Source organism: Microcaecilia unicolor, chromosome 3 (genome assembly GCF_901765095.1).
Source record: "Microcaecilia unicolor chromosome 3, aMicUni1.1, whole genome shotgun sequence".
Lineage (NCBI taxonomy): Eukaryota > Metazoa > Chordata > Amphibia > Gymnophiona > Siphonopidae > Microcaecilia > Microcaecilia unicolor.
The window spans coordinates 101,726,758-101,870,936 of NC_044033.1; positions in this window are offsets into that span (position 1 = coordinate 101,726,758).

Sequence of the window (144,179 nt, forward strand, 5' to 3'; positions counted from 1 at the left end):
ACAGCACTTCAATAGGCTTCAGGCTTGCAGGTGTCTTATATCTTTAGGTACAGTAAGTATTTTTCTGTTCCTGGAAGATATCTAGAAAAAAAAATAGTTTGAACCCCCTGGTGGCGGAGCAAGGTATTACAGTGATGTTCAAATATGCCAAGGTGTTTCCCCAAATAATCTCTATGCCAAACCAGGGAATTTAGCATTAAAATAAAGTTTTAATTAATAAATATAAATGATCAGATATTGTAATGTTCCACAAATATAAATGGACATTAATTGCAGACATACATTGCCATTTACAGTGCTTCAGCTTGAAAAAGCAATGTGTGTATAACAATTTAACAATTACATTTTTCCAGCAAATTATTTTGTCAAGTTAACTTACTTAAAACTTGACAGCAGCCCCACATTAGTACAGGAGACTCAAGAAGACCAGGAATGCCCCAAAATTCCTCGATGCCACCTTCCTACTGGAACGTGCCTCCACATGCCTCCTCTGATAGCGGTTCACCAGCTCCACCAGTAGCTGTGACAGCCTCTCCTGTACCAGCCTGCCTGTAGACCTGGAGCCCAAAACCCCAAACCAAGTATTAAAAAAAATATACATATATTAACCCATAGGGTTACAAGAGTTACATTGAGATTTGAACCTGTGTCAGTAGGGTTATAACCCACTGCACTTTCCACTAGGATACTCCTCTTACTTGCCTGCTAGTTTGTTCAGTTGGTCATAATGCCTGCAGCTGACATAAAGCCTGGTTTTCCTTTCTGGTTTCACTTTCAGGGGAGAGGGAGGGGGACAGGAACCACTGGGGGATTAAGGAAGGGATATACCTTAATTCCTCCAGTGGTCAGCTGCTTAATCAGAGCACCTTTTTGTACTTTGAACGTGACTGAAATAGGTCTAGATAAAAATGTCAATCGTTTAAGACATGGACTTTTCTTCCCATTTGCTTATTTTGATCTGAAGAAGAAAGGTTACCTTTGAAAGCTAATCAAAAAATGTATTTAGTCCAATAAAAAAGGTATCATCTTCTTATTTTCTTTTCTCTGTTTTATTTTATTTCTATTGATCACCTTTAAAAGTTGACTAACACATGACTGACTAACATGACTACCACATCATTCTTCCCATTTGAAAACCCCGGTTGGATGTCCTACTTTTGGGTCCTCCCTAGTCCTGCCTACAACACGCCCCTTGCTATTTGGACAAACTGCAGTGTGAAAGTCCTAATTCTGCCTTTCCACAACTGGGATCTGGACTTTTTTAGCAGACAGATGTTTTTTTAGGCATTTTGAGGCATTCATTAGCTGTGAAAATGAGCACCATGGAATACAATAAGTTATGCTTGTTTTACCAGAATTTAAGTTCTGTGGTTGGTGTAAGCACTTGTGCTAAACTCATAGGTATGTATTTTCACTAGGTGTGGGCATTTAGTGCACTATTAATTTGATTAATATTTTTTAAATTTTAACTAGGATTAAATTTTTTAATCCTGATCAAAATTGCTAAACTCCCCTCTGTTTTCCAGCATTGCTTTCTCTCCCCTGCCTATCCTATTTCACCTTGGCATAATGTAGCAGAGGGAAGAAATCAGTATCAGTTGCAAGTAGCATATGGGAATCCCTGCCGGAGACTCTATGATTAAGAGCAAATGCTCAGTGTGCTACCTCCACTCCACTGGTTTGGTTTTCTACGTCTTTCACTTGAAATTTTTTTCCCGAAAATGGAAGAAAAAAAATGTACAAAGCACAAAACCATATTAAAACCAGTATTTTTCAAAAAAATATAGACGTTTTTCTTTTTCAAAAATAATCTTTCCTATTCAGATTTTGGATGTTTGTGCAACATGTACAAAGTCAGATTTATACGTCATATCTAAAATGCCTCTGCACATAACATCAAGCATAAAATTACTCAGCAAATTACAGCAGCCTTCATTTGGACAAAACATTCATATCAACCTATACTCATAGAAATAAGTATGTTTTTTAATTGTTTCCTGAACCTCAAAAGTGAATCAGTCTTTCACAATTCTAAAGGTAAAGTATTCCATAATTTCGGACCAGCTACTTGAAAAATAGAAGAACGAAGGCCAAGAAGGCTAACTGTCTGAAAAGATGGCACTTCAAGCAGATCTTAAGTGTGGAAGATATCATAGAAGGGGTTGCATTATTCAATGCCTTGTAAATCAATATAAAAATCTTAAAATGGACCCTTGAAAGAATCAGAAACCTATGCAAGGATACCAAAATAGGTGCAATGTGATCATAATTGGTAGTATGCGTTAGTAAACGAGCTGCAGAATTCTGTGCATATAAAATGGTCATCCAAGCAAGAGAGCATTACAATAATCAAAACGAGGTAAAATAAGTGGAAATTCTCAAAAGATAGCAACCCCCCAAACTCCAAGATAACAAATTTCACTGAGAATTGGAATCAGGCAAATTTTTTGCATGCAAGTTCTGCATGCATAAAATTTCCATACATTTAGGGGCCCTTTTACTAAACTGTGTAATCATCTACGCACACCCAATGCACGCCCAGCTACCACGTGGCTCTTGTGGTAATTTCATTTTTGGTGTGCATCCGATACGCATGACTGAAAAATAACGTTTATTTTAGGACACACGCGGTGGCATTTGACGCATGTAGACCATTACTGCCCAGTTACCACATGAGAATTTACCGCTAGGTCAATGGCTGGTGGTAATCTTGCTGACCTAATATGAACATGCGGCAATTTTGATGTTGCCGCACATCCATTTTTGGCAAAAAATTTTTAAAGGCCTTTTTTACAGGTGCGCTGAAAAATGGATCAGCGCGTGCCCAAAACCGTGCCTACACTACTGCAAGCCATTTTTTAGCACACCTTAGTAAAAGGACCCCTTAGCTTTCTGCATGGTATAGTATTATGCACTTGGTGGAAGCCGTGGAGGGGCATAATCGAGTGCGGACGCCCATCTCCATGGGCGACTATCTCCGAGGACGGGTCCGTGAAGGGGCGGGACAGACCGTATTTTCGAAAAAGATGGGCGTCCATCTTTTGTTTCGATAATACGGTTGATGCCGGGCAAATGCATCGGATTTGGGCAGATCTGAGCTGGGTGGTATCAGTTTTCAGCGATAATGGAAACCGAAGGCGCCCAACTCAAAAACGAACAACTCCAAGGCATTTGGTCGTGGGAGGGACCAGGATTTGTAGTGCGCTGGTCCCCCTCACATGCCAGGACACCAACTGGGCACCCTAGGGGGCACTTGTAAAAAGTAAAAAAAAAAATAAATGAAAATACCTCCCAAGTCCATAGCTCCCTTACCTTGGGTGCTGAGCCCCCCAAATCCCCCCAAAACCCACTGCCCACAAGTCTACACCATTACCATAGCACTTATGGGTGAAGGGGGGCACCTAGATGTGGGTACAGTGGATTTTGGGGGCGGTTTGGAGGGTGCCCATTTACCAGCACAAGTGTAACAGTTGGGGGGGGGGGGTGGGCCTGGGTCCACCTGCCTGAAGTCCACTGCACCCACTAACAAGTGCTCCAGGGACCTGCATACTGCTGTGATGGAGCTGGGTATGACATTTGAGGCTGGCATACAGGCTGGAAAAAAACGTTTTGAAAGTTCTTTTTTTTTTTTTTGGTGGGAGGGGGTTAGTGACCACTGGGGGAGTCAGAGGAGGTTATCCCCGATTCCCTCCGGTGCTCATCTGGGCAGTTGGGGCACTTTTTGGAGACTTGTTCGGGAAAAAAAGGGTCCAAAAAAGTGGCCCAAATTCTCGCTACTGCCGCCCTTCTTTTTTCTATTATCAGCCGAGCGTGCCCATCTCTCCTTGGCTCAATTCATGTCCTCTAGTTCTACCACCTTCCCATCTCCGGCAAAGGGTCGTTTGTGGATTAATACCTTTCATTCAAATATTTGAACGTTTGTATCATGTCACCCCTGTTTCTCCTTTCCTCCAAGGTATACATGTTCAGGTCGGCAAGTCTCTCCTCGTACATTTTGCAACGCAAATCCCATACCATTTTTGTAGCTTTTCTTTGCACTGCTTCCAGTCTTTTTACATCTTTAGGAAGATACGGCCTCCAAAACTGAACACATGCACTCAGACATCCACATACGGCTCTAGTGCATGGCTTTCTGCATCTGTATCAGATTTTAAGGACATGATTAGAGCAGCTCTACATATTCGAACAGGGCAGTGAGCCTCTGGCAGCGTATAATAAAAGCTGATATGTTACTTAGTTTTTAGTAGAGTCTAATCTAAAAGCCCACGTAAAGGAATATTTTTTTTAATAAGACACTGCAAACAAGCTATGCCAGTCAGTTGTTTTTAAATACAGAATGTGACATGATTATTTTTATTCAATAAGGCTGAATAACATTCTGATTGAATTATCTCCACTGCTCCTTCTAAGCTGAGCAGGAGTCCTCCAACTGCATAGCTGCCAGTGGGGGGCGGTGCGTTAATATTACATAAGTACATAAGTAATGCCATACTGGGAAAAGACCAAGGGTCCATCGAGCCCAGCATCTTGTCCACGACAGCGGCCAATCCAGGCCAAGGGCACCTGGCAAGCTTCCCAAACGTACAAACATTCTATACATGTTATTCCTGGAATTGTGGATTTTTCCAAGTCCGTTTAGTAGCGGTTTATGGACTTGACCTTTAGGAAACCGTCCAACCCCTTTTTAAACTCTGCTAAGCTAACCGCCTTCACCACATTTTCCGGCAATGAATTCCAGAGTTTAATTACACGTTGGGTGAAGAAAAATTTTCTCCGATTTGTTTTAAATTTACTACACTGTAGTTTAATCGCATGCCCCCTAGTCCTAGTATTTTTGGAAAGCGTGAACAGATGCTTCACATCCACCTGTTCCACTCCACTCATTATTTTATATACCTCTATCATGTCTCCCCTCAGCCGTCTCTTCTCCAAGCTGAATAGCCCTAGCCTCCTTAGTCTTTCTTCATAGGGAAGTCGTCCCATCCCCGCTATCATTTTAGTCGCCCTTCGCTGCACCTTTTCCAATTCTACTATATCTTTCTTGAGATGCGGCGACCAGAATTGAACACAATACTCAAGGTGCGGTCGCACCATGGAGCGATACAACGGCATTATAACATCCTCACACCTGTTTTCCATACCTTTCCTAATAATACCCAACATTCTATTCACTTTCCTAGCCGCAGCAGCACACTGAGCAGAAGGTTTCAGTGTGTTATCGACGACGATACCCAGATCCCTTTCTTGGTCCGTAACTCCTAACGTGGAACCTTGCATGACGTAGCTATAATTCGGGTTCTTTTTTCCCACATGCATCACCTTGCACTTGCTCACATTAAACGTCATCTGCCATTTAGCCGCCCAGTCTCCCAGTCTCGTAAGGTCCTCTTGTAATTTTTCACAATCCTGTCGCGAGTTAACGACTTTGAATAACTTTGTGTCATCAGCAAATTTAATTACCTCGCTAGTTACTCCCATCTCTAAATCATTTATAAATATATTAAAAAGCAGCGGTCCTAGCACAGACCCCTGAGGAACCCCACTAACTACCCTTCTCCATTGTGAATACTGCCCATTTAACCCCACTCTCTGTTTCCTATCCTTCAACCAGTTTTTAATCCACAATAGGACATTTCCTCCTATCCCATGACCCTCCAATTTCCTCTGTAGCCTTTCATGAGGTACATAAGTACATAAGTACATAAGTAGTGCCATACTGGGAAAGACCAAAGGTCCATCTAGCCCAGCATCCTGTCACCGACAGTGGCCAATCCAGGTCAAGGGCACCTGGCACGCTCCCCAAACGTAAAAACATTCCAGACAAGTTATACCTAAAAATGAGGAATTTTTCCAGTCCATTTAATAGCGGTCTATGGACTTGTCCTTTAGGAATCTATCTAACCCCTTTTTAAACTCCGTCAAGCTAACCGCCCGTACCACGTTCTCCGGCAATGAATTCCAGAGTCTAATTACACGTTGGGTGAAGAAAAATTTTCTCCGATTCGTTTTAAATTTACCACACTGTAGCTTCAACTCATGCCCTCTAGTCCTAGTATTTTTGGATAGCGTGAACAGTCGCTTCACATCCACCCGATCCATTCCACTCATTATTTTATACACTTCTATCATATCTCCCCTCAGCCGTCTCTTCTCCAAGCTGAAAAGCCCTAGCCTTCTCAGCCTCTCTTCATAGGAAAGTCGTCCCATCCCCACTATCATTTGTCAAACGCCTTTTGAAAATCCAGATACACAATATCAACCGGCTCCCCTTTGTCCACATGTTTGTTTACTCCTTCAAAGAATTGAAGTAAATTGGTCAGGCAAGATTTCCCCACACAAAAGCCGTGCTGACTCGGTCTCAGTAATCCATGTCCTCGGATGTGCTCTGTAATTTTGTTTTTAATAATAGCCTCTACCATTTTCCCCGGCACCGACGTCAGACTCACCGGTCTATAATTTCCCGGATCTCCCCTGGAGCCTTTTTTGAAAATGGGCGTTACATTGGCCACCCTCCAATCTTCCGGTACCACGCTCGATTTTAAGGATAAGTTGCATATCACTAGCAGTAGCTCCGCAAGCTCATTTTTCAGTTCTATCAGTACTCTAGGATGAATACCATCCGGTCCAGGAGATTTGCTACTCTTCAGTTTGCCGAACTGCCCCATTACATCCTCCAGGTTTACCGTGAAGTCAGTAAGTTTCTCCGACTCGTCCGCTTGAAATACCATTTCCGACACCGGTATCCCACCCAAATCTTCCTCGGTGAAGACCGAAGCAAAGAATTCATTCAGTCTCTCCACTACGTCTTTGTCTTCCTTGATCGTCCCTTTTACCCCTCGGTCATCCAGCGGCCCAACCGATTCTTTTGCCGGCTTCCTGCTTTTAATATAGCAAAAAAAATTTTACTATGTTTTTTTGCCTCTAATGCTATCTTTTTTTCGTAATCCCTCTTGGCCTTCTTTATCTGCGCCTTGCATTTGCTTTGACACTCCTTATGCTGCTTCTTGTTATTTTCAGACGGTTCCTTCTTCCATTTTCTGAAGGCGTTTCTTTTAGCCCTAATAGCTTCCTTCACCTCACTTTTCAACCAGGCCGGCTGTCTTTTGGAGTTCCGTCTTTTCTAATTCGCGGAATATGTATGGCCTGGGCCTCCAGGATGGTATTTTTGAACAGCGTCCACACCTGTTGTACAGTTTTTACTCTCTCAGTTGCCCCCCTAAGTTTTTTTTTTACCGTTCTTCTCATTTTATCATAGTCTCCTTTTTTTAAAGTTAAACGCTAACGTATTTGACTTTCTGTGTACAGTTACTTCAAGGTCAATATCAAAACTGATCATATTATGGTCACTGTTATCAAGCGGCCCCAGTACCATAACGTCCCTCACCAGATCATGCGCTCCACTAAGGACCAAGTCTAGAATTTTTCCTTCTCTCGTCGGCTCCTGCACCAGTTGCTCCATAAAGCTGTCCTTGATTTCATCAAGGAATTGTATCTCTGTAGCGTGTCCCGATGTTACATTTACCCAGTCTATATTTGGATAATTGAAGTCACCCATTATTATCACATTGCCCATTTTGTTCGCGTCTCTGATTTCTTTTATCATTTCTGTGTCTACCTGTTCATCCTGGCGAGGCGGACGGTAGTACACTCCTATCACCATTTTTTCCCCTTTTATACATGGAATTTCAACCCACAATGATTCAAAGGTGTGATTTGTGTCCTGCTGAATTTTAATCTATCTGAGTCAAGGCTCTCGTTAATATACAATGCTACCCCTCCACCAGTCCGGTCCACCCTATCACTACGATATACTTTGTACCCCGGTATGACAGTGTCCCACTGGTTATCCTCCTTCCACCAGGTCTCAGTAATGCCTATTATATCCAATTTTTCATTTAGTGCAATATATTCCAACTCTCCCATCTTATTTCTTAGACTCCTAGCATTTGCATATAGACATTTCAGAGTATGTTTGTTGTTCTTATTTGCATGATGCTTAGTACCTGACACTATTGATTTGACATCTTTTGTCTGATCTTTAGTTGTATTTAAGGGCACTTGGTCTACCACGGTCTGTTGTGCAACCTCACTATCCAGAAACCCTATCTTCCCTGTTTGTGAGGTATCTTTGCAAGATACCTTTTCCCGAACCATGCGCTTTTGAGCGACTGTCGGCCTTCCCCCATTTCTAGTTTAAAAGCTGCTCTATCTCCTTTTTAAATGCCGACGCCAGCAACCTGGTCCCACCCTGGTTAAGGTGGAGCCCATCCTTTCGGAATAGGCTCCCCCTTCCCCAGAATGTTGCCCAGTTTTCAATGGCTAAAGACAGGCAGGTTCCCTGGAGTTCTGCAAAGCTTGCCTGTCCCTCACTATTGAACATGTGATAGTGAAACAGCACTCCCCACTGGCAGGGTATAGGTGGAGGACTCCTGTATAGCTTAGAAGGAACTATGATTACCTCTATGAGTCCCTTTCTCTAAAGTGCGGTAAGTTTTTGCAATTATTGTACATTAACAATGTGCAGTAAGTACAAAGGCTGTGTGAGCACTATCATGGGCATGTCTAGCATGTCCTCTGTGTTGACATGTTCTTTACCACACATTCAATGTTTGCAATTAACACAGATGCGCTTAACGCTTCCTACTGAGGAGGTGGTAGGTGCACTTGCACTATCTGTACAAGACACAGTACATGGTAAGTACCATGTGTTAATGCAGTGTGCAGTCCATATTCATTATCCTACCTAGTTCCTTTCTCCAACACAGACTGAAATTAATGTGTGAATTAACACATGCTGTCATGCCACCACGACATCAGTTGCTAACATAACACACTACGGGCCCTTTTTACCGAGCTGTGGCAAAAGGGGGCCTGTGCTGGCGTCGGCACGTGTTTTTGATGCGTGCCGAGGTCCCCTTTTACCACACCCTTACAGATGAATTTTCGAAAGAGAAGAGCGCCCATCTGCCAACACAAATCGGGAGATGGGCGTCCTTCTCGCAAGGTCGTCCAAATCGGCATAATCGAAAGCCGATGCTTTCTGTCGCAGGGACAACCAAAGTTCACGGGGGCGTTTCGGCAGTGTAGTGAAGGCGGGACTGGGGTGTGCTTAGGAGATGGGCGTCCTTGGCCGATAATGGAAAAAAGAAGGGAGTCCCTGACGAACACTTGGGCGACTTTATTTGGTCCATTTGTTTTCACGACCAAGCATCAAAAACGTGCCCAAACTGACCAGATGACCACCAGAGGGAATTGGGGATGGCCTCCCCTTACTCCCCCAGTGGTCACTAACCCCCTCCCACCCTCAAAAAAAATCTTTAAAAATACTTTTTTGCCAGCCTCTATGCCAGCCTCAAATGCCATACTCAGGTCCATCGCAGCAATATGCAGGTACCTGGAGCAATTGTAGTGGGTGCAGTGTACTTCAGGCAGGAGGACCCAGGCCCATCCCCCCCTACCTGTTACACTTGTGGTGGTAAATGTGAGCCCTTCAAAACCCACCAGAAACCCACTATGCCCACATGTAGGTGCCCCCCTTCATTCCTAAGTGCTAGGGTAGTGGTGTACAGTTGTGGGTTTTGGGTTTTGGGGGGTGGTTTTGGGGGCTCAGCACCCAAGGTAAGGGAGCTGTGCACCTCGGACCTTTTACTGAAGTCCACTGCAAAGCCCCCTAGGGTGCCTGGTTGGTGTCCTGGCATGTGAGGGGGACCAGTGAACTACGAATGCTGGCTCTTCCCACGACCAAATGGCTTGGATTTGGTCGTTTTTGAGATGGACATCCTCGGTTTCCATTATCACCGAAAACTGGGGACGACCATCTCAAAACAACCTAAGGACGACCATCTCTAAGGTCGACCTAAATTTCATGATTTGAGCGTCCCCGACCGTATTATAAAAAATGAAAGATGGACTTCCATCTTGTTTCGATAATACGGGTTGCCCCGCCCCTTTACAGGGGTCGTCCTGTGAGGAAGCCCTCATGAAAACTTGAGCACCCCGTTCGATTATGTCTCTCTTAGTGTGTTATGTTAGTAACTGATGCTGTGGTGGCATGACAGCATGTATTAGATAAATAGATAGATATCCCTTTTACGAAGCTGCATTAGATACTAATGTATGCATAATGCAACAAAATGGCCTAACAGAATGCGCTAAATCATTCTGCATTAGATTTGCCATCTGAACATGCTAAGCATATAGTATTTATTTATTTTTTTGTAGGGGGAAATGGGGGGTCAGAGTATGGGCATGGAGACATTAGTGTTCTGATATTATCACCGCGCTAAATGGTTAACACATCCATAATGCTGGAGCCCTTAGTAGGAGGTGGTAAGGTCTCCTGCAGTAATTTTTTCAATGGGTGCCTGCTTATTCTACCATTAGCACAAAGCCATATATTCAACAAATAGGAAAAAAAAGTCCTTTTTGATATTAATGCTAAAAATGGACTTAGTACATGGAAAAGTCCCTTATAAGGAAGCGCCAAGCTAATTTCTTAGCGAAATTTATTAAAAGGGCCCCTATATATATCTATAAATATATCGATTCTAGAAATTTTTTATAAGCCTGTTTTTCTTGAGTTTAGGGAATATTGGTCCCAATGACTGATTTATAACTTTGAGGAGTGTGGATTCTCTTGTGATTCCATCATCTTATAATAATTTATTCTATTTTTTTTTTTTACTTGGAGTGCTTTTATTTGCAGTGTTTCTTATGTATATAAGATTGATTGGGATATGTTTATCATGTGTTTTTATAAATTTCATGGTTTTATTAAAATTATTTATGATTTAGGGGCATAGTTATCAATGTGGGAGGGGAGGGGGACAGGGGATTGGACTTGGTATACCACCTTTCTGTGGTTTCACATATTATATACAGGTACTTATTTTGTACCTGGGGCAATGGAGGGTTAAGGACCTCTTTTATCAAGCTGGACTAGCAGCTCCCGGTGCAGTAATGCCGACAAAGCCCATTCACTTTGAATGGGCTACGTACGTCGGCATTGCTGCGCGGGAACCGCTAGCCAGTCTTGAAAAAAGAGGCCCCAAGTGACTCATCCAGAGTCGCAAGGAGCTGCAGTGGGAATGAACCCACTGAATTATTAACGTGGGCTACCGTTAAGGAGGGGGGAGGAGGCATTGTCAACATGCGTTGCAATTAAAGCACATTATTTTACTGTTCAACCCAAGTTATTAGTAACTAGGTCTCTTTGCATAAATGGGACCTGTACTAAAATGGCACAAGTTAGTGGTAAAAAAATATCATGTCTTAATGGTAGCTCACGTTAAAACTCCCCCCTTTATTGTTATATGTAAAATTATTTATCATATGTTGCTTTGATTGGGTCTTCTTGGAAAAGCAAGTTATATCTATCTATCTATCTATCTATCTATCTATCTTAAAAATATTTACACATTATCTCTACATATATGTGATTGTACCATTGTGTTTTCATGATTTAAAAGTTACTGTGTTGTAACAAACTGGTAACATCTGCAGCTGCTTCTAGCCAGACAGGACAGTTTGATGTGAATTATTTAACAGAAAGTGCCATGACCTCTCTTCACAAAGGGAGATGCTTCAAGATCTGCAGGCAACACCATGGAAAGCAGCTGGATCAGAATCATACTACTCGAGAAAGTATAAGAATTTATTATATGGAGCTACCGAATCTGATCATTATTAATAAGCAAAAAAGAATAAATGCCAGTATGGTCCACTCTTAGCTTTGGGAGCGGAATTCATTGATGTAAACTTAGTGGTTAGATTAATTATGTGTAAAAATACAGTTATATGAAAAACTGTGTGATTGCATGGGTGTTATTATACTTCAGGGAAATAAAATCATATTAAAATGTCTTTCTGCAATAAAACAAGGATGACTTGAAAGAAATGTGTACTTCAGGACTTTAAATCTGAAACTTCCTAATCCTCCCCCCCCCCCCCCCCCCCCCCCACCCTGAAGTCCACACTAGACTTCTCGCCTCCATGGAAACACCAAAGCATTCATCCAAGTGATTGGCTTCCAATGAATTTTAGATAAGACAGACTGGAAGGGAATTGATGTGATTTTAATGCAGAAGAAAGCGGTGGAAGGGAGGTCCACTTGGTTCATATTTGAATAAAGCAAACAGAAGAGACAAAAGGCTGACAGCTGTAAATGACATTGTCAGTACAAAAATTATCAGCCAGTTTACAATCTGTTTGCTTATGTTGAACAAACAGAATGTGTGTGGCATCCTTTGGCTTTGTGAATGGCAGAAATACTTGGAGGGACCAGAGAAAGGCAGATATCTGTTCTTCTACAGCTCTGCTACTATTAGATAGCCATTTGACAGCCACACTGAATAAGAAATTTGGTCCAATGTTTTTTTCTTCCTCCTTTTTCTTTTTTAAAAATAAGGCAACCACTAAAGTTAGGAATAGCCACTTTTTGGCTTTTTGTATCAACGGTGTGAATTATATTAGTAGTGTTGCTGAATCAAACTGTTTACTAATGCGTCTGACATTCCAAGTAACAAGCCTTCGGTAGCCTAGTGAGAGCTGTGGCTAACACTCTTCATTTTTTATTCCTTACAGGAAGCAGAATCCGGCAGCTTTGCAAGAACAGCAATTTTCATTTATTGTTCAGGTTGTCACATCGCTTGATTTGCTTTGAACTTCCCCCCCCCCCCCCCCTTTTATTTTACATGAAGTTTTGCGATTCAGGCCAAATAAAAATCCCTCCCAGAAAAGAAAAGATAGTTACATGGCAGACAACCGTGGGGTACGAACTTTACAACACACTTCAAATGGCACTCCCCATCACCCCTAAAAATTGATATTAAGAGGGAATATTACACAATTATAAACTAGCTATTCCCCGAGGACTAATGTGAAAACAGGTTTATTGCGACAGGTGGTATGCTAAATATTGGGCTACATTTAGTAAAGATGCTAGCACATTACTATGTATTATTAGTAAAGAGATCCCGTTGCATCAACTGAGCCCTGTGCTAAATAACACACATTGACACGTTTGCATGCATTGAAATGATTGCAAAAGTGCGTTAAGCAGATATGCCTGGATTTTATATAGGGCGCCCAGAGTTGGGTGCCAGAATTTATATGTGGATCTGCGATCTGTATGCAAATTTTAATTGGTACTAACAATCAATTAGAGCCATTAACAGGATTTAATTGACACTAGTTAGGGGTTACGTGCAGATCTCAGATCCATGTGCTCCTCTAATAACCACACCCAACTGTTCTCATGCGCATCTAAACAGGGAGGCGTGCTAATGGGAGAGGCATGGGCGGGTCAGGGGAAGTCTGCGAGGCAGTGGCGATCCTTGGTCGGCTGCCACCTGGGGTGGATCGCCGCTGCGCACCCCCCCACCGGGTGCAGCGGCATCTGTCCCCCCCAGGTGCAACACGACACCACCCCGGCACATTGACACCACCCGGGTGCATTCTTACCTGCTGGGAGCAGCCGCACGGCTGTCGGTTCCGCTGGTTCCCTGCTCCCTCTGCCCCGGAACAGGAAGCAACCTATTCCGGGGCAGAGGGAGCAGAGAACCAGCAGAGCCGACAGCCGTGCAGCTGCTTTCTGTTCTCCTCCAGCGGCGTGCACTCAGGGCGGACCACCCCCACCGCCCCAACCTCGGTACACCACTGCAGAGAAGTTATGCGCTATACTAGAAAATAATGGCCATTGGTGCCTTACTTTGGACGTGGCAATTACACCAGTTTCTTGCTTGCTGCACCCCTTTTCTCTAAAGGTTGAGCAGCCTTTATAGAATAGGGGGTCTGAATGGATCCTTTTGACACTATTTATAGAATTTCCCCCTTAGCTTGTGAATTAGTATATGCTGTTAGTGCACTGGCATGAAAACTGTTACTACATGGACATTACAGAACACACTAATTCACGTTCTGATGGGGTGGGTTATGTGTGGAGAATGTGCTGTCACTTGTGTATTAAAATCTAATCAAAAAAATCCCCAAATCCACAAGCATCAATACCAAATACAAAATACACTGTGTGTAAATTTTTGGAATGCCCTTGACTCACCCATGGCGGACCCTCAGAAAATAAAGTTACCCATGCAGCGAAATTTTTGGCAAGCTGCACGCGCGAGTTTATTTTTGGAGGGTCTTTTTTTATTCTATTTATATATATATATTTTATTTTTATTATTTTTATTTTATTTATAAATTTAAATCATTATTATACCAAGGATTTACACTTGTTCAGGAAAGTGTTTTAACATTTGAAAAGTTTAAAGAAATATAAATAATACTTATAACATTAACACTCAAGTCCACATTATTGAATTCCACGATTAATGTAAAGGAAGAATACAACAGAATTTTTTTTTAAGCATCCTTGCACTTAAGAAGGAGCTGGTATCTTTTTATAATTACTCCCTAGATCTTTTAGAGGCAACAAAAGATGTTAAGTGAGAAGGATCCATGAATACATAATTAACTGCATTATATTTTACTATACATTTACACGGAAATCTCAAATAAAATGTTTCCCCTAATTGCAAAACAGCAGGTTTCAAAATCAAAAATCATTTCCACTTCCGCTGGGTTTCCCTCGAAACGTCAGGAAACAGAAACATTTTTAACCCCAAAAAGGATTTCTCCTCATTCTTAAAGAACATTCGAAAGAGCCATTGATTATCAGGTAACAAAGCTACGGTAGCTACTAGTGTTGCTGCCGTGCTAATTCAGTCTCCAGGGATTCCAACAAAGCAGAAACATCAATAATATTTGGTTGTTGTTGTTAGGCTACTTCTTTCTTCGGGCTATAATATACTTGAGTGAATGGGGGTATGTTTTCATCAGGTATTCCCAATATTTCATTTAGGTAACGCTTTAACATTTCCTTTGGTTTGACCATTGTCACCCTTGGGAAGTTAATAAATCTGAGATTGTGATTTCTCATATAATTTTCAAACATTTCTGATTTATATCTTACATTTGAAATATCTTTCATCATTGATGTTTGAAAATCCTGCATACTTTCAACAGTTTCCTGGCATTCAAATAAAGATTTAATATCCAAATCATTTTTTTCCATTCTCTGTTCAAGCAGTCCAATTTTACTTGACACTTTATTAGTTTGAGCAATAAAAGTTTGTCCTAATTGGGAAACTAAATCCCATAATGAGTCTAATGTTACCTCTCCTGGTTTTGCAAACAGTTCACGGGGGACAGACGGCATCGTTTCTGGAGCCCTCTCTCATTCTGTGCCTTGTTGACCCGCAATCTTCATTTCAGGGACGCTCTCTCTGGGTGATTCCAACAACCCCTCTACCTCCCTCATACTTTCCTGTTGGAGAGCTTCACTCGCTCCTGGGCCCAAACCGCACCCTGGCGACGGCCCCGTCAATCCGACGAGGGGGGAGCTAGTTCTCTGTGGTTGCGGAGGCGGAGCTCTGTGATCAGGGCTCAGTATGGTCTCTAGCCCCGGAGACGCCGTAAACTCCTCTAGCATGCCAGCATCTCCTATGGGACTGCTCACGATCGGCTGGCCAGTTGCCGGAGTCCTCAAAAATCTGTCCATAGGATCAGCAGGTAATGGAAAGCAGCGGGGAAGCTTGTGCCGCTGCTTTACCCCGTCTTTTTTGCATTATTAGAGCGCGGTAAAGAGGACTGCACTACTCCTAAGTGCGTGCGGCCATCTTGGAATCCAATGCTTTTTTTTTTTAACCTCTATTTATATTTTTTCTATGCACTGTGCACTTAGCTAGAGGATTTTGGTTTGACTTTAGTTCCCCGGTCACTTGTATATTAGTACAGGTGCACTTATCGCCTCCTCAAGAGGAGGCATTACTTCCCGGATTCTAAATTTGGTGCCCAAATTTGGACATGCTCTGAAGACGAGTGTGCAGCTTAATTGGCTAGTGAGCTGTTAACCCTCAATAATTGGATGCTATAACTAATTATTGACTTTAAATGGCACCAGCTAGAATTTGAGCATACATCTGGCTGTGTATTATTCTATAATGCTGGGCACCTAAATTCTACAGTTTGCAACCCAAAAGGAGGTGTGGCCATGGGTGGGTTAGGGGCATTACAAACATTTGCACACAGTGTTATAGAATATTGGGTCAATGCACCCAACTCGGGTGACAGAATTTCACCAGGTTTCAACAGGTGTAAGCCTGGCACCCAGAGAATCGTGCTAAGCACGATTCTGTAAAGGGTGAGTGCCCTGTATAGAATAGTGCTTAGTGTCGATCTTTTCCAGTGCCTATTATAGAATTCACCCCTAAGTGCATCCACACTAAGGGGTCCTTTTACAAAGGTGCACTGAAAAATGGCTTGTGGTAGTGTAGGCGCGGGTTTTGGGCGCACGCCGATCCATTTTTTTAGCATGCCTGTAAAAAAGGCCTTTTTTTTACTCAAAATGGAATTGCGGCAAAATCAAAATTACTGCCAGCCATTGACCTTATGGTAAAGAATCCGGGCGGTAATGTCCTAAGCGCGTCAAATGCCACTTGGCACACGTCCATTACGTGCACCCCAAAATAAAAAATATCTGTCAGATGCGTGTATCAGACATGCGCCAAAAATGAAATTACCACAAGAGCCACATGGTAGTTGAACGGTAACTCCATTTTAGTGTGCATTGGGCGCGCGTAGATGCTTACACGGCTTAGTAAAAGGGCCCCTCAATGTTGATACTCTAAGGGGCCCTTTTACTAAGCTGCAGTAAAAAGTGGCCTACGCTAGTATGGGCACATGAAATCAGCACGCGCTGGGTCAATTTTTACCGCGGCTGGGAAAAAGGCCTTTTTTAATGGCGCTAACAATGGGGTGGTAAATAGCCGTGTGCTAATATGAAAAGTAGCATGTGGCTATTTACTGCCTGAGCCCTTACAGTCAACTATTTACTTGGCACTAAGGGCTCACGCGCTACTTGTGCAGTAATCAGGCAGTGCACGCCAATATGGCTGCACTGCTGATTAACACCAGGAGCACCCCCCCATGATAGAAAATAGAAAAATTATTTTCTATCATGGGAAACAGTGTGTACCAACTGCAGAATTACTGCCAGGCGCCTATGCTATCCTAGCAGTAGTGTTGATTTGGCATACGCTACTCGAGCGTTAGCGCTACCACGGCTTAGTAAAAGGGCCCCTCAATGTGTTTATAAAATAGACTTCAACTAAGCACTTTCTTGCCCTCTTAATCCAAGCAACCTCTTATGAAATTATCCTTCTAAACCGCAATTTTATGATAGTGTGTTACCATACTAAGTGTTAACTGCAAATGAGGCAGATAACCCGGTAGCATCTATCCCTCTGGTAGTCAAACTACTGAAAAGCATGGTAACCAAGCAACTTACTGACTACCTGAACAAATTCTCAATATTACACGAATCACAATCAGGATTCCGCTCCAACCACAGCACTGAAACAGTACTAATCACTATCCTAACCAAATTCAAACAAGAAATTGCAACTTGCAAGAGTGTACTTCTCCTACAATTTGACATGTTGAGTGCGTTCGACATGGTTAACCATAAAATACTACTAAACATACTAGAATACTTCAGGATCGGTGGAAGCATACTCAGTTGGATCAATGGCTTCCTAACCGCAAGAACATACCAAGTGATAGCAAACTCAAACACATCACTACCATGGAAACCAGAATGTGGAGTACCCAAAGGATCACCGCTATCACCGACCCTTTTCAACCTAATGGTGACCCCACTAGCCAAATCCCTATCCAACCAAGGCCTTAACCCCTACATCTACGGAGACGATGTCACGATATACATCCTGTTCAAACATGATCTAACAGAAATCACAAACGAAATCAAACTTAACCTCCAAATCTTGAACTCATGGGAGGATATATTTCAATTAAAACTAAACGCAGAAAAAACACACTGTCTCATCCTCTCATCACCACACCATACGAACAAACCCACACATATAAACACCCCAGACTACACCCTTCCAGTTTCAGATAGCCTGAAAATTCTCAGAGTTACACTCGACTGAAATCTCACGCTAGAGAGCCAAGCGAAAAATACAACAAAGAAAATGTTTTGCTCAATGTGAAAACTTAAACAAGTAAAACCTTTCTTCCCGAGGGAAATATTCCGCAGCCTGGTACAATCAATGGTTCTAAGTCACTTAGACTACTGCAGTGCAATCTATGCCGGATGCAAAGAGCAAATCATGAAGAAACTCCAAACTGCCCAAAACACCGCAGCCAGACTCATATTTGGCAAAACGAAATACGAAAGTGCCAAAACCTTACGAGAAAAACTACATTGGCTCCAAATCAAAGAGCGAATTGCGTTCAAAATCTGCACCCTGGTTCATAAAATTATTCACGGCGAGGCCCCAGTCTACATGGCAGACCTTATAGACCTACCAACCAGGAACAAAAAAAGGTCAGCACGCACATACCTAAATCTCCATTACCCTGCTGCAAAGGACTAAAATATAAAACAACATATGCATCCAGCTTCTCTTATATAAGCACGCAAATATGGAATGCACTTCCAAATGTCATGAAAACAATGCACGAACTAACAAACTTCTGGAAATCGTTAAAAACCAACCTGTTCACAAAGGCATACCAGAATGATCCAACCTAAACACCTGAACCCTGCTACATAATCGAAACTCCTACCAGAACTGGACAAAACTTAACTCTCTCTCCTTGAATACCTAATATACTCTGTCATCTATGAACATTAACACTTGACCACTCTTTATTTCTCTTACAGGAATTAGCGATCACCATCACGGTACTATATAAGCCACATTGAGCCTGCAAATAGGTGGGAAAATGAGGGATACAGATGCAACAAATAAAAATAAATAAACTACACCTTCAAAGGAGTAGCATCTGCTTGTGCTATATCTGCTGCTGTGTTAACATGCACTGACGTGAATTAAAATAAGAACTGGTTCTCCACACATGTCAGGAGCAGTATATTTTCAGACTTACAATTACTGTGGAAGGATTTGAAGCTGAACTGCAGTTAATGTGTTAACTACAACATCTCAGTTCACTTTAGTAAATAGTCCTCTAATTGCTTATTTGCTAAGGTTATTTTTCCAATTCTGTTTCAATCGGAAAAATGCTCAGATTCTAAACCTGCATGTCTTGCAAACAAATCCAGTTAAATTCAGCTGTATGGTGTAATGCAGTATTTATAGTCAAATAACAAAAACAACCTCCTGTCCCCCTCCCCCACAAAATCTAACAATTGTCGACCTGGCTTTAGCAACCACATTATTCTTTTCAACTTTTTTTTTTTTTAAGTCAGTGTATTGAGTGTTTTTAATGTTTGCTTTTGCTGCTGAGGAAATTATTTTTAAAAAGTCTATTGTTTTCGGTCCTATATAAAGCTTCTTGTTTGTGTGTATTTTTCTTATTTTAAGAATAGTTTTGCAGCATTGCTTTGTTTGATCAGGATGAAATAATGACAGGTGAATGCGGCCTGCTCCTAACAGATAAAGAGCGTATAATAAAAACAGAAGAATAAGGCGATTGCTTTTCAGTCACTCAAGCATCAAAATACATTCATGAGTACGGAGCATTTATCCAATTATTGCTAACCAGCTGATGAAAGCTTGGGTTGCGTTACTTTTTCCATTTTAATCTAAATCGATGCTTCTTTCCCTCTGATGTGGCAATCGGTCATAAAGGGTGGGCCATCATTACAACTGTTTAATTTGGAGTCTTGTAGTGTTTGACTAAGAGGGTAAATGCTAATTTGATGAAAGAATAAGGATAAATTTACATATCAGCTTCAGCTCACATGGAGAGAGTAAACATGCTGTTTATCTCAAGTGTCACTTTATAATTTCAGCAGAATATAAAAGTGACCTTGGCCTAGTCATTGCAAAAAGACCTGAATGAAATATACTGCTGTCTAAATACAATTTACTGAAGTAGAGCTTGTCAGCAAACCTTGTGCAACTCAGCAAACAGGGTCAGAGAGTAGTAGCTAAAACTGTTCAGGAAAACATACAAACATAGCATTTTAGAATGGCTTTCATAGAAGCCGAGTAACCAAACAATGCTTATGTTTCATTATTGGAACATGCACTGAATTACGTCACGCTGTAGTAGACTAACAATTATTATTAACCTCACTAGCTAAAGCTGTGCATTCGGGTTGACTTATCTGACTAGTGGGTTTTTTTTAAATTATGGTTTTATTTATTGTTATTGTGAGGTGCCATGCATACCTTACAGGATGGAACAGAAATATTGTATCAAATTAAGGGGCCCTTTTACTAAGCTGCGTAAGCATCTATGTGCGCCCAATGTGCGCCAAAATAGAGTTACCGCACAGCTACCGCATGGCCCTTGCGGTAATTTCATTTTGGACGCACGCCCCAAAAATATTTTTTATTTTCTGGTGCAAGTCAGCTATGTGCACCAAGTAGCATTTGGCACACATAGGTCATTTCCACCCGGTTATCGAGTGAGACTTTACTGCTAGGTTAATGGCTGGCGGTGAGTTCTCAGACCCAAAATTTCAATTTTGCTGCACGTCTATTTTTGGCAAAAATAAAAAAGGGGCTTTTTTACAGGTGCACTGAAACATGGATTGGTGTGTACCCAAAACCCTTGCCTACACTACCGCAAGCCATTTTTCAGCGCATCTTAGTAAAAGGACCCCTAAATGAAGCATACTTTATATTATATGAACTGACTATGCAAACCTGAATGCTTTTTTTAAAGTAAGAATTATTTCAGTAAGAATTTGCACTATAGTGCCATGGACATTTATTTGCTATTACCCATGTGCTTTTCTCCATTTTGGACCCCCACACCCATCCCACCAACCACAGCCAACCCAACAAAAAACTAGTTTTATAAAGGTTTTTCTGCATATAGAGGGGTCCTTTTACTAAGGCACACTAACGGATCTCTTTTACAAAGGCGGACTACCAATTCTCAGTGCGGCCAATGAGAGTAAGCCCATTCAATTCCTATGCGCTTGCTCTCATTTGCCGCACGGCAATTGCTAGCGCAGCTTTGTAAAAGAAGCCCTAATAGATTTAGTGCATGCTAACCATTAGTGCACACTAAATGATAAGATGTCCATATCATTTAGCAAGCACTAAATCTATTAGGCTTACATAAACATGTGCAGCTGTTTACATGCTTACATGTACATGTGCCCTCTAAGATCACACGTAGGTGTTCTTGTAGTTCGGGCAGAGCAGAGGTGGAGTTGTGACATACATGCATAGGATCTATGCTTAACTTTGGGCAACAGGATTTATACCAACTGAAACCTGGTGTAATCCTTGTGCGTAACTTAGGCATGGATCCCCTGAATTCTATAATAGTATGCACATCTTTAGTGAATGACTGACCATGCTCCTCCCATGGCCACACCCCCTTTTCAGTTGCACAGTAAAAGATTTACACCCATATCTTTATAGAATAGTCCTTAGCACGCAAATCCAGATTGTTGTCAATTAGCATAAATTGTTAGCTCTCAATTATTGGCGTTAATTGGCTCATTATTTTATTGACTTATACACATGCCCAAATCTGCATGTACACGATGGGCAATTCTGTAATTTAGGTGCTTACACTTATGTGCCCCTTGCATGCATAAATGTCTAGAATTTTAGTGTACATATTCTATATGTAGTGCCACAAAAATCGGCGCTGAAAAAACCACGCTTAGCAGTATTCTATAAACTTTACCTTAAGTTAGGCGTGGTTTATAGAATATGTGTAGTGGCTGTCCCACAGCTAAATACATTTCTACATCACACTATTTGCTTTGGGACATTTTTTTGTCACCTTTGCTGTTTGTGTTTTCAACAAGCAATTATCAGCACTAATTGACATTAATTGAGATTTACGCATACAAGTCGCTAAGGGCCTTATTCTATAAAGGTTATGCTCCTAAATTACGAGCATGATCTATTTTGGAGCATAGATTAGGCTCATAATGTAGGAGCATTAATTTAGGAGCATAAATTATAAATTTAGCAACATACATTTTAGGAGCATAAATTTAGAAGCATAAATCTTTTAGAATAAGGGCCTTAGCGACTTGTATGCGTAAATCTCAATTAATGCCAATTAAGGCCCTATTTATTAAGCCACGCTGTAGGTGCGCACATTTTTTAGTGCACACTAAAAATGAGTGCACGCTAATGATAGAGTCACCCATTATATTCCTATAGGTGTCTCTAGCATTAGCACACACTAATTTTTTACGTGCTAAAAATGTGCATGCCTACAGCGCGGCTTAGTAAACAGAGCCCTAAATATATTCTGTACCGTAGTGCATCTAAATTCTAAGTTGCATAGTTGAAAAGAGGGTGTGGCCATAGGTAGGGTGTGGGCATTTCTACAATCTATGTGCTTTATTAGAGAATACACCTAATATAGATGTCGGGATTTACACCAAGTAAAACATGCCCTAAATGGACATGACTAAATTTGGTCTTGTGGAGAGCCGCTCAGCATATTTTATAAACCGTACGGAACTTTAAGCCGATTCTATAAAAATTAGATGTACTTTTGAGAATACGCCTAGGTGTGTTTCTTTTTCGCAAGGATTTTTCAGGTGCCATATATAGAATTTAGCCCCACATGAGTAAATAATTTACATGTGTAAGTTGGAGGTCTGAAAGATTTCCTCCCTCAATTTGGCTAAAAGTACATGTAATTCTATCCCATAATACAGGCAAAGAGGGGCATAATTGAACAAAAACGTCTATCTCCATGGGCGTTTATCTCCGAGAACGGGTCCGTGAAGGGGCGGACCGAACCGTATTTTCGAAAAAAATAGACGTCCATGTTTTATTTGACAATTTGTGAGCTGGGCGTTTTTGTTTTTCAGTGATAATGGAAAATGAAAGCGCCCAGCTCAAAAACGAATAAATCCAAGGCATTTGTTCGTGGGAGGGGCCAGGATTCGTAGTGCACTGGTCCCCTTCACATGCCAGGACACCAACCGGGCACCCTAGGGGGCACTTTTACAAAAAAAAAAAAAAAAAGGTAAGAGCTCCCAGGTGCATAGCACCCTTCCCTTGTGTGTTGAGCCCCCAAATCCCCCTCAAAACCCACTGCCCACAAGTCTACACCATTACTATAGCCCTAAGGGGTGAAGGGGGGCACCTACATGTGGGTACAGTGGGTTTGGGGGGGTTGGATGACTAAGCATTAAGCAGCACAATTGTAACAGGTGGGGGGGATGGGCCTGGGTCCACCTGCCTGAAGTCCACTGCACCCCCTAACAACTGCTCCAGGGACCTGCATACTGCTGCCAGGGAGGTGGGTATGACATTTGAGGGTGAAAATAAAAAGTTGTGAAACATCATTTGTTTGTGGTGGGAGGGGGTTAGTGACCACTGGGGGAGTCAGGGGAGGTCATCCCCGATTCCCTCTGGTGGTACTCTGGTCATTTAGGGCACTTTTTGGGGCCTTATTCGTGAAAAAACAGGGTCCAGGAAAAGTGCCCTAAATTCTAGCTACAAACGCATACTTTTTTTCCATTATCGGCGAAAGGCTCCCATCTCTCCTCGGCCGATAACCACGCCCCAGTTCCACCTTCGCCACGCATCCGACACGCCCCCGTCAACTTTGTACGCTTCCGCGATGGAGTGCAGTTGAAAACGTCCAAAATCGGCTTTCCATTATACCGATTTATTCGTTTTTGTGAGATAAACGTCTATCTCCCGATTTGGGTCGAAATCTAGGCGTTTTTCTCTTTCAATTATAAGGTGGAAAGTGTTCTCCGGGGGCAACAAGGGTAGGAGTGGGAAATAACACCCACAGATTATGTTTTCAAATTTATATGCATCATTTTCCATGAAATATCTACCTGGGCAGAAAGAACCTACAAAAGTAACACATCCACAACATGTTTCAAAGGGAAATTATGTGCATTCCTTCGTTGGAAATTTGGTGCACAGGCTGTAGGTATAAGATATATGTATTCTTTGCATCAAAGCAAAGTCTGAACAGCACTAAGGCCCTAATACCTCTGTCTTCACTGAAGGCATTTTTGACACGTATGATCCTCATGTCACAAAAAGGGCCAGCATAAAATATGTTATGGCTCAGGGTAAAAATATTGTTATACTTATTATGGTTGACGTTATGTCACGTGACCCAGTCAGGGTTTAAAACCTGATTTTCCAAGCAAGGTCATAGCACATTTGTAAATGAACAGAGATCTTCTGTGTGTTGAATGCTCTGTTATTTTGGACACTTATCAATAAAAGATAATATTTAAAAAAAGAAAAGGAAATGGGGGCCCAAAGTTTGTAAGCCTGCTGAATCTCTTTCAGATGTCAGCAGGCTTGGGGCCCCTTGTGGTATGGTGGCCCAGGGCAACTGCCCTGTTAGTACCCCCCTAACGCTGGTCCTGGTCACAGATAAGCCAGAATAATGGGCTTTATTTGCAAGCAATATTGTTAAATGCAGTTTTAGAAAGCAATAAATATTCCAATCTTGCCTGAAAACAGTTTACTCAACTGTAATTGGGTTGTAAAAATAATCAGACTTTTGAAAAATCTACACATCCTAATATATTTTTTCACAAAAGTAATTATTTTGTGGATGCTGTCAAGGTAAATTATTCATCTGAAATTCCAGGAAGAAATGACCTGAGCATCACATATATAAACAAAAGTCTTTCAAAAAATTAGCATGTAATTGTGCCAAGCAAAAAGGTAAGCTTTCACTCTGACAGCAACTCTTCATCAGGTTTTAAACCCAAAAGTTTACCTCCACTTGGCACAATTATGCATTGATAAAACAAAGCTTCTATTTATATATGAAGTGCTCAGGTTAAACAAATAATACCATTGTTCCTCTCTCTTCCTTTTGGATGCTTTTCTGCAGTTCTGGCATCAGAAATGTACAGGTGAACATCCAGATGAAACAACATGTATGTTTCTGGAGTGTAACATTTTGGGGCCCTTTTACTGATGTATGTTAGTCAGTTAATGACGCCTCAATTTCTGTGTGGAAATCAAAGCGTACCGTATTCTATAACAATGTGCATAACTTAATTGGTTAACTAGCTAATCAGCGCTGTTAATTGGACATTAACAAGAAATTAGCACTAATTGCCATTAAGATTTACGTGTACAACTTGCTAAGTGTATTCTGTAATGTGGTGCACCTAAATTCTAAGTCGTACAGTTGATAAGGGGGCATGGCCCTGGGCAGGGTGTGGGCATTTCTAAAACCTCTGCGCATTGTTATAGAATGCACCAGCTCTGCGCCTAATTTAGGCGTCAGGATTTACACCAAGTAAACCATGGAGTAAATGGCCGCGACCAAATTTGGTCACATGGAGAGGCACTAGGTGTATTCTATATTAAATGGAAATATAAGCCTATTCTATAAAATGTAGATGTACTTTATTTATTTATTTATTTATTTATTTATTTATTTATTTGTTACATTTGTATCCCACATTTTCCCACCTATTTGCAGGCTCAGTGTGGCTTACATAGTACCGTAAAGGCATTCGCCAAGTCCAGTAGAGAAACAAATACAAGATTTTGTTATGTTATGTTTAGAGAATACGCCTATGCGCATTTGTTTTCCAAGCAGATTTTTCAGGCATCATTTATAGAATCTAGCCCCAACTCCCTAACTCTAGAAAGTTGCATGCCCAAATTTCCAACTACCCTGTAAATTGCATGTGCAACTTAAAAGGTCAGTTGTGTGCTTAACTTAATAGATTAATTGGATGCTAATTGGCCTTAAATTGATTATAATTGATGTTAATTGGTGCTAATTAGCACTAATTGGCAGTTACGCACTTAACTGCCCTTAGTTGGTACTCTATAAGATGTGCACTCAAATTCCAGAGCATGCAACTCAAAGGGGTGTGTGGACCTGGAAGGGGCATGGGTGTATCAGCGGCATGCCAGTGGCATGTAAAGCAGTTGCGTGCAGGGATTATAGAATATTTGCAGTTATGTGCCTACAGTTATGCTCAAGCATTTATATCAACCATTTGGACTTATACTAGTATTGTTACGGCTCCTAAATATCATCACAGTGCCTAAATACCCCCTAAGAGCATTTTGAGTTAGGGGCAGTAACTAGGCGGGACATGGGTAGAGAGTGGGCATGAAGAGCAAACTGCAGTTACCCCTTAATTCTGTAAAAGTTGCTGAAAATTGTGTGCTCAATTTAATTGAATAGCAAGCAATTATTGGCACTAATTAGATTTAATTGTCATTTACGTGCCTAAAATTTACACGTGATCTGAAAAAGGGGCACTAAAATGGGAGGGTCATTGGCAGAATGGGGGCATTCGTAAAATTAATACATGTTGTTACAGAATAATGAGGATATATACCTAATGTAGGCACGTACATTTGCGCCACATTTCAGTTGCTTCAAGAAGCACAAAATTACAACAAAAATATGTAAAATTCAAATAATTGATATCACCAGTAAAATTACACAGAAAATAAGTTATGGTCACCTGAGACATTTCAAATCCAACAATAAAAAATGTGATGCAAGAACACTGGACATCGTGGGAGAGGAGAAAACCACTAGACTGGCATCAGTTCCAAGCAATAATTCTGTGAATAGATGGAGAGAGAAAAGATGCTTAAATACTAAGACATAGAGCCAGCGGTGTACTGAGGGCGGGGCGGTGGGGGCAGTCCGCCCTGGATGCAAGCTGCAGGGGGGGTGCATGGAGAAGCTGCATGGCTGTCAGCTCCGCCGGTTCCCTGCTCTCTCTCATGTTATTTCCTGTTCCAGGGCAGAGGGAACAGGGAACCGGCGGACCCGACAGCTGCGTGGCTGCTTCCAGCACCCCATGAGGTAAGAGCAATGCACCGGGTGTGTGTGTGTGTTTCAAGGTGATATGCCAAGGGGGATGACACTACACCGGGGGGGGGGGGGGGGTGCATGTGATCCGCCCCTGGTTTGCAGCTGACTAAGGAACATCACTGCATACAGCAGAAACCAAGAGGTCATTTTACTAAGGTGCACTGAAAAATGGCCTGCGGTAGTGTAGGCATGGGGTTTGGGCGCATGCAGAACCATTTTTCAGCGCACCTGTAGAAAAGGCCTTTTTAAAATTTTTGCAGAAAATGGATGTGTGGCAAAATGAAAATTGCCGAGTATCCATTTTGGGTCTGAGACCGTACCGCCAGCCATTGACCTAGCGGCAAAGTCTCAAGCAGTAACCAAGCGGTAATGACCTATGCATGTCAAATGCCACTTGGCGCGCTTACGATATGCATGGCAGAAAATAAACATTATTTTTCGGCTGTGCGTATCGGACGCACAGCAAAAATGAAATTACCGCAAGAGCCACACGTTAACCGTGTGTAACTCCATTTTGGCATGGGTTGGGTGCCTGTAGACGCTTATGCGGCTCAGTGGCGTAGCCAGAAGTCAATTTTTGGGTGGGCCAACAGGTTGGATGGGTGGGCACTAGACAGTGGTTTGCTGGTAAATGTTTAACAACAGGCTCTCTCCCCGGTCCACCTCTGCGCCCCCCCCCCCCCCGTCCACCTCCCCTCAAAATTGCAGAGCTGGCTATAGCCAGGGAGAGAGCCTGGGGGGGGGGGGGGGGGGGAGGCAATGCATTACTCTTTCCAGGAAAAAAAAATTAAATGATCCCAGGTTCCAATCTAATTCATGTTTAATGTGGGATAATATGCCATAAATAAGTAAATAAATAAATATAAACTTTTAATGTTGAGCACCTGATTCTCAAAGTGGACATATTCCAAACACTATAATGAAAATAAAATGATTTTTTCTACCTTTGTTGTCTGGTGACTTTGTTTTTCTGATCATTCTGGTCCAGTATCTGATTCTGCTGCTATCTGTTCTCTTAACTCCATTTCCAGGGCTTCCTTTCCATTTATTTCTTTACTTTCCTCCTTTCTTCTTCATTTCTTGCTCTACATCCGTAAGTAAAAGCTGGGTCCTCCGCAGACTTGACTGTCCAGTGGATCCAGCTTCTGTCTACTTTCTCCATCCATGTGCAGTTTTTCTCCTTTCTTCCTTTCCCTTCATATCACCTCCTTCCTCTCTCTTCCCTCCCCTCCATTCATGTCAGCATTTCTTCTCTCTCCCTTCCCCTACATCCATGTGCATCTCCTTCCTCTGTCTTCCCTCCCCTCCATCCATGTCCAGAATTTCTTCTTTCTCCCCTCCATCCATGTGCATCTCCTTCCTGTCTTCCCTTCCTTCCCCTCCATCCATGTCCAACAATTCTCTCCCTGCCCTCCCCTCCATCCACCTATGTCCAGCAACTCTCCTCTCCCCTGCCCTCCCCTCTATCCATCCATGTCCAGCAACTCCCCTGCCCTCTATCCATCTATCCATCCATATCCAGCAATTCTCCTCTCTCCCCTGCCCCCCATCCATCTATCCATATCCAGAAATTCTCCTCTCTCCCCTGCCCTCCCCTCCATGTCCAGCAATTTCTTCTCTCTCCCTGGGCCTTGTCCTCCCATCCATGTCCATCGATGCTCCTCTCTCCCCTTTGACCATCTCCCTCTCATTCCCTTTCCAGCACTCCCATTCCCCCCTCTGTCTCTCCCTTACCCAGTCTCCTAAATTCCTCCCCCATCTTTCACCCACTTCATTAGTCCCCCATTCCCCATACTCTGTACTGACCACCCCTCCCAGTCTTATCCATCTCCTGCTCCTTCCCTCTGCTCACCACCCCTCCCAGACCCATCCTTCCCTCTGCTCACCAACCCTCCCAGTCCCATCCATCTTCTGCTCCTTCCCTCAGCTCACAACCCCTCCCAGTCCCATCCTTCCCTCTGCTCACCAACCCTCCCAGTCCCATTCTTCCCTCTGCTCACCAACCCTCCCAGTCTCATCCATCTTCTGCTCCTTCCCTCAGCTCACCACCCCTCCCAGTCCCATCCTTCCCTCTGCTCACCAACCCTCCCAGTCCCATTCTTCCCTCTGTTCACCACCCTCTGCTGAATAAAGAACGACAACGTGGATGCAGGCAGCACAGCAGCTCACTGGTTTGCTTGCTGTGTTTTAAGTGAATGGCGACGGCTGCGCAGGGGAGTAGAAACAGAGATTTTAAATGGCTTCCTTCTCTAGTCACAGCGGCAAACTGGCGAGCAGCGGCACTAAAAGCATAAAGCAGCCAAGCTCTTCGATTCCGTCCTTCGCTTTCCTGCCCTCTCAGCGTCCCGCTCGCCCAAAAGGAAATGACATCAGAGGAAGGCGGGAAGCTGAGAGGGCAGGAAAGCGAAGGACGGAATTGAAGAGCTTGGCTGCTTTATGCTTTTAGAGCCGCCGCCCGTCAGTTCGCCGCTGCGAGTCTGGAGAGATCAGCTGGGTGGGCGGGCCTGAGCTGAAATTGGGATGGGCCTGGGCCCACCCAGGCCCATCCGTAGCTATGCCCCTGATGTGGCTTAGTAAAAAGGACCCCAAGAGAATTTAGCAGAATGATGGAAAAATATTTCCCATTGTACTGAAGGCTATAAGCTTGATTAAAAAGAACTTGCAAGCACACTAGAACAAGTTGAACAGTAGGTGGCATTAAGGGCTTATGTTGTAATGGCCATGTGCTAATTGGGAAATATAGAAAAATAGAAACTGTGGCCATTTTACTGCCAGGCTAAAAGTGGCCTCAGTGAATAGGAAACACATACGCTAAAAATAGTGCAGGCCACTGCTTAGTAAAAGGGACCCTTATTTTGGAAAGTCACCAATAAAATCTTTTTCAGTACTCAAGCTGACCACGTCCTTAATCCCTGAATCCATTTCCTTGAACAATAATATCTTCAACCTAGATCAACTTTCAATTTTTGCAGCATCATGAATAATTTCTATCATGGGTTTCCTTGAAGTGGCTTGACAAAGACTTTATTCTAAATAGTATTTTCCTTATCCTTAGACAACAGGCTGTTTCAGCATCTGATTATATTGTTGACAACAGTTAAGTAGAGAAAGAAGAACCAAAGAACTTCTTTGGAAAATGAGTCAACAAAGGAATTAGCAAATAGAGTTATGGTTTATTGGCATTTCATATAAAGGCCTTTCATGCTGAACAAAGCAAAGTGGTTTACAAACATTTCCACAATCATTGAAATAGGAAAAAGAATGCCACTGACTGACAGGACAGGGATGCTTAGAAAATATGGAGTAAAAGGAGGAGAAAATGCTATAATTGCAGTTGCAGTCATCCACCTCTCAATTGACTGACTATGATCCGGGGAAGGCTTTTGCAAATATTGGGGCTGGTTCTGGGTACCTATTTTTTAAAGGCACATAGGTGCCTATCCTGCTTATTTTCGAATGAGAAGGGCCGCCATCTTCTGACACAAATCGGGAGATGGCCGGCCAAATCGGTATAATTGAAAGCCAATTTTGGCTGGTTTCAACTGCTTTCCGTCGCAGGGATGGCCAAAGTTCAAGGGGGCGTGTCGGCAGTGTACCAAAGGCGGGACAGGGGAATGATTAAGAGATGGCCGGCCTCAGCCGATAATGGAAAAAAAAAAGACCGGCCCTGACGAGCATTTGGCCAGCTTTACTTGGTCCTTTTTTGTTCATGACCAAGCCTCAAAAAGGTGCCCCAACTGATCAGATGACCACCGGAGGGAATGGGGGATGACCTCCCCTTACTCCCCCAGTGGTCACCAACCCCCTCCCACCCAAAAAAAAAAAAACATTTTTTTTGCCAGCCTCTATGCCAGCCTCAAATGTCATACCCAGCTCCATCACAGCAGTATGCAGGTCCCTGGAGCAGTTTTTAGTGGGTACTGCAGTGCACTTCAGGTAGGCAGACCCAGGTCCATCCCCCCCCTACCTGTTACACTTGTGGTGGTAAATGGGAGCCCACCCGAAACCCACAGTACCCACATGTAGGTGCCCCCCATTACCCTTTAAGGGCTATGGTAGTGGTGCACAGTTGTGGGGAGTGGGTTTTGGGGATGTTTTGGGGGGGCTCAGCACACAAGGTAAGGGAGCTATGCACCTGGGAACAATTTGTAAAGTCCACTGCAGTGCCCCCAAGGGTGCCCAGTTGGTGTCCTGGCATGTGAGGGGGACCAGTGTACTACAAATGCTGGCTCCTCCCACGACCAAATGACTTGGATTTGATTGGGTTTGAGATGGCCGCCATTAGTTTCCATTATTGGCGAAAACCAATGGCGGCCATCTCTAACGCCGGCAATTTCTAAGGGCGGCCCAAATGTTAAGATTTGGCCAGCCCCGACCATATTATCGAAAGAAAAGATGGCCGGCCATCTTGTTTCGATAATACAGTTGGGTACGCCACTTTACGGGGCCGTCATTAGAGATGGCCGCCCTTATAGATGGCCGCCCCCATTCGATTATGCCCCTCCATGTTGCCTTTATCAATAGGCTTAAAAGAGGTACCTTTTTTGGACACCCTTGTATAAAAACTGAGGTAGAGACAGCAGTAACTGTATTTCGAAAAATCACAGATCGCAATTCTTTTCTTCAGTACAACAGTCATCATCCCTGGTGCGTGAAGGACTCCTTACCTGTGGGACAGTTTTTACACTTACGGCATATCTGCTCTTCTGATGAAACATTCAAGCATCAGGCTATAAATTTACCTGAGAGCTTAAAAGAAAGGGGGTGTCCTGACAGAAGCATACGTCGTGCTTTCAAGCGATCGTGGTTTGCCCACCATCCTTTATTATTATTATTATTGGATAAGCCTGAAGAATCATTGATTACATTTGCTTGTGTTCTGACCTATGCTGACCTTGCTCCCCAAATAGCACAGACTATCAATCAACATTGGGATGTGCTTTCGCTTCACTTCGTTTTCCAACAGCGTCCTTGTATAGCGTATCGTAAAGGACAACATTTGCGAGATAGGTTGATTCATTCTATATATTAATCTCCTACTCGCCAGGAAGTCCTGTTAATGGGGCATACAGCATGTGGACACTGTCAGTTCTTTGCTCAAACAGTTGAGGGCACTCAATGGTGACATCCATTGATAAATGAGAAAATCTATAGACAGAAGATTAATACCACATATGAGTCCACATATGTTATATATGCAATCATATGCCCTTGCAAGAAATGGTCGGACGTACTAAAAGACAGATCAAAATTCGCCCAACAGAACATAAAAGCAGACTTAACAAACAAATATTGACTGCACCTCTAGTCATTCATTGTATGGAGAGAAACCATCAATTCCCTCAACTTAAATGGCCAATTATTAATCAAGTGATTTGTTCAGTTAGGGCTGGAGACATGGATAGAGTATTAAATAAAAAAGAACAGTTCTGGATTTTTGAGCTGGATACCATGGCTTTGAATGGACTAAATGACTTTATAGAGTGAAACACTGTAATTTAGTTTATTCCTCAAGTAGTATTTCTTAAGCAGTTTTTCATTATATTCCCAACAACACTTTATCATCTTATTTAATTTATCAGTTTTTATATTACATTTTCATATTACATTCCATTACAATACATTTGGTTATATTTTGTTCAATCACAGTTTGTTTACATTAGATGGTTAATATCAAGGAGACCGGCTTCATCCTGTGTTCCTTTGAAGTTTAGACTTAGTCTGTACGTCAGGTCCTCATTTCCTGTCTAGGGAGCATAAAAAACCTTTGGCTTTAGGAAGCCGTTTCACTATCAGAATCGTGGCGTTTCTTTGCATTTTGGCTTTCAGAAAACCACATTTCGAGTGCCTGATGAAGATTCTTCGAAACTCTGCAGTGTTGAACTCGTAATGATATCAGCTATAGAAGAGAGTTCGGGATAGCTGAGGATTACGGATTACTATTGAAAAGTTGAGAGAACTTTTATGCCTGCTGGGTGCGGTGCACGCACCTGATGGCACTGAGATAAGTGCGCCTTTATTATCTTGAGAATTGTTTATTAAGAATGCTTACAGTTGTTATATCACAGTTGTAATATCACAGTTTTGAAATGTATACTACCCTATTGTGCTAGAGTATAGATATACGTGAAAACACTTAGGGAAGTTGTATGCATGAAGATATGATAAGGTATGATATCAAATGAATAACGAGCATGCGTATATAAATAGAGAGGTGTACATATGATATAAATTAGTACACTAAAATATCTATTATATCATCACATAATATATATGCATAAAAAAACAGCTTAAGAACATTACAGTGTTTGTTTTTGAAATAAACTTTCAGAACTAGTGATAGGATGTAAGTGACAAATATTAGGGGAGTATATCCCCGCAAGTGTTGAGAGTATTGGTATGAATGAGGTTTATTGAGAGTATGAGTAGACAGACTTTGAAGTTAATATTTATGAATAATTTTGGTGATTTTTATCACTATAAATTTGGGAGCACTGGTTTTGTTTGCTCACATTATACTGAAAAATTTGGAGACATTCGATGATCGAGAAACTTGTCCACCCTTAGGAGCAGATATTTACCTTCAGGTACTGCTCCATTTGGGTGAGTTAACACTCTGAGAATTTCTCCTTCACATTATAAAATTTTCCTTTAAAGATTTATATTATATTATCTGAGGCATTTGCCTTATATTCTTCAAAGTCAGTCTTCTCATAGCTCTCTTTAAGTTACTACTCTGGTTTGTATTTTGTTGTTTTTAATTTTCTGAGCATTTTATCAAAAGGTATACTGTCAAATGCCTTTTGAAAATCCAACAGGTCAAAAATCAGTCATGGAGGTCAGCAAGTTTCTAAATGACACCTGCAACAGTTGAATTAAATCTGGATATTTGGTGATGGTATCTGGATAGTGGCCAGCACTGACAATCCAGATTCAGTAGTGACTGCAGGCACTTTATCAATAGTGGCATTGTGTAACCAGCTATCCATACAGCTAACAGAATACAGTTAGGGTAGCCATTTTGTTGTCCTAATTTTGTCTGGATAGTTATCTGGTTTGCAGACATAAAGGGGATAATATTCAGCTGGCGATGACTAAATCAGGATATTCAATGCTGGGCCATGTCAGGGCTCTGGCATTGAATGTCCAGTTTTGTGGAGCCGGCTAATGCATAGCCAGTTAAGTGTGATATTCAGCAACCCTATTTATGCAGCTAACCTGGCTGATAAAGCGCCGATATTCAGCACTTAACTGACCCCATGCCAACTCCACTCCCAAAAAACCAGGTTTGCAGTTCGGTACTAACCGGTTAAGTGCCGCTGAAAATCAACGGTTAGCCCCAAACACACGATTTAACCAGCTAAGTACCATTTCTGGCCGATTAAATCACATTATTGCCACTAAGTAGATAACTTTAGGGAAAGTCCTCACCCTGCCCACTGACCACCCTGGTGCTATCCAGCTTGAAAACTACTTATGAACTAACTGACTTTCGCAAATCCTTGAAGACCCACCTATTCAACAAGGCATACCAACAAGACCAGCAACTACAAATGTAATACATCACAACCTCAACTATTACCAACAATGTTCTTGCGTATATCTATTTGTTTGAATTTCGATCACGCTATTTTCTATGAAATCTCCACCTTACCTACTATCAGTAATATCTATTAATTATAATTACCTGTTTAGATTATGCCACTTTCTATGTAACACTAACTGTTATCTCTTAACCTACTATCTACTAACAACGACACATTGTAAGCCACATTGAGCCTGCAAAGAGGTGGGAAAATGGGGGATACAAATGCAATAAATAAATAAATAAGCACTGTATTATCTGTAATAATTTTCAGCAGCAGTATATGGATAATGCTACTGAAAGTCACTGACTGGCCCCAGTCAGTGGCACTTGTCTAGGTAGCAGCTGCCATCCATCCTTCTACCCATTACCCTCTCCCAATCCTTCTGTCTGTTGTCTCCCTCTATCTCCCCTTCCTTCTAAACAGTTCTCTCTCTCGACCCTTTTCCATTCAGCATGTCCTCTCTATCCCCATCCTTCCAGTGTCTTTTCTCTTTCTTTCTTTCCCTCCCTCCCTACCCTTACGTCCAGTGTCTTCCCTCTTTCTGCCCCCTCCTTCCAGCATTTTCTCTCTTTCCCCCTCCTTTCATTCAGCATTTCTCCGTCTGACAGCTAGAGTCTCCCCCAGTTTCTCCCCAGCAGCTTCTCTCTCTCTCTCTCCTGCCCATGTACCCTCTTTCTCTCCCCATCTTTCCACTCATCTCTCTCTCTCTCTGTTCCTCTCTTCCATCCAGCATCTTCTCTCTGGCTTTCCCCTGCTCTCTTCCGTGTCCCCTTTTTCTCTCTCCATCTCTCTCTGGCTCTCCCCTGCTCTTTTGCATGTCCCTGGCTCTCCCCTGCACTTGTCCACTTTCTCTCTCTCTCTTCCATCGTCCTCATGCATCTCTCCTCGCCCTCATGTACCCACCTTTCTCTTCCCTCCCCTTCTTGCTTCCCTTAGATCTACCATCACTTTCACTCCTTTCTCCACCCACCTTTTCCCATTCCCCTGCCCTGCCATTGCTTTCCTTCCTCCCTCTTCCCCTTAGATGTGGCATCACATCCTCTTCTCTCCACCCCCCTTTCCCTTTGGTCTGGCAGCTGGCTGGCATCGCTTCCCCCCACCCCCCAGACTAGTGCAGTATCGCTCTCCCCCTCCGCTCCTGTCACTAACTCACCCCAAACTCTTCTCTCTCCATCCTTATCCCTTTACACTTCCCTCCTTGCGCCCTTAACTTTCCTCGCTTTGCCCACCACCCCCTTTCTCCTTTTAACCCACACCCGCTCTGTCTTTCCATCCTGACCCAGTCCTAACTCTTCCCCTCTTGCCACCCTAAACTCTCCCATTTGTACCCCCCTTTTGCCACATGCCTTGTTTCTTACTATTGCAAGGCTCAACCCCACCCAACACTCTCCTCTTTTTGCCCCATTGCCCCCCTCTCTCCCTTACATCTGACCAGACCAAAAAAAGGTATTGGACCTAGTAGATCCCTTCTCTTACCACCATGACGACAATGACCCAACTGCACCTGTGGGAAAGTAGAGGCTGTAAGCAAAATGTTGCCTCCTGCTGCTTCTTGAGCACCTGCATTGCCTAGAGTTGGCATTTGTTTTTTGAAAGACAAAATCCCACCACCTGCTGCTCACTGTCACGTCTTTCAAATTTGAGGCTTCGTAGCAGCAGCAGCAGCAGCAGCAGCAGCAATGATGTAAGTGCTGCTTTCAGCCTGCCCCGGAAGCACTCTCTGTACAGCTTCCCGCGTAGGCGGGACGCTGTCCAGAGAAGGCTTCCGGGGCAGGCTGAAAGCAGCACTTACATCATTGCTGCTGCTGCTGCTATGAAGCCTCAAATTTGAAAGACATGACAGGAGCGGAGGGGGAGAGCGATACCGCGCTGGTCGGAGAGGGGGGGAGAAGGACAGCCCCAGCATCGATCGCATGTCGGGGGGGGGGGGGGGGAAGACAGCCCCAGCATTGATCGCACGTTCTGCACGCACCAGTCGGGGGGAGATGTTCAAGGCAGCACCCCTCACGAGCTGCACCCGGGGTGGTCCTCCCCCACCGCCCCGCCCTTGCTGCACTTGTGGCTGTGGAGACTTAGCCTCCCCAAGTCTCTTATACCGGGCACCTATGTCCACAGCCCTTTTATTGGATATTAGAGCACTGACATGGGCACACCACATGAAACTTCGTTGTGATGGCAGGGGTTATTTTGATAAACTATTGTGATCCTACACTGCCCTTCCAGGCTGGTTCCACAATTTGTTTTTTGGTGCATAAAGACTTACATTAAACTTTCTACTGCTGGGTAATGATCACAATTTCTAACTGCCCTTAAATAACTAATAAATTAATAGTCTGCAATGAGCAAGTCAGCACACTTACATTACAGGTCTGTTCATCTTAGCTCTCTGCCTCTTCTGATGTCCACGTGCTGCTGCTCTTCAATCTCCATATCACATAACAGGTTCTATAAACACACATGTATGCAAGGATCCAGGGCACAGGCCTAAAGAGCTGACAGCTCTGCTCTCTAAACCCCTGCTGTTGTTTTTGTGGGGTAGAGGAAAGGGAGAAGCAACAACAGTAGGAAACTGAGGGAAAAACAACATAGGAGTGACAGCTCCCACCCAGGTTTACAATAGCTTTGTGTGAGGCTACCAAGGAAGGTATAATGTGAAAAGTGTATTTGGGGCAATTTGCTGTGATTCCCAGTGGCAGTAAACAGTTGTGAAATATTTTGATAAGGTGACCTTTGAGACATGTATGTCCTGTGTGTTTTAGAAGCTGTAGCTCATAGAGAGATAAGAAAGAGTGGAAGGCTTGTTAGTAGCTGTGACAATTGTAGAGGTGTTAGCATACTTATTACAGGCTTCCACCCTGCACATCAAACGTAATATCTGAGTGGCTTACATAATAATTCGATGATAGAGAGAAGAAGTGAAATCAAGAAAAGAGAGACAGGTGGGGGGGGGGGGGGGGGAAGGAAGTAGAACTACAATAATGACAGGAAAGCAGGAGGGGGGATAAACTGGTAGAGGAATGTGCAATTCAGGTCAACTATCGATCACACCCGAGTGGGGCAGGAGTCAAGCGTATGCTTGGAAGAACAAGAAAGTTCAACTTTGAATTGCTGGAGGGAAGAACACAGTCTGAGGTGTGGGGATAATTTATTCCAGAGGTTCAGGCCTTGAACTGAGAAAATACAGCATTGTAAGCTGCACGTGTCAGAATGCGAGTAGGGAATAGTGAGCAGATTCTGTTGTGATGATCTGAGTGATCAAGGAGGACAGTAAGGGATCAAATAGCTGGAAAGGGATAGGGGTGTGCCAGAGCTGTGAATCTCATATAACAGGAGCAGGATTTTAAAGGTTACGTGATGTGATACTGGCAGCCAGTGCACAGACTTGAGTAAGGGCGTGACATGATTGTATTTCCTACGTCAAGTAATGAGTTTGATGGCTGTATTCTGTATGAGCTTCCCCTGTGTTTCATGTATAGAGATCATGTTTTGTTTACAGCCTGTCTCAATAGGCCTGCATGAATCTAGGCCTAGAGATAGGACTGTAACCAGGGGTCGTGCAGTGAGATAGCATATTTTATGACATAGCCATGACTGTTCAAGAGGGTAATGAATCTGGGTGCCCTCTCTTCTGTTCCTGTTTGACCTGCATCTCATCCAACCAGGCAGCTCATCTAACCAGGCAGCACAATACAGCCACAAGTACACAGAAATACAGAAACATAGCAAATGAAGGCAGATAAAGACCATATAGCCTTTCCAGTCTGCCCACCCATACCAAATACTAAGCTTTATAATTCCTTTGAGATCCTCTGTGACTGTCCCATGCTTTTATGAATTCACATACAGTTCTGACGTTCACCACTTTCACTGGGGGGGCTGTTCTATACATCTTATACAAGATCTTGTTTGACTGTTTTCTCTTTCTCTCTCCCTTTACATATAGGCCACATAAGCAATTTAAAAGGAAATTCTATAACTTAAGTGCCCACATTTACTCACGAGTTATGCATATAAATGTTTATAATACTAGTACTTATATTTATTTATTTATTTATTGATTGATAGCATTTATATCCCACATTTTCCCACCCAAGGGCAGGCCCAATGTGGCTTACAGAAATTTACAAAAGTCATACATCAATTCTACAACAGTCAACGGCAATGTAGTGAAAGAGGCTAGAGAGTAAGAGCAGAGATGTGAGAGTGGTAGTATCCGTTAATTTGTTAACTAAAGAGTAGAGTTGTTTCAAATCTTTGTAATCTGGGCCTATTTTAGTTTTATAATAGAGTTTCTTGGATTATATGGGTATGAGTGCACATGCACGAGTAATTGCTTGCAGGGCACCCAAGTGCTATTATACAAATACCTGCTTAACTTACAGAGCGGGTATTTGCAAGTGGGTATTATACATATGCCAAGCAAGGATGGGATACAGATGGGGCTCCCACTTAGGAATGTAACTGGTGCCTAAGGATTACCAGCTTTAGGGCTGGTGTAACTGCATGTACCTAAATATTAGGCATGACTATACCATGGTAGGGTCCATTATAGATTAAGCATATACCATGTAGCCTTGGAGTGCCTAAATGGAGCCACTCTGTTCTAGAATTGCCCCCTTAATGTTCCTATACCTGTCTTACTCATCATACCCAGACCCGTGTTGGTGTGTGGTGTGCCTTCCCTTGGTAGGACTGTGGCTCCTGTGTACCCGAGCTACGTTTTATATGTGTCTCTTCTCCATGTCTGGCAGGAGGACATCTCTGGGGGAACTCTATTGAGCCACCTACCATCCTTTTCCTGAATTTAGTAAGATCCTCATATAGGTGCTGAGTTCTGCGACATGATCCTCTAACCCCTTCAGGCTGCTGTGATCTTGTGTTGGTCAGTGGCATAGCTACAGGGGGCCTTGCCCCTCATTCCAGCCTTAGGCCCCCCAACCCTGATGGCTAGTCAACTGCCTGTGTTTTAGGCACTACTGGCTGCCCTCCCGCTTCCTGCATCACTGTCCTTCACCGCTCTTTGCACCGCTATCCTGTTCCCTGCAATGCTGTCCTTCAATTTTCTGGGCCATCGGCAGCATCAATAAGGTAAGCACACTGCCTCAGTGGCCCAGAAGCTTTTCCTCTGCTTCAATTTCCTGCCCTGCCTAGGTGGGACGCTGCAACAGAGGGAAAGCTTCTGGGGCCGCTGAAGGCAATGTGCTTACCTCACTGATGCTGCCGGTGGCCCAGAAAATTGAAGAAGGGCAGCAGTGCAGGGAGCGGGACAATGGTGAAAGGAGCAGTTAAGGACAGCGGTGCAAGAAGCCGGAACAGGAGATGTCAAAAAGCTGAAGCCAGTTAGGCTTATCTCCCTTTCCCTCTCTTCCACACACCTGTTGGTCATCCCCGTTCACCCAAAGCAAGCCTATGAGCTGCTCTATCCACAATGTTGTCCTTTTTATTTGATCTCGCTTATATTTTCAAACGTGATGGCTTTGTAGCAAGTATATGTACACAGGGGAAGTATTGAGTAATTAGTTCTAAATTGTAAATCATTGTGTCATTTGGAGGGGCTGGTTATAGGGACAGCTTATGTTCATGCAGAGATGTTTTCACCTAGTAAAGGGTCACCAAAACAGACAGCATGTTATGAGAATCAGGTGCTTAACAATCAGACTTACTATTTAAATGTAGATTTTAAAAAAACATTAATTAGGTTGAGACCTGAGAGCATTTAACATCTGTTTTTCCTGTGCCTACATCAAAAGAAAAAGATGGCACATGTGAACTTGCTCCTTTTGTTTTGTGGAATGCTGTGGTATATTATAAAAATGCACTTGCCTTTTTATTACTATTATTTCACAGAGAGGTATTGAAAAATGAGGGAAGGGCTTCCTTCATGCAGAAGCTCTGTCCAAAGTCAGTCTAAATGTCCAGTTCAGCACACTGTTAGCTACCAAGTTCATACAAAGTTAATTATATTCACTAGAAAATAAATCTGATGGTTCAGGCTGCTTGCTATGTGAATATTCATTCCATCACTGTTTAATTATTGCTACCAAGTATTACATATTAAGGGCATTTGCTTTAAACTGTTTTAATTCATTTATCCAGTCCTTACATCCATGTAGTTTTGCTTTTCAAACCCAAAAGTGAATCCTAAGGGTGGTTGAACAATTAGGTATAAACTGTGTTGTTTCTGACTACTGTTTGGACTGCTTTGGGTCCTATTGATCTGTACATCTGCTGTCTAGAATTTTGGAAGATGGAAATGTGAAAATAAAAATTAAGCTTTGGATGTACTCTGTAGAAGTTGTTTATTTTGCAATGTGTGTATGGATGCCTGTTCTGATGTGTACATGTTGATACATATGGCTATGACTCATGAACATGTGGCATCATTAAAGGACAGACTTTTAAATGTCTAGTTGGGTATATATGCTGATCTCAACTTTGTTAAATGTTTCAGACATATCCATCCATTTGCTCCCATGATATAACTGAATTCTATTATTCTGTCTTGCTGTATTTTCAAATGTAAGCCACATTGAACACGAGTCTGCTTGTGATAATGTGGGATATAAATGTTTTAAAAAAATCCTTTATCCCCCACCTTTTAAGACGCTGCCTATCCAGCTGGATGGTGATAGCACGAGCAAAGCAAGTTTGGTCCTGTGAAGACTAACTCAAAATAACCTGTTCCTTAGCTGGGTTCTAGTATTACCATATTGAAAATGTGACCATACCATGCCTCTGTGGTTATGTTCCACTAATAGGTTGGATGGATTCACCGGGGCTCATTTTCAAAGCACTTAAAACATTTAAAGCTCCGTGGAGGGGCATAATCGAACGTGAACGCCTATCTCCATGGGCGTCTATGTCCGAAAACGGGTACGTGAAGAGGCGGGACAGACCGTATTTTCGAAAAAAATGGATGTTTTTCAGCTGGGTGTTTGGTTTTTTTTAGCGATAATGGAAACTAAAAACGCCCAGCTCAAAAATGTCCTAATCCGAGCCATTTGGTCGTGGGAGGGGCCACGATTCATAGTACACTGTCTCCCTGACATGCCAGGACACCAACTGGGCACCCTAGAGGTCAGTGCGGTGGACTTCAGACAATGCTCCCACATGCATAGCTCCCTTACCACGGGTGCTGAGCACCCAACCCCCCTCCCCCAAAACCCACTACTCACAAATGTACAACACTACCATAGCTCTTAGGGGTGAAGGGGACACCTGCATGTGGGTACAGTGGGTTTTGGAGACCTCCCATTTACCAGCACGTGTTACAGGTAGGGGGGGATGGGCCTGGGTCCACCTGGCTGAAGTGCACTGCGGTACCCACTAAAAGTGCTCCAGGGACCTGCATACACGCAGGCCTCTAGGACTTGTTGTTGCTATATAACATTGGCACACCAGTTGTAACCCATAGAGAGTTAAAGGGTTAAACAAGTTTGTACCTTTAACCCTCTGATGAGGTCCGGAGGGGTGCAGCGATTGCTGGTGCATGGACTGAGCCGGCAGTTGCAGGGGTGCTTTGCTGGGCTGGAGCGAGGTCTTCAGCCGCGTGTGTGATAGCGGCACGTTGTTTTTTAGGGGCCAGAGCGTCGGTAGTGGAAGCAGCGGCTCTGGATCGCCGCTGATGCAGGTGGTAGTTGGCTGGGATCGTTCGTGGCGCCGTGAAGACTGGGGTTGTCTTCGGGGCCGTTGCGGGGGAAAGGAGTGCAAGGAGAGAGCGGCGATCAGCTGTTCAGCTGATTGCCGGTTTTGGGGCGGCGGCGCTTTGGAGTGGAAGGAGGAGAGCAATCGCGTTGGGGCCTGGGTTGTCTTTGGGGCTGGAGGCGGCGATTTTGTGCAGGGGAGGCAGGGCAGGAGGTCTTAGGTCGTCGGGGGAGCTGCAGCGCGGGAAAAAAGTTAAGAGGGGCGGAGCGAAAGCGAAGAGGGGGAGATCCGAGCGCTGATTGGGCTGCGTCGACGTCTGACGTCGCGTAATGACGTCAGACGTACACAGCCGACGCAGGGCCCAGGATATCAATAATTTTAAAGGGGAACCGGCTCTATTTAGCGGGAGAGCCGGTTCTGAAGATAAATAAAGCCGGGGTTGAGACCGGAGATGGTGGGGAGAGTGCTCCGGTGCACTCTCCCAATGTTTTAGTTTATTTATGTGGCGGTTTGTGGCGGAGATAGTGCGGCACGCGCTGGGGAGCGCGTGGGGAAGGAAAAACAGCTGATGACACGAGCCAGCTGTTGTCGCGTGAGTGGAGCGGCGAGGGGCTCGTGCACGGACAGAAAAGGGACGTTTTCAAGCTTCAGGGAAGAAAAAGGTACAAAATTTACATTGTTTAAACATACTGTTTATGTATACATGTTGTAAAAATGGTTATTTTGATTTTAAAATGCTGTGTTTATGTACTGTGGGGTTTGGAATGCAGAGCTCGTGCTAGCAGCGTGAGCTAGGGTAAGGGTTCTAAGCTTGACGGTTTGTCAGTTGGGAGGTGAGTGCTGAGCAGGGCAGAGCTGTGTTTAAGAGCTGTGCTCAGTTGAGAGGGAATTTTGTGTAAAAATAGAGTAAAAAGTATTTAAAAAGGGATCTGATGAGTGTGTTTGGAAAGGTGATCAATAGGTAATTTAAATTGAAAGCCTGCCGCGTATTTAATGGCTTTAGTGAGGAATGTATGGCAGTGAACTGGTACTGGAAATAAAAGGATCTAATAAATCTTGATATCATATCAATGTGTGTTATGGTAAAAAGGTCCTGCTCCAGTGATAGCTGTAGAACACTTCAGATTTTTAAACCTGGATGGTTTTAAAAAAGAGCTGAAAAGTGAAAAGCTATCCTGAAAGACCCTAAATGATTTTAAAGAAAAAGGGGATTTCTGAAATTTAGAATTTTGCCAGGAATTCTTAGAAAAAAATTATTTAGCACACTCTTTGAATTAATTAAATTCTGGGGGAAGGGAAATAGAATAGGGATTCTCAATTATATGTTTTTTTAAAAAAAAGCTAGATAGGAAGTGTGAACAGTAGACACCTGAAAATTGTGTGCTTTAGTTAGGTTTTAGGGTTATTGTTTTATTATAGTCTAGAGTAGTAGGTACACTTCAGTTCCTGGTTCCTGTACCCTGGCCAGGGTTCAACTCTGCAACAAGCATATGGTACCCAACGATTTGCAAAAGAGAGGAGCTACCAAGCCAGCTGAGGGAACATACATGAAAGTATCCTTTTGAACTTTAATAGAAAAAAGAGAAAAATAGTATACTTACCTTGAAGTATCCGGAGGAAAAACCAAAACCTGAAAAAGAAGAAAAGAAACAAAGAATCAATTCTAGATAAGGGACTCATATTAGTATATGATAATTAGCATGCATGTTTAACTTTTAGGAAATTGAACGGATACTTATCTGAGGTGCAGTCATTCTGAAGTTGAGCATTATAGAGGATACAGGAACCTATAGAAAATAAAGAAATGTAATGTTAAGATTACTGGGGGGAATTTATTGTGTTCATTTAAGTGCATAGTAGAATAAAGTGAACTTTTACTAATCAATTGTGATTTCAAAGTTTTTTTTGTGCCCTTCTTCTGCTCTGGGTGGAACACTCGGCTCAGACTATATTTTATTTGAACCCAGGAGTGGGGGAGGGGTCACAAAAATGGCGTAGTCGGCAGGATAGTGCCTTCACTGTATCAATAAAGTGAATTTGGGGGGGGGCAGATTTATAAATGTACATGTATAGTTGCTTTTAAAACTCTCTTCCTTTGTAAAGGCGATCGTTCCTCTCTTGAAGTAAGTACAAGTAATTCTGTCTGTTAGCCCAATTGCTGTGTGGGGGGATTTTGTTTGCTTGTTGGGGCCCACACATCAGGTGACAGAGGAAGACATGGAAGACCTGCAGAGGCAGATAGACGAACTGAGAAATTCTATGGGGGGACGAGATCGTGGTGAACCAAGTCAGCAATCCACTACCACAGTGGTGATACAAAAAGAGAAGAACATACCTGATTTTTACGGGTTCCCTGCCCGTACAGGTGATGCCACCGTGGAGGAGTGGATTGAGACAGTCAGATCAGCTCTGAAAATTCTAAGAGTGGCACCAGAAGATCAACTGGAGGTCCTAAAAGATCATATAAAGGGGCAAGCCAAAGACACTGTGAAGTACATGGCCCGAGAGAGAGAGCAAACAGTTGAAGATGTTTTTGAATTGTTAACACAAGTTTATGGAGACAAAGTCCCGTTGGGAATAAGGGTAAAGGAGTTTTATGATAGAAGGCAAGGTGATAGAGAAACCATCCGGGCGTATGCGTACCAGTTGCAGGAGAGATTGGAGATGATCCGAGCTCGTGATAATTCCCGAATAAGTCGCCCGGAGAGTGTGCTAAAAGAACAATTTTTGCTGGGTCTGAAGGATGTCATGCTGAGAAGAGAAATGACCCGACGATGGGAAGAAAATCCCGACATGAGGTTTGCCGACCTGATGCAGGCCGCTATTCGTTGGTCGGAGGAAGAGCGACTGCCGGAAATGGGAGCATCAAGTGTGCGGATTCTGCAACGCAGTCGGGATCCACTTGAACGCACTGTGTCTGCGGACACAGAGATGCTGGCATCTGCACTGTCAGGAATCACTAAACTGCTGGATCAGATGGGAAAGAAACAAGATGAGATATTAGACTGGCAGAGAAGGGAGAAAATAAGTCGACCTGACGATATGAGAAGGGAGAGAACAACACTATACAGAGGGAGTGATCGGAAAGCACCTTTACGGGATGACAGAGGTCTCTTAGTCTGTTACAGATGCCAGGAACCTGGACACATCGCCAGATTCTGCCAAAGTGAAAAGAGAATGATGGCTGAAACGTCAAGAATGGAGAATGTAAGAAGGGATAATGGAGTACAACCCAGTACAAGTGGTACACAAGGGGAAAAGAAGGGAAAGGCTTTGAGCAAGACAGGGACAGTAGAGGGGGAGGGGCATCAGTCTATAGTGAATGTGCAGACAATACAGAAGGGAGATGCCAAAGAGAGCGTTGAAGTCTTCAGAGAAAAGGCGATAGGAAAGAGTCCTGTATTAACAGTGTCATTTGGGAAAATTCCAATTAAATGTATCGTGGACACTGGGTCCGATGTAACAACTATTGTGGCAAGTCAATACTACAAGCATTTTAATGATATGGAGCAATTACAGGATGCCAGCTGGATTACACTAACGGCGGCTAATGGAACTGACTTGCCCGTGCTAGGCTGTATAGAAACAGATGTAAAGTGCCTAGAACAGACTGTACCCTCTTGCTGCATCTTCATTGTACGGGACAATCTGCAAGCAAATAAAGGGGGGGATCAGGAGATAATGGGAATATTAGGGATGAATGTATTACAATCATTAGAGGGGCTCTTCAGAGATCTGTCACAGCTAACTCCTGAATCCAGTCATACTGGTGTGGCACGGATTTGGCATGAAATTCAGCAGCAGAAAAAGTTTGATGAATATGACACCACAAAAAGACTGGGGTTCATAAAAATAGTGGGGAACCAAAAGCATGTAATTCCACCCCTTTTGGAGAAGATTTTAGCTGGGAAGTGCCACAATGTAAGGGGAATGACCGCATGTACCATGGTAGTTCGAGCTACGGCTATGTTAAATCTACCGGGTAATCTAATGGTGGCTAACGCTCTAGTGCGACCTAAAAAGGGAAATGTTCCTGTCCGGGTGCTGAATTATGGGGAGACTGAGGCTAAGTTGGCACCGAGAATAAGAGTGGCTGAAATTTTCAAAGCCGACCCTGTGGTGACTGCTACAGACCTGCTGATAGAGAGGAAGGGTCAAAGCTGCGAAGTGAGAAGAGTTGATTCCTGCAAAGAAGTAATAAGGGATCAAATTTTGTCAGAACATCTAACCAAGATAAAGATTGATTGGGATTCACTGAAAAAGGAACAAGCTGATAAATTAAGGAAATTGTTGAACCAATATCAGGATGTGTTCTCTAAAACGGAGCAGGATATTGGTTTCTCCTCAATCATAACCCATGAAATAAATACAGGGACTGTTCCACCCATCAAACAACCCTACCGCCGTGTATCACCACATATCTTCGAGGAATTCAAAAAACATGTGCAGGAATTGGTGAACCAAGGTATCTTACGGAGGAGCAAAAGTCCATGGGCCTCACCAGCCGTGGTGTTAAGAAAAAAAGACGGCTCTTTACGATTTTGCTGTGACTATCGCCATCTAAATGCAGTTACCATAAAAGATGCTTACCCGCTTCCCCGGATTGATGAAGCGTTGGATGCTCTGGGGGGCGCCAAATGGTTCTCATCATTGGACCTAACTTCCGGGTATTTCCAGTTGGGGATGGCCCCTGCACACATGGAGAAAACAGCTGTAACAACCCCATTCGGCCTCTTCGAATGGTCAAGAATGCCTTTCGGTCTGTGCAACGCTCCCGCCAGCTTTCAGCGTTTGATGGAGTGTGTGCTAGGAGACTATGTTTTCAACACGCTGCTATTATACTTGGACGATATATTAATTTATGCAAAGAGTTTTGATCAACATTTGGAGAGATTAGAGCAAGTGTTCCAACGGTTGAGAGATACTGGATTGAAATTAAAACCATCCAAATGCAAGTTGCTGTGTTCAAAAGTTCGTTTCCTGGGATACATAGTTTCAGCACAGGGTGTATCTGCGGATCCAGACAAAACTGAAGCTCTCCAACGCTGGGAGGTACCCACAAATGCAAAAGGGGTACGAAGTTTTATCGGATTTGCCAGTTTTTACAGACGGTTTATTCCTAATTTCGCCGCAGAGGCTGCTCCACTGCATAGATTGATGGGAAAACCCAAAAAGAATCAGAAGGAAATTCCATTTATTTGGACCCAGGAGTGTCAGAAGAGCTTTGAAACTCTTAAGCAGAAATTGATGTCAGCGCCCATTTTGACCTTTCCTCGTTTTGAGCTCCCTTTTATATTAACAACAGATGCAAGTAGTAAAGGATTGGGGGCAGTGCTAAGTCAAATTCAAGATGGAGCGGAGAAGGTTATAGCTTACGCCAGTCGTGGACTAAGAAAGGCTGAAACTAACGATAATAAGTACAGTGCGTTTAAGCTGGAGTTGCTAGCACTAAAATGGGCAGCAGCAGACAAATTTCGAGAATACTTGCTATACAGGAAATTTACTGTCAGGACGGATCATAATCCGCTCAAGTATTTAGAAACTGCCAATATACCAGCCACTGAGCAACGATGGCTTGCGCAGTTGGCCGAGTTAGATTTTGACATCGTGTATAAAGCGGGAAGATTAAATAGAGTTGCAGATGCTCTCTCTAGATTACCAGAAGGGAGAATGGAGGAAGAAGTTGAGGCGGAGGATGGGAAAGATTTTTTAACCCTGAACCAAGTGGAGGTGTCAACATGTTTGAAGAAAGTAGCAAAGAAGTGCAAAGCGAAAGTGTGGGTTCAAACTCAATCCACATGTCCTTTTCAGAATGATTTAGGCTCGGATGCTGATTTGGCTGAGTGGCAGAGAGAAGATCCCACTATTGGGCCCATATTGACGGCACTAGAGACAACTCAGCTTGGGGATTACGAGAGCTGGTTGCCAGACACGAAAAGTTTGTGGAAGTTTCATCAAAAATTGCAGATAAAGAATGGGATTTTATGTCGTCAGGTGGAGGACTACAGGGACGGGAGTGAAATAAATCAAATAATAGTACCAATATCAAAGAGAGAGTCAATTTTGGAATTATACCATGATAGAAAAGGACATTTCGCAGCCGAAATCACTAGCAAACAAATTAGAAGAAAATATTTTTGGCCTCACCTGTGGAAGGACATTCAGGAATGGATCAATCACTGCAAAGTATGTGCTTATGCTAAAGAATCAGTGCCGATCAGGAAAGCTACAATGCACCCTTTTAATGTGACTCAGCCTCAAGAAGTAGTAGCGTTAGACTACACGATGCTAGAGAAGGATACAAAAGGATACGAGAATGTATTAATAATAACAGATATGTTCACAAGATTTACCATAGCTGTTGCCACTAGAAATCAGACAGCGCGTACTACAGCACGAACGCTGATCGAAAGCTGGGTCGCTGTTTATGGTTGCCCTGTCCGAATTCATACTGATCAGGGGCGAAATTTTGAGTCTGAAATAATCAAGGAACTGTGTATGAAGTACCACATGGAGAAATCCAGAACTACCCCATACCATCCGCAGGGGAACAGCCGCTGCGAGAGATTTAACCGCACTATGCATCATTTGCTAAGGACAATGGGGGAAGGAAAGAAGAAGAGGTGGTCCGAGTATCTGCCGGAGATGTGCCAAATATATAACAGTACGGTACATGGATCAACGGGGTACACTCCAGCGCACCTGTTCCTGGGAAGGGAGTCACTGTTACCATACAAGGAATGGGATGTGAGAACAGACGTAGCTCCAGCTGAGGTCTCAGTTGATGAATGGTTGCAGACCCATGAGAGAAAGCTGAGTGAGATGAGAAACGTGGCGAGGAAGACATCTGAGAAGAGTGGTATGAAGGTCAAGAAAGCTTATGACTTACACGCCTGCGAACAAGTCCTGGAGCCTGGTGTGTGGGTCCTAATAAGGAAACAAGGGTTCTCTGGGCGCCATAAACTAGAGAATCTATGGGAGGAAAAACCCTATCAAATAATAGCAAGACTGGGTTCAGGGAATAATGTATATAGGCTTCGTACCAAAGAGGGGGTAGAGAAAATTTTACACAGGAACCAATTAAAACGAATTAATTGGGATGTGATTGATGAAAGTGTAACAGAAAAAGAAACGATCATGAAAGAGATGGAGCCTAGGAAATTCACAGGGAATGAACGATTGTCTAATACTCCTATCACATCCTGGTTTATTATTACCACGGGTAATAGTCGCCCGCAAGAGGTTGAATCAGATGTAGATGGGAGTATTATAGAGAGGAATGTTCCAGAAATAAGATGTTCTGAAAGAATAACTAAGGGGAAAATACCCAACTTTTTGAAGGAGCATTTCATTATGTAGTGCTGGTGAGAATCGAGTGAAAGGTTATGTGATTGGTTTGAAAGTTATGTTGGTATATATAGATGCAGATAATAAAATGTTTTAATATATAGGGTGGGGAAGAGGTGTAAGATATAAAAAAAAATGTTATTACATACATTTTTTTAACTTGGCTAGGGTGAATGTAACCCATAGAGAGTTAAAGGGTTAAATAAGTTTGTACCTTTAACCCTCTGATGAGGTCCGGAGGGGTGCAGCGATTGCTGGTGCATGGACTGAGCCGGCAGTTGCAGGGGTGCTTTGCTGGGCTGGAGCGAGGTCTTCAGCCGCGTGTGTGATAGCGGCACGTTGTTTTTTAGGGGCCAGAGCGTCGGTAGTGGAAGCAGCGGCTCTGGATCGCCGCTGATGCAGGTGGTAGTTGGCTGGGATCGTTCGTGGCGCCGTGAAGACTGGGGTTGTCTTCGGGGCCGTTGCGGGGGAAAGGAGTGCAAGGAGAGAGCGGCGATCAGCTGTTCAGCTGATTGCCGGTTTTGGGGCGGCGGCGCTTTGGAGTGGAAGGAGGAGAGCAATCGCGTTGGGGCCTGGGTTGTCTTTGGGGCTGGAGGCGGCGATTTTGTGCAGGGGAGGCAGGGCAGGAGGTCTTAGGTCGTCGGGGGAGCTGCAGCGCGGGAAAAAAGTTAAGAGGGGCGGAGCGAAGGCGAAGAGGGGGAGATCCGAGCGCTGATTGGGCTGCGTCGATGTCTGACGTCGCGTAATGACGTCAGACGTACACAGCCGACGCAGGGCCCAGGATATCAATAATTTTAAAGGGGAACCGGCTCTATTTAGCGGGAGAGCCGGTTCTGAAGATAAATAAAGCCGGGGTTGAGACCGGAGATGGTGGGGAGAGTGCTCCGGTGCACTCTCCCAATGTTTTAGTTTATTTATGTGGCGGTTTGTGGCGGAGATAGTGCGGCACGCGCTGGGGAGCGCGTGGGGAAGGAAAAACAGCTGATGACACGAGCCAGCTGTTGTCGCGTGAGTGGAGCGGCGAGGGGCTCGTGCACGGACAGAAAAGGGACGTTTTCAAGCTTCAGGGAAGAAAAAGGTACAAAATTTACATTGTTTAAACATACTGTTTATGTATACATGTTGTAAAATGGTTATTTTGATTTTAAAATGCTGTGTTTATGTACTGTGGGGTTTGGAATGCAGAGCTCGTGCTAGCAGCGTGAGCTAGGGTAAGGGTTCTAAGCTTGACGGTTTGTCAGTTGGGAGGTGAGTGCTGAGCAGGGCAGAGCTGTGTTTAAGAGCTGTGCTCAGTTGAGAGGGAATTTTGTGTAAAAATAGAGTAAAAAGTATTTAAAAAGGGATCTGATGAGTGTGTTTGGAAAGGTGATCAATAGGTAATTTAAATTGAAAGCCTGCCGCGTATTTAATGGCTTTAGTGAGGAATGTATGGCAGTGAACTGGTACTGGAAATAAAAGGATCTAATAAATCTTGATATCATATCAATGTGTGTTATGGTAAAAAGGTCCTGCTCCAGTGATAGCTGTAGAACACTTCAGATTTTTAAACCTGGATGGTTTTAAAAAAGAGCTGAAAAGTGAAAAGCTATCCTGAAAGACCCTAAATGATTTTAAAGAAAAAGGGGATTTCTGAAATTTAGAATTTTGCCAGGAATTCTTAGAAAAAAATTATTTAGCACACTCTTTGAATTAATTAAATTCTGGGGGAAGGGAAATAGAATAGGGATTCTCAATTATATGTTTTTTTTAAAAAAGCTAGATAGGAAGTGTGAACAGTAGACACCTGAAAATTGTGTGCTTTAGTTAGGTTTTAGGGTTATTGTTTTATTATAGTCTAGAGTAGTAGGTACACTTCAGTTCCTGGTTCCTGTACCCTGGCCAGGGTTCAACTCCGCAACAAGCATATGGTACCCAACGATTTGCAAAAGAGAGGAGCTACCAAGCCAGCTGAGGGAACATACATGAAAGTATCCTTTTGAACTTTAATAGAAAAAAGAGAAAAATAGTATACTTACCTTGAAGTATCCGGAGAAAAAACCAAAACCTGAAAAAGAAGAAAAGAAACAAAGAATCAATTCTAGATAAGGGACTCATATTAGTATATGATAATTAGCATGCATGTTTAACTTTTAGTTTAGGAAATTGAACGGATACTTATCTGAGGTGCAGTCATTCTGAAGTTGAGCATTATAGAGGATACAGGAACCTATAGAAAATAAAGAAATGTAATGTTAAGATTACTGGGGGGAATTTATTGTGTTCATTTAAGTGCATAGTAGAATAAAGTGAACTTTTACTAATCAATTGTGATTTCAAAGTTTTTTTTGTGCCCTTCTTCTGCTCTGGGTGGAACACTCGGCTCAGACTATATTTTATTTGAACCCAGGAGTGGGGGAGGGGTCACACCAGTTGACACCTGAAGACTAATGTCTCCGAAAACGTCCTATATTGGAATAAGCACGCTTACTCACAGTTAACTGCAAATCAGAGGTTGTGCCCCACTGGCAACGAGTCTCCCTGGTACTGAGATGAGCAGTAGGTCAGAGCTGGCAGAATGGTGTACAATGCCCTCTTTCAGCCACATTCAAGGTAAGAACTAAGTTCTGTAATGTGGCTAACACGTGAAAGGGATCCAAAACTGGCTTACAAAAATGGCCACTACCTCATGGACTACCGGAAACAAAACAGGGCACACTCTGACCCAGTAAGCGGGGGAAAAGCACCATGGGAGTAGAGCCTACCAACTACCAACATCGTGAGCATTTGCCACAAGCTAGTGGAATCATGGAGCCCAATACCCTACACCCACCACAATGCATTGCTGATGTGACTCTGCAGTGCGCATAACAGAAATGTTGTCACACTCACCCTGTTATAAGAAATTATTTATTTTGGGGAAAATAGCTCGAGAGCACTCGCTACTGTTTATAATTTAAGAGCAGATGCTGTATTTATAAGTTTTAGGATATTAATTTCTCCACCAATCACCAAAGGTGATAATTGCAATAAATTAAATAGATTAAGTATATATAAAAGATACCATATACTCAGAACACAAAGAGACCGTATTTTTAGCTTCAAAAAGGTTGATTTAATATACAATTGCACACGAGAGGTAGGTTTTAAGAGATCTTTACAGATAATCTGTGCTTAAGTAAGGCAAAGTAGCAGGTCTAGATCAAAAGTTATGTTACTTACAAGTCCTTGTTACACAGTATGAACAGCATTAGGTAAGCACATGTTTGCAGGACAGGAGAGCTTCTGCAGTGAGTGGGTTCCTGAGTTGCTTGCAGTTGAAGAGAATCTGACCCTTGGGAAACAGCTTTTGCTTTTATACCTTGCAAGCTGCAGGAGGATATGCCATGTGGATCTTTGTCCTGGTTTCCACACGACCCTTGGGCATTTGCAAAGCATTGTGGTATCTTGGTCTCATGTCTGCACACGACCCCTGAGTCTTGGTCTCATGTCTTATGACATCACGAGACTTGCTGTCTGGATTTTGCTGGCAAATGGTCTTTTGATGTACAGGGCTTCCTGCTTAGTCTCTGGAGCAGATGCACATGTCTGAAAGCTGATGGGAGGGGCAGGTATACCTTTGACAAGCAAATGTCTTGTTTATGGTTTTCCTCTGAGTTCTTTGTCTTCAATGGTGTATTCAGGTGCCCACCTTAGTCCATCTTTTGTTAGGTGGGAGGGCAGAGGAAGCTCTTTTGTGTTTGTTAAGTGTTTGTAATTAACTATCCCTGCTATCAGAAGTTCCCAGAAAAAGGGATGGGGAGAGAGGGGCTTGAAATGAAACTATTTTCTCTGCTGCAGTGTCAAATATATAAAAGCTACACAAATATATTGGTGTATATATAATCCAGCAAAATATAATAAACTGATACCATTACAACCCGAGAGCCACATCAGAACCAGGGAAAGGCTGTCACAGGATAGAACACATTCTGCTGTCATAGAGGTGGGTACGGCATTTGAGGCTAGCATAGAGGCTGGGAAAAAAAGTTATTAAAGTGGTTTTCTTTTGTGGGAGGGGGTTAGTGACCACTGGGGGAGTCCAGGGAGGTCATCCCCGATTCCCTCTGGTGGTCATCTGGGCAGTTGGAGCACTTTTTTGGGACTTGTTCGTGAAAAAAAAGGGTCCAAAAAAAGTGACCCAAAATTGCAGTAAAAACTCCTTTTTTTTTGATTATCAGCTAAAGACGCCCATCTCTCCTTGGCTGATAACCACGCCCCAGTTCCACCTTCACCACACCTCCGACACGCCCCCGTCAACTTTACTCGTTTCCGCGATGGATTGCAGTTGGAAACGCCCAAAATTGGCTTTCGATTATACCGATTTGGGCGCCCATGGGAGAAAGACGCCCATCTCCCGATTTGGGTCGCAATATAGGCGTGTTTCTCTTTCGATTATAAGCAGGATAGGCTACTATAGGGGCTAATTTGCAAAGCCAAGTGTCTACATGCGCCCAACACATGCCAAAATGGAGTTACCGCATGGCATCTCCAGTGCTTTTTGTTTGCTATTTTTGCCATATTGGATGGAAGTGAAGATTATTTATATTTAATCTATTATATGGGTCCTATTTATATACAGATGCCTATTAAGAAAACATTTCACTAAGTTTGTTTATTATTATTATTTCACTTTGGGTGATTGCACCATATGTAAAATTAAGCTACATTTATACAGAGTACTATATGATGTATAGAGCATTGTAGTGAGCCACGTTTGCAGCCTGACTGACTGAAATATATGCTCTGTTGTAGGTACAGCCTATACTGAACTCTCTTTTGAGCCCTTTAGATACTAGTATTATATATTTTTTCTGTAGGCATCTAACATACTTTAGTTTACGGGATTGACTTTTTGTTTGTTGTTTTCCAATAGGAAGCATATTGCGGTTCTGTATATTCACTGCTGCCTTTTTAAAAGTACAGCTACTGATATTTGTGTGTTCAGAAATGGTGATGTTAAGCTTGCTACATAGGCTCTGAGAAGCTTCTTTGCAGGATTTAGTGTTACTTCACAAAGTGATTTGGCAGACAATCCTTTATTTGTCTGCTCCTTTGTAAGGAGAAGGGGGTAGAAGGAACACTTTGAGGAACTCCAGGGACTTGAACTGGTTCATGTCAGCTTCTATCTCGCCGCACCTTATGCCTGGAATAGGCTTCCTGAGCCATTATGTCTAGCTCCATCCCTCGCAGCCTTCAAATCTGGCCTAAAGGCCTACCTGTTTGATGCTGCTTTCGACTCCTGACTTGTAACTTTTATCTTATCCTTATGTGTTCTTCTGTCTGTCCTTCCCTTACCCTTTTTGGTCCTGTCTGTTTGTCCTGATTTAGATTGTAAGCTCTTTTGAGCAGGGACTGTCTTTCTTCTTCATGTTCAATTGTAAAGTGCTGTGTACGACTGGTAGCGCTATAAAAGTGAGTTATAGTAGTAGTAGTAGTAGAACCAGAGGAAGGGACAAGAAGACTTATTTTATTAATACAGCTTAATAAGGTATTTTATATTTCTTATAAAGTTGAGGGATATGTGCCACTGCAGTAGTTATTTTCCAGGATACTGTGATGTGTGTTGAGAGGTTGACCAAATTCAAGACTACTATAATGGCAACTTCATTTAAAAATGTCAGTGCTTCCAAGGTTTCCATAAGTGTGCATGTTGTTTATGTTTATGCAGGACAGACTTTTTACTTAGAAATTGTTGTTACATTTGTACCCTGCGCTTTCCCACTCATGGCAGGCTCAATGCGGCTTACATATACAGGTGCTTATTTGTACCTGGGGCAATGGAGGGTTAAGTGACTTGCCCAGAGTCACAAGGAGCTGCCTGTGCCTGAAGTGGGAATCAAACTCAGTTCCCCAGTTCCCCAGGACCAGAGTTCACCACCCTAACCACCCTAACCGTTATCAAGTGCACTTGAAGGCATTATTTAGGAGTATACCAAGCACTACTCACAGCTATATGTTTAGTGCCCCCCCCCATGTTAACTGTGGACCCTCCCCCTAAAAAAAGCAAATGTCAGGCCTGGCTACGCCCCTGGTGTTGGCTATGGCACGGTACCAGGAAAGTGCCAAGGGCAGCTATGTGCCTCTGCAGGACAGTGGTTTCATTTGAATCCTTAGTAGCAGGGCCGGTCTTAGGCAGAGGCAACCGAGGCGGCCGCATAGGGCCCCGTGCCTAAGGGGGCCCCGCGCGGCGTGCCTCGCCTCTGCCTCGCCGACCATGCTCGTCTGCCCTCCACCCATGTCCTGCAACACGAGTCTCCTCGTTCCCCTGCTGCTCCCCCTCCCTCCAGCCACCTGAGACATCTCCCGTCTGACCCCCCCCGACCCGCCAAACGACCCTCTTCTGTCGCCCACACCTCAACTGACCCGACCCAGCATTTTAAAAAAACCTCCAAGCGGCGGTGACGGTGCCTCGCGTCTGAGGGAAGAAAACTCGCTTCGTCGTTGGCCAGCCTTCCCTCAAGTCCCGCCCTCTGATGTAACTTCCGCAAGGGTGGGACTTGAGGGAAGGCCAGCCAACGATGAAACAAGTTTTCTTCCCTCAGATGCGAGGCACCGGCACCGCCGCTTGGAGTTTTTTTTTTAATGCTGGGTCGGGTCAGTTGAGGTGCGGGCGACAGAAGAGGGTTGTTTGGTGGGTCAGGGAGAGGGGGGGGGTCAGACGGGAGATGTCTCAGGTGGCTGGAGGGAGGGGGAGCAGCAGGGGAACGAGGAGACTCGCATCGCGGGACATGGGTGGAGGGCAGGGGGGACGGGGGAGGGGGTTACTGGACATAGGTGGATGGCAGTTGGCAAGGGGGGCAGGAGGGTCGCTGGACATGGGGTGGATGGAGGGGAAGAGGGCTTCTGGACATAGGTGGAGGGCAGGGGGCACAGGAGGGTCGCTGGACATGGGTGGATGGCAGGGGAGGGCATAGGGGACAGGGGGGGTTGCTGGACATGGATGGCAGGGGGGACAGGAGGGTCGCTGGACATGGGTGGATGGCAGGGGAGGGGGTTTCTGGACATAGGTGAATGGCAGGGGAGGGCAGAGGGGACAGGGGGGTTGCTGGATATAGTTGGACGGCAGGGGGAACAGGAGGGTCGCTGGACATGGGTGGATGGCAGGGGAGGGGGTTTCTGGACATAGGTGGATGGCAGGGGAGGGCAGGGGGCACAGGAGGGTCGCTGGACATAGGTGAATGGCAGGGGAGGGCAGAGGGGACAGGGGGTTGCTGGACATAGTTGGATGGCAGGGGGGACAGGAGGGTCACTGGACATGGGTGGATGGCAGGGGAGGGGGTTTCTGGACATAGGTGGATGGCAGGGGAGGGCAGGGGGCACAGGAGGGTCGCTGGACATAGGTGAATGGCAGGGGAGGGCAGAGGGGACAGGGGGTTGCTGGACATAGTTGGACGGCAGGGGGGACAGGAGGGTCTCTGGACATGGGTGGATGGCAGGGGAGGGGGTTTCTGGACATAGGTGGAGGCAGGGGCGGGCAGGGAGGACAGGAGGGTCGCTGGACATAGGTGAATGGCAGGGGAGGGCAGAGGGGACAGGGGGTTGCTGGACATAGTTGGACGGCAGGGGGGACAGGAGGGTCTCTGGACATGGGTGGATGGCAGGGGAGGGGGTTTCTGGACATAGGTGGAGGCAGGGGCGGGCAGGGAGGACAGGAGGGGCGCTGGACACGGGTGGGTGGTAGGGGAGGGGGGTTTCTGGACATAGGTGGATGGCAGGGGAGGGCAGGGGGCACAGGAGGGTCGCTGGATATGGGTGGATGGCAGGGGAGGGCATAGGGGACAGGGGGGGTTGCTGGACATGGATGGCAGGGGGGACAGGAGGGTCGCTGGACATGGGTGGATGGCAGGGGAGGGGGTTTCTGGACATAGGTAGATGGCAGGGGAGGGCAGGGGGCACAGGAGGGTCGCTGGACATGGGTGGATGGAGGGGAGGGGGTCTCTGGACATAGGTGGATGGCAGAGGAGGACAGAGGGGACAGGGGGTTGCTGGACATAGATGGATGGCAGGGGGGACAGGAGGGTCGCTGGACATGGGTGGATGGAGGAGAGAGAAGAAATGCTGGACATGGATGGAGGCGAGGGAAGAGTGAGGAAGGAGATGAGGTGAGGGAAAAGGAAGAGAGGAGAAAAAGTGCACATGGATAAGGAAAATAGGCAGAAGCTGGATCCATTGGACAGTCAAGTCTGCGGAGGACCCAGCTTTTACTTACGGATGTAGGGCAAGAAATGAAGAAGGAAGGCGGAAAGTAAAGAAATAAATGGAAAGGAAGCCCTGGAAACGGAGTTAAGAGGACAGATAGCAGCACAATCGGATACTGAGCCAGCATGATCAGAAAAACAAAGTCACCAGACAACAAAGGTAGAAAAAACTATTTTATTCAGGATTTATTAATTGGAATATGTTAGTTTTTGGAAATGTGCATCTGTGATATTTTTCATGTAAGTTTTAATTTTTGTAGTATTGCTACATACTGAGTCTGACTTCTTGAGGTAACTTTCCAGTTCAGTATTTTGCATTCATGTGTTTTTCAGGTGTGATCAAGGAAGGTGCAGTATTCTGCTAGCGTATAGTTTGCAGCCCTTTTTGTTTGTTTTTTTTCACTAGGTTGTGCACTGGTGTTTTAGAGCCCGGTGTAATTACAGTTGCCTTTCCACGCCACGCATAAGGTTGTAGCTCGTCCTGTCCTTGGAATTAGTGCTGTTTATGGTTTGTTAAGGTTATGAGTGTATTTTTGCACACGTTTGTGTATAGTGTTTTGCAGTGGAGAGATTGTGTGTTGGCCTTACTAAGGTGGCACCAAACATCGGAAAGGGTGTAGAGCCTAAATCATGACACACTACCTCTAAAAGGGTGTTTTGTGGCTCTACATGAGAATTGTGATATTATGATCCCTTGCTAGCTTCATATTGTTGATAATCTGCATTTTCCGTATGGCTGGTATATTGGTGTATAAGGTATTAATTGTGACTTTTTTTTTTTTACTTATTTTTTTCTGTGTGTTGTCAGACAATTATGGATGACAGAGTTGGAGTCTTCTTGAGTCAGAGAGTTGTGGTATATATTTCAAAACAATTTTAATACCTTGGTGGTCTACAGTGGGGGAAATAAGTATTTGATCCCTTGCTGATTTTGTAAGTTTGCCCACTGACAAAGACATGAGCAGCCCATAATTGAAGGGTAGGTTATTGGTAACAGTGAGAGATAGCACATCACAAATTAAATCCGGAAAATCACATTGTGGAAAGTATATGAATTTATTTGCATTCTGCAGAGGGAAATAAGTATTTGATCCCCCACCAACCAGTAAGAGATCTGGCCCCTACAGACCAGGTAGATGCTCCAAATCAACTCGTTACCTGCATGACAGACAGCTGTCGGCAATGGTCACCTGTATGAAAGACACCTGTCCACAGACTCAGTGAATCAGTCAGACTCTAACCTCTACAAAATGGCCAAGAGCAAGGAGCTGTCTAAGGATGTCAGGGACAAGATCATACACCTGCACAAGGCTGGAATGGGCTACAAAACCATCAGTAAGACGCTGGGCGAGAAGGAGACAACTGTTGGTGCCATAGTAAGAAAATGGAAGAAGTACAAAATGACTGTCAATCGACAAAGATCTGGGGCTCCACGCAAAATCTCACCTCGTGGGGTATCCTTGATCATGAGGAAGGTTAGAAATCAGCCTACAACTACAAGGGGGGAACTTGTCAATGATCTCAAGGCAGCTGGGACCACTGTCACCACGAAAACCATTGGTAACACATTACGACATAACGGATTGCAATCCTGCAGTGCCCGCAAGGTCCCCCTGCTCCGGAAGGCACATGTGACGGCCCGTCTGAAGTTTGCCAGTGAACACCTGGATGATGCCGAGAGTGATTGGGAGAAGGTGCTGTGGTCAGATGAGACAAAAATTGAGCTCTTTGGCATGAACTCAACTCGCCGTGTTTGGAGGAAGAGAAATGCTGCCTATGACCCAAAGAACACCGTCCCCACTGTCAAGCATGGAGGTGGAAATGTTATGTTTTGGGGGTGTTTCTCTGCTAAGGGCACAGGACTACTTCACCGCATCAATGGGAGAATGGATGGGGCCATGTACCGTACAATTCTGAGTGACAACCTCCTTCCCTCCGCCAGGGCCTTAAAAATGGGTCGTGGCTGGGTCTTCCAGCACGACAATGACCCAAAACATACAGCCAAGGCAACAAAGGAGTGGCTCAGGAAGAAGCACATTAGGGTCATGGAGTGGCCTAGCCAGTCACCAGACCTTAATCCCATTGAAAACTTATGGAGGGAGCTGAAGCTGCGAGTTGCCAAGCGACAGCCCAGAACTCTTAATGATTTAGAGATGATCTGCAAAGAGGAGTGGACCAAAATTCCTCCTGACATGTGTGCAAACCTCATCATCAACTACAGAAGACGTCTGACCGCTGTGCTTGCCAACAAGGGTTTTGCCACCAAGTATTAGGTCTTGTTTGCCAGAGGGATTAAATACTTATTTCCCTCTGCAGAATGCAAATAAATTCATATACTTTCCACAATGTGATTTTCCGGATTTAATTTGTGATGTGCTATCTCTCACTGTTACCAATAACCTACCCTTCAATTATGGGCTGCTCATGTCTTTGTCAGTGGGCAAACTTACAAAATCAGCAAGGGATCAAATACTTATTTCCCCCACTGTATATGTTTTTATATTGTACATTATATTTTACATATCACTTAATTTTACTGTATATCTTTTCATTTCATTTTTATTTTATTGCATATATGGGTTACAGAGTAATAGGGGAATTTGAAAGTATTGAATCTTTTCTTAATATTTTTCCTTTATTCTCCTTTGTTATGAGAATTGGAACTACTAATTGTAGTGGACTTGAACTGAATAATTTCTGGGGAGGGGAGGTTTCATGATAGCATTGTGCTTATTATTTCAATCAGTTTTTTGTACAAGTTTAGCTTCATTTGTCTTTATTTGAAATTTCATAAATAAAAAAATGTTCTAAAAATGGAATAATTTTATCAATGGGGTGGAGCTAGGGTGGGGGCGGGGCTATGGTGGGCGGGGCTATGGTGGGGGTGGGGCTAGGATGGGGCCCCACCAAATTGGTCTGCATAGGGCCCCGTACTTGCTAAGACCGGCCCTGCTTAGTAGTACAATATCCTAGCCCAAACTATACTATCTTATTGACCTCCTTCTCCAAAGCTACATTGTGGCTCATGAATGCACCACAATGTATGCTTTTGCCTCTCTAGAGTATTATGTACATCATTGAAAGCACCAGAGCCAGTGCACTGAGGCCCAGTTTTAGCACTCCAGGTACCTCCCCTGGCTTGTGCTGCAGTTCCACCATGAGCTAGGCCAAAGTGCAGATGTCTGTGGCATCAAAGTTAGATTTTTATGCCTCAAAGAGACATTTTTTTTAGATGTCCCTGCTCATTCATGTCAGTATGCACCTGGTGTAGCAATGTACATGCACAGTTCAACACGTGTATTTTGGCCAGTAAATGTATACTTTGGGGTGGAGATATTCCCGTTTTATAGACAGTGGACTTACCCAACCTATATAAATTTACCCTCATTAAATATAAGTAGATTTTAGTCTGCCTCCAAAGTGTTCACATGTTTTCATGAAATGCACCGTCTTATCACTTGACATTCAGTTCATTGCAGTCAATGGATTTAAAGACACTGCCCATTGTGGGCTGAATCTAACCCAGAAGTTCAGTGCTGAAGACACGTCCAGGTACTGGCATTGAATAAAAGGGTTAGCTGCTAACCCAGACGTTATGTGGGTGTTTGGCCAATATTCAGCTAAGCAGACTGTCTTGTGTGCTGGTGCCCATACTTCCAGCTCCTCCTCAACTGTATGCTTGGACTGCCCTGGCACTAACTGCACAGTGCTGTGGCAGTCAGAGGGGATCTTCAACAGTATTGTGTGGTAGACTGCCGTGGAAAATCTGGAGATAGCTGCTGAGTGGGTTTTAAACAAGCAGGAGCCTCTTCTGCCTGTTTAAACACTACTGATTATCGACACCATTAGAGGGAGGGAGGTGTAGATGACATGGCATGCTAGGACACTCCTAACTCATACCTCCATTTTGCTTTTCCTATATGTATCCATGTACACTTAGCCTTAAAACAACCAGCTTTTCAAATTCTGTTTAGGTGAGTACTTTGTAGCAATATGCACAGGCCAAAAATTTCAGCTCTTTTGATTTGCCCTTTCTCGATTTTTGTATATTTTTTTTCTGTTGGTTTTAAATATTTTTTCTGTTGGTTTCACACATCTGTTTTAATTAAAAAAAATTAACATTGATGAAAACTATTTAGTGTGTACTAATTGGCGATGCTCATGAAATCAGTTTAGCACATGGTATATTATTTAAGGCACATTAATGAACTGAATGAATGCTGATGAATGGACATCCCTATGGGCCGATGCTCGGACCCTAATACCAGTGCTAGAGCGAATTAGCACTAGCGTTAATCTGCTTAGAATGTTCAGAGGACTCTAGTGCAGGAAACAATGTGTGTGCCAAAGATTATCTGAATAGTATTTAAATGTAGTCAAATGAATGTTAATGAGGTCATTTCCTATTCCTTCCCCAATGCTATAAAGAACTAAAATACAGACTAACACGTGCGTCTAGCTTTTCCTACTTGAACACGCAAATGTGGAATGCACTGCCATCTGACCTGAAAACAACTTACAACCTAATCAACTTTCGTAAGTCACTGAAGACTTATCTCTTCAATAAGGCATACCACAATGATCTACAGTGGGGGAAATAAGTATTTGATCCCTTGCTGATTTTGTAAGTTTGCCCACTGACAAAGACATGAGCAGCCCATAATTGAAGGGTAGGTTATTGGTAACAGTGAGAGATAGCACATCACAAATTAAATCCGGAAAATCACATTGTGGAAAGTATATGAATTTATTTGCATTCTGCAGAGGGAAATAAGTATTTGATCCCCCACCAACCAGTAAGAGATCTGGCCCCTACAGACCAGGTAGATGCTCCAAATCAACTCGTTACCTGCATGACAGACAGCTGTCGGCAATGGTCACCTGTATGAAAGACACCTGTCCACAGACTCAGTGAATCAGTCAGACTCTAACCTCTACAAAATGGCCAAGAGCAAGGAGCTGTCTAAGGATGTCAGGGACAAGATCATACACCTGCACAAGGCTGGAATGGGCTACAAAACCATCAGTAAGACGCTGGGCGAGAAGGAGACAACTGTTGGTGCCATAGTAAGAAAATGGAAGAAGTACAAAATGACTGTCAATCGACAAAGATCTGGGGCTCCACGCAAAATCTCACCTCGTGGGGTATCCTTGATCATGAGGAAGGTTAGAAATCAGCCTACAACTACAAGGGGGGAACTTGTCAATGATCTCAAGGCAGCTGGGACCACTGTCACCACGAAAACCATTGGTAACACATTACGACATAACGGATTGCAATCCTGCAGTGCCCGCAAGGTCCCCCTGCTCCGGAAGGCACATGTGACGGCCCGTCTGAAGTTTGCCAGTGAACACCTGGATGATGCCGAGAGTGATTGGGAGAAGGTGCTGTGGTCAGATGAGACAAAAATTGAGCTCTTTGGCATGAACTCAACTCGCCGTGTTTGGAGGAAGAGAAATGCTGCCTATGACCCAAAGAACACCGTCCCCACTGTCAAGCATGGAGGTGGAAATGTTATGTTTTGGGGGTGTTTCTCTGCTAAGGGCACAGGACTACTTCACCGCATCAATGGGAGAATGGATGGGGCCATGTACCGTACAATTCTGAGTGACAACCTCCTTCCCTCCGCCAGGGCCTTAAAAATGGGTCGTGGCTGGGTCTTCCAGCACGACAATGACCCAAAACATACAGCCAAGGCAACAAAGGAGTGGCTCAGGAAGAAGCACATTAGGGTCATGGAGTGGCCTAGCCAGTCATCAGACCTTAATCCCATTGAAAACTTATGGAGGGAGCTGAAGCTGCGAGTTGCCAAGCGACAGCCCAGAACTCTTAATGATTTAGAGATGATCTGCAAAGAGGAGTGGACCAAAATTCCTCCTGACATGTGTGCAAACCTCATCATCAACTACAGAAGACGTCTGACCGCTGTGCTTGCCAACAAGGGTTTTGCCACCAAGTATTAGGTCTTGTTTGCCAGAGGGATCAAATACTTATTTCCCTCTGCAGAATGCAAATAAATTCATATACTTTCCACAATGTGATTTTCCGGATTTAATTTGTGATGTGCTATCTCTCACTGTTACCAATAACCTACCCTTCAATTATGGGCTGCTCATGTCTTTGTCAGTGGGCAAACTTACAAAATCAGCAAGGGATCAAATACTTATTTCCCCCACTGTATAATAGGAATTGCTACGCATCACCACCTACCTAAGATTCTAAATGTTCATTTTTTTCCATATACCTGATTGTTTAATTCTTCTATGTTGTCCAAGTTCTTGATATAATACCAATTGTATCCTTTACTCTGTTCTGTTGATCTACTATGCAGCTTAGTTTCGAAAGAGATCGCCGGCCATCTTTCAACACAAATCGGGAGATGGCCGGCCATCTCATGAACCCGGCCAATGGAAATGGAAAGACGATTTTGGCCAGCTCCAACTGCTTTCCGTCGCAAAGCCGGCGAAAGCTCAAGGGGGCATGTCAGCAGGGTATAGAAGGCGGGACGGGCGGGATGGGGGTGTGGTTAAGACATGGCTGGCTTCGGCCGATAATGGAAAAAAGATGGCCGGCTTTGACGAGCATTTGGCTGGCTTCACTTGGCCCATTTACTTTTAGGGCCAAGCCTCAAAAAAGTGCACCAATTGACCAGATGACCACCGGAGGGAATTGGGAATCACCTCCCCTTACTCCCCCAGTGGTCACCAACCCCCTCCCACCCAAACAAAAACATTTAAAAAACATTTTTTTCCAGCCTCTATGCCATCTCAAACCCAGCCATCTCTGACATTTGGCCGGCCCCAACCATATTATCAAAACAAAAGATGGCCAGCCATCTTTTTCGATAATACGGTTGGGGACAGCTCTTTACTGCGCCGGCCATATAGATGGCCGGCCATCTATTTGGCCGGCGCCATTCGATTATGCCCCTCCACGTCACCCATGTTCTTCATGTAACACCAATTGTTTCTTTTACTCTGGAATGGCGAATGCCATGACTGAACATTGTAAGCCACATTGAGCCTGCAAATTGGTGGGAAAATGTGGGATAGAAATGCAACAAATAAAATAAAAATAAAATAAATGGTCAGAGAACAATGCACAAAACAAAGCCGCCCTTACTGCTGGAAACCTAACACCAGCTCGGAGCTGGTGCTGAGATGTTTGAAGAGAGGATTTCCCATGATTTTCCTGTTAAAATCTGTCAGTTTTGATTTGGAAGCGGAAGGAAGCCTCTAAGCGCTGGGAGTGAGAGACACACGTAGGCAAATCCGAGCAGAGCCGAAAATAAAAGCACACGCTTACTTTCTGTGCTTAAGTATAAGCCTTCCAGTGAATAAAAATTTGAAAGGCTTATATTTAAAGGTGCAGAGGAATTTTGCCAATGAATGCTTCACTTCCGGGTTTGCCTGGGCATGCGCACAAGAGCCTTGCTTACCACGAAAATCTTGTGTGCATGCACCAGGCAGAGTCTCACAGTGTACATATTATTTGCATGCAATTAGTGTTGAGCATTGAGGAGCTATTTTTCTGCACTGTTCCTGCGCTATTCCAGGGTGCTGTTTGTTCTAGCACCAGAGTCTGAGCATCAGCCCACTAGTGCCTTGTCTTTGCAAATCAGTTTCTTTTCTGCAAGCTTAAGGTACACATGAAACTGATTTGTGGACTGCTGCAATTTCTCAATAGCAGAACACATGTTTTCTGTTCTAAAACAATTTCTATTTCCACCCAGTGGCGTTCCTAGGGGTGCTGACACCCGGGGCGGATCGCCGATGCACCCCGCCCCCCGGGTGCAGCGCCCCCCCCCAGCAAAATAACCCCCCGGGTGCAGCGTGACCCCCCGGTGAAAGAACCCCCCCCGGGTGCAAGCCTCTGGGGGGGGGGAGGTGCCACGCGCCTGTCGGCTCTTCGTTTCCATGCTCCCTCTGCCCCGGAACAGGAAGTAACCTGTTCCGGGGCAGAGGAAGCATGAAAACGAAGAGCCGACAGGAACGCGGCACCCCTCCAGCGGCGTGCACCCGGGGCGGACCGCCCCCCCTTGGTACGCCACTGTTTCCACCACTAGAGTAGTGGATGCTTGGAGGTGGTGGAAATGAAAACGGTAACAGAATTCAAACACGCGTGGGATAAACATAAAGGAATCCTATTCAGAAGGAATGGATCCTAAGGAGCTTAGCCGAGATTGGGTGGCAGAGCCAGCCGGTGGTGGGAGGCGAGGATAGTGCTGGGCAGACTTATACGGTCTGTGCCAGAGCCAGTGGTGGGAGGCGGGGCTGGTGGTTGGGAGGCGGGGATAGTGCTGGACAGACTTATACGGTCTGTGCCCTGAAGAGGACAGGTACAAATCAAAGTAGGGTATACACAAAAAGTAGCACATATGAGTTTGTCTTGTTGGGCAGACTGGATGGACCATGCAGGTCTTTTTCTGCCGTCATTTACTATGTTACTATGTAATGTCAAACAATGCCCGATGTGGCCACGTTTCACCTTCCCAAAGGCTGCATCAGGGGCTACAAATATTAGAGTCCCAGAGGACACTTGCACTTAATAGTTGTTAGTCTAAATTAAAAAAGCAGGAACTAGCAGCTCAGCAGCTAGCAGCAGTATTCTCACTGGCAGTGTAACTCCTCCTCATTGAGCACCAATTCTCCCTGGCAAAGTAACTCCTCCTCATTCAGCACCAAACTGCCTGTGAAAATACTGCTGCTAGCTGCTGAGTTGCTAGTTCCTGCTTATTTTAATTTGGACTAACAACTAACTACTAAGTGCAAGTGCCCTCCTGGGCAATGCATGACAGGAAGAGCACAATTTCATTGACTACAGCAATGCCGAAACTTACACCTGAGTCACTCACACCGGCTAGTGATAAACTGGAAGCAAGCATGGGGAAGAAGCCGCTCTGCTGACCACTAGGAAACCTTACTGATCCAGCCCCTCCATCAACCGGAGACCCTTGATGCCACAAAACTTGAAATCTGACTTCCCACAAGGGCACAGACACCGCTGAGGAGAGGCCTGCTTGAAAAAATGACAACTGAGATGCAGTCATCTCCAAGAGCCACAAATCAGCATCACAATATCCCTAAGCCTCGAACTAGTCCTGTGCCCGATTCTTCCGAAAATGCTCATCATAGTTCAGCTACGCCCAGCCGCTGCAAGTCTGATAAGCCTGTAAAATCATATCCATGTATTGCGAAACCCAGGGTACAAACCGGGTTTTACTGCACCAAGGGCACTGGCATAAATATTAGACCCTAACAACCAGTTAAAAATTGTCCTGGAAATCTGACCTTTCTTTACCTCCTCCTTCCTATCATCCCATTTCTTACACTCCTGCCCATCCCGGGCCTGCTCTAGTAAAGCAAAGAGGTCCACATAGTGACCTCATATTATTTTCTCATGCCATTTTTGAGACAGCCTAGAGTCTAAAGGAGAAACGTCTGACAAGGTATGCACTCTATGCAAGAACTGCATAGCCCAGTAGAAGGCCCTGCCCTAACCTGACCCAAACTAACCCCCAGAACAGCACAAAGGCTATCAGAAGAAGAGGAAGACAATGACTGAGACAAATCCCAGGAGTCATAAAACTCCCAAACTTGCATGGGATTCCCAGCTGGAAGGTGCCTTTGCTGCTTCTTTCGACAAGGCGCTTAACCATGTGACAAAGGCTACACAGAAACATATCTCGATTGTGATGACCAAAAAACCTGACAGGCTTAGTCCCCAAACCACCTGCCGACCCGCTCAGCATGCCAATATCCCCAAGGCTTGCCTCCAACAAATCCAGCACACCACTCTCTATTTCACCAATAGCAGCCTCCATGTGAGCAACTGCCATAGCACAGCTGGAAGGCTCTGGATCTACCTGGGCAGCCTGTTGAGCCTGAGCGACAGCCCTGCTCCTGGCTTGTGTGGTAACCTCAGTTCCTGGCTGTGCCAAGCCTGGAACCTGAACTGCCCGCCATGCCCCACTCAGCTTGCAGCCCTGCCTCCCCATGGACACCCATCATGCACCTCCGGAGCACTACCAGTCTCTGCAAATCCAGCCTGGGTCTTACACAGTGCCATCCCTTCTGACTCCAGGACTAGCCGCAAGCAGCGCCAAACAGGCACCCACAGGCTGCACCAAGCCAAGGACCCCGCAGGACTGAGCCACCGAACAACAAAGATGTATCACAGCTGCACGGGCCGGTGCACATGCAAACCTGCTCTCCTATACACGCAGGTAACTATGGCGTGCAGAATACACAACCGGTGTGCCGCCTGAACACAGCTACCCGCAACCATCAGCAAAACAAAAATTACTGCGGACCTGCTGGTAACATCCCACCCAAGGTAAAAGGAAAATAATTAATTAATTTGAGCATGATCAATGTAAGCTAATTTGAAAAAGATTAATTTAAAATGATCCCTCAACCCTTCCTTCACTGCAACCTTCCTGTTACCCAACAAAACCTTCCACTGCCAAAACGTATCTCCTCAGCGACTCTCCTGCCCACCAAACAGCTCCATCCAATCATGACACCCAATTCCTCTACCCATCCCTTTACCAGTATAGCAACCCCTTTCATTGGACAGCCTGCCTTACCTAAAATAATCTACCTTCCACCAGAGCCCCTTAGCTCATCCAATCCCCAGCTTCCACCTTTCCTCCTTAGAAAAAAGTAAATACTCCTCAGTCCACCCCCTCCTTTCGAGTGAACTCCTATTAATATACCATCTGCTTTGCCAAGTTATTAGCCCTACAGCTAACTGTGCCACTGTGTACTGCAGTAAGGAGAAGAGGGTGGGGAAAACAAGTCTTTTGTGTTCTGGTTAAACCTTTCTTACAACTATGCTTTAAAATTCATCCAAAAGTCCCACCTCAATACCATTGTGTTTAAGGTAAGCAGTAAGTGGAGGAGGGGAAAGAAAACAAAGGAAAGACGCTTACAGAAAAAGTTCAAATGAATTTACCACAGAACAGGGAGCCCTGTCTAAACACATCCACACACCCCTACATGCCATAAGAGCAGTAAAATTTCATACTAAATCAACAAAAATGTTGACTTGTTTATATTCATTGGCAGTAATTTAAATATGCTCCAACCTTTGAATTAACTAAATACATAATGGCAAAAATATGCAGACCATATATGCCTGTTTTAACACTGCTTAGGAACTTAGGAAAGGAGAATTTCATAAGTAGACTGCAGAAGGACTTTTGAAATATTATAGAAGGGAATTTTTTTCCTCTTTGTTTTTTATTGAATATTGTCAAACATCTCAGCATATTACCTTCTATATGTTCTCCAACGTTTCTTGCTGAGTTGACGGCCAATGACTATGTAGGAGTGCCTTTGGCTTTTTAGTGGCTTTATTTTCCTGTACTCTGAAATACTTTTTTCTACAAGTTGTGAAGTTATACTTCAGCAACCCCCGAGGAAGGCTTCCTGCCAAAACACAGCCTGTGTAGGGTCAATTGGGTTACCTTTATATTTTCTTGTGGATTATTATGTGTGGCAAATAAACATTTTTGTAGCTCTTACTTCTATTTTGCCTGTGTCTTTTGAAACTTTTCCTCCCTTCCACCCTTGTTTTGTACGCCAACATTCCTATCATGACTTGCATAGAAATGCACAAAACAAAGGAATATGAAAAATTGAACTCAATTTTTCATATTCCTTTGTTTTGTGCATTTCTATGCAAGTCATGATAGGAATGTTGGCGTACAAACTGTTGTACTCTAGCATGTGTCTGACATCCTTAAATATTCATATTGGACATTTCAGACCATCTTCATGTATTGCACAATTCCAAGTCAACCAAGTAAACTCTTGAAACTCTAACCCATTCTGGGTTGTGTATGATATATTAGTCCATGCAATGAACTCTGGGATTCTGAGTTTGACTCACTATATTCCCACATTCCCATTTCCTACCAACTAAGGTTTAGTCTCACCTCTCTTATAGTCTAAAAGAGGGAACCATACCTTTTCATAATCCATAGATTTGTCTCTCATCCAAGCTGCTCCCCATTCCAACTTTTTAATTTACCAGACCTTCTATAAAAGGCCTGTTTTTCCTGTGGGCTGCAATAACTAACATTGCTGCCCTTATTACAAGAACAGAAAGGAAGACACAGGGAAAAATTGGATATTGGATGAATGGAAGGCAATCTGGGAGGTCACTCTGTCATGAATCATCTAGCCACCCACCTGGGGTTACCCTGCAACCAATTAGTGGGTCTATCCCCGACACAGCTCAGGTCCACTTGCACCTGCCACTTGTGCTCTACACTAGCACCCTCTTCCCACCAACTGGGTCACAACTGCCTCTGGGTGAGTTTCCCGCTCTCCAGTTATCCCCAGTGATTTCTAGGTTACTGGGGGCCACACTCCCAGTGGTTCCATAGTTCCCAGAAAGCACTCACAGACCCAATACACAAACCACCAGGATTCTTTATCAGTCCAGACAAGCAGAATAAACAAACTAATATATATTACGTTATATTATATTATATTATATTATATTATATTATATTATATTATATTATATTATATTATCCACTCCTACCCTAGCTGAGATAATATTTAACCATCTCTCTGATCTCGATCTCGTGTGCAACTTTCTTTTGAATCAGTCACCTTACTTTCTAACTCTCCTTACCCTCTTACCTATTATGTTACATCATTGCTTTACCCTTCACTATCAATTAAAATGTTCTATTACGTATTGTGTTGGCATTGTAAGTAGTATACTATGCTATACATTGTATTGTTATTTGAATATTTTTACTGCTGTAATTGCCTATTGCTCATGTTTGATCAATTCCTACTGCCTTGAGTGAAGTCCTTCAAAAAGGTGGTAAATAAATCCTAATAAATAGATAAATAAATATTGGGTTGACTTGTTGTGGAATCTGAGATTGGGGGTGGTGGGTGGGGGGAAGGAGCTGGATAGAATAAAGGAGAGTCAATCTCTCCATGTGACTAAATTTTTGGAAGCTTCTCAGAACATCATTCCCACTCGCTCCACCGTCTTCGTCTTTTTTTTTTTTCTCAGAGAAGGATAAACTAAGGGTATTGAAATTATTTGTTCAGAAAAAGATATCTTATTTTGTTGTAAAAAAATGTTTTCCCTGACACTTTCTTGAGTTACACGGCTTTTCTTTTAAAACTAGAGGAGTATGGTAGCCGTGTTGGTCAGCATTTTACAGGACCAGGACACTGTACCAGTGACTTCACAGTGAGAATCCTGAAAGGTAACTTTAAAACCATACAAGAACGTAAGACCTTTGAAGTCAGAATGATTGAATATTTTAACACAACAGAAAGGAACATTGAACTCTCTCCTCAAGGTGCCCCCTCCCCCAACTCCCCCTTCACTATCTCCTCAGACCCTTGCTGAATTCTTTCACAACAAGGTTCAAAAGATAAACCTTGCTTTCTCTACCTCACCAGCTCTCCCTCCACTAGTCCGTTCCCCTCTCTCTCCTTCCCCTCATTCCCTTTCCTCCTTTCCTGAAGTTACTATTGAGGAAACTACACTTCTCCTTTCTTCCTCAAAATGTACCACCTGTTCCTCTGATCCCATTCCCACCCACCTTCTTAATGCCATCTCTCCTACTCTTATTCCTTTTATCTGTCACATTCTCAACCTCTCACTTTCCACTGCGACTGTCCCTGCTGCCTTTAAACATGCTGTGGTCACACCTCTCCTTAAGAAGCCTTCACTTGACCCTACTTGTCCCTCTAATTACCGACCCATCTCCCTCCTTCCTTTTCTCTCCAAATTACTTGAGCGTGCTGTTCACCGCCGCTGCCTTGATTTTCTCTCCTCACATGCTATTCTTGACCCATTACAATCTGGTTTTCGCCCTCTCCACTCAACCGAAACTGCGCTTACTAAAGTCTCCAATGACCTATTACTGGCTAAATCCAGAGGTCAATATTCCATCCTCATTCTTCTTGATCTTTCCGCTGCTTTTGACACTGTCGATCACAGCATACTTCTCGATACCCTGTCCTCACTTGGATTCCAGGGCTCTGTCCTTTCCTGGTTCTCTTCCTACCTCTCCCTCCGCACCTTTAGTGTTCACTCTGGTGGATCCTCTTCTACTTCTATCCCTCTGCCTGTCGGCGTACCCCAGGGTTCTGTTCTTGGTCCCCTCCTCTTTTCTATCTACACTTCTTCCCTTGGTTCATTAATCTCATCCCATGGCTTTTCCTACCACCTCTATGCTGATGACTCCCAAATCTACCTTTCTACCCCTGATATCTCACCTTGCATCCAAACCAAAGTTTCAGCGTGCTTGTCTGACATTGCTGCCTGGATGTCTCAACGCCACCTGAAATTAAATATGACCAAAACCGAGCTTCTCATTTTCCCCCCCAAACCCACCTCCCCGCTCCCCCCATTTTCTATTTCTGTTGATGGCTCTCTCATTCTCCCTGTCTCCTCAGCTCGAAACCTTGGGGTCATCTTTGACTCTTCTCTCTCCTTCTCTGCTCATATCCAGCAGACCGCCAAGACCTGTCGTTTCTTTCTTTACAACATCCGTAAATCCGCCCCTTTCTTTCCGAGCACTCTACCAAAACCCTCATCCACACCCTTGTCACCTCTCGTTTAGACTACTGCAATCTGCTTCTTGCTGGCCTCCCACTTAGTCACCTCTCCCCTCTCCAGTCAGTTCAAAACTCTGCTGCCCGTCTCATCTTCCGCCAGGGTCGCTTTACTCATACTACCCCTCTCCTCAAGACCCTTCACTGGCTCCCTATCCGTTTTCGCATCCTGTTCAAACTTCTTCTACTAACCTATAAATGTACTCACTCTGCTGCTCCCCAGTATCTCTCCACACTCGTCCTTCCCTACACCCCTTCCCGTGCACTCCGCTCCATGGATAAATCCTTCTTATCTGTTCCCTTCTCCACTACTGCCAACTCCAGACTTCGCGCCTTCTGTCTCGCTGCACCCTACGCCTGGAATAAACTTCCTGAGCCCCTACGTCTTGCCCCATCCTTGGCCACCTTTAAATCTAGACTGAAAACCCACCTCTTTGACATTGCTTTTGACTCGTAACCACTTGTAACCACTCGCCTCCACCTACCCCCTCCTCTCTTCCTTCCCGTTCACATTAATTGATTTGATTTGCTTACTTTATTTATTTTTTGTCTATTAGATTGTAAGCTCTTTGAGCAGGGACTGTCTTTCTTCTATGTTTGTACAGCGCTGCGTATGCCTTGTAGCGCTATAGAAATGCTAAATAGTAGTAGTAGTAGTAATTATAAACCATAAAGCTGTATTTCTCTGTTGATCACCCCACCCCTCACCTATCCACACCCATCCTGTTAGAATATCAATGATATGCTTTGATGTCCCCATGCATACCTCCTACCCACCCCCATCCTCCCACCCTGTCAGACTGTCATAGTAATGCTTGAATATTTTCACTTATATACACTGTCAGCTAGCACATTTGCTTATTTCCGATCTGACGAAGAAGGGCAACCTTCGAAAGCTAATCAAGAAATGTATTAAGTTATGTCCAATAAAAAAGGTATCATCTTATTTTCTTTTCCATGTTTTATTTTGTTTGATTTCTATTGATAACCTTTTAAAACTAGGGTCGTGCACTTTGTTTATTAATTTTCCCTTTTGTACGATCAGGATAATTCTTATGTTTTTCAGGATCCCAATCATCTGGAGAAAGTTTTTAAAGGGAAAATGATAGTATGGTACCAGGGGTAGGTGGGTTAATGGGATCATGAATGTTTAATGGCACTAAAGAAGAATTTTGATATAATTTTGAATTTCCTGTGTTTATTTTGTTTATAATTACTTTGTCTCTTCCCATAATGTGGGCTTCCTTATTATCTCTTATTTGTATTACCTTTAACATGTCTTTAAGAATTCTATTAATTTTAGTTCTTGATTTTTTTTTCTAAACAAGTTTAAAAATTGTCAATAAAAAAGAACAAGATGAGAACTAGGATGGCTCCAGGTAAGCTCTAATATCACTTGCGGTAGGGCAGAAATACTCATCTGTCCTGGGCTCATAGGCGCCGATTCCGTGGGTGCTGTGGGTGCAAGAGCACCCCCAATATTTCACCCACCGGAAATTCCCTTCGTCCCTCCTCCCTCCCTTTCTTTGAGTTCCAGGCCCCCTCCCTCCAAATTGTAAAAGCCATCATCTTACCTCTTCGGGGTTACGGCGGCAGCAGCGGTGAAAAGCGTGCAGGCTTGGCACTTAGTTCAGTCTTCCCTTCTCTCTCTCTTAGCGTTTTGCAATATTTGCCTGTTTTTATCCGATAAGCCCTGCATTGCTAATTTTTTACAAAATATTTTTCAGAGGGGCAGAGTGGTCTGAGAGTGGGCATTCCTGTGTTATCCAGCTAACGTGTTATGATTAGCATGCACTAACTGGATAACACAAAGTTAACATGGGAACACCCAGCACTTCCTAAATAGGAGGCAGTAAATGTTCCTGCGGTAACGCTATACAGGTTCCATGTGCTAATGACAACATTAGAGGCCCTTTTGCTAAGCCATGGCAAAAAGTGGCCTGCAGCAGTGCGAGCGCGTCTTTTGGTCGTGCGCCGGGCCAGCTTTTGCTGCGTCCTGGAAAAATTGCCTTTTCTTAAGGGTCTGGAAAATGAGCATGCGACTGAGACCTTACTGCCACCCATTGATTTGGTAAGGTCTCACATGCTACCCGGGCGGTAGACATGCAGCGCACGCTCACTGCTGTTTACGCCAGGTAAGCGTCATGTGGTAGAAATTAGAAAATATTTTCTACCGTGTGTTTTTGATGCATGTCAAATTCAGAATTACAGAATTACCACCAGGGGCATGCGGTAGCCAGACAGTAATGCTGATTTGGTGCGCACCGGATGTGCGTAGGCCCTTACACGGCTTTGTAAAAGGGCACCATTGTGCACAACCTCCAAATTTAGAAAAGGCCGTAAAAAAGTTGTGTGTTAAATCTAGGCTTAGCACATGAGAAAGCCCCATGTTAAAATGTGCTAAGCCCAGATTTTACACTTTAGTAAAAGGGCCTCATACTTCGTCCATTCTGGGATGATTCCTGCAGAACCTCTAAAGATGGCTAAGGTGGATCTCAGCCATGTGTAGGATGTTGTGATTATTGTGTTGGAAAATATTATGTACCCAGTTACTAGATAATTTACTGAGAAAACCTGCAGACCTAGAAGGCCCCAGACTGATAGCTGAAGACTTACTAATCCTGGCGAAAAAACCAAATCTTGCAGAGGATTTTCCAGTTGACCCCAAAATAAGAGGAACTTAGGTGCCCTTCCCATGTCCCACAGTCTCCCATTTGTCTTTCTGTAGTTATGAGACTGCTGCCTTATCAAAAACAGCCTGGTCCAGCAAGTTGAAGCTCAGGATTCACCAATCACAACAAAATCCCTGCCTCATCAAATATACAGAAGGGTGTCTTTATCATGTGTAGAAACAAAGGGGACTGTTTACAAAAAACTTTTAAAGGGTAATTTTCAGTAGCAGCAGTTTCATCCAACATGTCAGTGTTCCTGGGCAACATATGTGAAACCAAGAACATTCTAGGCTTTTAAAATGAAATTCCGATGATTAGTTCAGCTGCCCACCTCATGCCTGCTCCCCAGCACCACTGCTTTTCCTCAAAGATGGGGGAGGGTAATTCTCTAGAGGGATTTATTATATAGATACATACCTGTTTATCCACAGGAAACCCTTTGAAAATCACCCCATTAATGAACAAAATAGTATTAACCAGGGGCGTATCTGACTTTCCCTGGTAGGGGGGACCAGAGCCCGAAGTGCGGGGGGGTTGGCGGCGGTAGCGGGGGCCAGGGCCAAATGTACGGGGGCCAGGCACCCGTTGGCCCCATTACAGATACGCCCCTGGTATTAACAATGATATACTTGAATTCTGAACAATTTCTACTAATTAGGTCATTATTCTTTTCCAGCTAATTTTTTAATTAAAATAAACACAATCCAATTGCCTGTTGTGATGTTCAGCATTCATTAACAGCAATGTTACTATCAATAACCATGCATTCATCTAAAATGCCCATTAGATTCTGGTTAAATAAAGGGCTTTTACCTATTATGTGTACCAGGAATAGTAATTGATATTGGAGAGACGGCCTTTCAGTGCAGCATCAATAGTCTAGGACAGGAAAATGGTGCCATCTAAAGGAAAGACAAGCAAATTATTTCTGTTCATAGATAATAATATATAGAATGCTTAGAACTTTAATTTGCTTATAAAGACAATGCCTATTGTGCTTTTTTAAATGTTGCACTCTAAGCTGTTAGCTAGGTTGACTTTAAAATTCTGAATATATTGAATATGGGGTGAATTTAACTAAATTTAGGAGGCTAGATCACATGAGGACCTGATGCCCCCACCACACAGCAACTTAAATCTAGCTGTTTAAATTCATTAGGAAGCAAAGTTTTGTCACTGAGAAAGTGGGAAGCCCAGAACATATGCGAGGTAAAGGAGGGGAGATAATATTCTTCAATTAATTTAATTTATTTAATAATACAATTTTATAGATCACTCAGCTGGGAAAAAGACACAAAAACTGTTATAGGAGATAACAACAATGCATATGCAGTCAAATAGGACAAATATACAATTAGAACAAAACAAAATTAATCAAGTTTCATTATTATTTGATTCCTCGCTTAAGGGGAAATTCATCTAAGTGACTTACAATGTATACAATTAAAATAGGTATATAGTAGGAAAAGGGAATGGGACTTGATATACTGCCTTTCTGTGGTTTTTACAACTACATTCAAAGTGGTTTATATGAGTACTTATTTGTACCTGGGGCAATGGAGGGTTAGGTGATTTGACTAGAGTTACAAAGAGCTGCAGTGGGAATTAAACCCAGTTCCCCAGGATCCACTGCACTAACCACTAGGCTACTCCTCCCCTAGAGAGAAGGTAGAAAAGTTGACAATCATATTAGAGGAAAGGAGAAAAGAAGTGAAAGAACTGATCATCCAGGTCCAAACCTGCTCTAGGAAATGGCAATGCTCTAAGGAGATATATCTGGATAAAGATAATTAAGATTATGGTAAAGAAAAGGCATCATGGAACAGGTGTGTTTTAAGTTGAGCCTTGAATTTATCAAATGTTAGTTCTGAGTGGAGAACAGTCTGTAGGGCATTTCACAATGTCAGAGTGGTAACAGTAAAAATGGGGTTCCATATGAAATCAAATGCAATTTGCTGGAGAGAAAGTATTACAAGCTGGTTTTCGGAGGAAGCTCTTAATGAATGGGTTGGAAGGTAAGGTATCAATAATCAGGAGACATATAAAGGGTGACCTTTGTGAAGCACTTTATAAACAAGTGTAATGATCCTGAATGTAATATGATGAGTAACTGGGAGCCAATGGGCCTCTTTGAGTAAAAGGGTCACATGATCGTATTTTTTAAAGCCAGTAAGCTGCTTAATTGTGGTGTTATGCTTAAGCTGTAACCATCTGCTTGCTGGCCATTTAGTAAGACGTTGCAGTAATCCAAAGAAGGCATGTGGAAGAGTTTTGAGAGCAGCTCAGTCAAATAGTAGTAGAATAGAACGGATTAAATGTAATTTGAAAAAACAGCATTGGATTACATTAGAGATAAGTGTAGAGAAAGTTACACCTAAGTCTCTAAAATTATCCCCAATTCTTTGACCGTGGGGCTCATTTTCAAAGCACTTAGATTTCTGTGGAGGTGTATTTTCAAAGCACTTAGACTTACAAAGTTTCATAGTAACCTATGGAACTTTGTAAGTCTAAATGCTTTCATAAGTTACTACATAATTTTATAAGTCTAAGTGCTTTGAAAATACACCTCCATATGTACTAGTGGAAGGGGAGTCTCTGCTATACTGAGAGGGGGAAAGGTGCTCAAGAACCTGTGTTTATTAAAAAGTAGTGCAGTAGTTTCACAGGATTCAATTTAAATTTATTGACAGCTAACCAATCATAGATCATTTGGAGCTTCTGGTTGAGAAGTAGAATGGACTGGGAATTAGAACTACCTAAACAAGAGATGATTTGGGTATTAACTACATACACAAATGGTGTAAGTTTAAGAGATTGTATCAGGGTTAGTAGAGGAGACAAGAATATGTGAAACAGTATAGGAGCCAAAATTGCTCCTCATGGGACCCCACAAGTCAATGAAAATGGGTGAGATTGTTTTCTTTGCCAGTGAACAATAGAAAAACAATTAAAAAGATATGAGGTAAACCAGTTGAGGAGTATCCCAATAATACCTAGAGATAGTAATCTGGTGAGCTAAAGGAATAATGTACTAGGTCAAACACCGATGATAAGTCAAGAGAAATTAAATTACTCCTCTTCCAGGAGGTAACCATTTTGTGGGAGCATGCCATACAAAGGACACACACAAAAAAGAAAAAAAAAGTGGGAGAATTTCATCAGTTTGCAAAATTTCAAGCAACATTAATTTTCAGTGCTAGAAAGTTACATTTAACCATTAACTATGCAGGTTAAAAAAAACAGGCAGAAATCTAATGATAACATTTTTATCATCTAGATTTAGGTGAATTTTCAGCTAAAACTGTACAGAAATTAAGAAGATGTTGCATAGGGAGATATAGGTGGCTGTCTCTGGCTCCTAATACTTTCTTCAGATGTCCTGTTCAGTGAGTACCTAGCTTGGTTGCCACTATGACGGAGCACCCTCCTCCTCCAAGCGTGTCATCCCCCACCTGCCACCCCCACCCCCTCCCTCTAAGCAGTAAAGGAGTGCACTGAGCAGTTGTACAGCTGTTGGCTCTGCCAGTCCTCTGCCACAGAACAGGAAGCTGACATCAGAGGGGGCAGGGACTGGCAGAGCTGACATCCATATGACTGTTCAGTGCACCCCCTTAACAACCTGCACCCAGGATGGACCGCACCCATCGTCTCACCTTTGGTACATCACTGGAAACAGGATACTGGGCTGGATGGATGTTCAGTCTGTCCCAGTATGGCAATGCTTATGTTCTTATAAGACGGGCAATAGAGGATACTGTGTCCAGAAAGGTATAGGGGAATGCCAGTATAGTGAACTCGGTGAGTGATTGAAAAGAAATATGGAGCTTTTAGGAGGTCTTTTACTGAGGTGCGCTAGCGTTTTTCGCTCGTGCTAAAATTCAGCTGGCGCTAAATGCTGAGATGCTCATAGGAATAAAATGGGCATCTTAGCTTTTTTAGCATGACCTAAAAATGTTAGCGCATCATAGAAAAAGGTCCCCTAAATTTGGCCCTGTAAGGTACCAGTAGCCAGTGTAGGTTTTTAGGAAAGGGGTGGTATGGTCATGCAGCTTGCAGCCCTCTATCAGTCATAATGCAGCATTCTGAATTATTTGGAGCTGAAGCAAGCTTTATTTTTTTTTTTTGGTTGACCAATGTACAGGGCATTACAGTAGTCCAGGCATGATGTTATCACAACATGAACCACTGTGACCGAACTCTTTTCAGTATATGGAGAGAGGTTTCATAGCTGCTGCAGGTAATAGAAATAGTCAATCCAAAGACTGAGTAGAAAGTCTAAAGTACACCTGAAACCCCTCAAGGCATGGTGGGGTCCTTCAGTCCTTGATTTGTGAGTTGGATCTAATAGACATCCAGTGTTTATACCACCCTACTATGTGAGAATTCACTTATAACTTGCCACATATTCAAGAACTGATTATTTTCTAATCTTCCATCTAGATGCTCCAATATTGCACAGTGAGAGCCTATTTTGTAACAGCACATAAGCACCCAGATTCTGTTATAAAATAGTAGCATAAACAGAGGCGCAGCAAGGTGAGTCGCCAGGGGAGCAGCCACTCCCCCAAATGGATGGTGGTGCTTATTTTTGACATGATCTGTCATGTTTAAAATATGCGCCGGTGTTGTTGGCAGTCCGCTCTCCACTCCCCCCACACTGTCAACCTGGCTACGCTTCTGAGCGTAAACCCAGTGTCATTGTGTCTTATATTCATGTTCCCGCAGTTACACCAGCATAACTGCAGGCACTTAAATGGCGGCATGGGTGTGTGTAACTTGCTGTATTCTGTAAGTTGTGTGTGTAAGGGGAAGCACTGCCATGGGTGTCGTTGTCGATAATACACTGAAACCTGCTCAGTGTGCTGCTGCGGCTAGGAAAGCGAATAGAATGTTGGGTATCATTAGGAAAGGTATGGAAAACAGGTGTGAGGATGTTATAATGCCGTTGTATCACTCCATGGTGTGACCGCACCTTGAGTACGGTGTTCAATTCTGGTCGCCGCATCGCAAGAAAGATATAGTAGAATTGGAAAAGGTGCAGCGAAGGGTGACTAAAATGATAGCGGGGATGGGACGACTTCCCTATGAAGAAAGACTAAGGAGGCTAGGGCTTTTCAGCTTGGAGAAGAGAATGTCGCGCCTCACGCGCTCGCCGCGCTCTCGAGGACCTTGGCATACCTTCAGGCTTCGTCCCCGGGAGCGCGGGGTTTGTGAGTCCTTAAGGCAAAATCACCTTCCAGGTAGAAAGCAGGAAAGACTGAACCGGAACTCCGGACTGGAGTTGTACACCGGAACACTCGGAACTGGAACGCACCGGACTGGTGCGCACTGGAGTGGGGCCCACTGGACTGGACACACTGGAGTGGCCCCACTGGACTGGAACACACTGGAGCGGAACCCACGGAACTGGAACACCCTGGACCTAGGCTTCACCTACACTTGACTGCCTTCCCCCTCGGGTTGAGCCCTCAGGTTCTTGCAGCCGGTAGGACTTACAGGAACAGCAGGAATGAAGATCCAGGAGTGCCCCCTGGCACCTAGGCGAAGGCAAGGCAGACAATCAGGAACTATCCGGGTTCTGGTAGTCAGCAGGAATCAACACAATGACAAGTAAGCTGGACCCAGGCGCATAGAGACGCTGTACCCGGGCAACCCAGTCATACACAAGAACATACACAGAGCAGACTCAAGAGGCTTGGAAGGCTATACACCAGCTAACAACTAAGCTGTGCCCCAGCTAACAAGTCATGCCCTGGACCCAAACACAGAAGACTAGCACGGCTTGACACAGGCTACACGCCAGCGGGGCCTAAGCTGGCTAGTCTACACTAAGAACAAACACAGTCTTGGAGTAGTGGCTAGCAAGGCGGCTAGGCTCACTCTAGGAACAAACACAATCTTGGAATAGTGGCTAGCAAGGGCGGCTAGTCTGACACTAGAAACAAACACAGACGTGGAAATGGCTAGCAGGACGGCTAGCTGACACGAGGAACAAACATGGTCTTGGAAACAGCTTAGCAGGACGGCTAGCTGACACGAGGAACAAACATGGTCTTGGAAATAGCTTAGCAGGACGGCTAGCTGACACAAGGAACAAACATGGAACACTAGTACAGCTATGCACAGGCAACAAGCCAGACGGTGCCTTAGCTAACTAGTCATACCTTGGAAACAAACACATAGAACTAGTAAAGCTATGCACAGGCAACAAGCCAGACGGAGCCTTAGCTAACTAGTCATACCTTGGAAACAAACACATAGAACTAGTAAAGCTATGCACAGGCAACAAGCCAGGCGGTGCCTAAGCTAACTAGTCATACCTTGGAAACAAACATAGAGCACTAGTAAAGCTATGCACAGGCAACAAGCCAGGCGGTGCCTAAGCTAACTAGTCATACCTTGGAAACAAACATAGAGCACTAGTAAAGCTATGCACAGGCAACAAGCCAGACGGTGCCTTAGCTAACTAGTCATACCTTGGAAACAAACACATAGAACTAGTAAGGCTATGCACAGGCAACAAGCCAGACGGTGCCTAAGCTAACTAGTCATACCTTGGAAACAAACATAGAGCACTAGTAAAGCTATGCACAGGCAACAAGCCAGACGGTGCCTTAGCTAACTAGTCATACCTTGGAAAACACATAGAACTAGTAAAGCTATGCACAGGCAACAAGCCACACGGTGCCTAAGCTAACTAGTCTGAACAAACATAAAACACTAGCAAAGTTATGCACAGGCTAAGCTACACAGTGCCTAAGCTAGCTAGTCAAACAAACATAGAAACTCACACAGAGCAAACACTGACACCGGGTACAGAGCACTCTATACACCAGGACCTTTAGATGAGATGGAATTAGATACAAAGGCAAAGGCTCTAGTCTTCAGGTGACTAATAAAGCCCATCAACACCAGAGCCACAGGTGCAGCAATCACCTTGCAACCAAACAGAGGCTTGACACTCAGAGCAGGCATCCCATAGAAAGTAACAGCGGGAGCCATCTTGGATACTGGCAGAGACGAAGAGGCGGCAGCCATCTTGGAAGAGGCATAGCCCACACAGGTGAGGTTCAGTAGGGCAATCAGCACACAGAGCCAGAGAGAACCTAAGACAACCACAGACACAGAGGCAAGCAGAAGCCAGCACAGACACTGACTCCCAGAAACAGGGTAAGTCTGAAGGGTGGCACGGCCACAAACGGGACAGTATCCCTTCCTCAAGACCCCCCTCTCGGTCTCCCGGAGGCGGTCGGGTATCCAGGGGTAACTATGATGAAACTTCCTGATAGGTCTCAAAAGCCAGACATAGATCACTGGGCTGGAAGTCACAAGGAAGATCAAAACTGGCAGACAAAAGTAGCACTTGTGACCAGGAAGCTCCTTCGAGTCACCATGGGGCAACCTCAGGAACATGGAGACATCAAGAGGAACACAATTCAAAAGTAACCCTCTCCTGAGGGAACCCCCAATGTCCTGAACCTCTTGGCAAGTCCATGAAATGACAGGAACAGGGCTGGAGTCACTACTCCAGCTGACATTAGAAGCTGGGCTGAGGCTCAAGGTGGCATTCCCATCTTGGCAGGAGCTAGAAGTCTGAACAGAAATGGATCTGGAACTAGCACCCGGGTTGGCCTCAACCCCTTGACTGGAACTGGATTCAGGGGCTTGACTGGAACGGGAACTCAACAGAAAGTCAGCCTCCTGACGGACACTGGAACTTAGGACGACCTCAACATCTTGGTCGGACTTGGAACTAGACATGGACTCAGCCTCCTGGCTGGAACTAGAACTTGGAACAGGCTTAGCATCATGGTTAGAACTGGAACTTGGAAGAGATTCAGCTGCAGGGCTGGACGCCCCTCTCTGGCCGGACCGGGACGTCTCTCTAACCTTAGCTTCGGGCGGCCTCTGCCGAGCAGGGTTCAAGAGGAGACGGCCCTGGTATCCCCAGAGCATGCTAGCAGGCTGAAATGCAGAAAATGGGTTTCTCCGGGCTCCAAGCCGTTGAACACCCCTTCTCTCAACTATTGCTTCGGAGATCTTCTCCCAGGCTGAATCAACACAAGGTCTATCACAGTCCTCTGGGAACGTCATCTCTTCCTCAATAGCAGACTCAATTTCGTGGCTGACCTCTGCACTCGGTGCAGATTCAGCATCTTGACTGGAACTACAACTTGATCCAGACTCAGCATCTTGACTGGACTTGCAACTCGATCCAGGCTCAGCATCTTGACTGGACTGGCAACTCGATCCAGACTCAGCATCTTGACTGGACTTGCAACTCGATCCAGGCTCAGCATCTTGACTGGACTTGCAACTCGGTCCAGGCTCAGCATCTTGACTGGACTTGCAACTCGGTCCAGACTCCGCATCTTGACTGGACTTGCAACTCGGTCCAGGCTCAGCATCTTGACTGGACTTGCAACTCGAGACGCCCTCTGCCTCCTGGCAGGGACGGAACTTTAACTGAGGCTTGGCCGAACACACCCTTAGGACAGGGATCGGCGGCTCGATCTGGAGCGCTCCTCGAACTGGACTCAGTGGCTTGACTGGACGGGTCACTTGAACAAGAACCGGAGACTTGACCCGAAGCGCCACTTGCACAGGAATCTGAGGCTCCATCGAAGGCTTCCCTCGGACTGGACTCGGAGACTTCAAAGGGCGTGCCATTTGAAGGAGGACTGGAGGCTCGACCCGAAGTGCCACTTGCACAGGAATCTGCGGCTCCATCGACAGCCTCCCTCGGACTGGACTCGGAAACTTCAACGGGCGTGCCCTTTGAAGGAGGACTGGAGGCTCGACCCGAAGCGCCACTTGCACAGGAATCTGAGGCTCCCTCGACAGCTTCCCTCGGACTGGACTCGGAGATTTCCAAGGGCATGCCATTTGAAGGAGGACTGGAGGCTCGACCCGAAGTGCCACTTGCACAGGAATCTGAGGCTCCATCGACAGCTTCCCTCGGACTGGACTTGGAAACTTCAAAGGGCGTGCCACTTGCATGAGGACTGGAGGCTCGACCTGGAGCGCCACTTGCATAAGAATCTGGGGCTCCATTAAAGGCCTTCCTCGAACTGGTCTCGGAGACTTAAGCCCCCTCGTTACTTGGACTGGAATAGGAGGTTCAGTATGAAGCATCCCCTGGACTGGACTCAAGCGCCTAGGAGGCCGCGCTACTTGAACTGAGGTCCGGGGCTTGGTCTGACGCCTCCGTCGGCCCGGCCTCAGCGGCTTGGCTGGAGGCTTCACTGGAACCCCTCTTCGAACTGGACTCAGCATCTGTGGACTATGATCCCGACGAGAAGTTACCCCACCATGGTACAGCCAGCTACTCGGCTGAGGAGGGCGAAAAGACCTGGGCGGAGAACGTTCCCAGCGTCCTCTTTCGAGTTCAGACTCCAGGGTATCCCACAGAGCAGGGTCTTCCCGAAGTCTGCGGCGGTACTCACGGAGCGTGATGTCCGGATCCATGTCAAAAACTGGGTCATCGTCGTACAGCCTCCATTCGATACGCTCCTTCTCCGCTGCTGCTTCAAGAGTATCCGCAAAGGCTGGATTCCACAGAAGTTCGTCTCGGTATTCCTCCAGGCTTATATCGGGATCAAAACTAGAAACTAGACTGTCCTGGGAATCAAAAAAAATTTCAGAAGTTCCCCTCGAATGGTCCGTGGGGCACGAACTTATGGGCAGGAAACCCACCTGGACTGATGATCTCGCTGAACTCATGGCCTTTGTATTCTGTCGCGCCTCACGCGCTCGCCGCGCTCTCGAGGACCTTGGCATACCTTCAGGCTTCGTCCCCGGGAGCGCGGGGTTTGTGAGTCCTTAAGGCAAAATCACCTTCCAGGTAGAAAGCAGGAAAGACTGAACCGGAACTCCGGACTGGAGTTGTACACCGGAACACTCGGAACTGGAACGCACCGGACTGGTGCGCACTGGAGTGGGGCCCACTGGACTGGACACACTGGAGTGGCCCCACTGGACTGGAACACACTGGAGCGGAACCCACGGAACTGGAACACCCTGGACCTAGGCTTCACCTACACTTGACTGCCTTCCCCCTCGGGTTGAGCCCTCAGGTTCTTGCAGCCGGTAGGACTTACAGGAACAGCAGGAATGAAGATCCAGGAGTGCCCCCTGGCACCTAGGCGAAGGCAAGGCAGACAATCAGGAACTATCCGGGTTCTGGTAGTCAGCAGGAATCAACACAATGACAAGTAAGCTGGACCCAGGCGCATAGAGACGCTGTACCCGGGCAACCCAGTCATACACAAGAACATACACAGAGCAGACTCAAGAGGCTTGGAAGGCTATACACCAGCTAACAACTAAGCTGTGCCCCAGCTAACAAGTCATGCCCTGGACCCAAACACAGAAGACTAGCACGGCTTGACACAGGCTACACGCCAGCGGGGCCTAAGCTGGCTAGTCTACACTAAGAACAAACACAGTCTTGGAGTAGTGGCTAGCAAGGCGGCTAGGCTCACTCTAGGAACAAACACAATCTTGGAATAGTGGCTAGCAAGGGCGGCTAGTCTGACACTAGAAACAAACACAGACGTGGAAATGGCTAGCAGGACGGCTAGCTGACACGAGGAACAAACATGGTCTTGGAAACAGCTTAGCAGGACGGCTAGCTGACACGAGGAACAAACATGGTCTTGGAAATAGCTTAGCAGGACGGCTAGCTGACACAAGGAACAAACATGGAACACTAGTACAGCTATGCACAGGCAACAAGCCAGACGGTGCCTTAGCTAACTAGTCATACCTTGGAAACAAACACATAGAACTAGTAAAGCTATGCACAGGCAACAAGCCAGACGGAGCCTTAGCTAACTAGTCATACCTTGGAAACAAACACATAGAACTAGTAAAGCTATGCACAGGCAACAAGCCAGGCGGTGCCTAAGCTAACTAGTCATACCTTGGAAACAAACATAGAGCACTAGTAAAGCTATGCACAGGCAACAAGCCAGGCGGTGCCTAAGCTAACTAGTCATACCTTGGAAACAAACATAGAGCACTAGTAAAGCTATGCACAGGCAACAAGCCAGACGGTGCCTTAGCTAACTAGTCATACCTTGGAAACAAACACATAGAACTAGTAAGGCTATGCACAGGCAACAAGCCAGACGGTGCCTAAGCTAACTAGTCATACCTTGGAAACAAACATAGAGCACTAGTAAAGCTATGCACAGGCAACAAGCCAGACGGTGCCTTAGCTAACTAGTCATACCTTGGAAAACACATAGAACTAGTAAAGCTATGCACAGGCAACAAGCCACACGGTGCCTAAGCTAACTAGTCTGAACAAACATAAAACACTAGCAAAGTTATGCACAGGCTAAGCTACACAGTGCCTAAGCTAGCTAGTCAAACAAACATAGAAACTCACACAGAGCAAACACTGACACCGGGTACAGAGCACTCTATACACCAGGACCTTTAGATGAGATGGAATTAGATACAAAGGCAAAGGCTCTAGTCTTCAGGTGACTAATAAAGCCCATCAACACCAGAGCCACAGGTGCAGCAATCACCTTGCAACCAAACAGAGGCTTGACACTCAGAGCAGGCATCCCATAGAAAGTAACAGCGGGAGCCATCTTGGATACTGGCAGAGACGAAGAGGCGGCAGCCATCTTGGAAGAGGCATAGCCCACACAGGTGAGGTTCAGTAGGGCAATCAGCACACAGAGCCAGAGAGAACCTAAGACAACCACAGACACAGAGGCAAGCAGAAGCCAGCACAGACACTGACTCCCAGAAACAGGGTAAGTCTGAAGGGTGGCACGGCCACAAACGGGACAGAGAAGGCTGAAGGGAGACATGATAGAGGTATATAAAATATTGAGTGGAGTGGAACAGGTGAATGTGAAGCGTCTGTTCACGCCTTCCAAAAATACTAGGACTAGGGGGCATGCGATGAAACTACAGTGTAGTAAATTTAAAACAAGTCGGAGAAAACGTTTCTTCACCCAACGCGTAATTAAACTCTGGAATTCGTTGCCGGAGAACGTGGTGAAGGGGGTTAGCTTAGCAGAGTTTAAAAAGGGGTTAGATGGTTTCCTAAAGGACAAGTCCATAAACCACTACTAAATGGACTTGGGAAAAATCCACAATTCCAGGAATAACGTATAGAATGTTTGTACATTTGGGAAGCTCACCAGGTGCCCTTGGCCTGGATTGGCTGCTGTCGTGGACAGGATGCTGGGCTCGATGGACCTTTGGTCTTTTCCCAGTGTGGCATTACTTATGTACTTATGTCCTTCCCATTTATGTGCTAAACCACTTATGCACACCCTTAAAGAACAGTGCTTAGTCGCTTTGCTGCAACTTATTTTAGGGAAAGTGTACACTTGACTTACTCCTGTTGGTATTCTGCACATTTATGCATCAAATGATGAATGACTGCGGGTGTACAGTTATAAAATGGCTCTTCATGAGCTTAATCTCTCAGATATCGGCTATGACATTTGCCCTGTAGTTCTATCAGATTGTTAGGGATGGGCAACCAGAAGATTTGCATTTCATGTCATTTCCAAGTTGTATAGGGGAGTATTCATTTTGTTTGGGAGGGTTCCTCCCTTTTGTCATCATAGGAGATGACACAAAAGGAAATTTTTCAGAGTCCCTTCTCTTCAGTCCCCTCCCCCCACCAGAACAGATAACCCTGTATCTTCTCTGCAGCCTGCCCCATTCTTCATAGGCCCCCTGGTGTTTGATCTTGTGTTAGTTGGAGCACGAATGATGCCCATCCACTCCTGCCCATGGCTGCTGCTCCTTCCAATATGGTGGCCAGAACTTTCACCATAGTCTTGTTGTACCACTAGTGGTCACTAGGGGTTGTGAGACTATGACAAAAGGTCACAGCCATCATATTGGATATGGACATGGCCACGGGCAGGAGTTAATAGGCATTGCTCCTGCCCAAAAGACCCTCACTAAATTCAGTTAGACCTGAGGAAGGGGTCCATGGGGCAGCCTCCTGTCATTGCCATATCTGTTGTTGGCAAACAAAACCCTGCTCTGTCGATGACAGGAAATAACAAGGGAAATGTCTTCAATTATATTCTAATTATAGGCCTATCTCTCTCATCATTGTTGATTATAAAATTTATTTGAAACTTACAGCAGTCTGTCTGGGTAGAGTCTTACCCAGTATAATTAACAGAAGTCAGAATGGCATTATGCAAGGGAGAATGCAGGTGCACAGTGCCAGATTGGCCTGCCATCAGATCTCACAAACCCAATCCCATCAGAAACCAGAAGCAGCATTGTCCCTGGATGCTGAAAAAGCTTTTGATAATATTAAATGTCCATACTTGTTTCACCTTCTGTTATGGTTTAGCTTTGGACAAACGTTTTCAAATATTGTTCATATCTTATATGTTCAGCCAATAACAAGAATTTGTTTTTTTTTAATTTATCATTTTACTTAATTACATTCACATTTATCACATAAATGTAAGGAAATACAGAAATTAATATAAAAAGGAAAACATTTTCTCTCAACAATATATATTTACATAATTGTCCACAATTGGAAGATCCAAGATCAGGAAAACAATCTTAAAGAAAATAAGAAAAACTCAAAATGGTTAATCTTACACTTCACATTTTCTGAGGGAGGAAGGTTAATCAGTTATTGCAGCCGGTACAGTGGTAACTAAAGGAAGTTGCTGTAGAGGATTCTTCATCTGTTTCCACAAACTCTTATAATTTCTTAGGTTCAAACAAATAAGTAATAAGGAAATAAAACACTTACAAGGGAATCGCGCTAGGAAGGTCCCACCTAGGGCAATGATTCCTGGCTTAAAAGCCAAGACCTCACACCTCCCAGTCTGCGATTCCCTTGATGTGTCAGGAAATATATACATCTTTGAACCCAAAAAACTATCAACCATGTATCGGAAATACAATTTCAAAACATTGTTCCTATCTAAATCAAAGACAAAAGTCACTAATAATAACTCTATCTATAACTTCTGAGTTTTCCAAAATGTCAGTTAAACTTACATCTCTTTTCTCTGATAAAGATTTTAAAGGAAATATAATTTTAGTCACCAAAAGGTGGCTATCAGAAGGTATTAGCAAAGTATCAGAGAAATATTTCTTCAAGAATTCAGTAGCTGATATATAGGATATTATAGGTAAATTTATCATTCTCAAGTTTTTTTCCCTTAATTGGTTCTCCAGAAATTCCAATTTTTACAAGAAAGATAACTATTCTTCATTACCAAATTATCTGATTTTCATACAGAAGCCATTTCCGTAATCAAAGTCTCTATTTTTATATCTTGGACTTCCACTTTGTTAGATAAGTATTAATATAAATTCTTTAACTCACATAGTGAAAAATTTTAAACATCTGAAGAAGAGAGTTATTCACATTCTGCTGCAGTTCCTATAGTACGTCCATTATGACATTATTGGCTTCACCAAGTCCAATTTCTCCACAGAAACCGCTCCAGATATCTTTGGGGGGAAGAGCTCACTCTTCAATCCCCCAGTTGGTTTATTATCCGAGTCGATGCTGCACCAGGACCTCCTCGGGTCACATGAAAATCCTAACCCACTTCGGGCGTTTCCATTATTGACCTCCATAGCGAAGCATTACTATTTCCGGGTCTTGGAGGGGTCATGCCAACAGGGGGACTCAAAGTCACTCCCTCCACTGAGATTCGGCAATAAAGCCTTGCTGTTCCCTGAAGCAAGAACCGATATCCCCGACGTTATGACCCCAAATCTCTCCAAAATAGACTGAGAAGTGGTGGGAACCCCAGCCGTGTTCAAGGAGGACAGCACCACGGCTTTGCCTTTTCTCTTCCCCATTCTCTGGGGAGCGCGCCCTCTTCTTCAGGCATTCTGGTGTAAAACGGGAACTCAACTAGCGTACATCCTCCCTCAACGCCATCTTGGACCCTCCAGGTTGGGACACTCTTTGTCTGGTTTCTCCTCAGAGGCCTGTCTGATATGGGTAACCCTACAGCATAGCCCTCTGAGTCATTGAAACACGGAAGCCCCTCCACCACTTACAAGGTGGTGTCCCTTCGGAGGGGACAAGAATTTTTTTTAAAGAGCGGCTGTACTCCTGAAAAAAAGGGGACTAGGTAGGGTTGCCCCTTGTCCACACTCTTTTTCAATATTGCAATGGAGTCATTGATGCTAGCACTTAAGCAATATCCTCATATTTTCGGGATCTTAAATGGTGGGGATCACTTTAAAATATCAGTTTATGCAGATGATTTACTGCTTTCCCACAGCTGAACTCAGTCCCAGAATTACTCAGTAAGGTGGAAATTTTTGCATTAGTTTCAGGTTACCAAGTAAACTGGGCAAAAACTGAATGCTTGCTTCTAAATAAGAAGTTTGCCTCTGAACTCCAATAATTTCCTTTTATAAACCAGCTGAAGCTATCAGGTTCTTAGGTATTTGGATAAATAGGGACTGGATGATATGGTGACCAGAAATGCGACCTATATGAGTGATACAATTTGAGATTTAATGGTCAAGTGGAATCCATTGTACCTTTTTTGGTGAGGTAGGCATGGGACTATAAATATTAATTTCATTCCCAAATTAAATTATATACTCAGGATGATACCCCTCCTCCTGACTTCAGGTACTTTAAAAACAATAGAGCACTTGTTTTTCTATAGAATGGGAAAACTCCAGTATTGCCCTGAAGAAACTGAAAATTACAAGTAGAAGGTGTAATAGATTTCTGAATTTTAAACACTATCCTGCCTCATTCCTGCTCAAATAGGGGGCAATATGGTTTCAGGGTTTGATTCAAAATGCTAAACCCATATGACTGATTTTTGAAGAAGAAGTATTTATTTATTTATTTGTTACATTAGTATCCCGCATTTTCCCACCTATTTGCAGGCTCAATGTGGCTTACATGGTACTGGAGAGGCGTTTGCATACTCCGGTGTAAACAAATACAAAGTGATGTGGTAAGATGAAGTTCATGTGGTACAGCCACATTAGGGAATCGTTCGACGGAAGAGTTGTATTATGTTCATTTCGTACGTTAGGTATGTTGTGTTGCAGGGAGAAAATAGATCAGAAAAAGTAACCCCACAATATCCAACGGTCACTACTCCCCCTATAAATTCAGAAACACACCTCCAAACAGAGCACCAGCTGCCTGGTGAAGCCCATCCCATCCATTCAAGATGGCGGCGGCGTTCCCAACCAACATCCCATTCATCTTAAATATTTACAGGGTATGCAATTCTCAAGTAGATGTGGGGAAAGCCTAGTCATACCAACTACGCTTCGAGCCTTATGCCTTTTGTGGCAATTTGTTTTCGGTGGATCTTTAAAAATTGTATTCTTTTATTCTCTATTTCTGTATTCTTTCTCTGTTCCCGTAATATGGACTAAATATTTCTGTATATTTTTCCTTTTGATATACTGTTCAAAAGAAAATAATAAAACATATTTATTTGGAACTACCTAATTTTGAGGTCCTTTTAGTAAGCTGCAGTAAGCACTAGCATGAGTTTACTGCAGCTTAAAAGGGTTTTCTGCAGGAAGTGCTCAGGTGCACTGTGGTAATTCCCAAAACTACTTGTGCTACCCACCCACTAAAAATTAATTTTTATTTTTTGGTTGAGGGGGCATGTCTGGGGAATGGCCAGCATTTGCACTAATCAGCGTATCTATATTAGCAAATATAAAGCACCTGGCTTATCGACACATCAATTTTCCGATAGAGCAGTCTATTCCCTGACTTTGTACTGAGGTTTCACTTGATAAGCAACCAGATTCTGTTATAGAATAGTAGCACAAACAGAGGCATAGCTAGGTGGGTCACCAGGGGAGCGGCCACTCCCCAAAACGGACTTCTGACAGTGACGGCGCCTATTTTTGACATGACCTGTCATGTTTAAAATACGCGCCGGTGCCGTCAGCAGTCCACTCTCCGCTCCCCCCACGCTGTCAACCTCTTCTGAGCGTAAACCCAGTATCATTGAGGGGCATAAACAAACGGCTCTGGCCATCTATATGGGCAACCATCTATATGGCCGGCGCCGCAAAAGGTGGTCCCGAACCATATTATCGAAAAAGATGGCCGGCCATCTTTCCTTTCGATAATACGGTTGGGGCTGGCCAAATGTCAGAGATGGCCGGCTTCAGTTTTCGCCGATAATGGAAACTGAGGCCGGCCATCTCAAACCCGGCCAAATCCAAGGCATTTGGTCATGAGAGGGGCCAGCATTTGTAGTGCACTGGTCCCCCTGACATGCCAGGACACCAACCAGGCACCCTAGGGGGCACTGTAGTGGACTTCAAAAATTGCTCCCAGGTGCATAGCTCCCTTACCTTGTGTGCTGAGCCCCCCAAATCCCCCTCCCCACAACTGTACATCACTACCATAGCCCTTAGGGATGAAGGGGGGCACCTACATGTGGGTACAGTGGATGTTGGGGGTTTGGAGGGCTCACATTTACCACCACAAGTGTAACAGATAGGGGGGATGGGCCTGGGTCCACCTGCCTGAAGTGCACTGCACCCACAAAAAAACGCTCCAGGGACCTGCATACTGCTGTCATGGAGCTGGGTATGACATTTGAGGCTGGCATAGAGACTGGAAAAAAAGATTTTTGTTTTTTCCTTGGATGGGAGGGGGTTGGTGACCACTGGGGGAGTAAGGGGTGGTCATCCCCGATTCCCTTCGGTGGTCATCTGGTCAAAAATATATGGACCAAGTGAAGCCGGCGAAATGCTCCTCAGAGCCGGCCTTCTTTTTTCCATTATCGGCTGAAGCCAGCCATGTCTTAACAAGACCCCCGTCCCGCCTCCGTCCCGCCTTCCATACCCTGCAGAAACGCCCACTTTAACTTTGACCGGCTCTGCAATGCAAAGCAGTTGGAATCGACCAAAATCGGCTTTTGATTTTGCCGATTTCGCCGGACTTGAGAGATGGCTGGCCATCTCCCGATTTGTGTTGGAAGATGGCCGGCATTCTCTTTCGAAAATAAGCTGGATTTTTCTTATATTCATGTTCCCGCAGTTACACCAGCTGTCTCAGAGGGTAATGAGAGAAGAACATCCAGTGCTTTTTTTGTGCCGGTACGCAACGGTACGGCGTACCGGCACCTTTTTCTCCTCCTCCCCTCCCCTCCCATTACTTCCAGTGATTCTCCGCCTCTCTCATGCCCTCCCATCGACGTGCAGTGATTTTTCCGTCCCTCCCCTGCCCTCACCTCTCTCATATCCAGCGATTCTTCGTCCCTCAGCGTCCTCCTTCACTGCCTGCCAGCCAGTCGGACTCAGAAGCGAACGGTGCAGGCAGTGATTGGCTGGCAGCGTCGTAGCTTCCCTCTGCAAGTCCCGCCTATGCGTAAACAGGAAGTTGTAGGCGGGACATGCAGAGAGAAGCTATGACGCTGCCAGCCAATCGCTGCCTGCACCGTTCGCTTCTGAGTCCGACGCTTGCTGGCAGGCAGTGAAGGAGGACACTGAGGGACGAAGAATTGCTGGATATGGGAGAGGTGAGGGCAGGGGAGGGACGGAAAAATCGCTGCACGTCGATGGGAGGGCAGGAAAGAGGCGGAGAATCGCTGGAAGTAATGGGAGGGGAGGGCAGGGGAGAGAGAATTGCTGGAAATCAATGGGAGGAAAGGGCAGGGGAGAGAGAATTGCTGGAAATCAATGGGATGGGAGGGAAGGGCAGGAGAGAGAGAATTGCTGGAAATCAATGGGATAGGAGGGAAGGGGAGGGGAGAGAGAATTGCTGGACATGGGAAGGGCAGGGGAGAGAGAATTGCTAGAAATCAATGGGATGGGAGGGAAGGGCAGGGGAGAGAGAATTGCTGGAAATCAATGGGATGGGAGGGAAGGGCAGGGGAGAGAGAATTGCTGGACATGGGAAGGGCAGGGGAGAGAGAATTGCTAGAAATCAATGGGATGGGAGGGAAGGGCAGGGGAGAGAGAATTGCTGGACATGGGAAGGGCAGAGGAGAGAGAATTGCTAGAAATCAATGGGATGGGAGGGAAGGGCAGGGGAGAGAGAATTGCTGGACATGGGAAGGGCAGGGGAGAGAGAATTGCTGGAAATCAATGGGATGGGAGGGAAGGGCAGGAGAGAGAGAATTGCTGGAAATCAATGGGATGGGAGGGAAGGGCAGGGGAGAGAGAATTGCTGGACATGGGAAGGGCAGGGGAGAGAGAATTGCTAGAAATCAATGGGATGGGAGGGAAGGGCAGGGGAGAGAGAATTGCTGGACATGGGAAGGGGAGAGAGAATTGCTGGAAATCAATGGGAGGGAAGGGCAGGGGAGAGAGAATTGCTGGAAATCAATGGGAGGGAAGGGCAGGAGAGAGAGAATTGCTGGAAATCAATGGGATGGGAGGGAAGGGCAGGGCAGGGGAGAGAGAATTGCTGGACATGGGAAGGGCAGGGGAGAGAGAATTGCTAGAAATCAATGGGATGGGAGGGAAGGGCAGGGGAGAGAGAATTGCTGGACATGGGAAGGGCAGGGAAGAGAGAATTGCTGGACATGGGATGGGAGGGAAGGGCAGGGGAGAGAGAATTGCTGGACATGGGAAGGGCAGGGGAGAGAGAATTGCTGGACATGGAATGGGCTGGGAGGGAAGGGCAAGGGAGAGAGAATTGCTGGACATGGGAAGGGCAGGGGAGAGAGAATTGCTGGACATGGGATGGGAGGGAAGGGCAGGGGAAAGAGAATTGCTGGAAATCAATGGGATGGGAGGGAAGGGCAGGGGAGAGAGAATTGCTGGACATGGGATGGGAGGGAAGGGCAAGGGAGAGAGAATTGCTGGACATGGGAAGGGCAGGGGAGAGAGAATTGCTGGACATGGGAGGGAAGGGCAAGAGAGAGAGAATTGCTGGACATGGGAGGGAAGGGCAGGGGAGAGAGAATTGCTGGACATGGGATGGGAGGGAAGGGCAAGGGAGAGAGAATTGCTGGACATAGGATGGGATGGGAGGGAAGGGCAAGGGAGAGAGAATTGCTGGACATGAGATGGGAGGGAAGGGCAGGGGAGAGAGAATTGCTGGACATGGGATGGGAGGGAAGGGCAGGGGAGAGAGAATTGCTGGACATTGATGGGAGGGCAGGGATGAGATAATTGCTGGACATGGAGGGGAGGGCAGGGAAGATAGAATTTCTGGACATGGAGGGGAGAGAGGAGAATCGCTGGACGGGGAGGGGAGGACAGGGAAGAGAGAATTTCTGGACATGGAGGGGAGAGAGGAGAATCGCTGGACGGGGAGGGGAGGACAGGGAAGAGAGAATTGCTGGACATGGAGGGGAGAGAGGAGAATCGCTGGACAGGGAGGGGAGGACAGGGAAGAAAGAATTGCTGGACATGGATGAGAGGGGAGAGAGGAGAAATGCTAGAAATGGATGGAGAGGAGAGCAGGAGATAGAGGAGAATTGCTGGACATGGATGGATGGAGGAGTTGGCTAGGAGAGAGGAGAAATGCTGACTTGGATGGAGGAGAGGGGAGAGAGAATTATTGCTTTATATGGATACAGAGGAGGGAAGAGAGATGAGAAATGCTGGACATGGATGGAGGGAAAGAGAGAGGAGAAGTGCTGGACATGAATGGAGGGGAGGAAAGAAAAAAGAAGATGCGCATGGATGGAGATGAGGGAAAGGGAAGAGAGGAGAAAAACTGCACATGGATGGAGAAAATAGGCAAAAGCTGGATCCATGTTATACCTCCTCCAGTCAATTCCATGGAGGAGGACCCAGCTTTTACTTATGGATGCAGGGCAACAAAAGAAGAAGAAAGGAGGAAAGTAAAGAAATAAATGGAAAGGAAGCCCTGGAAACGGAGTTAAGAGAACAGATAGAGAGCAGCAGAATCAGAGACTGGGACCAATATGGATAGAAAAACAAAGTCACCAGACAACAAAGGTAGAAAACAATCATTTTATTTTCATTTTAGTATTTGGAATTTGTCTTATTTTGCACTGGGTATACTGGAGCTGTAACAGCTTACAGAAATTATTTATAATGAAAAAAAAATCACATTATTTTTTCTCCTATACTAGTATAATATTTTTAATGATGTCTGTTTATATGCACCATGGCTGGTATAAGGGGTGTAGCTAATGTGGGTGTGGCTAAAATAGGGGCGGTGCCATGTGTGGTGACCCCGCCCACAATGAGTACCGGCACCTTTTTTTCTACAAAAAAAGCACTGAGAACATCTCAGTACTACAAGTTGCTGAATCCTGTTTTAAATAATGCTGCTTTGCAAGCAATTCCTGTGGCCTGGAAATATCAGGCCACAAAGCCGCGGTCTGGTGCCTCTGGGCTGGCAGAGCAAGGTTCCGCTCTGGCACCAGACCCCATGGCACTAGACTCCTACCACAGCTGAGGCCCTGCCCACCTCCCACCCCACCACAATTCCAGGCCCCCCACTCCACTCACCCCTCACATAGGCACAGCCCCACAGGGGCTACCTTTGAAAGCATTGGTAGTACAGGGGGATCTTTGGCCAGGAGTGAGGCCCATTTGCTCCTGCCCAGTCCAGCGCCTTCAGTAAAATGGTGCCCCTAGCAGTAGTCTCATGTGACTACCACCAGGGATCATGTTCTCTTCCTAGCAGTAATTGTGCCATTTTACTGAAGGTGTTGGACAGGGCAGAAGTAACTGGGCCATGCTCCTGCCCAAACACCCCCCCCCCCCCCCCTCTGGACTACCGAGGGATGGGGATGGCTTCAAACAAGTGGGAGTCTGGAATTTTGGGGGATGGGGTAGGCTGGTCTTCAGCTGGGGGTCTGGTGCTGCAAGGTTTGGTGCCAGGGAGAACTCTGATTTGCCAGCCCAGGAGCATCAGGCTGCAGTTTTGTGGCCCGATGCTCCTGGGTGGTGAAATAACCCCAGCAAAAAGCTAGGGTTATTTTACCATTATTTTAGGGCCCTAATGCAACTTGTGGTATATCACTGCAAGTCACATTAGGGTATTTGCATATTAATAAGATGCAAAACATGCACTTAACCCGCAGCAACATAAATATCACCGCAGTAATTTTAGTCAGGCGGCATAAGGGCTGTTTAAATCTCATTAAGGGCCAAATAACACAACCTAAAGCCATAACGCTACTTGGTGAATTCCCCCCTAAATTCATAACCCTAGCCAACATTTCTAAAGCACATCTTTAGAAAGATACAGTGTCTGGCAGTGATTCTGTCTGCTTTCAGCTTGCTCTCTCTCTTTCTCTCTTTTGTTCTGTATAAAGGTAATAGCATGGGACATAGAATATAAAAGCAGTAGACGCAGAGTATTTTGAATTAGTAGTGCACTAATTCCTGACAAAGTTGACAATGTATATGTGTATGTTACTGAGTATATACTATAATGCTATATAAAAAAAAGCCTGACTGCCACCCACAGTGAAGCGTACAGATAATCAGCAATGAATCTGAGAGACTGAGAAAATCTCCAACATACCATGACATAGAGGTGAGGTTCGTTCCTATTATGGTATGTGCAAATCCATTTGGAGACATTCCCCTAAGTGATTTCATTTATTTAAAAGGTCTTATATTCTGCACTATCTCCAAATCTAGGTGGTTAACAAAACACATACATAATTGAAAACATAAAATCAAACATAGGTCCAGACCTAACAAAATTCAAACAAAACTTAATCATTGTGCTGCAAAGTAACTCACATCATAGGCCATGATAGATAGGAATACAGTCATTAAAGTGTCCATAAATATCCTCTTGCAAAGGCTTGCTGGAAAAGATAGACTTTTAGCTGTTTTCTGAATTAAACATGTACTATACGATAAAGCACTCCACAAGATTGGACCTGCAACCATAAAAAGAGACTCACGGTGTATATCCAGTCTAATGTGCCTAAAGGCACATCAAGGAGGCCCTTTTCAGTGGAATGTAGAATTCATGTTGGTTTAAATATATTTTAAAAGTAACAGTAATACAAAAAAGGAGAATCCTCGTGCAAAGCTTTAAAAATCAAAGTCAGCATTTTAAAACAAATTCTCTACTTAATGGGAAGCTAATGTAAACTGTGATTTGTTCCAGAAGCCCCACCACGGGAGCAACCGAGGGCTCCACAACACTTATTTTTTTTTTGTTCCAGAGCAGATCTTTACAAAACCATAATTGGGACATGAAGATTTTACCACCTCCCCCCCCCCTTTTTTTTTTTTTTTAAACAAAGCTGTGCTAGTGGCTGGCCTTGTGGTAATGCTGACACACAGTGCATTTTTTCTAGCAAAAAAGGTGTCGGTACTCAAATGCCAGGCCACCCTTCAGGGGTGGGGTAATTACTGAGTACCCACCCCACAATAGCCAGGCCCCCTGCAATCAGTCACAGAATCTATGACAAGGCAAAATTTGTGTGTAGAGCCTGAGCTCTTTCATTAAAACTTGGGGACCATGGGTCAATTTTAGCAAACAATGGAAAAGGTTCCGGTACTCAGTACCCCCAATTACCCCCTCAAAAAAAGCCCTGCTGACACAGCCCATTCAAAATGAATGGACTGTGTCGGCTTTGCCGCAGAGCAGTCGCTAGTGCGGCTTTATAAAAGGTGTGGGGGGGGGGGGGTGGAGGGGGTTCGATAGAAGAGGTTACTGAAAGTCTGGTACAAGCAGAGAGTTTGAAGAAGGTGGTTAGTAGCAGGGTATCTGGTGGATAGTCACAGATAGTGCAGCGATAGAGATAATGACTGATACTGTGAGGGACACAGGCAGTATCTGAACATGAGTTCTATGACTTCAAACCTTGATCTGTGTATATATTTAAATTTAGATCACCAAGAAATTTTTATCAAGCCCACAATATAATTATTAAAATATTATAGGAATGCATTTGAATTTACAATTATTAGACTGATTGGTGCAGGTAGATGGCAATGCTATGCTAATATAGTCATTTATTGTGAGACAAGAAATAGCCCAGAAAGTTATTCCAGATATTTTTGAATGAAATTGACAGTTTAAGATCTGCAATAGAAACCATACTTACAAAGCCCATTTGCAAAGTAAATTTACACTGGATTTCTGATACTGGTGAAAGTTTTTATTCTTTTTATTTAATTAAAATTACAGCAGTTTACATTAGAAACAAGCTCAAACAATTAAAGCAAAAGATAAATAACTGCATACAGTTTAATTTTACAAAATGCAAACAGTGGGCTTTCATTGTTCTATTATCCGAGAATTAAGCACAATATGATAGTACAATACGTTTAACTGACTTTAAAGGGCTAGAAATTAAACAAGTCTGACTTTTATGGAATAATCTTTATTTTCTGACATTATGCAAATACATGTGCAAAAAATTGCAGCAGGCAGAGAAAATGGATTGACAAGGACCTCAGGTCTGCATATGCCATGACATTATGGGACAATTTTTACGCATAAGCTTTGTATCAATTAAATTTAATTGATGGAAGGGGATGTTGGATTTAGCTCTGGCTGTTCCAATTGAAGCTCAAGTCAAGTTACATTGAGGTATATTATGTATTTTCCTGTCCCTGGAGGACTCACAATCTAAGCTTGTACCTGAGGCAATGGAGGGCTAAGTAACTTATCCAAGGTCACAAGGAATGTCAGTGATATTTGAGTCCTCCTAGCTTCCATGGGTTTCAACCAGTGGTGAGCTGGAGCAGGCTCTCACAGGCTCGCAAGAGCCGGTTATTAATTTTTTGACAATTTTGGGAGCCGGTTGTTAAAGTAAGGCCCTCCATGTGTACTTTAACAACTGGCTCCCAAAATGTGGGCTTGGGCCCCCTGCTGAATTCTCTTTTACTTTGCTGGTGGGGATGCTGAGCCCTGCCAGCCAAGTAAATAGACTGCTGCTGCTCCCTGCTCCTTGTTTCCAGCTCTGAGCAGCAGGCTGGGACTTCTCAAGCATGTGAGAAAAGTTCCAGCATGCTGCTCAGAGCAAGACGTTGGGAGTGGTGGCAGTCCATTTATTGGCTGCCAGCAAAGGTATGCCTAGCATGCCTGCACGAAGGGAGGGAGGAGAGAGAGGCAAATGTTGCTCCCCCCCCCCCCCCCGGCCACCCCTGGCCCTTCCAACTGCAGAGCTGGCTACGTCCGGAGAAAGAGCCTGTTGTTAAAAATTTACCAGCACACCCCTGGTTCAACCCACTGATCTAACTATTAGGTTGCTCCCCTGCTCCTTAATTAATGCAAGTTATAGCTTTTACCTGTAGAAATTGCTTTTGAAACTGCTTCCAAATTCAAATGATAATTTAATCAGTATACCTTTATAAGTAATGTTTTCATTTTATTTTTAAATTTAACCCAGTGTAATTGGCCTCACATAGGTCTCATTTGTCAATACCATGGTTAAATTTAATCTACTAGAGACCAAGGCTATCTTTACTGTAGTTCATATAGGGATCCTTTTACTAAGGTATACTAACAGATTTAGCGCGTGCTAACAATTAACGTATGCTAAATAATAAGATGCCCAGAGGAATATAATGGGTATCTTATCATTTAGCGCACACTAAATCCATTAGCACGCCTTAGTAAAAGGACTCCATAGTTTGGAGCAGGGATTCTCAACTGAGTACTCAGGACACACCCAGCCAGATCACGTTTTCAGCATATCCACAATGAATATGCAGGAAAAAAATTTGCATGCATGGCTTCATTGTATGCATACCTCCCATTTAATGTTGATGTGATACTACATGATTTGGGTGCATATTTTATAAAATGCAAATGTAAATCATGTCTCAGCCCATGCTTTGCCCTGAGCACACCTGCAGTACAAGTACATCCCTTCTTGCACCTTGTATACTTTTAGGTGAGGCCTTTTACATGCGTAAAAAGATTTATAAAATCACCTCTGTCCAGGGATGGTGCTAAATGCGCTGAGCCCTAGCCAGAAATTTGGGATGGAGCCCCAAAGCCCATCAGCAGGCCACAACTCCTGTTTCAGACAGGCTTGAGGGCCTTGTAACATGGGAGTCCAGGATAATTGTCCTGTTTTCCCTAACACTGGCTGTCTCCACAGGGGTAATTTTATATCAGCGCAGCCATGTGAGAAGTTAAAATATTTCCTGTTTTAACTTTAGTTTAGTTTATTGCAGTTACTTATACACTGCAATATTTGAACAAGCAGGCCATTGTGGTTAACAATATGCTAAAACATCAGGTACAGAAAGGAATGCTAAAGCTTAGATAGACTAGGAATATTCATTCATACAAGGCCAAATTCTTATGTGGTGGTTCTTCTTCTTAGCTGGTTAAGTGCTAAATATTGCACTTAACCAACTAAAGGGCTCTTTTACTAGGCTGCAGTAAAAAGTGGCCTTAGCAAGTGCTTATGCATGTCATTCCCGTGTGCTATGCCCATTTTTTTTTCCGCATGGGTAAAATGGCTGATTTTTCTACTTCCAGCATTAATGACCAGGCACTAAGGGGCCCTTTTACTAAAGGGTTGGCGTGTGGCAACAGACTTGCCACATGCCAGTCCGGAACTACTGCCGGGCTACCGCAGGAGCCCAGTGGTAGTTCCCACCCCCAGTTCATCATTACCAGCACAAAAATATTTTCTATTTTTATTCCCTAGTGCTTACCTGGCTGTAATGGTACTGCCCGGTTACCGCCGGGTTAGCGTGGGAGTTCTTACCACCATCTCAAGTGCTCCCTCCTGAAACGGCCGCATTGTAAGTGGTTCACTTACCGCACAGCCATTTCTTTTCCAGAAAAAAAGACAGCCTTTTACCCACTGCAGTAAAAGGGGGCCTCAGTACGCATCAAAGCACGTGGTGACACTAGTGCAGGTCCCCTTTTACCGCAGCTTAATAAAAGGACCCCTACGTTTCCCATTAGCACATGGCCATTAGTGTGTGAGCACTTACTGACAGCTCATTTGTAGGCGGTAAAGGCTCACACAGTAACCATATACTAATAGGTTAGCATGTGGGAATGTAGCTGTTCTAACTGATTAGCGAAGAAGAGTGGCGTAGCTACGTGGGCCAACGGGGGCCTGCGCCCCCGTAGATTTGGCCCTGGACCCCCCTGCCGACGACCCTCCCGACCCCCCTTCCCGCCGCCAACCCGCCGTCACCTACCTTTGCTGGCAGGGGACCCCAACCCCCGCCAGCCAAGGTCCTCTTCTTCCTTCGTTCTGTTTCTGAGTCTGAAAAGGACCTCGGCTGGCGGGGGTTGGGGTCCCCCGCCAGCAAAAGGTAGGTGACGGCAACGGTGGGGGAGGGTTGGCGGCGGGAGGGGGGTCAAGAGGGTCGTTGGCAGAGGGGGTCAAAGTTGTTGTTGGTGGTGGTAGTGGCGGTGGGGGGGGGTCGGCAATGGTGGGGGGGGGGGGGGGTTGGCGGCGCCAGGGGGGCTAAAATGTGCCCCCTCACCTCGAGCTCTGGACCCCCCTCTCGCCGAAGTCTGGCTATGCCCCTAGTGCAGAATATGCCTACCCTCCGCCCCCCTGACCTGCCCCAGCACTAAAAAATATATTTTATTTTTTAGCATGTGGGTAGCACATGAACATATAAAAATTACTGTGGGACGTCCGAACACACCCCACAATAAGTCCTTTTTTGCTGCCGTAAGCACGGGTTAATATTTAACACAGCTTAGTAAAAGGACCCCTAAGTTTTTGCTAGTCACATATGTCCAGGTACTCAATTCCAGAGCCCAGACATGTCCCGGCATTGAATATTCGAGCATAAAACCATCAGCGGTGCAAAACGCTGAGTGCTGCTGGTTGATTATCTAACCTGATACTCTTAATATTAAAATTTGTTTTGTACGTGTATCAATAATGATGACAATTTTCAAAATCCATTTACAAGGGGACATGGATTATTCAAAAATTGCCCTTTCTTCCTGCAGGAAAAAGTATGTGCTGATGATGGATTTGCCAACTAGATCCAGATTCACCCGACAGGGTTGATCTTGTCCTGAGCTTACTCCATTGCACGCATGGACTTGCGGTTCTGATTTCCCCATTGGATTCCCTAAGAAAGGCAATGCAGAGAATTAATCCAGATGTAAAGGTTGGCAGCGGAACAAAGAAAAATCGTTCTTGCACGACTGTGGCTTCCAACAAACTGTCAGAAAAGACACATGCATTTATTGTTAACTTTGCCTTTACTCTGCCCAAATTACACCCCTGTGTAGTATGTATATTCAGCATTGCCATCAGTGTAGATAGCAGTCCTGAATATGCCTATAGTATGGTGACTGCACCCTTAGTTATCTGTAGACCGCAAAGGTGAAAAGCAGGCTTAGTTATCATTTCCTAAAAGGAAAGGAGAATATTCATTGTAGACATCCCGAAAAACAGATTTGTGTGCAAAATTCAACAGGAACACTTGAGGGTTTTCAATGGAGCTGGGATTTACCTGCTACAGACCAGCAAGTCTCAGTCTGATTGAGATTTTAATCCCTGACACAAGTGAGCTGCTGAAATATAGTATGTACCGGGTCATTTCTAAATAAAATCCACCATAACACCCATGGCAGAAGATTATCTTCCTTTCCTTTGGCCAGTTCCAACAACCTGGTGTGTATAGGCCTAAACTAAATGCATAAGTTATCCAGATAACAGTTAAAAATTGTCACTGGTAATTTTTTAACCCCTGCTCGCTCTGTCCCAATCTTGGCCTGTTTCATTATTGCTGTTGCATGTCATAAATTTGGTCCCGCCCTAATCTCACCCACAACATGCCTCCAACATGTCCTTTTGCTATTTGTAGGAACTACAGTGTAAAATGTACAAATTTTGCCTTTCAAAAATCACTATTTGGACATTTTTGGCAGATGGAAGTTTTTTGGGCCATTGTGAGCTGTCCATCTGCTTTGAAAATGGGCACCTTTGTGTTTTTTCATTTGCTAATAATAGGGCCCTATTTTTCAACATGGCACACTCTTACTGACTGCTCCCATAATGACAAAACCCTGAATAAAATGAAAATTCCTATGTTACAGGAAACCACATGAAACAAACGTTTTCCAGCTGCCCATCTCTAATATGCGTTTATGTAATTTTATAAAAGCCCTTTCTGCACGTAAAACAGGCTTTGTCTTTAAAACTACGCCTTTGGATTTAAAGAAGCAAATCTCAGTTGCAGATTCAGACAGGGCCAACATGGGGAAGGGGGGGTGGCCAACAGGGTAGCTGCCCTGAGCCCCACAGCATTAAATTTGAAGTGGGATAAGGCATACAGATTAGCAAATTGACCCTATTTAAAATAATGGGGTTACAGTAATTAATGCATATGTTATCCTACATTAGAATAAATACAAAGAGGGTACTCAACGGGAGGAATGCTATAAAGACTGAGGGGCCCTTTTACTAAGCTGCGGTAGGCTCTACTCGCGTGCAGCGCACTACAAAATGAGACTACCGCTAAGCCAGTGCGCCCTCCTGGTGGTAATTTTAGATTTGGCATGCACCTATAACGCCTGGATGAATTATATTTTTATTTCCTCCTACGCGCGCCGGTTCTCTTGGTAATCGGCACTTGGCGTGTGCCAACCAGTCACCGCGCGTGTAGCGCATGAGCCTTTATCGCTAGATCAATGGGTGGCATTAAGGCAGTGGCGTAGCCACAGGTGGACTTGGGTGGGCCAGGGCCCACCCATTTATGGCTCAGGCCCACCCAACAGTAGCACATGTTTAGTGGTAACTGGTGGGAATCCCAAGCTCCGGCAGCTGAAGATTTTCCCCTGATGGTAATGAAAACGCTACTCTCCATGACACCGGCACCTGTGCATGCTCAGTTTTCAGTGCATGCCTGCTGCCAAGGTGGAAAGAAGCGTTTTCCCACCACCTGAGATAATTTTTTTGGGGGGGAGGGGGGTAGAACACTTGGTGCCCACCCAATTCTTGCCTAGGCCCACCCAAAATCTGTTGTCTGGCTACGCCCCTGCATTAAGATCTCAGGCCGGTTTTGGGTGCATGCTCATTTCATTTTTACCGCAGGCTCTTTTCCCATCCCATTAAAAAAAAAACCATCTTTTTGTAGATGCAGTAAAAACTGGCCCATCATGCGCCCAATACACACGCCTACACTACCGTAGGCCACTTTTTACTGCGGCTTAGTAAAAGGACCCCTAAGGAACCAGGGACAAATATAGGGCTAGATTCTACATATTGGACCTGAAAAATTCACACAGAAAAAAATATGCCTAGGTGTATTCTCTGAAGTACGCTTAAATTTTATAGAATATGCTGAGCACCTCTCCACATGACCAAATTTGGTTGCATCCATTTAGACCATGTTTTACTTGGTGTAAATCCCAACGCCTATATTAGGCACAGAGAAGGATATTCAATATATGGCATTTAAAAAATTGGCGTGGAAATCAATGTTGACTGATCATATTCTATAAGCAGTACCTAGATTTAGGCGTGGTATGTAGAATATGCTTAGTCGATATCTCATTGGCTAAAACTACATGCCTCCATTTATACCAATGAAAACATGGTATAAATCCCGGTGTGTAGACTTAGGTGAACTGGAACATATTCTATAACTAAGTGCATAAATTTCAGAATGCCCATGAAATGTCCATTTCCCTGCCTATAACCATGCCTATTTTTGCCCACACATGTTAGAAATAAGGTGCACTGTGTTATAGAATGCGCTTAGTGAGTTGTAAATTTTAATTATTGCCAATTAGTGCTCATAAGAACATAAGAAATTAAGAGTAGCCATACTGGCTCAGACCAGTGGTCCATTTAGCCCAGCATCATGTTTTACAAACAGTGGCCAAGCCAGGTCACAAGTACCTGGCAGAAATCCAAATTGTGGCAACACTCCATACTACAAATCCCAGGGCAAGCAGCTGCTTCCCATGTCTGCCTCAATAGCAGACTATGGGCTTTTCCTCCAGGAATTTGTCCAAACCTTTTTTTAAACCCAGATACACTAACTGCTGATACCACATCCTCCAGAAAAGAGTTCCAGAGCTAAACTATTCATTGAGTGAAAAAAATATTTCCTCCTATTTGTTTTAAAAGTATTTCCTTGTAACTTCCTCGAGTGTCCCCTAGTCTTTGTACTTTTGAAATGAGTAAAAAATCGATTTACTTCTACTTGTTCTACACCACTCAAGATTTTGTAGACCTCAATCATATCTCCCCTCATCTGTCTCTTTTCAAAGGTAAAGAGCCCTAACCTCTTTAGCCTTTCCTCATACAAGAGGAGTTCCATCCCCTTTATCATTTTGGTCGCTGTTCTTTGAACCTTTTCTAATTCTGCTTTTGAGATATGGTGACCAGAACTGAATGCAGTACTCAAGGTGTGCATGCACCATGGAGCGATACAAAGGCATTATAGTATTTTCGGTCTTATTCACCATCCCTTTCCTAACAATTCCTAGCATTGTTTGCTTTTTTTGGCCACCACCACACACTGAGCAGAAGATTTCAGCAGGAAAGACCCACATGATAGCACACTAAGACCACTGTTTGCTGCAGCTTAGTAAAAGGGCCCTTAAATTTGTACCTGACACAATAAAGAATTAAGGGGCCCTTTTACTAAAGCGTGTTAAGCACTTTGGGGGAGATTCTATTTATGGTGCCTAAAAAATCAGCGCTGAAATCAGTGCCGACTAAGCATATTCTACTAGTAAAAAAGGCCCGTTTCTGAAAGAAATGAAATGGGCGCTAGCAAGGTTTTCCTCGGAGTGTGTATGTTTGAGAGAGTGGTGACTGTGTGAGAGAGTGAGAGAGTGAATGTGCGAGTGTGTGTGTGTGTGACAGAGAGTGAGACTGGGTGCGAGTGTGTCTGTGAGAGAGAGAGTGTGTGTGTGAGATTGAGAGTGTGTGCCACCCCCCTCCCTCCCTTTGAGTTCCAGGGTCGTTCCCTCCCTCCCTCCGAGTTCCAGGGTCCTCTTTCTCTCCCTCCCTCCTCCTTTCTCCCTCCCAGTTCCAGGGTCCCCCCTCCCTCTCAGTTCCAGGGTTGTAGTCCCTCCCTTCCTCCCTCCCTCCCTTCCAATTCCAGGCCCCCTCCCTACGAAGTTTGAAAGTCATCTTGACTTACCTCGTTGGGGTTATGGCGGCCGCCAGCAGCAGCGGTAAAAGGTGTGCAGGCTCGGCCCTTTTCTCTCTCTCAGCTGTGGTCCCGCCCTCATTTCCTGTTTCCGCAAGGGCAGGACCACAGCTGAGAGAGAGAGAAAAGGGCCTAGGCTGCATGCCTTTTACCGCTGCTGGAGGCCGCCATAACCCTGACTTGGTAAGTGAAGATGGAATGACCGGCACCAATACCTGAGCGGGAAGCGAGAGCGACGTGCGGTTGCGGAGGAGAGCGACAGCGATGCAGAGTCTGAAGACAGCGAGACAGAGGCGACCACAGTAACATTTCCTGACGTCAGGCACGCAGGCTTCTACTGTGGGAGAGTGACGTCAGGAGATGGTTATGAACGCAGGTAGCCTCATTGGAACGTTGGAGGAGCAACTTATTATAATCAGTGCCTAAATGCTTAGAATATGCTTAGTTGATATTTCAGCACCTAAATATACATGCATCCATTTACACCAACAAAAATGTGGCGTAAATCCCAGTGCGTAGATTTAGGCACACTTGGCCATATTCTATATCTAGGCACGCACATTTTGGATCACCTACAAAAATGCCCATTTTCCTGCCAAAACCATGCCCCTTTTTGTCTGCGTGCATTAGAAGTTCGGCGCACATCGTTACAGAATACGCTTATCAACTTGTGGCACCTAAATTCTAATCAGTGCTGATTATTTCTCATTATTTCTTGTTAAGGGCCTCTTTTATCAAGGCATGCTAGCAGCTCCCGGTGCAGTAATGCGACATAACCCATTCACTTTGCCACGCGGCTTGATAATAGAGGCCCTAAGTGCTGTTATCAGCTGATTAGCTTCTTAACCTTGTTAACTTACGTGCATTGTTATAGAATCTGTGCCAATTTTGGCGCAGATCTCTAGGCGCACTATATAGAATCCAAGGGTTTGGGCCTTATTCTACAAAGTTTATGCTCCTAAGTTTAAGCTCCTAAAATTTACACGCCTAAATTTATGACTATAATTTGTGCTCCTAAATTTACATTCTTAAATTTATGCTCCTAAATTACAAGCATAATCTATGTTCCTACATGCATTTAGGAGCATAAATTATGCTCCTAAATTTATTAGCGTACATTTATGAGCATAAAGTTATGAGTATTTTAGGAGTATAAATTTAGGAGCATAAACTTTGTAGAATAGGAACCTTAACGCATGCTTAACATGCAAAAACAGGCTTCTGCACAAATGCATTAAAACGTTTTGTTGGATTTTCCCTGTTTATGCATGCTAAACCACGATATATTGAATTTTTAGGAATTTTTCTGTGAGAGTGCATGGCATGGACAGAAAATGGGCATGGAAGTGTTAGTCACCTTGCGCTTTATAATTACCATGCGTAGAGTTAATATTGGAGCATTTACCACTTCCTAAATATGAAGTCGTGGGAGCTCGCATGTTAACTCTCAGCCGGTAGTACATGCTAATGGCAACATGAATGCATGACCTGCACTAAAAACCAGAGGGCATGCCTCCAAGGGTGCCGTGCTAAATCTGGGCTTAGTATGTGGAAAAATCCTGCATTAAAATGAGTTACACTGAGATTCTAGTCCACTTTAGTAAAAGGGTCCTATGTAATTTGGCAAAGATCACAAGGAGCAGTAGTACTAGGATTTTAACTAGGCTTCCCTGGCTCTCAGCCTGTTCCTCTAACTGTTATGTACTCCTCCACTCATAATTACCAAAGCATCTAAAAGCCTTCCAGAAATCCACAGAATAAGAAAAGTATGGGAATCTGTAATATACTATTCTATATATAGCTCCAACTGTTAAATTACAAATCAGTGAAAAAAAAATTGACTTTAATGTATTTTGTTTAATACAATGCATTGGAACTAAGCTTACTGGTGACAGCAAGAACAGGTGAGAAAAGCATTCCACCCTCCCCCCAAAAGAAAAAAAAACCCAAGCCAAACCTTAGCAATGTTACCAATTTAACTTACTATTTGGTTTCACTAATCCACATACAAATCTTTAAGCTGCCATAACCTTGTCAGGTATTGCTGTGCTGATACTTCAGATATAAAGAAATAGAGGGAAATCTCTAAGGATTACTGTGGCAAAGACATGTACTGAATGCTCCTTAAAATGTCTAAAGCTACCTGCTTGAATTGCTGTCCAGTATTATATGTGAAATGGAGCTTAGGGCTTTTGAATTACAACAGATTCTTTTGGATGTGCTTTAATCATACTCGATTTATTAAAATGCCCTAGGGGTGTGTTCACATTCTGTTTGCTATTCAGATCTGGTTTACATCTAATTCATTTGAAAAGTGTGCCAGGCTCAATGGTAGTCAATGCATTTTTTTTCAGTATTCTTTTATCATTCCAAAAGATCAAGGTAAAGTGTGGCACTCTGGCTCTGCATTGATCAATTATGGAGGTGAAATATCATGATCAAAAGAAAATGACTGTGTAATACTACATCTGTGTAGCCTTTTATTTATCAAGGATTCTTTATAAGGGAACAATAAGAAAATTCCAGAATGAAAATTGCATTCACAGAAGTTTCTCAGTTCTTAAAGTGGTTAGCCAAAGAGGCATGGTGGTCCCCTGAACCTCCCGACCTGAATGCTCCCCAAATCCGATCCCCATCCAGAAACTCCTTTCATTTGAATCCCTCTCCCAGAATAACTCCCCCCCCCCCAATTGAAGCTTTAAGAGGTGCCCAGGAGCATCAGGCTATGACTTCATAGCCCAGCGCTCTATGGATAGTAGGATAATGCTGCTTGCAAGACTGCACACAAGAGTGTTAATTTATGACATTATATTGCATGTATGAGATAATTTTACAGAGTACAATAGAGTAGTTATGTATCATGAGCGTGACTAACCTGTGCAGTACTGAGCTACTGCAGGTTAGTCACTACCGTGGTAACTTAATAATTACCCCCCTTAGTTACAAGTTGCAAACTAAACCTGATTGTGATACCAGTAGAGTGATTATTACGCACTATTTGCCCTTGGTTGAAGATTTATTTGGAAAAGATGATTCACCCTGTGAAAACTCCCATTGCTAGCATTGCTTTGCTATATGTTAAAGAACAGCCTCTCCCCCCCATCCCTATTGGATTCAGGAACCACACAGATTGGAAGATCTGAAATATTTTGTCGTTGATCAAAGGCAATGCTTATGGAGGGGGGCAGGGGACTGTGATTTTGCAAAACACTTAAGTAGGAGAGAACAACAGTATATGCTTCATTGGCAGATGTTTTACCCAAATGGCTTCAATGTTATTCAATTATTTTTTAATAATTTGATTGGTTTCAGCATCTCTTTAGTCTGTATGCCTTCGATGGCGTCCTACTATCAACAAAACAGATGGTAATGGTATAGAAGTAACTGTGAGCAAAGGAGGCAATTCTATAAATTGGCACCTCCATTTAGACAAGCCAAAGCTGTATTCTGGGTACCAATTCTATAATGGTATTTGTGTGCCAAGATGCCGTTATAGAATACTAGTGTAAGTTGACATGGATGTGTCATAATTTAGGTATGACCATTTATGCCATGTCAATGGCAGATGTAAATGGGCATGCTTACATGAGCTAAGACACATGATAGAAAACAGTTAAAATCTTGTTTCATGAGGCATTCTGTTGATTATGTTAATTAGATTTCATTTTAGATTTGCTGTCTGCTTATATTTTGTTTTTATTGTACTACATCCCTGATGGCGAACCTATGACACGTGTGTCAGTACTGACACGCGTAGCCATTGTCGGTGACACGCGGCTGCATGTGGCCGCATACAGAGAAGCAGCGGCGTTCCTTGCTGACACCCGGGGCGGATCGCCGATGCGCCCCCCAGGTGCAGCGCGACCTCCCCCCCCCCCGGCGAAATCACCCCCCGGTGCATGTTTACCCGCTGGGGGGGTGCCATGTGCGCTCCTATTGGCTCCCTCCAAGTCCTCCGCTTGTTCCCTCCCTGCTGCTCCCTCTGCCCTGGCTCCTGCACGGCCGTTAGGGGATCTTTGACCTCACTTCCGGCCGGCGGAGCAGAGAGCAGCGGAATGCCATGGGGGACGCATCTCTGGGGGCCCTGTGATCGCCATTACCAGCAACCACATAACCACAGCAACCATCATCCAATCTACTGTTCTGGGGTGTCGTGGATTTCTAATTGACCATCATTACTGAGATAGGTGAGGGGGAAGCTGGGAGAGGCGAGGGCATGTGCTATGGGTGCCGTTTCCCGCCATTAGAAATAGCGGCAGCCATCTTAATTTACATAAGGTGGTCAGTTAGGCTAGTTAACCCCTAATTGCCTGCAGGGCTAACAGGCTATCTATAATTCTATCTTCTGTCACTGCCCCCCTGATGGAGAACCCAAAAAATAAAAAAACAAGGTTAAGTAAAGGAAGTGGTAGTAGCAGTAGCCGACCCTTTCAAGAGACATGGACCGAGATGTATGGCATTATAGAAAAAAATGGCAGATCATTTTGCGTTCTATGTACTGAAACGGTAGTAAGCAGAACGTGGAATATAAATAGACATTTTGAAACTAATCATTCCCAGCTCTTGAAAAAAAGTGAGGATGAAAGGAAGGAATACATTTCCAGGCAGCTACACTTTTATAAGAGCCAATCTAATTCCATCCTTAAATTTGTAAAAGGTTCTACAAATTTAACATCTGCAAGTTTGAGCATTGTTCACTCCATAGCTCAGCATGGAAAAGCACTCAGTGAGGGAGAATTTATTAAAGAAACTCTCCTAAGATGTGCATCAGTTCTATTTCACGATATGCAGAATAAAGATGCAATTATTAAGAGAATATCTGAGTTACCACTCAGTAGAAATATCATAAAAGACCGAATAATGAGACTGAACACAAACGTACAACATCAATTAAAGAGAGACATAAGTAATTGTAAATATTTTTCGATCTCTCTTGATGAAACTACTGATGTCACATCACATGCTCAGTTGGCCATTATTGGTCGATATTCTGATGGTCTCACAATGAGAGAAAAGTTGATAAAGTTAGTATCAGTGCCAACAAGTACATCAGGAGCGAAATATGTAAGGTTGTTATACAAACATTCCGTGACCTAAGCATTGATATCTCTAAAGTTGTGTCAGTGACGACAGACGGGGCACCAAACATGGTGGGGAAAAAAGTTGGATTTGTCAAATTGTTTACGGAAGCTATTGGACATCCGATTGTGCCTTTTCATTGTATTATCCATCAGGAGGCTTTATGTGCAAAGGCAGGATTCACCGACTTAAACGACTTAATGTCAGTTGTTACAAAAATAGTTAATTTAATAGCTGCTCGCCCCCTTCACAAGCGAGAATTTTCTGCACTTTTACTGGAGGTTGATTCCACCTACAGTGGACTGCTGATGTACAATAATGTAAGGTGGCTGAGCAGAGGCAAAGTTCTTGAGCGCTTTGTGGAGTGCTTTGAAGAAATTAAGGTATTTCTTGAGGATCTGGGAAACTTTCCTCAGCTCAATGATGATAAGTGGGTCAACACCCTGATGTTTTTTACAGATCTCTCCGTTCATATTAATGAACTGAACTTAAAGTTACAAGGTTTTGGAAAAAGTATTGACGTTATGTTTGGATACATAAAAGCTTTTGAAAGTAAACATAAAATTTTCAAGCGAGATGTAGAAACTAAAACTTATAAGTATTTTCCTCGAGTAACAAAGTATTTTGAGAAGGCCAGTGCAGCTATACAAAATGAAATGGAACCCTTGCATATAAAGTACTAGCATGTTTTAGACTCGTTACTTGACCAGTTCAGTGATAGATTTAATCAATTTAGAAGCCTAGAGCAGACCATGAAAATAATTAAGTATCCTGATGTAGTAGTCTACAGTAGTTTGGAATTAAATGGTTTCCAATGGATGCAAATTGATGATTTGGAGATGCAACTTGTAGAATTTCAAGACAGCATCTGGGCTCAGGTGTTTGTCGACTTGAGGTCAAAGCTTGAGAATTTGGAAAGGTGCCGTTTGGAGAATCAAGAGGAGTGCCACTACGAACAGGAAATTTGGAGTGCTTGGAACCGATTACCAGACACTTTTAGCACCCTAAAAAATATAGCAATGGCTTTACTCACAAATTTTCCCTCTACGTACTTTTGTGAAACCTTATTCTCAGCGTTAAATAATATCAAAACCAACAAAAGAAACAGATTGACAGATGAAGTTAGTAGCGCTTGCTTGGGCTTGAAGTGTACAAAATACCAACCTTCAATTGAAGATTTAGCCAATGAAATTCAGCAACAAAAAAGTCACTAATAGGCAGATTAGTTAAAGAATTCCCCTCCCCCTCACTTATCTTAGTTCACGGCACCCCACACAAGTTAAATAATATCAAGACCAACAAAAGAAACCGACTGACAGATGAACAAAGAAGTCACTAAGCAGGTAAGTTAAATAATTAGTTTTTGGTTTATGAAATACAGTTATATATTACAATTATACATTTTTGTTATTTAAACTATAAATATCGCAAAATTATGGTTTTTTTTCTCGAAGCGACACACCACCCGAGTTATGCTCGGTTTTTTGGCGAATTTTGACACACCAAGCTCAAAAGGTTGCCCATCACTGTATTACATGTTTTAGTCTTGAGTTTGTTTTAACTTTTATGAGTGTAAATTGTAACCCACTTAGATGACTTGAATAGGCAGGATATAAATTTGATAAATAAATACATGAATATTTTATAAGTTATGTGCATCACTTGGAGACATTCTCATAGCCTGTTTATGCTCCATCCATAGATATGTTCCCCTGAAGTCATACACTATGCTATGTAGGCTGTACTTTTTAGAATAATGCCTAATGCACATTAACATACAACTACCACTTATTGGCACCTATAAAGTGTATAAGTGGTGTGAACATCTTGGGGCCAATTTATATTGTTTGGTGATCAACCAGGACCATCTCAAGGACTGTGCAAGCAGAGCAACTGCACAGGGCACAAGGGAGACAGGGACTATAAATCTCTCTCCTTCCACTGTCTTCCCTGCTTGGCTGCAGCACAGAGAGCGAGACAGGGACGCTGTTCCCTCTAAGCTGAGCGGGAGTCCTCCATCTACAGTCCTACCAGTAGGTGGTGCTGTTTCAGTATCACAGTTTCAAAAGTGAGGAACAGGCAAGCTTTGCAGGACTCCAGCGAACCTGCCTGTCTCTAACCTTTGAAAACACAATATTAAAACTCCACCCCCCCACTTGCAGCAATGCAGTTGGAGGACACCAGCTCAGTTTAGAGGGAACAGTGCTTTTCCACAGGGAACTGACCTAATGAAAAGATCAGATGATTGAAGCCAACAAAGTCCTTCTCTAGGTAAAAAAACAGGAATGATAGGAATCTTATTGACCTATAAGTGCATTCACTTTGCCGCTCCCCAGTACCTCTCCACTCTTGTCTCTCCCTACGCCCCCCCATGGGTACTCCGTTCTGTAGATACATCTCTCTTATCTGTCCCCTTCTCCTCTACTGCTAATTCCAGACTCCGTTCCTTTTATCTTGCTGCACCTCACGCCTGGAATAGACTTCCTGAGCCCGTACATCTAGCCCCGTCTTTGGCCGTTTTCAAGTCCAAACTTAAAGCCCAGCTCTTTACCACTGCTTTTGACTCATAACCACTACTCACTTGCCCTGTCCTTTTAGCTTCACCTCTTTATTCCTGTCCTCTTATCCTCACCTCTTTATTCCCTTACCCTTAATTGTTCTGTCTGTTTACCTGTCTTATCTAGATTGTAAGTTCTTTGAGCAGGGACTGTCTTTTTGTGTGTGGTGTAGAGCGCAGCGTATGCCTTGTAGAGCTATAGCAATGATAAGTAGTAGTAGTAGAATCATCTTAGAAAGAGAAGGTGGAACCTCTGTTCACACAAGTGTTACCTACAGACCTCCAACACAAACAGAAAATCTGTTTCTAGCCATTGAAAACACAAAAGTGAAATCTCCAAGCAACGGCAATTCCCCTTTCATTCCCAACCTTTGGATTTCTATAATGATCTAGTTATAGAAATCCAAAGGTTGGGAATGAAAGGGGAAGTGTCGTTGCTTGGAGACGTCACCCTGCTGGACACCTCTGTTCCTTCTAAGCTGAGCTGGAGTCTTCCAACTGCATTGCTGCCAATGTGTGTGTGTGAGGGGGGGGGGGGGGGGGGGATGGAGTTTCACTATTATGTTTTCAATGGCTAGAGACAGGCAGGTTCCCTAACTTTTTGAAAACGTGATCGTAAAACAGCATCATCCACTGGTAGGACTGTAGATGGAGGACTCCCACTCAGTTTAGAGGGAACAGTGGGCAGGGGTGCTAGGGGGCATGACGAACAGGGCACGATTCCAGCTCTGGATACTCCTGCAATCAACCTCCTTATGTATTTTGTGACTATACAAATTTTATTGCTTGCTTGTTTATAACCATTTTGCTGAAAAAGCCCCATGAGAGGGTGAAACCAAGGTACTATTTGCAGCTTGACATATATGGAATGGTTATCAGTCAGGCATATATTCACCAGTGCTAGTTAAATGGATAACAACACTGAATATACAAAAAAGATAAATGCTGGTGCTGGCACTTAACTTTACATCTGGACTGTGCAAGTTGAATATTAGGCCCATTGTTTCTGTGAACTGCTTGGCCATGCAATTGTTTTCAAGTTATTTAGAGCTAACATAAGGCCTGGGTATTGAGAATGATTCTGAAAAGCCAAATGGTGAAAACCACAGTTGAGTGCACTGAATGGGCTTTCTCTGTAAGAAACTTCTGTGGGTGTGCCAGGAACCACTGGAAGCAATTCATTAGTAAATTCTGTAATGCAGAAATCTCAAGTTATTCAGTCCCAGAAGGGAAACTTTTTGTCCAAACCCGATCTTGAACTTACACCCCAAATCAGTGATCCTACACATTGAAATCCATCCTGCAGGTCCCATAATGTATCATGATAAGGATGTCAGAAAGCTATGACTGACCTAAAATCTTTCTTTTTGAACTGGGTAACTTGACAGCTTTGCTGCTGTGGGCATTCAGATTTAGCTGAATTCTATCAGTTTTTTGTTTAGTTGACTGAATCAATCCTTTACAGAGACACAAAGGGTTGCCCATTCCAAGTCTGGAGATTTACTACCACCATGCTGGAAACTGAAGGCCAATGAGTGAGGTTTCTCTCATGAACCCATCATGAACACCAGTTCTGGCATATGTACATTACAAAAACTGACATATTCTAATCATTTTATTTTTCTAATTTTGTTGGTCCCAGTTCCTGGTTTCTGCATTCCTCTGTCCTCTTTTAATTCTCTTGCCAGGGTCTCCTTGTCCATTTGGCATTTCTTCTCTTTCCATGTCCATCATTCATCTTCCCTCTGCATCTTTATCTGCTGTGCCTAGCATGTCCCCTCTGTGCCCTTGCCTTTATCTTCCTGCAATGTTGAGCACCTCCCCTACCTGTGTCCTTATTTTTGCCCTGTTAAGCATCTCTCCTCTGTGCCCATATTCCTGCCCCTCTGTCCAGGATAAACCCCTGTGACCCTATCAACCCCATGCAACTAGCATCACCCTCTGTATCCCTACTGTTCCTCCCGATGTCCCCTCTGCGTCCCTATTCCTCCTCATGTTCAACTTTTCCCCTCACTCTTTCTCCCACATAACCTACCCCACCTGGGGTCAGCATTTCTCTCCCTCTCTTCCTAGTCTTCTGTCCCCCCTCCCAACCAGGGCCAGCATCTAACCTCCTCCCTGCCCCCTCTCTCATTCCCCATCCCTCGGGGTCCAGAAGGTGTTTCCATTCTCTTCCCTCTTGTTCCATTTTCTCCCCCCCCCCCCCCCCGCCCACACACAGATCCAGCATATCTCCCTCTTCTTCCTCCCTCAGTGAGTCCTGGCATCTTTTGTCCTTTGCCATGGGGGTATGGGGATCCATCAAGTGTCCCTTTTTTCCCTTCTTCCTGCCCCCCCCCCCCAGTTTGCAGGTTCAGCATCTGTCCCTCTGTCTCTTTCCCCTGAAAGTACCAGCATCTGCTCCTCTTCTTCTCCTCCTGCCATGTGGGTCCCCCAGCATCTCTCCCTCTTCCTCCTTCCCCTGCATGTCCCAATCTATCTTCCTTCTCCCCCCCCCCCCCGCACCACAGCCTGCCAACTTAGCATTTGCAGAGCTGCTAAGGCGGCCAACCTATGTGAGAGATTTAGGGTCTGCCCTGCTCTGCCCATAACTCATCCTGCCCCACCTATAACTCTGCTCCATTCACCCATAATTCTGCCCATCCCCGCCCCAAACACTGCCCAACCAGGCTCGCAACTCTGCCCAGCCTTGCCTACAGCAGCACCAGCAATAGCTTCCCCTTCCAGCGGCAGCAGGAGATGCCTTCCTAAAACATCATTTCCTGATGCCGCAGGACCAGCAGCAGCAGGAGATGTCATTTTAGGAAGGTCTCTCCTGCTGCCATTGGAAGAGGAGGCCACTCAGCGGGAGAACCCAGCTCCCAGGAAGGATTGGGGGAGATGATCCATAAAAGTGGGAAACTTGGCAGGTCTGCATTGGTGGCCAGGAGCATGCAAGACACACTGCTTCCATCCAGGCAGAGCCTTCCCTCTGCTATGTCCTGGCCACTGGAAACAGGACATTGTATCAGAGGTGGTGGGACGTGGTAGAAGGAAGGTTCTTCATGACAGAATCAGCATGTCTTGATTGCTACCAGCCACAAATGTAAGGCTGGTGGGCTGCCGAGGAAAGGGGAGGTAGGGGATGAGGAAGGTGGAATGAAAGATGCTGGGACACAGGAGGGGAAGAGGGAGGGGGAGAGAGAGAGAGAGAGAAAGAGAGAGAGATATTTCAGATGGTGGGGGTGGGAAGCAGAAAGCTGGGTGCCTGAATGCATGTGAGGAGGGCACACTTAATGCATGTGACTTGGCATATCTGCTTTCAATGCCTGTACTTTGGCTAGTTCATTTTATCACAGAGTCCTTATCAGGAACTCCTGAGGCTTGAATACTAGATGTGAACCAAACAAGAACTAGGATTACTCAAGGTAAGTCTTAGTGTCACTGTACTTCAAAGAAGTGAATCCAACACAAAGGGACAAACAAGGATTACTGAAAGCAAAAAGCTTGATAAGACATTAAAATCCTGAACCCTCGGGAAGTAAGGCAAAAAAACAGGAACCCAATGCACAAAATACTGAAGCAACAGGAAACAGGCCAGAGATGGAGCAGAAATGCTCAAGCCTTCCCTAAGCTGGTTCACACTGGGCCAATCAGTAAACTGGAAATAAAATTACCAGAAATGCAAGAGAGGTAGGAATGGGTTGGCTATAGACAAGAGGGAGAGGAGCTTCTTTTAGAAGGCAGCTGTCTTCCAAACCAAAAGCCACCAGTTCAAGACTAGGTTGTGCCTGATAACTATTTTGGGAAACAAATCTGACATTTAACAACAAAAGGAAAGAAACCTATCATTTCAGGGTTTTTTTTTCATGTTGTTTTAATAACATGCACAACCCTACTATCCTCCCATAAACACCATCCCCATTAAGTTCACTTAATGGCTGACACATGAACCGCAGAACTTTAGATGTCAATATGGAATTTGTTTCTAATTTTATAGATGATTTTCAAGTTTGTTCTTGGGGTGGTTTTGGCAGGGAAAAGAGTCCTGGGTAGAGGCACTATAGTTTCCAGCTTTTTCTACTTGTAGATTATCTGTCCCAGATGTTTAGAAATGGTCTCAGAACCCTCTCCAGAAAGATGAACAACACCTACTCTTTTTCATAGTTATTCTAAAATTTATGTTGGTCATGGTATGAGAAAGGGGTAAATGATAAAGGGGATGGAACTCCTCTTATATGAGGAAAGGTGAAAGAGGTTAGGGATCTTCAGCTTGGAAAAGAGATGGCTGAGGGGGGGGGGGGGGGGGGGATATGATTGAGGTTATACACAATCCTGAGTGGTGTAGAACGGGTAAACCTAAATCAATTTTTCACTCTTTCAAAAAGTACAAAGACCAGGAGACACTCAATGAAATTACATGGAAATAATTTTAAAACAAATAGGAAGAAAATTTTTTTACTCAAAAAATAGTTAAGCTCTGGAACTTGTTACCGGAGGATTTGGTAATAACTGTTAATATATGGGGTTTACAAAAGTTTTGGACAAGTTCCTGGAAGCCACTGCTTGCTCTGGGATTAGTAGCATAGAATGTTGCTACTATTTGGGTTTCTGCCGGGTATTTATAACCTGATTGTCCACTGTTGAAAGCAGGATACTGGGCTAGATGGACCATGGTTTAATCCAATGTGGCTATTCTTATGTTCTTATTGTATAGTGATTTCCCACTAACTTGTATGGTGAAGACCAGACTCAAACTTTCTGGACCTTTATATAGGATAATATGTCCAAACTCAGTCATGCAGATGTACTCCACAGTGTTTTATTTGTTATACAATTATGTAAGCACTTAATTATAATTAGCCAATTAACTATTTTAAGGAAACTAGGGGTTCACTTACTATTTGACACTGATTTTGAATTCATCCTGTTGTTCCTTCTTTGTACATTATTTTGTCTCGAGAAACACAAAATTCTTAACTTACAGCCCTTGTCTTGCATAAGAAAAGACTGGTTTCAATTAAACAATGATATAGTAAATAACAAATTGTGGGGGTCTTTTACTAAAGGTTAGCTCGAGTTATCTGCTACAGGTCCCATTTTATTCCTATGGGCCCTGCTGCAGATAACTTGAGCTAATCTTTAGTAAAAGACCCCCTGTAATTCTTATTATTATATGAAGGATTTACAAACTTTTTCCTGAGCACTGTAACTACACATTAGGGAAAGAGGGTTAGGGCCCTGTTTACTAAACCATATTATAGGCGCGTTAACATTTTTAACACGCGTTAACCGTGTATGCACATTAACAGTATACGTACCTACAATATCCCTATAGGCGCCTACACAGTTAACACACGCTCTAATTGCAGGCATGTTAAAAATGCTAATGCACCTTAGTAAACAGGGTCCTAAGCCAGCAATTTTAAGCTAATTGTGAAATCTGGGATTGAAAAGGGTTTTTTTTCCCCATTGTTTCAGATTTGAGTATCCAAACTATCAGCAGATAACTCTCCATCCACGCTACCACCCTTTTCCATATTACTACTAGCCTTCTTAACAGATGAAAGGAAGAAAATCCTGCCAATGGGAGGGGGATACTCCTTTGAGGTCTTCAAAATATCTTTAGTATACTTCCTAAATAATTTCAAGGGAAGACACCAGATCTGGTTTAGGAAAGTTCAAAATCCTTAAAATCATGGATTTAAGAGAGTTTTCAATATTTTCCAACTTTCCAGATTTATCTTTAATCAGATCCAGCTGTGCTACTTGCTGCTGTCTGATAACCTGCTCCACTTTCCCAGTCCTTTCCCTCTGGAACACACTATTGGTATGCAAAGACTGTAGTTTGGATTATATGTCCAAAGTCAGAACAGCTAATGAAGAAAGAGATTGCTCCATTGAAGCCATATAGTTCCTAATGCTGTCTAATGTAACTGTAGCCAGTTTAACCAAGGCAGCTCTATTCCTTAATGCCCAAATCCTGAGAGGTGTAGCATTTTTCACTCTTTCACAAAGTACAAAGACCAGGGGGCACTCAATGAAATTACATGGAAAAACTTTTAAAACAAATAAGACGAAATGTTTCTTCACTCAAAGAATAGTTAAGCTCTGGAACTCATTGCTGGAGGATGTGGTAACAGTGGTTAGCATATCGGGGGTTAAAAAGGTTTGGACAATTTTCTGAAGGAAAAGTCCATAGTTTATTATTGAGATAGACATGGGATAATACCTCTGCTTGCCCTGGGATTGGTAGCATTGAATGTTGCTACTATTTGGGTTTCTACCAGGTACTTGTGACCTGATTGACCACTGCTGAAAGTAGGATACTGGGCTAGATGGACCTTTGGTCTGACCCAATCTATCTATTCTTTTATTCTCCTCTTGCTGCTGCCTGCTCACTGATCTCAAGGGTGTTTTCCAATCTCACCTGTTCCTCAGAAAAAGAGCCCTCTCCAGCATCCCCAACTCACTTATATCATGAGGAAATATAGGGATCATAGTTCAACAAAGGCACACTGGCTGAAGATAACACTAGGCCCAGACCATCAAGTCAAAGGTTTCACCGCCTCTGTTCCAACATCTGTTTTGATGCTCTCACATCCCTCCCCATCTTACAAAGAGCCACTCATTAACAATGACTCACGGTCTAGAGAAAGTGGCAGCATAGAAACATTGAGGCTCAAACAGACCTCTGCCTCAGGCCAGTCTGCTACTGCTGTGGTGCTGGCAATGAGACCTTCCTCTGAGGCAACCTGGGACATCACTAAAACAAGTTCAGGAACAGAGGGCTCCTGAAGTAGAGGACATCTCAATGCTCCAGAGGGCTTTTAAGTGACATCTTTCCATTTCTTCATCACAACTCCAAGGAAATCTTCCAGTGGAAAACAAGGCAGTTGAATTCCAGAGCCCTCACTTTAATGTCTCCTCTTCAGCAGCCATTTTGCACAACCTTCTCTTTACCACTGAATATTTATGTTCATATATAATATCTGAAAAGTGTCAAACTAGACATAGACTGATAAATATATCCACGAATCCCAAAGTGTTGAATACTAAAATCATGCCATGAACTATATTTCAATTTACTCACCTATTTTAAGGAGATTGTAAAATTGCTTATGCTTTAAAAATTGCTCAGTAGCAATGTCATCATGAGCTGAAAAGAATGATAATTAACAAACAGAACAATTGGCATACATTAGAAAACTGAATTTGTTTTCTTCAGAAATAAATCCAAATAAATATGATAGGTGAAAATAAAAGGAAATCCCTTAAGTAGTGTGAGGTGTTTCACAGATCACTGATCAATCTTACATTTTCTTTTGATCATATTATAGCTTCCATGTTCAAGAGCAGATTTATGAGCCCCTGCTCTTGTGTATTAAACAAGCACATCAAACAACAGAGAATTGATTGGTATATAAAAATTGAGCCCCCTGATATTTAAACACCGTGGCCAGCATTGACTTCAAACACTGATATGGTCTTTACACGTGTGTCTAGATATTCAGCACCAGGCTGTACCCAGATACTAGTGCTGAATATCTGTTTATAAGACAGCCAATGGATGATATCCTGATACTACTGGTATAGAGTATGGGAACTCAGACAAATATGCGGATAAGCTAGGACAGCACTGGTACAGATAATTTCAGGCTCTGTCCTTGGACTTCCCAAGTATTAGCCAGATACTGTCATGGCAGTTGGTAAAGTTTTTCTTTTTTTTTTTTTCTAATTTTAAGAGGTCTTTAATACATTTCCAAGAACAACAATCAATAAAACAATGCAACGAGAAAACACAACAGTAGGTTGGAAGAAACAGCAAATGAGCAGGGAAAAGACCCAAATAACAACAACAAAGTCAACCCCCCCCCCCCCCTCTTGGAAAAGCAAAAGAACACAGTACAGCACACTTCTGGACTTTTTGGTTTTATATTTCACCTCCTCTGAACCCCCCCCCCCCAGTTAAAAACAGAACAATAGGCCAGAAAAAGGGGGAAAAGAAGGACTAAACACTCCCCATGATACCACTCTGCCCCTACCCCCTCTAGAACAGCCCTGACCCTAAAATCGGCAGGCTAAAACGAAGTTCTATAAAAAAACAGGTAGGAACAGACTATAGAGACACGAAAAAAACTATACAAGCTGGTAAACAATCTACTAAATACCAAACTACTAACAAAAACAAACCCCTATCAGTAAATGAACTGGCCAGACACTTCAAGGAAAAGATCCTCTATCTAATGAAGAGCTTAACACAAGATGACACCAACCTAGATATTTGTATAGATGAAATGGATTAGTCCCTTGAAGAAACCCCAGTGGACAGAACATGGACAGCCTTCCCCCAGCTCACAAAAGAGATAGTAGCACAAGCAGTAAGAAAATTCTCCACTGCCCACTGCATGCTGGACACATGTCCAATTACATTCTGAAAGCACCCCCTGACCGATTCATCAATCACCTTTCCTCTCACCTCAACTTCATATTTAGTGACAGTCAATTCTCAATAGAAAAGGGCAACATACTGCTCACTCCTATCTCAAATGATGCCAAGAAGGACATCAAAGATACCTCTAACTACAGGCCAGTAACATCCATTCCTCTAATGACCAAAGTAATGAAAAGCATAACGGCCAACCAGCTAGTTGACTACATAAACAAATTCAGGACTCATCACAGCACAGAAACGGTGCTGATCACACCACTAATGAAATTCAAAAAAAGAAATCTCAACTGGGAAAAACATCCTCCTATTACAGTTTGACATGTCCAGCACATTTGACATGGTTGGTCACCATCTACTATAATAAAAAGCACCTCCAACGTTCTGAAGCTGACTCCGTGGCAGTGAAGGGTTTGTAGGGTTCGTGCTGCCTGTAACACTGTATCCATCTCCTGTCCTGACGTTAGCGTGCTTCCTGGTTCATCACAAGGAGCACTGACCAACCACATGATAGCAGCACGAGGCACACCAACGGAATCAAAGAATAGTGCAACCCGCGTGTCCAGACACAGATTCACACACAAACCTTCACAGAAGCAGAAAGACAACCGGCCTCAAGACTGTCGGTACCGCCGGGTAATCCCCCTCAGAGACACACCTCCTCTGTCCCCTGCCCCCCCCAGCCACCCATGTCCAGCGACCCTCCTCTTTCGCCTGCCCCCCTCCCTCCAGCTGCCCATGTCCAGCGACTCTCCTCTCTTCCCTGCCCCCCTCCAGCCACCCATGTCCACCGATTCTCCTCTCTCTCCTGCCCCCCCTCCAGCCACCCAGGTTGTCCAGCGAATTCTTCGGGGCAGGCAGGAAAGATCCCCAGTCTTGCCTGCCCGCTGCCAGCGCTGACCCTCTCCTGCTGCCGGATCACTCTTCAAAATGGCCGCCGAGACTTACAAAGGCGGCCTCCAAGACTTCAGCAGAAGGCTCGCGAGGCCGTCACTGGAAGTCTCAGCGGCCATTTTGAAGAGCAATCCGGCAGCGGGGGAAGGTCAGCGCCGGCAGCGGGCACGCAAGACTGGGGATCTTTCCTGCCTGCCCTGAAGAATTCGCTGGACAACCTGGGTGGCTGGAGGGGGGGCAGGGGAGAGACGAGAGTCACTGGACATGGGTGGCTGGAGGGGGGCAGGGGAGAGAGGAGGCTCGCTGGACATGAGTGGATGGATGGGGGGCAAGGGAGAGAGGAGAGTCGCTGGGCATGGGTGGATGGAGGGGGGGCAGGGGAGAGGAGAGTCGCTGGGCATGGGTGGGTGGATGGAGAGGGGTCAGGGGAGAGAAGAGAGTCGCTGGACATGGGTGACTGGAGGGGGGGCAGGGGAGAGAGGAGAGTCGCTGGACATGGGTGGCTGTAGGGGGGCAGGGGAGAAGAGGGTCGCTCAGCAGTGGAAGGACAGCCGGCTCAAAACTGGCTTGCACCTGGCGTCCAGATCCACAACTTGAGTGCCTCCTTCTGCATCGAGTTGGCCTTCTGCGCCCTGCTGCACCGCCACCGCCCCGACCTCATGTGAGTACCGACCGAGAAAGGGAAGGGGAATCGCTGTAAGAGTTAACCCCACATGGGGAAGTGGGTGAGGCTCTGCTGGCTCGGGGTAGAGCTGTGGTACCTCTGCTCTGACCGACTCCAAGCATCTTCCCCCCAAATACTGACCAAATTCTGAGATGAGAGAGGGGGGAAGGGGTCCTGAGATGAGTGAGGGGGGAGGGGTCCTGAGATGAGAAAGGGGGGGTCCTGAGATGAGAGGGGGAGGGGTCCTGAGACGATAGAGAGGTGGGGGGTCCTGAGACAAGAGAGAGGTGGGGAGGGGGGCCTGAGATGAGAGAGAGGTGGGGGCCTGAGATGAGAGAGAGGGGGAGGGGGTACTGAGACGAGAGGGGGGAGGGGGTCCTGAGACAAGGGTGAGGGGGAGGGAGGTGAGGAGGAAGGGGAAGAGGAGGGGGAGGGAAGGGGTGAGGAGGAGGGGGAAGAGGAGGGGGAGGGAAGGGGTGAGGAGGAGGGGGGAGAAGGGGGGAGGAGGCCAGGGGATATTGCAGAGTTGATGCACATGTAGTGGGGGGAGGGCAACGGACAGAGGAGAATTGCTGGGTGAATGGAGGGGGCAGGGAGAGATGCTGGACATGGATGCAGCACAGAGGACGTTTGCGGCATATGGATGAATGCAGGGGAGAGAGCATAATTGGTGCACACGGGACACACACTACACTCTTTCACTCACAAAGACAGACACACACATTCTGTCTCTCAATCACACACTGTCTCTCAATCACACTCTCTCTCTCTCTGACAAACACTCTTTCTCTCTCACACATACTCACTCTCTGACACATACTCATTCACTCTCTCACACATACTCACTCACTTTCTCACACACACACATACTCTCTCCTAACATTTCCCTTAAAAACATAATTGCCATTAGAGGACAACCTTGCTAGCACCCGTTTCATTTCTTTCAGAAACGGGCCTTTTTTACTAGTCTCTGTATAAATCTTTTGTGAGACTTCATTTGGAGTACTGTGTGCAATTCTGAAGAATGCACCTTCCAAAGAATATAAACTTATTGGAGTCAGTCCAGAGGGCAGCAACTAATTTAGTCTTAATCATAAAGCATATGAGCAAAGGCTTAAATATCTGGAAGAAAGGTGGGAGGGAGAGATATGACAAAGACACAGGAGATGAGACTCTTTCAATGGAAAGGAAAATCTAAAATGAAGAGTCATAGAATGAGGGTGAAAGGGAATTGACTCTTGAGTAATGTATGAGAATATTTTTTTACAGAAAGGGTGGTAGATGAATGGACCGAGTCCCAGGCAAGGTAGTAGAGATGAGAACCATATTGAACTTCAATAAATCATGGGACAAGCACAAAGGATCTTTGAGAAAGAGTGGAAGAGCTGTCCAGATAGTTTGGATGGGCAGATTTAATTTATTTTTTATTTATTTAATCTATACCATCTACAATTCTGGTCAGAGTACAAAGACACATACATAATCATAATTAAACCATACATCACAACACAACAAAAATAAGGGGTAAATTAAGGGTAAACAAGGGGTAAATACAGGTAAATAAGGGGTAAATTCTATAAGTGGCACCTAAAAATCGACACCAAAAATTTTACATGCTGAGCGCTATTCTACAAAGGGTATGTGTTCTTTATAGAATAGCACTTGGGGCATAAACAGCTCCTAACTTTAGGTGACAGCAATTACATACAGGAAAGGCTTCTGCGATTGAAGTTTTAACATCTTGTGGAAAGTTGAAACGCAAGTAATAGCCCTCAAATATACAGGTAAGGTATTCCATAAATGTGATCCCACTACAGAAAACATACAATTATGATTAACAAAATGAAGGTATATCTAGCAAATTTAAGGTCATTGATCTCAAAAACCTCAAAGCTTTATGTATTTTTGAAACAGAAATTATGCATGAGGTTTCTTGATGTGAATAAAGACCAGAAGTATGAACTTATATTGTACCTATAGATTTTTATTTTATTTATTTATTTAAAAATTTCTAGTCTGCCTGGAACTAGGCAGCTCATAAATCAACATGGAGGAGTGGCCTAGTGGTTAGGGTGGTGGACTTTGGTCCTGGGGAACTGAGGAACTGAGTTCAATTCCTGGCAAGCAGCTCCTTGTGACTCTGGGCAAGTCACTTAACCCTCCATTGCCTGCCACATTGAGCCTGCCATGAGTGGGAAAGCACGGGGTACAAATGTAACAAAAATAAATAGCAAAAAGGTAATAACAGGCACTAGAGTATACAGTATTCAAAATAGCATCAGACAAAATCAGTCCCATGCATGTTCAAACAAATATGTCTTCAGCAACTTACTGAATTGAACCCTGCTCCTACACAGTCTCAAGTAACCTGGTAACTTTTTCCAGATTTGCAGACCTGCTATTGAGAATGCAGAATTGTGTTTTGTCATATACAACTGTTTGCAGTTAATCATTCATCAAAAACTTCAAATTTTTTAGACCGTAAAGCTCGAATGGGTCGATATTCCTGAATTACATGTTTAAGGCATTGAGGAACACAATCAGAATACAGTGCACAGTGTACCAATTGTACCACCTTGTACTGTACCCGAGCGTGAACTGGCAACTAGTGCAAAGAGCATAAGGTTGGAGATATATGCTCAAACCTAGACACACCCGCCAACAATTTGGCAGAAGCATTTTGTATCACCTGCAATGCTTGTATCTTTGATTTAACAAACCCAAATACAATGCATTGCAGAAATCGATACATGATAGATCTAATAATAATAATAATAATAATAATAATAATAATAATAATAAATAGGGCATAATAGACTGTATGCACAGTCATTTTGGCAGGATATAGGACCTGTTTTGGATCACCAAGTTTCTGATCCTATCCTATTGCTGAGTATGAATGAACCAGTTAAAACAATCTTGGATAAGGTGGCCCTATTAAAAGAGAAAAAAGTTAGGCGAGCTAGTAACCCCTGATATTCTGAGAGCTTGAGATCTTTGAAAGTTAATTGCAGGAAGTTAGAGAGGCATTGGAGAAAGAACAGAGATAAACAGTGTTATATTAATTGACGATTAGTCTAAGAGGGTATATGATGAGAACAGGATAAAGAACAAAGAGAATCCTATGAAAGAAGCTTTTAAGGTTTTCTCATTGGTAACCAGCACTGACAATGTCCTCACTCTTTCCCTGTCATTCCAACCTGATGCAGAAGCATTTGATAAGTATATGTTTTCATATGGTTGTTTAAATTTGATTTTGGTTATTTGTACTTCCTGGATCTTTTAATCCAGTTGCTTGTTTTTATGTGATCTACATTGAACTAGTAAAGTAACTGTGTCCAACAAAACCTAGGCTCTGTGGTGAGAAGCTTATCAATGTTGGTGTCACTTTATCAATGCTATTGTTGGTGCCCTTTGCCTCTCTTTTGGGGTCTTTGTGCAAATCTCGATTCTCAGATGCTTGCTAGGAAGTTTGAAATATTTGGACTTAGCTTATACCTTTTTCCATAGAAGTAAATTTTAGAAGTGGAGTGAAGACTTATCTTTTTGCTCAGGCTTTTTCAGGCAATATATCTTAAGTCTTATTGATATCTATAATTACATTAACTGTTTCATGTGTATTTATTTGAAGATTTATAAGACTATAGTTTTTAATAGTTTTTATTATTTGATTGTATGTTTTTAATATTATATGCTTGTTTTAAATTATTAATTCATATTATATGTTATTTTAATATTTTTTGTGTTTTTGTAATACCATTTAGAACAGGGGTGGGAAACTTCAGTCCTCGAGGGCTGTAACACAATCGGGTTTTCAGGATTTCCTCAATGAATATGTATCACATAGAAATTGAGAATCATCTTTTTATCTAGTTACACAAATCTGCTACTAAATACTACAAGTAATACCAAACATTTTCATCAATTATTGTTTATTCTACAAAACTTTATTCATTACATTTTAAATGAGAAATGTGCAATATATCTTTTTTAAAAATCATCTCTCATCCTTTCTTCTTCTTCACTCAATTCATTCATACCATACACTCTCAATCAAAGCGTGTTCCCATATACAATACCTTACAATTTAAAAAACTTATCTAATTTGTAAATACAGATCGCCTTCTCTTATTTCTGGTTTTCCATCAATCCAAAAATTAGGATTATTGTTCATCATAGTTATAACAATCTTTCTTCAAACATAGAGAAATCATTGTCCCAAAATCTAATATACTTTCAAATAGTCCATAACTTTTCTCTAAACTGGGACTCCGCCCACTATATAGGCTACAACAAAATGTTCCAATGTATATCGTGATGTTTCTTCTCAGTCATTCCACTATCGTACAAGCAACTGAGGCACCATACTCTTTAACCATAACTAGCGCCAAAATTTCAACGATGTCTTCTTATATAATGAACTGTATGCTTTTCAATGTTTGATTTCTTTTACGACATCGTTCATCACCCTCTGAAAATATTTTCCTCTACATACTATAGGCCCCGGATCCCACCTTGATTGACATACAAAACTATCTTCAGGGTGAGGCAAAAAAAAAAAGTAACCCCCTAGAGGTTTTTGCTGTTTTCTCAGCAACCATTTTTAAATTTCAATGAGAAATTTTATGTACTTATTTAGTCATGATACTTATGTATCATTAAAGCAAATTTAATTATCTTACACTATATTGATGCTACTGACATTTTAGCATTACTATCTAGCAATTTCTGCACCTTAAAAATGTTCACGCTAAAACACAGTAAAATAACGTCATTCGAATGATACAATTAATGTGGCAGGATTTCGCAGTCCACACCCAGCTTTAACACAGACCTTCAGTTACTTTGAGAAATTTTTAGCCTTGTTGGTTGGTCCCTGTGGCAGTCTAAGATCATCTGTAGCACTTCATTGAGTTCAGCAATTGTGTGTGGCTTTGGGTGGAGCTTGTGATAGGCCTCCAACATTGCTCCCCAGACAAAAATCTACATTACTGTGACATCATTAACAGTAACCTGGTAACTTTTTTTTTACTTTCAAATAATGGTAGTTTTTTAAAATTATTTGTTTATATACATTTTTACCATTATCCAAGATTAAATCTTGTTACAGAAACAAGGATTATTCACACAATTCTTTCTCTTAACAAATCATAATTAAAGAAATATTAATATAATCTTAATCCTTCTATTTAGTCCACTATTGTAGGGGGCAAACACAATACTCAGGAAAATAGAACCACAATCTATGATTATCCAATTAGTTGCATGAGAGAAAACTTGCATGAATTATACAATTCGATTACGGTGTAGATGTCATTAATACTTCTGAAGTTGGGGTTGGTGTCATAGCCTTCTTTGAATCTAAAAAGGAACTTAACTGTTCAGGTTCAAAAAATACATATTTCACCGAGAACAACCTTACCACACATTTACATGGGAAATTAAGCCAACACAAACTGCCCAACCGAAGTACTTTTTTCTCCTCTTTTGGGTCATCTTAGAGACATCTGGAAATATTCTAATTTTATAACCCAGAAAGGTCTCCTCTCTGTGTTAAAAATCTGTTTTAATATCCAGTCTCTATCTGGTTGCAGTACAAAGGTCACAATAAGCGTTGCTAATTTTATCCCAGCATTATCTTCCTCTATTATTTGTGTTAAATTTAAAGTTTAAAAAACAGCTTCTGTCCCTTCTATCATAGGTTGATCAATTAGTTCCTTTTTATAAGGCTGTAAATAATAAATTTTTGCAATTGGAGGATAAGCTTGTTCCAGAATTTTTAAAAATTCACCCAAATATTTTTTTTAAGTTATTAAAGTTGTTACTGACACCTGTCTTGGAAAATTTATTAAACGTAGAGTATTTGATCTTTGTTGATTTTCTAATGCTTCAATCTTACTCTGCAACCATTTATTTTCTTTAATAATACTTGTTTGAACCTCTTGAGAGTTTTTTAAAATCTCTTTACCATGCACTTCAATTATTCCTTCAATCTTTAACGTTTTCTTTTCCAAGTCAGAGATCTTCTCTTGAGGAATTTGAACTTGTTGTATGAGAGAAACCAACTTTTTTGAAAAAGAAGTCTCTAGTCCCAAAAGGGCTTCCCATATTACTTCCAACTTTATAACTGTAGGTTTAGGTGAAAAAATACTTACCAAGTGAAGATAGCTCAATCGAGGAAACCACAAGAAGCCCTGACTCCCTCCCCTTCGATGCCAATCCAGAAGCACCGCTATTTTGATGTAACACACCCAAATCCCCTGGGGTGATCAGCAATCCTCTGCTCGGGTCTGCCCCCACGTTGGGTATCTCCTTGGCATCTTCGGCCCATGAGAAACTCTGTGCAGCTACTCCTTGCTCGATTGCTGGCATCGGCGGCGGCTCTCTAATCTCTGGGCTGAATGATATTTCAACTTCTGGCTGTGGGACCGGTTCACCTCCCTCCGCCCCCATCGGCAACAAAGCCTCACAGCGTCCAGAACGTCCTGCAATGGTGAAATGATCCATGGGCCCCGCCTTTGGCAGTGCAGGTGTTGTGGGGCTAACACGCTGCCTGCCTCTCCATTTAGGCATCGGTAAGTAAGGAAAAAGTTTTTAAACGACTCAAAAGTAGGGCGAGTCCAAGAGCAGTTTCTCTGAGTTCCTTTCATGCCGCCATCTTGCCCCCAATGGTAGTTTCACAGTGTAATCATTTTTGAATGTGTGAAAATCACTGGGTGGTCACACTAAAAAGACTGTAGCTTTACTGTGTTTAAGGATAATCTCATTCCATTTGGCACATAAACGTAGATAGTAATGTAATCCTGGTCTCACCATATAGTTAGGGCGCCAGCTAGCTCTTCGCGGGTCAACACCCGAGACCAGGGCCACAAAATACAGTTTTAATAGTTTCTTACTCACTGAGCAGGGTACAGGCTGGGGCTGGACTTTGGAAGGTCATATTTATTTTAGTTACATTTGTACCCTGTGCTTTTCCACTCATGGCAGGCTCAATGTGGCTTACATATTGTATACAGGTACTTATTTGTACCTGGGGCAATGGAGGGTTAAGTGACTTGCCCAGAGTCACAGGGAGCTGCCTGTGCCTGAAGTAGGAATTGAACTCAGTTCCTCAGGACCAAGGTCCACCACCCTAACCACTAGGCCACTCCTCCACTCCATAGGGTGGTCATAGGGTGTTAAGCCTGGCTTTTACTCCTTACTCTCTTTTCTTTGGTAGTCCGGGAGTAAATAAATTTCACACTCATGCAAAGAAACCACTCCATTGCAGCTTTCGATAAACATCCAGACTTCAGGAGTTCTGGAGGCAAACAAATCCTTTTCTATAGCAATAGATCAATTTGTATTCCAAAGTGCCAGCTTCAATACCCTGATGTCAGTTCAATTGTCCATTTGTAAATCCTATGGTGTGTGTGTGTATATATATATATACCGTATTTTTCGGACTATAAGACGCACCGGACCATAAGACACACCTAGGTTTTAGAGGAGGGAAAGAGGAAAAAAAAAATTTTCCTCTTTCCCTCCTCTAAAACCTAGGTGCTCCGGTGCGTCTTGTCCGGGTTTTGGACCTCCGTCCCGTACTTACAGGATTCCGTGTTCCCTGGTGGTCTAGTGACGTCGGGGCAGGAAAGAGCCCCCTCTTTCCTGCCCATCGCGCTGCTCTCCGTGCTTCTCAATGCTTTCCGACGGTCTCGGCGAGATTCAAAATGGCCGCCGAGAATCTCGGCGGCCATTTTGAATCTCGCCGAGACCGTCGGAAAGCATTGAGAAGCACGGAGAGCAGCGCGATGGGCAGGAAAGAGGGGGCTCTTTCCTGCCCCGACGTCACTAGACCACCAGGGAACACGGAATCCTGTAAATACGGAACGGAGGTAAAAAAAACCGCTACCTTCGGACTATAAGACGCACCCCCCATTTTCCTCCCAAATTTTGGGGGAAAAAAGTGCGTCTTATAGTCCGAAAAATACGGTATATATATATATATATATATATATATATATATATATATATATATATATGTTTACAACTCCTCTTCTCCATTACCCATCCATTTTGGGTAAACAACCTAGCCTCGCCAGCAGATGCCTTCCTCCAGCGCTGTTCTCCGCCGCATTGCCTGCCCTGCAGCTGCTTTTCCCTTCATGTTGTGCATCATGCAGAGTTGCGGCGGGGGCAGGGAGGTGGGGCAAAATGTGCCGCTGGGCTCCAGCCCCTCCCAATTTTTATAGTCTGGCTACATGGTGGTCTGGGGGGTTGGAAGCTGCGGTCCTGCCTTGGGCCTAATTCAGTCTCTCAACGGCCCTGTTTCTATGATTGTTATGATTATAAGGAAACCACTATAAATCTAAAATTAATTTAGCTTTAGCAAACGATTTTATTGTAATATTTTTCAGGAAATGTGGCAGCACTAGTTTTCAAAGAGTCTGTCAGCAGCATATTAGTTGTCATCTGCAGTTCTGTTTGCTACTGTTTGCAACTTGAAGTCCTATTTTTATTTGCGTGAAATAAAAGTCAACCTGACAAGTGGATTGAGAATAGTTACTGTTTAAGCCTTTTGGAAACCTGGCCATCTGGATGAACCTTGCCCTGATTTAATAGGTTTGCCTGGATCACATATTAAAAAAAATGAGCGGACTAATTCTGACTAATACACCTTTGCTTTTTCCTCACAGAGGACCACCTGTGCTATAAACACTGAGGAACTGCATCCATCAGGTACTGTCAAGGTGCATTTTATTTATCACTCAGCAGAAACTCAATCACTTGTGCACTTAGGGAGCCACACCTGCTTTTTTTATGCCTTTCCCTTTCAGAAAGTGTTTGTAGGAGTTCAGGCTCAGGTCAACACTATTGACTTAAGAACCTTTTGCATGTGGCTCACACCCACTCTCTCTGCAGTGAGCAGCTTGAAAGATCTGTTGGGGAGCAGCAACTGGGTTTCTGCCATTGTCATTCTATTAACTTTTTTACGTGATAGTTGTGAAGAAAATAATAACATTTATTGACTTTGATGATACATAAACTATATAATGGATGCTTTCATCACTACAAATATCTTTTTATATTGTGGTGATGATATCATTGGGGAGTAAATAAAAAAAAGGAAACCTTCCCATCTGAGCCAATTAATACATTATACATTCAGGGGTCCTTTTACAAAGGTGCGCTGAAAAATTGGCTTGTGGTAGTGTAGGCGCAGGTTTTGGGTGTGCGCCGATCCATTTTTCAGTGCGCCTCTAAAAAAGGCCTCTTTTTTTGCCGAAAATAGATGTGCGGCAAAATCAAAATTGTCGTGCGTCCATTTTGGGTCTGAGACCTTACCACCAGCCATTGACCTAGCGGTAAAGAATCTGGGCAGTAATGACTTACGCGCATGTCAACGCGTCTGTTAAGCACACCAGAAAGTAAAAAATACTTTTCGTATGCGCGTAGCGGACGCACACCAAAATTGAAATTACCGCAAGGGCCATGCGGTAACCGGGCGGTAACTCCAACTGGCGCACGTTCAGCATGCATAGGCGCCTACACGGCTTAGTAAAAGGGCCCCTCAATCAGGCTGTTTATGTTTTTTCTCAGCCCTTCTTGAAAATGTAATAGTTGTACTTCAGACAGTTTGAATAATAGATATATTCTGCTCTTAATTTTCAGGACCTTGAGCCTTAGTACATACTATACCAGTTAGGATAGTTGTGTCAGTGTGATGTGAGTGTTCGGGGTGTAACTTCTCAGCCTCTCTTGCAGGTTTAATAGGACTGCGGTTCATATTCAGGTTTGTTCATGCACATCTGAAAAACAGTCTTGTGTTCAGCCAGAATGACTGGAAGAAAATGTTCTTATCTCAGCCTAGATAATAACAGCACATTTAAATTAGCCAGCTGAATAATACATACAGAGTGAAGCTTTATTTTACCATTAAAGTATGCCTACATTTTATAGAATAGGCTTAAATTTCCGCACGGTATATAGAATACAACGAGCAGCTCTCTACACGACCAAATTTGGTCACATCCATTTAGGCCATATTTTACTTAGTGTAAATCCCGACGCCTAAATTAGGCGCAGATGGGGTGTATTCTATAATAATGCGCATAGATTTTAGAAACGCCATGCCTCCTTTTCAACTATGTGGCTTAGAACGTAGGTGTACTAGGAGTGGCCTAGTGGTTAGGGTGGTGGACTTTGGTTCTGAGGAACTGAGTTCAATTCCCACTTCAGGCACAAGCAGCTCCTTGTGACTCTGGGCAAGTCACTTAACCCTCCATTGCCACATTGAGCCTGCCATGAGTGGGAAAGCATGGGGTACAAATGTCACAAAAAATATAGAACACATTTAGGAGTCCTTTTACTAAGCCGTGGTAAAAAGTGGCCTGTGGTAGTGTGGACACGTTTTATGGCCTGGGCCATTTTTTACTGCTGCTAGGAAAAGAGCTTTTTTTAATGAGCCGGGAAATGTGCGTGTGCTGAAATTAAAACTAGTGCATGCCTATTTATGGCCTGAACCCTTACTGCCACCCATTGACTTAGTGGTAAGGGCTCACGTGCTACCCGCATGGCAACCATGCAGTGCACGCCAACTGCTGATTACCGCCAGGAACACCCCTGAGGTAGAAAATGGAAAATAATTTTCTACCACGGGATTCACACATGCCTGGCCGATTTGGTGCATGGTACCCGCGTATTAGCCCTTGAGCGCCTTAATAAAAGGGCCCCTTTGCGAGTTGTGCATGTAAATCTCAAATGTCAATTACTACTGATAATTGCTTGTTAACATCCAATTAACAGCGCTGATTAGCTAGTTAACCAATTAAGTTATGCACATTGTTATAGAATACGCTTATTGAGGCGCCATATATAAAATCCCGCTGTAAGTGTGCATGTGTGTGTGCCCATTACTACGCAATTTGAGAGGCAAAGAAGAGTGTAAAAGAAAATCATAATAGCTTCTGCAGTCTGCTTAATTCCTGCTAGCAACAGCCTGGCCTGAAGTAGCACCATTTATTTATTTACCACTTACCTCACATCACAAATTCCTATCCCAATTCCTGCAACACTTCTAAGCAGGTTACAGACAACATAAACATTAAAATAACTAATAGAAATTAACAAAATCACAACAAATCAGTATATATCAATTTAAACTGAATAATATATCTATTGAAGTTGCATCTTGTTTTTCAAACGTCATCAATTAAACATCTGCGTATACTAAAATAAATAAATATGTTTTTAACTTCTTTCTAAAACTCATTGTCAGTTTCCTTTCCAATCATAAATGGGAGGTCATTGCATATTTGGGGATCTACAACTGAAACAATTCAAGATCTAGGGGCCATTTTACCAGGCTGTGCTAAAACGTGGCCAATGCTATCATTAGCACAGGGCTTTCCAACATGCTGAGGCCATTTTTAGCGCAGCTGTAAAATGGCCACATTTTCCATTTCCTCTATTAATGGTCATGCATCAATTTCTATAGTGTGCTGTATTCAGTTGCACATATAAATTAATGGGGAATATATTATGGGAAAAGGACCTCAGTAACCAGAGGAAGCAGATATTTCTAATTCCTTCTGTTCTACTATATGGTTTCCATATCATTCATCGTGCAATTGAATACAACACACTATAGAAATGATTTGTGGGATTTGTGTGTCTCTTTAGATTTGATTATTTGAGGATGACTCAGGAAGATCTAAGTGTTTCTTCACTTTTTGAAGTGTATAATGCGCTAATTTCCTCAATAGCATATGGCTATTAGCGTGTGACCACTTATGAACACCTATTTTCTAGGCAGTAAGGGCTCATTCGCTAATCCTGTGCTAATCAGTTAGCGTGTGCCAATGTAACTGTGCAAACCGATTAGCGCAGAACACACCTGCTCTCTGCCCCCAGATACGCCTCCAGCACATTTGATTTCATAATTCATTTGCGTATGCTGAACTAAACACTACTGCAGGATGCCTGAGCGCATCCCATAGTAGTGGTTTTTAACCCACGGTAAGCACATGTTAATGCTTACTGCAGCTTACTAAAAGATTCCTCTAGTCATTGCACCACATGCACAGAAGGTAAGACTAAACATACCTAATAGCCATAGCATATCCCTCGTTGAGAAGTGCATTTCCACAATAGAGAAGACAGTCTTGGTGGATTATTTAATCTAAGGACTTTAAAAATAATACACAAAATCTTAAATCTAGCATGGAGTTTCACTGGTAATCAGTATAGTTGAGTGTAGTTGGATTAACACGGGTGTTATATATACAGAAGCATGCACCAGAGATGAACTTTGCTGCAGCTTTTAAGGTCAACATACTACAGTATCTGGCATACAGAGAATTAACCAGCTAATGGTAATACCATGGACTGCACAACCACCTTAAAGTCATCTTCACTTAAAAGATTTTTGAACTGCTTAATAATAGCAATCAAAAACGTATCATACAACCCGTCATTCTAATATGAAGACACAGTGCTTTTTTTGTAGAAAAAAAGGTGCCGGTACTCATTGTGGGCGGGGTCATCACACATGGCACCGCCCCTGTTATAGCCACACCCACATTAGTCACACCCCTTGTACCAGCCATGGCGCATATAAACAGACATCATTGAAAATATTATACTAGTATAGGAGAAAAAATAATTTGATTTTTTTTCATTATAAATAATTTCTGTAAGCTGTTACAGCTCCAGTATACCCAGTGCAAAATAAGACAAATTCCAAACACTAAAATGAAAATAAAATGATTTTTTCTACCTTTGTTGTCTGGTGACTTTGTTTTTCTATCCATATTGGTCCCAGGCTCTGATTCTGCTGCTATCTGTTCTCTTAACTCCATTTCCAGGGCTTCCTTTCCATTTATTTCTTTACTTTCTTCCTTTCTTCTTCTTTTGTTGCCCTGCATCCATAAGTAAAAGCTGGGTCCTCCTCCATGGAATTGACTGGAGGAGGTATAACATGGATCCAGCTTTTGCCTATTTTCTCCATCCATGTGCAGTTTTTCTCCTCTTCCCTTTCCCTCATCTCCATCCATGTGCATCTTCTTTTTTCTTTCCTCCCCTCCATTCATGTCCAGCACTTCTCCTCTCTCCTCCCCTCCATCCAAGTCAGCATTTCTCCTCTCTCCTAGCCAACTCCTCCATCCATCCATCCATGTCCAGCAATTCTCCTCTATCTCCTGCTCTCCTCTCCATCCATTTCTAGCATTTCTCCTCTCTCCCCTCTCATCCATGTCCAGCAATTCTCACTTCCCTGTCCTCCCCTCCCTGTCCAGCGATTCTCCTCTCTCCCCTCCATGTCCAGCAATTCTCTCTTCCCTGTCCTCCCCTCCCCATCCAGCGATTCACCTCTCTCCCCTCCATGTCCAGCAATTCTCTCTTCCCTGTCCTCCCCTCCCCATCCAGCGATTCACCTCTCTCCCCTCCATGTCCAGCAATTCTCTCTTCCCTGCCCTTCCCATGTCCAGCAATTCTCTCTCCCCTGCCCTTCCCTCCCATCCCATGTCCAGCAATTCTCTCTCCCCTGCCCTTCCCATGTCCAGCAATCCTCTCTCCCTTGCCCTTCCCTCCCATCCCATGTCCAGCAATTGTCTCTCCCCTGCCCTTCCCATGTCCAGCAATTCTCTCTCCCCTGCCCTTCCCTCCCATCCCATGTCCAGCAATTCTCTCTCCCTTGCCCTTCCCTCCCATCCCATATCCAGCAATTCTCTCTCCCCTGCCCTTCCCATGTCCAGCAATTCTCTCTCCCCTGCCCTTCCCTCCCATCCCATGTCCAGCAATTCTCTCTCTCTTGCCCTTCCCTCCCATCCCATGTCCAGCAATTCTCTCTCCCCTGCCCTTCCCTCCCATCCCATGTCCAGCAATTCTCTCTCTCTTGCCCTTCCCTCCCATCCCATGTCCAGCAATTCTCTCTCCCCTGCCCTTCTCTCCCATCCCATGTCCTGCAATTCTCTCTCCCCTCCCATCCCATGTCCAGCAATTCTCTATCCCTTGCCCTTCCCTCCCATCCCATGTCCAGCAATTCTCTCTCCCCTGCCCTTCTCTCCCATCCCATGTCCTGCAATTCTCTCTCCCCTCCCATCCCATGTCCAGCAATTCTCTCTCTCTTGCCCTTCCCTCCCATGTCCAGCAATTCTCTCCCTTGCCCTTCCCTCCCATCCCATGTCCAGCAATTCTCTCTCCCTTGCCCTTCCCTCCCATCCCATGTCCAGCAATTCTCTCTCCCCTGCCCTTCCCTCCCATGTCCAGCAATTCTCTCTCCCCTGCCCTTCCCATGTCCAGCAATTCTCTCTCCCTTGCCCTTCCCTCCCATCCCATGTCCAGCAATTCTCTCTCCCCTGCCCTTCCCATGTCCAGCAATTCTCTCTCCCTTGCCCTTCCCTCCCTTCCCATGTCCAGCAATTCTCTCTCCTCTGCCCTTCCCATGTCCAGCAATTCTCTCTCCCTTGCCCTTCCCTCCCTTCCCATGTCCAGCAATTCTCTCTCCCTTGCCCTTCCCTCCCATCCCATGTCCAGCAATTCTCTCTCCCCTGCCCTTCCCTCCCATGTCCAGCAATTCTCTCTCCCCTGCCCTTCCCATGTCCAGCAATTCTCTCTCCCTTGCCCTTCCCTCCCATCCCATGTCCAGCAATTCTCTCTCCCCTGCCCTTCCCATGTCCAGCAATTCTCTCTCCCTTGCCCTTCCCTCCCTTCCCATGTCCAGCAATTCTCTCTCCCCTGCCCTTCCCTCCCATTATTTCCAGCGATTCTCCGCCTCTTTCCTGCCCTCCCATCGACGTGCAGCGATTTTTCCGTCCCTCCCCTGCCCTCACCTCTCCCATTTCCAGCGATTCTTCGTCCCCCAGCCGTCCTCCTTCACTGCCTGCCAGCCAGCGTCGGAGTCAGAAGCGAACGGTGCAGGCAGCGATTGGCTGGCAGCGTCGTAGCTTCCCTCTGCAAGTCCCGCCTATGCGTAAACAGGAAGTTGTAGGCGGGACTTGCAGAGGGAAGCTACGACGCTGCCAGCCAATCGCTGCCTGCACCGTTCGTTTCTGACTCCGACGCTGGCTGGCAGGCAGTGAAGGAGGACGGCTGGGGGACGAAGAATCGCTGGAAATGGGAGAGGTGAGGGCAGGGGAGGGACGGAAAAATCGCTGCACGTCGATGGGAGGGCAAGAAAGAGGCGGAGAATCGCTGGAAATAATGGGAGAGGAGGGGAGGAGGAGAAAAAGGTGCCGGTACGCCGTACCGTTGCGTACCGGCACAAAAAAAGCACTGTGAAGACATAATGAGTTTCCAGTCAAGTACAATACCAAGGTAATTAATTTCAGTACACAGAGACAGAACTCCATTCACATAGATGCTGGCAGATCTACCAGAGCTAAAAAAATAAAAAATAAATAAAAATAGAGGTATGTGGGGCAAGGATTTTCACGCCCAGACAGGACTGAATCAACTACTGATAAAAGCAGTGCTTCTGTGCCATGAAGGGGTCTAAAACCTTACTGGTTTTTATCCCAATGATTATGATTATCTAGATATTCTTGTAATTGTATGTGCATAGACCGCTCAATTATTTTACTAAGAAAAAGGAAGGCTTGAAACTGGCCAATAGCAATCACAAACAGTGAATTTGTCTTCTTTAGTACTGGATGTATGCTGGGTAGGGCTCATACTCATGAGTTATTCATATAGAGGGAACAGCAATAGGGAGTTATTCACAATTTCCATATGGAACTTCCAGCATTTCCACATGTAAATAATGATTTTAGAAAAAGATCAATTTACACATAGATGTTTATACTTGTTAGAAGTTACAAGTGGGTGTGCTAGGGTATGTTTTGGCTGTAGCCTGGGTGGGTCAAAAATCTACAGAAGTATTCCCCATTTCATAAAGGGAATGCATGTGTAGGATATAACATTTCCACGTGTTCTCTGGCATAAGTGGACAAATACAAATGCACTCCTACTGGTATTTTAGAAAAGGTTCTACATTGGCAGATCTTTTTTTTTTTTTTTTTTTTTAAGCAACACTGAAATTGAGCATATCCCAACCTGGATGTCTCAGTTGTGATCTCTATGTTCTACATACAATAGGGTGCTCTGCATCCATATTCATGGAGGCAGGCTGCTTATTTTTTATATGTATATATTGGACATTGTTATATCAGATTACATTGCCTGTAACAGTTTACATTGCTTCTGCCAGTTGCATAAAAAGAGGGTTATTTTATATGCAAATTAGTCAAAACATATCACTACAGTTCTTTAGTGAACATTTTTATTGATTGACTTTTGGTTATTATCTAATGTGAGGTATTTACTCTCTATCAGAGAGGAATTCTACTTTTGTAGAAAGTGAAAGGGGATTGATTCCCTAGCCAAGAGGGGGGTTAGGAGGATTGAAAAAGCCAGTAAAAATTCTAGATGATGGAAGTTTCCTTTTCAGGGATGGAATGATACTGGCCAATACTATATGTGACATCAAGTTGGTTAAGTGCTGAAGTATATAGATATAAGATATCCAAAGGACCAGAGTACCTTAGGGTGGAGTTAAAATATAGATAGAAGATCAGCTCGACACTCACACTCTTTATAAACAAATTTTTTGTAAATAAATTTTTTGAGAGTGGAGAGTTCTCAGAGTATAAACTCACCCAAGCGAGCCTACACCAAAGTGATTTATGTCTCTAAGGGTGGACAAGCTTCTCTATCATAGAACTTCTCCGTAATTTATATATTTTTTGTGTGAGCAACACCACATACTCATGCTCATATTACCAACCAGTAAGTAACCTAATATAAAAATCTAAAAATTATCCAAAAGTGTCTGAGTTGATCAATCCTATCTACAACTCCATTCAACCTCATGCATATGTATCAAAAAATTGAACCTAAAATAGGTCTTCAATACTTAATTGGAAAGAACAATTATGGAACTTTGAACTTGATACATTAACCCCCTAATGGGTTAAATGACTTTATTGAATGGAACACAGTGATTTAATATACTTCTATGTTAATTTTCTATTTTCCCAGATTTATTTAATTTGTATCATCATAGGGGAAATTAGTGTGACATCTTTTCCTGCCTTGGACTTGTTAAAATCCTCATTTTCAATGAAGAATGGTAACAATTTGGTAGAGGCACCTCTCTTTTCTTTATTTTCAACTCTGTTTTAATCATATTTGAGTTCCTGAGGAAGTTTACACAAAACCCTGCAGAGTCGAACTCTTTATGACTCATTGAGGACGCCGGAGCGCCTCTATGTTACAATAAGAAAAATGTTGAAATTGTTCTCACAGAGAAGAAAAACATTTTGGAAAGGATATAGGATAAAGGACGAAGGACAAGGTAATTGCGACATCTTACCCTGCTGGAAAGTTATATTGAAGATTCAACGGGAGTGAGCTATTAAACATCCAGGAGGGAAGCTACTTGCTACAATATGCTAAGTGCCTTTTTGCTATTTTAGTTGAATGGAGTTTTAGATATGATCGAGGAGTGTGGTAGCCGTGTTAGTCCACTCTTAAGGTTATCAATAGAAATCAAACAAAATAAAACATGGAAAAGAAAATAAGATGATACCTTTTTTATTGTACATAACTTAATACATTTCTTGATTAGCTTTCGAAGGTTGCCCTTCTTTGTCAGATCAGAAATAAGCAAATGTGCTAGCTGACAGTGTATATAAGTGAAAACATTCAAGCATTACTATGACTGTCTGACAGGGTGGGAGGATGGGGGTGGGTAGGAGGTATGCATGGGGACATCAAAGCATATCATTGATATTCTAACAGGATGGGTGTGGATAGGTGAGGGGTGGGGTAATCAACAGAGAAATACAGCTTTATGGTTTATAATGGGCTAGGAACCCCAGATCCTTGTTAAGTCCTTTCTGTTGGGTGTTAAAATATTCAATCATTCTGACTTCAAAGGTCTTACGTTCTTGTATGGTTTTAAAGTTACCTTTCAGGATTCTCACTGTAAAGTCACTGGTACGGTGTCCTGGTCCTGTAAAATGCTGACCAACAGGGGTGGGAGCCCTACTGGCACCAGTATTGTTCAGTGATGTTTATGTAAATTGAATCTTGTCTTAAGCATCTGGCCTGTTTCTCCAATATAGCACCCTTCGTTACATTTTTTACACTGAATGAACTCAGATACTTTTGGATAATTTTTAGATTTTTATATTAGGTTACTCACTGATTGGTAATATGAGCATGAGTATGTGGTGTTGCTCACACAAAAAAATATAAATTACGGAGAAGTTCTATGATCGAGAAGCTTGTCCACCCTTAGAGACATAAATCACTTTGGTGTAGGCTCGCTTGGGTGAGTTTATACTTTGAGAACTCTCCACTCTCTCAAAACATTTATTTACAAAAAATTTGTTTATAAAGAGTGTGAGTGTCGAGTTGATCTTCTATCTATATTTTAACTCCACCCTACGGTACTCTGGTACTTTGGATATTTTATATTTTGATTCCTACCAGGGATTTGTTTTGGGATTGTTATTTTTGAATAGCTGAAGTATATAGATAGGCACTAAAAAAGTAAATGAAGTTAAAAATACATCAAAATTACTGTGATATTAAAATTAGATTGATTAGAATTTCACATTGGGACCAATTCTACATTTTGATTAATAGTATAAATTTGGATCTATCTATCTATCTATCTATCTATCTATCTATCTATCTATCTATCTATCCAGTTCTTTTTTTGTAGAAAAAAAAGGTGTCGGTACTCATTATGGGTGGGGTCACCACATATGGCTCCACCCCTATGATAAAGGATATAACAAAAGAGAGGGAACAAAGTACAAACTAAAGTCCAAACAAAAAAAAACAGCACCACGGGCCTTTAAAAATGGAACACAGTTCTTTAATGAATGAGCCTTGACAAAAAGACCCGACACGGGCCGTGTTTCGGTGACTAGCACCTGCGTCAGGGGTCACAGTGATGACGTGGAAAACTTGGGGAATAACTCGAATATATTCCTCTACAATATATTATTCCTTACCCCATGTCTCATGTAGTAAAAGCTACAAAGCACCAAGGCACTTTCACTTTCTGTATCATGATAGTCACACCCACATTAGCCACACCCCTTACACCAGCCATGGTGCATATAAACAGACATCATTGAAAATATTATACTAGTATAGGAGAAAAAAATAACGTGATTTTTTAAATTATAAATAATTTCTGTAAGCTGTTACAGCTCCAGTATACCCAATGCAAATAAGACAGCAGATGTAAATTCTCAAATTGGACATATTCCAAACACTAAAATGAAAATAAAATGATTTTTTTCTACCTTTGTTGTCTGGTAACTTTGTTTTTCTATCCATATTGGTCCCAGTCTCTGATTCTGCTGCTCTCTATCTGTTCCCTTAACTCCGTTTCCAGGGCTTCCTTTCCATTTATTTCTTTACTTTCCTCCTTTCTTCTTCATTTCTTGCCATACATCCATAAGTAAATCTGGGTCCTCCTCCATGGAATTGACTAGAGGAGGTATAACGTGGATCCAGCTTTTGCCTATTTTCTCCATCCATGTGCAGTTTTTCTCCTCTCTTCCCTTTCCCTCATCTCCATTCATATGCATTTTCTTCTTTTTTCTTTCCTCCCCTCCATCCATGTCCAGCATTTCTCCTCTCTTCCCTCTTCTGAA